At 46.5% G+C, this 137,394-nt stretch overlaps 2 protein-coding genes across 8 annotated transcripts; one reads left to right on the top strand and one right to left on the bottom strand.

Moving 5' to 3' along the window:
• The first annotated feature begins 21,077 nt into the window (after positions 1-21,077).
• LIN9 (lin-9 DREAM MuvB core complex component) lies at positions 21,078-72,285 on the top strand. Of its 7 annotated transcripts, XM_079763422.1 has the most exons (17): positions 21,078-21,207; positions 23,160-23,263; positions 29,594-29,626; positions 31,095-31,189; positions 32,134-32,184; positions 32,841-32,945; positions 41,851-41,984; positions 43,405-43,530; positions 45,482-45,639; positions 49,122-49,255; positions 52,005-52,124; positions 53,364-53,465; positions 57,642-57,722; positions 62,862-62,987; positions 69,544-69,723; positions 69,876-69,973; positions 70,901-72,284. In XM_079763422.1, exons 5-17 carry the CDS (start codon positions 32,179-32,181, stop codon positions 71,004-71,006), a joined length of 1,476 nt encoding a protein of 491 aa, XP_079619548.1. In that variant the 5' UTR covers positions 21,078-21,207; positions 23,160-23,263; positions 29,594-29,626; positions 31,095-31,189; positions 32,134-32,178; the 3' UTR covers positions 71,007-72,284. The 7 variants fall into 7 exon arrangements, with proteins under 7 accessions (XP_079619548.1, XP_079619544.1, XP_079619549.1 ...); XM_079763418.1 differs by lacking the exon at positions 32,134-32,184 and having other exon boundaries at positions 23,160-23,286; XM_079763423.1 differs by lacking the exon at positions 32,134-32,184 and having other exon boundaries at positions 21,084-21,207.
• A 6,852-nt stretch (positions 72,286-79,137) lies between these two features.
• MIXL1 (Mix paired-like homeobox) lies at positions 79,138-81,518 on the bottom strand (the record flags this gene model as incomplete). Its single annotated transcript, XM_079763755.1, has 2 exons — positions 81,101-81,518; positions 79,138-79,422 (listed from the first exon to the last, which is right to left on the bottom strand). The coding sequence occupies exons 1-2, from the start codon at positions 81,503-81,505 to the stop codon at positions 79,138-79,140; spliced, it is 690 nt and encodes a 229-aa protein (XP_079619881.1). The 5' UTR covers positions 81,506-81,518.
• Between the last annotated feature and the right edge of the window lie 55,876 nt (positions 81,519-137,394).

Here is a 137,394-nt window from a genome sequence, read left to right as displayed (position 1 = left end):
GGAATTTGGTGTGTGACTAAGTGTTTAATTTGAAAAATGCAAAATATTCCGTTCACACAGAAAAGTATGTGCGCCTGAGAGTGACTAATACTAGTGTAATCCTTGCGCCATTCATTTCAATGTTAGCAGAGTTTGTTTTTTGTCTCCTTTTCCCCTGATTGACACCCCCCCCCCGCCACCCCCACCCCCCAGTGAGCAGTTTTTATAGTTTTAAGTTAGTGAATGAGCACCATCTAGAAGCCTAACTGAAGGCCTCTGAAGCTTGGTGCTCTGGCTGTTGAGAAGTCAGAGCTGTCACTAATTACCAAATAATAATCTAATAATCAGAGCTGGCTACTAGTCATATTTTGACATGTTTCTTTCCAGTCTCGTTTTTATACAAAATGCTTAGGCTGTAACCTTACTGTATGCATAGTTTTGCAATTTACTTTTCTAGAAGGAGTTTTTAAACATCCACCACCTTCCATTCACCCTACAGGATACCGTGAGGTCTGTCCAGGTTCAGTCTTCTGAGCTTTCTTGTTGCTCACACTTTGGTTCTGAGGAGCTGCCCGTGCTGTGGGGACTCTGAAGTGTCAGCATTAATGCTCTTTGTTCTGCGATTCATGATGGCAGCGCGCGCCACCTGACTCACCTGTACACTCTTAGCTCCAAACAAGCAAATGACATCAGGGCAGCGCCGAGGAAATATCGGCTGAACAGATGAATGGATGGATGAGGACCTGGGTTAACAGGGATGTTGATTGCCTGAGGCTCACTAAGGAGACCATTTTAAGGTCAGCTAGCTTTGTTCAAAATTAGATATTCTTTCTCTCCCCTCCCCTCCCTCTCCCTGCCCCTCCCTCTCTCTCATTGTTAATGCACACGTGGCCAAACAGAATCCTATCTACATGATGACACTCATTTTTACATGACCTTGACTCTTCTCTCAAAAATGGCCTTTCTGGGTTCTCACCTACGAGCCTCTTTCCCTGGGCCTGGGTGCACTTCCCTCTGCACGGATGAGCTGAGTCCTCCTGTAAGACTCAGCTCCAGCATCGTCCCTGCCGGAGGGCCTCCTGACCCCGACGCAGCCTGCAGCCTGCCCTGCGCAGTGCGTCCTGGGCGCCTCCCATGCTGCCCGTTGGCTTGGGCCTCCCTCACTGCCTGGACCCGCTGGCTGCAGGGGCTTCGTCCTCCGTGCCTCGTACTTCGGAGACGCCCGTAAATTTCCGTGGATGAAAACGGAGGTGATTCTGGGCAGATCACTAACCTTCTGCGCCTCGGTCTCCTCCGCTGTGAAATGCTGGTGACAGCGAGGTGAGGAGGTGGGTGGAATGAACGTAGACTACCGAGTGGCTGGTGAAGCTGAGCGCCGAAGGGCTGCCTCCCGCCGCGGCATTTACTGAGGGCAGGTATGTCAGGAGGCTGCCCGACGGGGGAGACCACAGAGGAGTCTGGGGTGTTGAGGGCTATCACCAGCCGCCTAGTACACGGGTGCAGGCGGGCATGAGTGAGGTGCCTCACGCATCTGATTCTCCTGCTCTCGTTACATGCTGATAACGTGGGTTCAGTTATAATCACGCTTCCGCCTGAGGAATCAGGCACGTAGCGGTAAAGTCACCGTCGAGGTCACCGTGTGGTCCGTTGTGTCGATGCCCCGTGCGCCACGCCTCCCAGTGTGCCTGCTCCTTCATCTCGCATTAATGGCTGGGGCTCACTTTACCCAGAGGATGTGGCAGAGGGAGCGCTGGGCGTGCCCAGGCCTGAGCTCGAGGCCAGGGAGCTGCTGCCTCTTGCTCTGGGAAGCCCTGAGGCACCACATACGGGATCTGGCTGCTCCGAGGCGCGGCGGAGACCCCAGGCCTGCGTGGAGAGAGAAGGGGGCTCACGATTTGATCAGCAGATGCATTGCAATATAGTTGTGTTTCTTTCTAATAGAAACGTCCACTGAAGAGCCTTGTTCTGAACCACAAAGAAACACAGATGGAAGGCCGTTGTTTTACCGCGTCAACCAGCAGCCGAGCCTGCTCACTGGAAGCAGGAGTACCTGCTCACCTCGGCGACAGTGAACAACCCACATGGTCAGTTGCTGATTCCAGATGAATCTGATTGCCCCAAAGGGAAACAGATCGACACGTTCTGGAAGGCAATCTCCAAGGAAACAAGTAGTGTCTCTTTTGTTCTGTTCACTCACCGAGCATTAAAAAGAGCCGAAGGAAGGAGGCGGCACCAACGGGGCATGTTAGTGCATGAGATGTCCACGATCTTAATTACTGAGGGGACTTCTGTTTCCTGGCATGACAGGGACCATGCATGCTCTCCAGCTATAAGGCAACTGAGCAACACAGAAGAAACGAATGTTCTTCCTCGTCGTACAGTCGGCAACAAAAACCCGTATCCCTGAGAAGGAAAAGGAATGGAACGAGCCCCGGGCCCCCGAGGCTTTCTGCCTGGAGACCGCTCCCTGATGGCTGTGGTGCAGGGAGAGCGGAGCAGGCAGCTTCACCGCGTGGAAGGACGGAGACTGCGTCCAGGAGGCTGGAAGCGAATGTGCGAGGCAGAGCAGCGGAGAAGGGAGGGGGAGAAGGGCCCAGGAGTCTGCCCTGGGGACCTTTGAGTCTCGTGCTGTGTATCTAACATGAAACCCTGCAGAGCCAGGCAAAGCCATCGTGGGGAGATGTTGGACAGTTCCCAGAGCTCACACCGTCCTGAGAGAGACGTGAGTTCTATCTTACAATGTCCCTGCTGCTCTAACAAACACCACAGACCGGGGGCTCACAGACAATGGAGATTTCGTATTCACAGTCCTGGAAGCTGACAAGGCCAGTATCGAGGTGTCAAGATGTGGTGTCTGGCCAGGGCCTGTCTTCTCTGAGTTCACATGGCAGGAGGGGCAGAGGGGCGCTCCAGGGTTTCCTCTCTGGGGCACCAGTGCCGTTCACAGGATTCCACCGCCAAATGCCTTCCCATGGAGGACCCAGCGTCAACATTGGGATTGTGGCGAGTTACAACCATTTGGTCAATGGCAAGTTCCAACCAATCAGAGAAAAGGAAATAACAAAGAGGTATCCTACCTAATAATAGACAAATATGCAAATTGACCCACACCTTTGCTACGCCCAAGCCACGCCCACCAACCAATCAGGATGAGTATGCAAATTATCCCAACCAAGATGGTGGTTAATTTGCATATCAAGACAGCGTAGAAAGAAGCCAAGAGCTGCAGAAGGGAGCAAAGCTGCGGAGAAGCAAGCAAGCTGGGGGGGAGGAGAAGGGAGGAGCCCAGGCGGGGCCGGGGGAGAAGGAAGGAGAGCAGGCAGGGCGGGGTAGAGTGCAGCAGGAAACCCTATTGCAGGATTCTTCCTGCAATGGGAACACTAGTAGTTAATAAGTCAATAGAGAAGAAAAAATATGGAATCATAAAAAATAAAAGAAAGCAACAAAAACTAAAAAACAAAGAACAGATGAGACATGCAGAAAAACAATCAAATGGCAAACTAAAATTCAACCATATGATAATTACCCTATATAATAAAAGGCTAATATGCAAATTGTCCCCTTGGGAGTTCAGGAGACCAGGAGTTCGATCGCTTGCTATGACATGTGCTGACCACTGGGGGCAGTGCAGAACATGGCGGGCAACCAGTGGCGGCGATGGGGCACAGAGGGAGCAAGGGAAGGAGGAGGTAGGGAGGCCAGGGGGCGGGGAACCTGATCAGTCCTGATCGCTGGCCAGGCCTAGGGACCCTACCCGTGCATGAATTTCATGCTCCAGGCCTCTAGTGTTAAATATAAATGATCTAAACCTTTCAACTGAAGTCAGAGATTGTCAGGCTGATTAAAAGAGCAAGACCAGACGATGCACTAAGGAAGTGTGCTTTGAATACAGACACAGAGTTTCATCCATTTAAAAAGATAAACAGTAGTGTTGCTTCCCACAGTTTCAGTGACCAGTGGTCAACCCCAGTCTGAACATATTACATGGAAAATTCCAGAAATAATTCAAAAGTTTTACATTGCCCACTGTTTTGAGCAGCATGATGAATCTCCAGCCATCCAGCTCTGACTTGCCTAGGAGGCGAATCATCCCTTTGTCCAGCCTGCCCCGCCCAGTGGTCACGTAGCAGCCACCTCAGCTACCAGGTCAGCTGTGGAAGTGCACAGTGCTGGTTTCCAGTAACCGTATTTCACTCAGTAATGCCCTAAAGTGCAAGAGGAGTGATCTGGAAATTTGGAATGCCGAAGAGAAGTCATAAAATACGTTGAGTGGAAAAGTATGTAAGTGTAGGGAAAAATAAAGCATCGTATATGCAGGATTGGTACTCTCTGCACTTCCAGGCATCCACTGGGAGGTCTTGAAATATACCCCCTGCAGGTAAGGGGGGACTGCTGTACTATGCAGACACTCATCATGAGCAATCTAAGTTAATACCAGATAAGGTAAACCTAAGGAATACTACCAGAGATTTTTAAAAAATCATTTTTATAATGACAAAAGGGGCCATTCATCAAGAAGATAAGAGCCCTAAACATGTATTTTCTGATAACAGAAGTTCAAATTATAGGCAGCAAAAACTGGCAGAACCGAAAGGAGAAATAGACAAACTCACCATTACAGATGGATATTTCAACAATCACCTCTCAGTAATTGATAGAATAAGCAGAGAGAAAATCGATAGGCCAAGATTTGAACATGACCCATCAACTTGACCTAATTGATTGCAAAATACACATTTCAAGTGCAAAGGTAACATTCACCAAGATGGTCCATATCCTGGGCATAAAATAAGTCTCACATTTAAAAGGACAGAAACAGCCCTGGCCGGTTTGGCTCAGTAGATAGAGCGTTGGCCTGTGGACCAAAGGGTCCCGGGTTCAATTCCGGTCAAGGGCACGTACCTTGGTTGCAGGCTCCTCCCCCGCCCAGGTTCTGGTCAGGGCTCGTGCAGGAGGCAACCAATCGATGTGTTTCTCTCACATTGATGTTTCTCTCTGTCTTTCCCTCTCTCTTCCACTCTCTCTGAAAATCAATGGGAAAATATCCTCGGGTGAGGATTAAAAATAAATAAATAAATAAATAAATAAATAAATAAACAAACAAACAGACAGAAACAATATAGAGTATGTTCTTTGACCACAAAAGAATCTAGAAATATCACTACACATCTGTCAGAATGGCAAACAAACAACAAATGATAGTACTACATGCTGACAAAGATACAGAGCCACTGGAGCTCTCGGACATTGCGGACAGGAGCAGCAAATGGCACGCTCCCTTTGGAAAACTATTCGGTAGGTTCTGATAAAGTTAAACATACACCGACCATATGACCTAGACATCTCGCTCCTAGGCTTTTAACCAAGTGAAATGAAAACACATAATCACAAAAAGACTTGTACACACATGTTATTCCTGGCAGCGTTCTTCAGAATGCACCAACACTGACACAATCCACACGTGCACCTGCCGGCAAGAACCTAACCAGATTGTGGTATGTCCATGCAGGGGAACACTAGTCAGCAAGGAAAAGGGTTAAACTGGTACTGGTGACTAAGTGGGTAAATTTCAAAGATATATTGCTGAGCTAAAGCATCAAGATCCCCAAAGGGCCAAAACCGGTTTGGCTCAGTGGATAGAGCGGCGGCCTGCGGACTGGGGGGTCCCGGGTTCGATTCCGGTCAAGGGCATGTGCATTGGTTGCGGGCACATCCCCGGTGGGGGGTGTGCGGGAGGCAGCTGGTCGATGTTTCTCTCTCATCGATGTTTCTGGCTCTCTATCCCTCTCCCTTCCTCTCTGTAAAAAATCAATAAAATATATCAAAAAAAAAAAAAAAAAAGATCCCCAAAGGAAAGAAAGCAGATCAGTCCACCCGGCCTGGCTCAGTGGTTGAGTGTCGACCTATGAACCAGGAGGTCACAGTTCAATTCCTGGTTGGGGCACATGCCCAGGTTGTGGGCTGGATCCCCAGAGTGGGCGTGCAAAAGGCAGCTGATTGATGGTTCTCTCTCATCAGTGATGTTTCTATCTTGCTCCTTTCCTCTCTGAAGTCAATAAAAATATATATTTTTAAAAAAGAAAGCAGCTCAGTGGCTGTCCAGCACTGGGAGGGTTGGGATTGTTTGCAAAGGAGAATAAGGGAAACATTCTTGGTGATGGAAATGTATGTATGTACCTTATGGTGATGAATACATACTAGTAGGTGTCAAAATTCACCAAACTATACTTAAAAGGTGCACATTTTATAACTATAACTTTTACCTCAATAAAGTTGTTTTTGTTGTTTTTGTTTTTATTTCAGAGAGGAAATGAGAGGGAGAGAGAATTAGAAACATCAATGTTGAGAGAGAATCACTGACCAGCTGCCTCCTGCACGCCCCAATCAGGGACAGAGCCCGCAACTGAGCATGTGCCATGACTGGGATTTGAACCATGACCTCCTGGTTCATAGGTCGACGCTCAACCACTGAGCCACACCAGCTGGGCAAGTTGATTTTTTCAAAATTGCCAGGATTTTATATATTTAAGACTTGTGCATGTTACTAACTATATGTTATGCTTCAATTTAAACGTTCTTAAAATTGATTGTGGTACAAACTATTTGTAGAAATAAATAAGACCAACATTCACCCACAATCCCACCTCCAAAGTAATCTGAGCTGTTCTAACCTTCCTTCCTGGCCCCCCACCCTTTGCACCTGTGCAGGTTAGTTGAACCACAGCACAGAAATACAGGTTAGGGAGGCCTCGGGCTCCAAGTAGCCCGGGCAGCCAGGCCCCAGGAAGGCGGGGAGTGGAACCAGGCGGGAGCCCTGCGGGCGGGCGGTGCTCCTCCTCTCCCAGCGCCCCTCCCCTGCGAGGCCACCCCTTTCTTTTCCTTGTGGACTGGCTTCTTCCGCTTTTTCTAGCCCCAGAGCAGAAAACATGGGAAGAGGCAAGGACAATTTCTGCCTTATTTTGTAGCTGCCTGGAAAGTGACCCCATCCTACAGTCCCTACGGGAGAGGCGTGGTGGCATGGGCCCTCTCCTGTAGCCGAGTGTGAGGAAGGAAATGCGGGGCGGCCCCAGGAGAGGCTTTGTAAGCCCGCAGCATGGGCTGGGTGCTTGCTGTCTGACGGGCCGTGCGACCCTCCGCTGCAGCCAGATCGTGGGCCTTTAGGACACAACAGACTCGAGTAAACGTTTCTGAAATACCTGCTGACAAGTTTGATGTGCAACAGGTTTCTATCTCTCTCTCCCTCTCCCTTCCTCTCTGAAATCAATAAAAATATATTTTAATAAAAAGATACATCAGTGATGAGAGAGAATCATTGATCGGCTGCCTCCTGCACGCCCCCTACTGGGGATCGAGTTGCAACCCCAGGCTCGTGCCCTGACCAAATCTAACCGTGACCTCCTGGTTCATAGGTCGATGCTCAACCACTGAGCCATATCAGCCACACACGACATCCTTTAATGGTGGCACTAATCTTTACTATCCCCACTCCAGAATTTGACTTTGTTGTTTATTTAATACTAGAGGCCCGGTGCACGAAATTCATGCACGGGGGTGTGTGTCCCTCAGCCCAGCTTGCACCCTCTCCAATCTGAGATCCCTCTCACAATCCAGGACTGCTGGCTCCCAACTCCTTGCCTGCCTGCCTTCCTGATTGCCCCTAACTGCTTCTGCCTGCCAGCCTGATCACCCCCTAACCACTCCCCTGCCAGCCTGATTGATGCCTAACTGCTCCCCTGCCAGCCTGATTGCCCCTAACTGCTCTCCCCTGCAGGCCTGGGTCCCCCCAACTGCCCTTCCCTGCAGGCCCGGTCACCCTCAACTTCCCTCCTCTGCCAGCCTGGTCACCCCTAACTGCCCTCCCCTGCAGGCCTGGTCCCTCCCAACTGCCCTCCCCTGCTGGCCATCTTGTGGTGGCCATCTGTGTCCACATGGGGGTAGTCATCTTTGACCACATGGGGGCAGCCATCTTGTGTGTTGGAGTGATGGTCAATTTGCATATTACTCTTTTATTAGATAGGATAGAGGCCTGGTGCACAGGTGGGGGGCAGCTGGTTTGCCCTGAAGGGTGTCCTGGATCAGGGTGGGGGTTCCCTTGGGGCATGGGGCAGCCTGGGCGAGGGGCCTGTGGTGGTTTGCAGGCCAGCCATGCCCCCCGGTGACCCAAGCGGAGGCCCTGGTATCTGGGGTTTATTTATCTTCTATAATTGAAACTTTGTAGCCTTCAGCGGAGGCCTGGGCCTTCCAGGAACTTGGCTTCCTCCATCACCGGGGAAACTCCTGTTCCCTCCATGGCCGCAGCCATTTTTGTTGGGATTTATTTATCTTCTATAATTGAAACTTTGTAGCCTTGAGCAAAGGCCAGGGCAGGCTGAAAGCTTGGCTTCCTCCATTTCCAGGGAAACCCAAGCCTCCTGCTCGCTCTGTGGCTGCAGCCATTCTTGTTGGGATTTATTTATCTTCTATAATTGAAACTTTGTAGCTTTGAGTGGAGTCCAGGGCCCGCCAGAGTGTGTGGGGAAGCTTGGCTTCCTCCATTGCCGGAGAAACCCAAGCCTCCTGCTCGCTCTGTGGCCGCAGCCATCTTGGTTGGGTTAATTTGCATACTCGCTCTGATTGGCTGATGGGTGTGGCTTGTGGGTGTAGTGGATGTATGATCGATTTGCATATTACTCTTTTATTAGATAGGACTAGAGGGCCATTGCATAAAGATTCGTGCAATAGGCCTTCTTTCCCCTGGCTGCTGGCACCGGTTTTCCTCTAGCACCCAAGACCCAGTCCTTCACTTGAGCCGGAGTGGAAAAGCCAAGCCTCTTCAGTCTTCAGTCTTCGCTTGGGCCAGAGCCTTCAGTCTTTGCTGTGTGCCTGCATATGCAAATCAACCCTCCATCTTTGTTGGGTTAATTTGCATACTCACTCCTGATTGGCTGGTGGTCGTTGAGGAGGTACGATCAACTTGCATATTTCTCTTTTATTAGTGTAGACTAGTGGCCTGGTGCATGAAATTTGTGCACGTGAGGTCCCTCAGCCTGGCCTGTACCCTCTCCAATCTGGGATCCCTATCGCAATCCAGAACCACTGGCTTCTAAGTGCTCACCTGCCTGCTTGATGCCCCTAACTGCTCCCCTGCCAGCCTGATGGCCCTAACTGCTCTCCCCTCTTTGTCTGATCCCCCTAACTGCCTAACTGCTCTTCCCTCCTGGCCTAAACCCCTTAACTGCCTATGTGCTCTCCCTTCCTCTCCGCGTCTTCAGACCCTGGAGCAGGAGTGCTGAGAGCTCTCTGCCGAGGCCCCGCCCCCATCCTGACGCCCCTCCCTCCAGCCTCATGTCCAGGTGGCGCAAGTCCCTACCCCTGTCCTTGCCCACCAGCTCCTGTGTGTGTGCACCTTTGACCGGTTGTGACTAGGACACCGTTAGGACCAATTAGCATACTACCTCTTTATATATAAAGATTTTATGGGGAAGGCAGAATGGAGTTTCAGAGGTTCCACTTACCCTTTTACCTTTCCTCATTACAGTAGCTCTTACCCCACAGTCCAAGGACTCAGTGAGGGGGCTTACTCCAAATGCCAGGTTCTAGTCTCAGAGCCTGGAGAAATGACGACCAAGTGTGTCCCACAGACCCCTGGACCGCCCAAGCCAGACATCAATCAGGACTCCACTGGTTACCTCCTGTCTCCACCCCATCTTTAAAGGGGGGATTTGAGGATGAGGCGGGCGGCTATCAATGTCAACTCAGACTCTGTGTTCAGTCCTTCACATGTCTGGGCCTTACCTTCCCTGTCAGGCACCGAAGAAACAGGCCCCTGGAAGGATGCGGGATCATCGCAGTGCACTGGCCTGGGACCTGGGACCCACTGGCTCTTCATGCATGCCATGCCTGCCGGAGCGGCACACTTCCTACAATCAACGAACCTGCACTGACTCGTCATGATCACCCAAAGCCCAGAACTTACGTTAGGATCCACTCAGCACAGAACAGCTTTTCACAGGCCAAGGGTTCAGTACTCACAGCAGGAGAAGTGATGCAGCCGCAGGGCTGGGGTCTCGGGCGCAGGCTTCTGTGTCCTCCCACAGTGGGCCACGCAGGATGCTTTTGTCTCCAGCTCTCAAACCATCACTGGCACGTGTACAGGAAGTCCAGACGGACGTGGGGTGGGGCTCCCCTAGCGTGAGCCGATCATGCAGGCAGAGTCCAGCTCCATGGCCTGCCTCATTGTTGAAATCCCCAAGGCTCCACTGAAAGCAACAATCACTCAACAATGCTGACAAGCTGGTCGGTCCTGCTCTGCAGAGAATCACAGGTCAAGACGGTCACAGAACCTCCTCTCATGTTTCCTACAGCCTGGCCGAGGGTCGCCATCGCACTCCAGCACGCAGGACCCCAGCGCAGAGAGTGCCTGTTACAGGAGCCCCGCGCTGGGCGGGAGCGGCCTGGGAGAGGAGCTCTGCCACGCGCAGCCAGTGCCCAGGCGCAGCCCGGGAGAGTTGGCATTGGCACGAACCTGTGTCAGATCTTAGGGCGCAGCAGCTGGAGGCTGTCAGCCAACTACACTCCTCACAGCGGGAGGTCTGAGCCATACCTCCAGAGCTACCAGAACCCACTTCAGGAAAAGTTTTTAAAAGCTCCCCCAACTTGTGTGTGGCCCTGTTTATCTCTCTAGGCTTCCCTCTTGCCATATCTCAAACTCTGCAGCCGTCTCGAACTACTTAACGTTCATGGAATAAGAGTCATGTCCTTTCTCACCTTGGGCTTTTGCCCGTCACCCTCCGCCAATAATATTACTTTCTTCTCCCAGTTCCTTTTCCTAACTTCTCCTCAGTCTCAGGACTCAGTCAGAGACCATATGTCCCTGAGAAACCTTCTTGCTCCCTCCACTCACTCTGCTCCTACAGTACCCTGTCCTCAACCCTATGATAGCACTCCTCACACTAACTGTAATCCTATGTAATAAAAGGCTAATATGCAAATAGACTTAATGGCGGAATGACCGGTTGCTATGACGTACACTGACCACCAGGGGGAAGATGCTCAACGCAGGAGCTGCCCCCTGGTGGTCAGTGCACTCCCATAGGGGAAGCACCACTCAGCCAGAAGCTGGGCTCATGGCTGGTGAGCGCAGCAGCAGTGGCGGGAGCTCTCTGGCCTCCATGGCAGTGCTAAGGATGTCTGACTGCTGGTTTCGGACCTAAGCCGTCAGTTGGACATTCCCCAAGAGCTCCCGGACTGCAAGAGGGTGCAGGCTGGGCTGAGGGACCCACCCCCCTCCCCAGTGTACGAATTTCATGCACCAGGCCTCTAGTTACTTATAGAAGTTGTCTTCTATTAGATGATGAAATCACAATGTCGCATTGAATTTTACCTAGCCCCTGCCATAGACTAGGTAAATATTTGCTGACCAACTACTGGGTAATTCTACCCTATTAACCTTTTGCACTCGGATGTCGAGTGTGACTTGACACAGTTAGCATCGGTAGCAGCTCGTATGTCGAATTGTACTGAATGTATCAATAATTTGAAATATAAAAAAAATCCAAATAAGTAAGTTTGTATGAAAAGAAACTCCAGTTTTTTATTCTACTGCCGTGCTTTGTAAAATCTGGGGTATTTAAAAAATTAAATCCCGAGTAGAATAAAGGAATCGAGAAAAAAGCAAGCGAGGGCAAAGGGTTAAATTGCTTAGAATACTGGGGGTTAATAAGAGAAAGCAAAGTCAATTATTATCTGGCTGTTAATGTTTCCTTACATCCCATTGGTACATACATGTCCAGAAGGAACAATCTTTCTGTTCTCAAAGATTATTGGCATGTGTACCAAGAAGTCCAAAACGGACTTGGGTGGGGCTCTCTTAGCGTGAGCTGATCATGTAGGCATATTCCAGCTCTTTCTGGGTTAGAATCCACAGATCCACTGTGTTGAGCCATCTGATCTTTCTGGTTTGGGCAGCTCTGATGACAAGGCTCTTTGGGGAGCATGTTCGTATGTGCTCCCTAGTTGATGTTCCCCATTCATTTAGAAAATTCTGGACAGTGATTGAGTGTGTTCCTGTATGGGGAAATATGTCTCTCTACTTCCCTTCTGTGGGATAACCATAACTTTTTCATATTTTATTTTACTATTTAAAAAAATATATATATTATTGATTTTTTTACAGAGAGGAAGGGAGAGGGAGAGCTAGAAACATCGATGAGAGAGAAACATTGATCAGCTGCCTCCTGCACACTCCCCACTGGGGATGTGCCCGCAACCAAGGTACATGCCCTTGACCGGAACTGAACCTGGGACCCTTCAGTCCACAGGCCGATGCTCTACCCACTGAGCCAAACCAGCCAGGGCTACAGTTTCATATTTTATTACACAAGGTATCTGATGAAAGAGGTTGCTATTATTCCCTAACAGAGGTGGTGGTCTTCCTTAACGTTGACTCCATTTTGCAGATTGAAAAACAGAGACCTCCGCAAGTAACCTGAGATGCACCAGTAAGTTTTGCCAAGCATAGTATCTTTATTTTATTTTATTATCTATCTATCTATCTATCTATCTATCTATCTATCTATCTATCTATCTATCATCTATCTATCATCTATCTATCATCTATCTACCTGCCTATCTATCTATCTATCTATCTATCTATCTATCTATCTATCTATCATCTATCTATCATCTATCTATCATCTATCTACCTGCCTATCTATCATCTATCTATCTTTGAGAGAGGAAAGGAGGAGAGATAGAAACATCAATGATGAGAGAGAATCATCCATCAGCTGCCTCCTGCATGCTCCACACTGGGGATTGAGCCTGCAACCCTGGCATGTGCCCTGACCGTGACCTCCTGGTTCATAGGTCTACGCTCAACCACTGAGTCTCGCTGACTGGGCCTAAGCATAGTATCTTTAAAGGCTGTGTCTTAGAAATACAATTAACAACATTGAGTTAATGAGTACCATTTAGGGAAATGGAATATAGGAAAGAGTGGCAGGGAGCTGGTGTTTATGTGTATGTGTTTGTTTTTTTTAGGGGGGGAATCTGGGTCAAGTATTTTACATAAGTTATCTCATTTAATTCTCACTACCATCTTAGGAAATAGGTCTAAGGATCCCTCCTCTGTTTTTTTTCTTTAGATCAAATGATGCTTTTACCTGGGTTCGAGGAGAAACAGGTATTTGATGCCCCTCCTAGGGGTTGGGCTATTCTAAAGAAACAGGACCTCTTGGCCTGGCCTCTGTGGCGAGGTTGGTTGTGTGGCAGACAATCAATGTTTAGCTCCCACACTGATGTTTCTCTTTCTCTCTCTCCTCTCCCTTCCTCTCTCTCTAAAAATCAATTTTTAAAGAAGAAAGAAACAGGATCTCCCAAGAATGCAATTTGCATCTTGGGCCCACAGGAAGAGCAGCGGCTCTTTCTAGCATAGTTTGCAGAACAATAAGTAGAATGTTTAGCAGAAAAGACAGAATAGGAAGAAAAGCAGCTTGATATTGTTTGTGGCTATTGTTTAAAGTGGCCCAGCAAAGTGTCTCTGACTTTGCATCTTCATTACATGCCTTAGAAAAGTGCTTACCAAAAATTATAAAAACAAGTCTTATTTTCATAATTTATTGTAAGATTTTTCTTGTAACAGCTTTATTGATACTAGAGGCCCAATGCACAAAATTCATGCAAGAATAGGCCTTTCTTCCGGCACACAGACCGGGGCTTCCCTCACAGCCCTGGCTTCGTTCAGAAGGACGTCAATCTAATTAGCATATTACACTTTTATTATTATAGATAATTGACATACCACGCAATTCACCTATTTAAAATGTATAATTCAATGGTTTTTAGTATATGTAGAGTTGTGCAGCCACTAATCTACTTTCTATTTCTATGGATTTGCCTATTCTGGACATTTCATATCAATGAAATCAGACAATATGTGGTGTTTTGTGACTTCTTTCACTTATGTTGTACTATGTATTAGTACTTCATCTCTTTAAAAAAAATAAATCTTTATTGTTCAGATTATTTGTTGTTCCTCTTTTTCCCCCCCATAGCTCCCCTCCACCCAGTTCCCACCCCACCCCATGCCCTTACCGTGCCCCCCCACTGTCCTCATCCATAGGTGTATGATTTTTGTCCAGTCTCTTCCCGCACCCCCCACACCCCTTTCCCCCTGAGAATTGTCAGTCCATTCCCTTTCTATGCCCCTGATTCTATTACCATATTTTCCTGCGTATAAGACGACTTTTTAACCCAGGAAAATCTTCTCAAAAGTCGGGGGTCGTCTTATACGCGGGGTGTCATCTTATAGGGCGGGTATATCCCAAACTCTATATTTTAACTGGAAAAGTTGGGGGTCGTCTTATATGCCGGAAAATACGGTATATTCACCAGTTTGTTCTGTTCATCAGATTTTTTATTCACTTGAATTTTAGATTCACTTGTTGATAGATATGTATTTGTTGTTCATAATTTTTATCTTTACCTTTTTCTTCTTCCTCTAGTTAAAGAATGCCTTTCAGCATTTCAGATAATACTGGTTTAGTGGTGATGAACTCCTTTAGCTTTTTATTGTCTGTGAAGCTCTTTATCTGCCCTTCAATTCTGAATGATAGCTTTGCTGGGTAGAGTAATCTTGGTTGTAGGTTCTTGCTATTCATCACTTTGAATATTTCTTGCCACTCCCGTCTGCCCTGCATAGTTTCTGTTGAGAAATCAGCTGACAATCGTATGGGTGCTCCCTTGTAGGTAACTAACTGTTTTTCTCTTGCTGCTTTTAATATTCTCTCTTTGTCTTTTGCCCTTGGCATTTTAATTATGATGTGCTTGGTGTGGTCCTCTTTGGATTCCTTTTGTTTGGGGTTCTCTGTGCTTCCTGGACTCGTAAGTCTATTTCTTTCACTAGGTGGGGGAAGCTTTCTGTCATTATTTCTTCAAATAGGTTTTCAATATCTTGCTCTCTCTCTTTTTCTGGCACCCTCATAATTCGGATGTTGGTATGCTTGAAGTTGTCCCAGAGGCTCCTTACACTATCTTCAACTTTTTGGATTCTTTTTTCTTTTGCTTTTCCGGTTGGGTGTTTTTTGCTTCTTTGTATTTCAAATCTTTGAGTTGATTCTTGCAATCCTCTAGTCTGCTGTTGGATCTCTGTATATTATTCGTTATTTCAGTCAGTGTATGCTTAATTTCTAGTTGGTCCTTTTTCATATCCTCGAGGGTCTCACTAAATTTATCGGCGGTTTCTAGAAACTTCTTGAAAAACCTTATAACCGTGGTTTTGAACTCTATATACTCCATTTCTTTCATTTGTGACCTGTTTCTTTGTCTCTGCATTTTGGCTGCTTCCCTGTGTTGATAGAGTGGCTTTGTGTGCTAGGTGTCCTATAGGGCCCAGTGGCTCAGCCTCCCCAGTTACCTGAGGTGGACACTCTTGGTGCACCCCTTTGTGGGCTGTGTGCACAGTCTTGTTGTAGTTAAGCCTTGATTGTTGTTGGTATCACTGGGAGGAATTGACCTCCAGGCCAATTGGCTGTGAGGATCAGCTGTGTCTACGATGGGAGAACTTCTGTGCTGGAGACACCCTTATGAGACAAGACTTGCTTCAGTGGGGCTTTGGTGCTCACTGAGTCTGCCCCCTGAATGTGTCCCTTATAGATCTGAGGAGTTGTAATCTGGATGGTCCCACTTTGATCACTGGGTACACTGGCTCTTGGATCTCCAAGGAGGTGCTAATTTAGCCTCTTCCTGAGGCCACCCAGCAGGAGCTACGGAGAGATCTGCAGATTCCTCTTCTTTGTTTGGGTTTTGGAGTTGCCCAGATGAGGCCCAGCTGTGAAGCAATGCAAGCTGCTGTGGGGCATTGGGCCTTCTTTTGGATGTTCTGGATCTCTCTGACCCAGCTGCAGTTTGTTAGGTAAGTTTAGATTTCAAAGGACCAGGCCATTCATATGCAAAAGCCTCTGCGCACATTTGGGTGGGACGGGGTCTCAGGGCAGAGCAAACAGCAATGGCTTCCCGTCAGCCCTGCCCTAAGAGGCCCCCGGGTCTCAGTGTCCCTCGGTAATCGCTGCAGGCACCTCTGAGAGAAAGCCGCCCTCGAGTTCCACCCAATGCCAGACAGTCCAGTTTCTCCCCATATAAGTCTGGGTCCCCAGAGTCTCGCCCGGAACTGGAGTTCAGAGCAGCAGTCAGGAGCTTGTGTCTCCCTCCAGACTGAAAAATCCAGCCGAGTACTCAGTTGCCAGCCCTTTCCGCACGCGCACCTCTGTACCTCTGCACTTTATTTCCGCAGCTCCTCTGAGTCTCAGTGTGCTTTTCTCTTTCCTTCTAGTTGTAGAATTTCCACTCAGCCAGCCTTCCTGTGGTTCTGGATGATGTCTGTTTTGTCTTTTAGTTGTAGTTTTGAAGTGGTTGTGCGAGGCAGCAAATTCAGGTGTTTACCTATGCCGCCATCTTGGTTTCTCTCCTCATCTCTTCTTATGGCCCAATAATATTCCATTATATGAATATACATTTTTCAATAGGTGCTTTTATTATAAAAGTAGTAAGACGTTACTGTAGAAAAGCAATAAATACAGATATAAAGAAAATAAAACTACCCATAATCCTATCACCCAGGGCTAGCCACAACTGGCTATCTTTCCTTCTAGATTAAAAAAAATTTTTTTTAAATTTATTTTTTTATTATTATTGATTTTTTACAGAGAGGAAGGGAGAGGGATAGAGAGTTAGATACATCAATGAGAGAGAAACATCTATCAGCTGCCTCCTGCACACCCCCCACTGGGGATGTGCCCGCAACCAAGGTACATGCCCTTGACCGGAATCGAACCTGGGACCTTTCAGCCCGCAGGCTGAAGCTCTATCCACTGAGCAAAACCGGTTTCGGCTTTAAAATGTTTCTATTGATTTTATAGAGGAAGGGAGGAGAAACATCACTTGCTCAGCTGCCTCCTGGACGCCTCCTACTAGGGGATACAGCCTGCGAACCAAGCACTGCCCTGACCAGGAATGGAACTGGGACCTCTTGGTGCATGACAGGATGCTCAGCCAACTGAGCCACACTGGCCAGGGCTCATTCTGGACTTTAATCATGGGTGTATATTTGTAACTGGGATATTGTAAGTACTGCCCGTACAAAAGAGAATTTATTGTGAAAAAATGTACATAAAATTTTAAACATTTTTAAGTGTACAGTTCAGCTGCATTATGTATATTCACGTGGCTATGCAACCACAACCACCTCCCATCTCCAGAACTTTTCCATCTTCCTGAACTGAAACTCCATACCACTAAAGAGTAATTCCCGCCGAAACCGGTTTGGCTCAGTGGATGGAGCGTCGGACTGCGGACTGAAGGGTCCCAGGTTCGATTCCGGTCAAGGGCATGTACCTTGGTTGCGGGCACATCCCCAGTGGAGGGTGTGCAGGAGGCAGCTGATCGATGTTTCTCTCTCATCGATGTTTCTAACTCTTCATCTCTCTCCCTTCCTCTCTGTAAAAAATCAATAAAATACATTAAAAAAAAAAAAAGAGTAATTCCCCACTTCTCCCTCCCCTCCTCCCCCGTTACCTGAGGTGGACACTCTGGGTGCATCCCTTTGTGGGCTGTGTGCGGCCCCAGGTAACCACGTCTTCTTCCTGCCCCTGTGATGATGACCACTCTGTGTGCCTCGTGTGAGTGGAATCATAGAGTATTGGTCTTCTGATGGCTGCCTTATCTCACTTAGTATAATACCCTCAAGGTTCTTCCATGTTGTAGCATGTTCAGTTTCCTTCTTAAGGCTGAATAATATTCCATTGTATGTGTATCCGCATTTTGTTTATCCATTCATCCATTGAGGGACACTTGAATTACTTCCACCTCTTGACTGCTGTGAATAATGCTATGAACAAGGGTGTTCGAGTATCTCACGACCATGCTTTCAATTCTTTGGTATATACAGGCATCCCTCGTTTTATTGTGCTTCGAAGATGTGGCTTCTTCTTCTTTTTTTTGGTACAAATTGAAGACCAGCTCCTCCAAGCAGAAAGATGGCCTGGAACTGAACCCACAATATCGCCAACATATGTCCATATTCCGAAGTGAAATGACTAGATCATATGGTAATTCTATGTTTAATTTTTTGAGGAACTACTACAGTGGCTGCACCATTTTACATTCCTCCAAGCTGTGGACAAGTTTCAATTTCTCCACAACTTTGCCAATACTTGTTACTGTCTCCCTGATTATAGCCACCTCAGTGGTGTGAAGTGCTATCTCATTGTGGTTTAGATTTGTCCTTCCCTAATGACTAACGATGTTGAGCATCTTTTCATGTGCATATTGGTTTATTGTATCTTTTGAGCCTTTCCTCATTTTTGAATTGATTATTTTGGATATAATTCCCTTATATATTTTATGTATACTAGTAAGTCCCTTATGAGATATATGATTTGCAAGTATTTCCTCCCATTCTGAAAGTTGTCTCTTTGCATTCTTTTAAAAAAAATATATTTTATTGATTTTTTTTACAGAGAGGAAGGGAGAGGGATAGAGTTAGAACATCAATCAGCTGCCTCCTGCACACCCCCCACTGGAGATGTGCTAGAAACCAAGGTACATGCCCTTGACTGTAATCGAACCTGGGACCCTTCAGTCAGGCCACCGCTCTATCCACTGAGCCAAACCGATCAGGGCTCTCTTTGCATTCTTGATAGTGTCCTTTGGGGCACACAAGTTTACACAGAAATAACTCAATATTTGATAAATGGGCCACAGGACAGGAAATGATCAAACCTGCCTAAAATGTAGCTGCTTATTTTTTTATGGTGTATTTTTATCCAGATTTTTCATGGCTGTGTCCTCGTCCAGTTTTTTTTTTTTTTTTCTTAAGCAATGACACTTATGCAGACATGTCATTGGAAACGGGAATACAAAATTTAATCTTTAACAGCCCTGTGATGGATGTTATCCTAACATCACAGAGGGAGAAAATGAAGCGAGGAAAGTGGGCCAGATTCCTGATTCTATCACCTGGTGGATGTTGTCCTTGAACAAGTAACCAGGTTTTGGGGAGAATCAAGTAAGGCGATGATTTTAAAACCCCTCTCATAAATACCCAATAAAGAACCTCTTTGAGCTAAGGGCCTTGCTGCAGTCGCACAGGTAGTAAGTGGTAGGCCTGCTGTTGGGATAGAACTTCAGGCCCGAGGGTGAAAACCCATTTAGGAGGGTGTTTGTCTAAAATACAGATTACCGGGAGCGGCCTGAAAATACTGTAGACAGCCGACCTGCTATTGTGTGTGAAACCCGCCTTAGGATTTGCCTTGGGTTAATGATACCTCGCCCATGGGTTACATTCAAACTTCTACTTCCACTCCCCTGACTTTGCTTTTGTTTCTATTTTTTCATTTTCAGAGGGTTGACCTTTTCTTGTCTTCATCTCCAATTGATAGTATCCTACTTCCTTCCCACCTCACCCCCAACCCCCAACCCCCCACCCAGGGGCTGACAATAGGGGTCGATGGTTTTTTATATTCTTAGAAAGGAGATCAGAATGTGTTGGGTAACATTTAATTTTTAAACCTCTGCTCACATCCTGCCTCCCCGCCAGCAGCACCCAGTGACCCAAGGCACAAAGTTGGCATCACTAACACCACCACCCCCTATTCGGAAGCGGGTAGCAATAGCTAACATTTGAGCCAGAATGCCTGCTAGAAACTATTATATAAGGTTTTTTTCATCCATCAACTCCTTTAATCCTCAAGACAACCCTGTTATTGTCTGCATTTCACACACGAGAAACTGAGGAATTAAATTAAGAAACAAACCTGAGGCCCTAACCGGTGTGGCTCAGTGGATAGAGCATTGGCCTGCGGACTGAAGGGTCCCGGGTTCGATTCCGGTCAAGGGCATGTACCTTGGTTGTGGGCACATCCCCAGTAGGAGGTGTGCAGGAGGCAGCTGATCGATGTTTCTCTCTCATCGATGTTTCTAACTCTCTATCCCTCTCCCTTCCTCTCTGTAAAAAAATCAATGAAATATATTTAAAAAAAATTAAAAAAAAAAAGAAACAAACCTGAGGTTACACAACCAGCCGCCACAATCCCAGCCAGGCCTCGGACCCAGAGCCCGCCTGCCCCACACACCTCCTCCTGGAGGCCTCCGGGCTCTCCTCTCGTCTCACTCGGACCCATCGCCCACGGTTCCGTTCTACACGCGGGTGGGCACGGGCACCGCCTTCCTGAAAACCCGGCCCCTGGTCTCGGGCTCCCAGCAAGCGGCCCTCCCGGCTCCCGGGCCCCGCAGCCCCGCCTCAGGCCCCGACCCGGGACGCCAGCCCTCGGTACCCCCGGCGGCACCCCGTCCCCACCCGCAGACTCCCGGGGAGAAGGGGGCTCAGCAACCACGACGGCGGGAGTCGTGGGGAGGCGGCAGGGCCCGTTTCCCGACAGCGGGACCGAGGGTCCGGACGTCTCTCCGGCTTCTGCCGACCGGGCTGGGCCCCGCGCGGCGACCCACAGCCCGTGTCCTCCCCGCGGGCCCTCCGCGCCGGCCAGGCCCCGGCTCCGCACGCGCTTCCCGCGCCCCGGCGCCAGTGGACGGCAGGTGAGCGAGGCGGCCTCCCGGGCCTCCCTTCCAGGCGCGGGTCCGGGTCCCACCTGGGAAGGGGGTGTCCCGACCGGAACTCCGAGTCCCGACGGACCCGCGGCGGGCGGCGGCCTGCGCCCTCCCCCGGCTTTCCGGAGAAAGGGGGGCGGCGACGCCGGGGGAGCGTGGGTCCGAGCGGCTTCCCCTCGGGTGCCGCCCCGGCTCCAGGGGCTCCCCGCCGCCGGCCCGCAGGAGCCGCCCCGCCCCGCCCCGCGCCCCCTCCCACCGCGCGCCCTCCCCCTCGGAGCAAACAGCCCGCAGCTCCCGCAGCTGCAGCGCCCGCCGCGAACGGAGCGCCGGGAGCGAGCCCGGGGCGGGGGGAGGCGGGCGGCGCCCCCCGCGCTCCAGCTCCCGGCCTCTCGGCGCGGCCTCCCCTCCGGCCGGGCCGGGCGCAGGGGCGAGGCTGCCCCACCCGCGGCGCCCCCTCCGCAGCGGCGGGGCCCGGCCCTCGGCGCCCTCGGCCGGCGCGGCGGGAGCGGCGGGCGGCGCGGCGGCCGCGCTCGCATTCGAACCTCCCTCGCAGCAGCCTCCGCCCCACAATGCACCGCGGCGGGCAGCCTTTGAAAAAGCGGCGCGGCTCGTTCAAGATGGCGGAGCTCGACCAGTTGCCGGACGAGAGTGAGTAGCACCGCAGAGCACCCCCTCCTCCCGCCGGCCGCCTGCCCGCGGGCGGCCCCGGCCGCCACGGGCGCCCGTGCCCTCCGCCCGGCAGGTGGGCGGCCCCCAGCCCCGCCGCGGCCGCCCCGTCCTCCCCCCGGCGGCCGCCGCGCCGCCGCCTTTGTTATGGTGCCTGTGTGTGGGTTTCTGGGGTTGCGGGAGCGCCAGGGCCGGAAACCGAGAGCCCGGGGCCCAGCCCGTGCGGGGCGGAGGCGGGGGCTGCCCGGCCCGGGGGCGGGCGGAGGCGGGAGGGGGGCCCCTGGCCGGGGACTGCGCTCCCGCCGGCCCCTCGCCCGGCGCGGAGGGACGCGGCGGGTTATGTAACTCGCTGTCCCGGGCGGAGGGCTCGGCGGAGGGTCCCGGCCCCCGCGCCGCCGCCGCCGCCTGTCACCTCCCGCCCCCAGGCCCGCGGTGCCCGCCGCCGCGCCCGGTGTCCGCCGGGAAGTGTTTCCGTGTCAGAGGCTGCCGCCCGGGACCACAGGTGGCCGCCCTCCCCGGGGCCCTGGGCCCGGCGGCCCCTCCCCGCGGCCCGCCCCGCCGGCTGCTCCGGGCGGCGGCAGCTTCAGAGTCGCGGGGCCCTTTCCCCGCGGACGTGGCCCGCGCGCGGGGGCGCCCCCCGACCCCCCCCCCGCCGCGCGGCGCCCACCTGCCCGGACCTGCGCGCTCGCGCCGAGCAAGTAAACAAGGCGAAGCCCCGCGCGCGGGGGACTCGGGGGTGCGTGGACGGCGCGTGCTGTGTGCGGCGTGGGCAGGGCAGCCGCCTCGGGTCCGCACCGGGAGTCCTGCCCCGCACTGCCCGCTGTGGGCCGTGTCACCCCGAGAGGTGGCGGGAAGGGGCCAGGCATGCTCGGGCTTACCTGTGCCGGAGGCCGGTGACACCGCGGACCGGGGCCACGCTGCTCCCGGTGATGTGCGCCCACCTGCTCCCAGGTGACATACAGGTCGGGGCCCGGCGGGTGCTCGGACCCGGGCTGAGCCGCAGGACGGACCTGTTTCCCGTGGCCAGGGCGGCTGCGGAGCCCTTCAGACGTGGCTGGAGTGACAGGAGCTGACTTTGCCATTTTACATAATTTTCGTTCTGTTGGATTCCAGATAGTCACATGTGGCTACGGCCACTGGGCCGGGCAGGGCGAGCTGCGGGCACCCGGAGCTTTACGGTCCACGGTTGGTGGTGATGTAGGACGCTCCCCAAGGCGGAGGGGCTCACCATCGCCGTGGGCTGTCACCCAAAGTCCTCGCCATCTTGGCCATAGAGATCCTCTATCACCTCTTAGAAGTCCCGACCACGAGAGCCGTTATCTTGGTGACTGTAGTCATCGTGTTCCAAAGAGAGGTGTTTTAAGTGGCTTCCTTACAGCTGTCATTGGGATGTTGGCGCCTCTGCCGTGTTCACACTCCAGCCCCGCTGTCCAGCTGCGGAAGGAACATCGCTGTTGCTTTGTGACATCGGGGACCCCGGGGCGGGGCGGCATGGGGCAGCTTGTGGGAAGCAGGGAGGGCCTGACCTGGCTTGTCCCTCAGTGCCACACACCAGTCCACAGAAACACTTCATTCAAACGGAGTTGACGGTAGGGAAAGAGGCGTTACTAGTAAAACGGGAGCTGAAGCTCGAGAGGGGACACAGGGAATAGTGATAGGTCCCTTGGCCAGTTTTAGTCCAGGGGACGAGCGAACAAACTAGCCAGCAGCTGGTCTGGCGTCATCAGTGCTAAAGGCTACCATCTGTTGAGCCCTTAGGATAAACCAGCTGCTGGGTGACACGCATTTGCTCAGTTCACCCTCCTTTGATTTGCGGTAAGTACTCTTCCTGGTTTGATTTTATGTTTGAGGAAACTGAGGCTATCTTCAGCCCAGGTCTTCCCTCGGGAGCTCCTGTTCTTGATATCTTGTGCCTGTTTCACATCTCCTCTTAGATGCCTGAGGCCCCTCAAACTTCACGGGTTCGAGATCCACCTCATAATCCCATCCCAGGAGAGAGACCCTTCCAGTGGTTCCTGTCTTAATGAATGGCTTCACTGTGCGTTCAGCTGAAACCTAGAGGTTATATTTGGAACTTCCCCCTTTTTTACTTTCCCTATTTAAGCCTTTCTTTACTAAGTCTTGTAACTTTTGCCTTAAAAAAAAATTCTCCCTACTTCTCACCACACCCCAGTCCACGCTGTCAGCATCCATTCCTTGCACTAATGACTTCAGCCTCTCATAATCTTCAGACCCACCCCTGCCATCCCACCTCAACCTGCACACATGGGGGTGACGGAATAGGTATATGCCACCCCGCTGCCTAAAACACCTCCATGACCTGCCCCCCGGCCTTATTTGATAGCACTGTTCCTCTCGTTCTGATCTTTTTCCTTCCCTACACTCACCAGGCAGGACCTTTGCGCCTGCTCTTCCCTCCACGTGGAATGCTCTTCCTTCCCGTCACTTCCGGTTAACTGCTGCTTATCCTTTAGGTCCCTTTTTACGTGTCTTCAGACGCTTTTCCTCTCCTCCCTAAGATGACATCTTCTTATCAAATCTTTTCGTACCGCTGTGTCACTTCTGAGTGGGGCTGTCAAGTTGCAGCTTTACATGTGTCAATGTGGTGGTGAACTCTGGTTAGAAGTTGCACTAGAGAAGGTACCATTACTGTTTTTCTTCATTCCAGTCCCATGCACAGCACCTGCTGGCTTCTCAGACTTTTTTTCATACCATGCCCCTTGCTAGCTACTCCTCTAGCTTGGTGGCCTCCCTCCCTCCCTCCCTTGAATATGCTAAACTTTCTACCTCAGGTTTTTTTTTGTTTGTTTTTTACCTACTGTTCTACCAAACTCTGGTTTGACTTCCTGCTCTTGCATGATTGATCCCTTTCAGATCTTCCCTCCTCGGAGAACCTTCCCTGACTGCCCTGTGTAAAGTCACTCCCCACACTCAGCTCACCTCGTTGGTTTCCTTTTTAACAACTGCCCAAGTGTGATTGTCATTCTGTGTGCTGGTCTACTGTGTGTCTCCTCCCACTGTGTGCTTGCCTACTATGTGTGCACGCTCCTGAGAGCAGAGGCGTTGCTTATCTTTCCTTCCTGGAACCCAGCCCTTAGAATAGTGCTGTCACTCAGTGAGTATTTGTTGAATGAATGAATGAACATATCCAGTTAGAGCAGGATTCTAACTTAAATTCACATGCCTGTAAAATCTATGTTCTTAACCTAATAGTTGTGGGGTTTTTTTTTTATTGACAAAAGTCATACTAACAGCATGATATAAGAATTAGCCATGTACTATGTGCATTGTTCTCTAAGCACTTTTCCATGTATTAACTCATGTAATCCCCATTTTACAAATGATGAATCAGCTGCACAGAGAGGTTAAGTGACTTGCTTAAGGAAACATAGCAAGAATGTGCAAGAGCCAAGATTCAAATACAGCTAGTCTCAATCTGCTCTCAGCCACTCTGCAACGCTTTCTCTCAAAAAAGGTGAAAGGTGAAAGGAGATAGGTCAGAACCCCCAGATAGAGTTCCTGCCTTCATGGAGCTGGAATGGCTATCCTTGCTGCTCACACCTCTCCTTCAGATCTCTGCTCAAATATCACCTTTAGAGAGGCTAATCATGAGCATTTTATAGGAAAATAGTCTTCCCTCCCCGTCCACTCCACATTCCCTGTTCATGTCCTGCATTATTTTGTTCAGGTGGCGTGTGTTTGTCTCCCCTCACTAGAATGTAAATTCTATGAGAGCTGGGACTCCAGCTGCTTTGCATGCTTTACTGTCCCATGTTCCTGTAGCAGGGACGGATGCAGTTGGCAGTCTATACATACTCCCAAATGAGTGCAAGACCACTCCTTTTTCTCAAATAAACCGTATTTCTCATGGTAGCCACGCTGAGTGGGTGTGTCCTGCCCACCACCACTGTTTCTGTTGTGTTGTGCTGTTTGAGGTTTCTTAGCAAGACTTGACAGCATTTCTCCCCAACTTCTCCCCAGGCTTCACTGCCTTTGGTCGTTAACTTCAGTTTGCCACACAGAAGCTTTGAAGTTGTCCTGTTAACCATTCTCCACATCTGGGCAAGAGGGTAGAGTGAAAGCAACAGTGGCTTGGATGTTGATGGGTTGTCTGTTCTACTGCCCAGTGGAGGAAAAGTCAGTTGAGGTTTAAGGATCTGAGATGCATCAAAATGTTTCATAGCCAGAACGGCAATACTGTATCTGTTGCTTCTCAGTTAAGGTCTGTTTGTTTATATGAGTCGTAACTCACGGCTACTTTTGTTAAACACCGAGAATCTTTCTTCACTGATTTCTGTACTAAGTTCATGTTCTTTCTTTATCCCCTGAGATTATCTTTTATTTATCAGTGTTTATATGTGTAGTGGCTTCTTAAAGATGTTTACATGCATTTTGAACATGCCATTTAAAAAATTGTCTTTTCATGCAAATCACTGACCACATTTCAAATGACTTCACTCCTGTCTGACTTAGGTTGTAGTCTTACAAATATAAATGGATGTCACAGTAACTGAGATGAGAAAGTAGTTGGTTATGAAATAAAACAAAGTTGAAAACTAGGAATGATGAATAATTTGACTAGTGAAAGAAAATAATAGGTGTTCTAAACAGAAGAAGATTTGTTCATCTACACTAAGTGGCCAGATTATTATGATCTCTGAATGCATAATAATCTGGCCACTCAGTGTGTGTGTGTGTGTATTTTAGAGGCCCGGTGCATGAATTCATGCATGGGTGGGGTCCGGCCAGCCTGGCCAGGGGGAGGGGACATGGGTGGTTGGCCAGCCTGCCTGCTGGTCGAACTTCTGGTTGAGGGGACAATTTGCATATTAGCCTTTTATTATATAGGATATACACTGAGTGGCCAGATTATTATGTGTTCAGAGATCATAATAATCTGGCCACTCAGTGTATAATTCTATGAATAATTTCTGGTTTGGAGCATAGAAAGGGTGTTTTTCCCTCTGTTAATTTCTTTTTAAAATTGAGATATAATTGACATAACGTTGGTTTTAGGTGTATAACATAATGATTTGATACACACACACACACACACACACACCCTATCTAATGAAAGAGCAATATGCAAATTGACCATGCCTCGGCTGCACCCACAATCCACGCCCACCAGCCAATCAGGAGCGAATATGCAAATAAACCCAACCAAGATGGCTGTGGCCACAGAGAGCAGGAGGGAGGCTTGGGTTTCCCCGGCAACGGAGGAAGCCAAGCTTTCCGCCTACCCTTGCCGGCCCAGGCCTCCACTCAAGGCTATAAAGTTTCAATGATAGAAGATAAATAAATCCGAACAAAAATGACGGCAGCCACAGAGCTGGAGAGAGCAGGAGGCTTGAGTTGCCCCTGGAGATGGAAGAAGCCAAGCTTTCCTCCTGCCTTGGCCGGCCCAGGCCTCCACTCCAGGCTACAAAGTTTCAATGATAGAAGATAAATAAATCCCAACAAAAATGGCTGTGGCCACGGAGGGAGCAGGAGGCTTGGCTCCACTCAAGGCTACAAAGTTTCAATTGTAGAAGATAAATAAACCCCAGATACCAGGGCCTCTGCTTGGATCGCCGGGGGGCATGGCCAGCCTGCAAACCAACACAGGCTCCTCACCCAGGCCACCCCATGCCCCAAGGGAATCCCCACCCTGATCCAGGACACCCTTCAGGGCAAACCAGTTGGCCCCCACCCATGCACCAGGCCTCTATCCTATCTAATCCTATCTAATAAAAGAATAATATGCAAGTTGACGGTCACTCCAACACACAAGATGGCTGCCCCCATGTGGTCAAAGATGACTGCCCCCATGTGGACACAAGATGGCCACCACAAGATGGCCAACAGGAGGGCAGTTGGGAGGGACCAGGCCTGCAAGGGAGAGCAGTTGGGGGCGATCAAGCCTGCAGGGGAGGGCAGTTAGGGGTGACCAGGCTGGCAGAGGAGGGAAGTTGGGGGCGACCGGGCCTGCAAGGAAGGGCAGTTGGGGGGGACCCAGGCCTACAGGGGAGAGCAGTTGGGGGGACCAGGCCTGCAGGGGAGGGCAGTTAGGGGTGACCAGGTCTGCAGGGGAGGGCAGTTAGGGGCAAACAGGCTGGCAAGGGAGCAGTTAGGCATCAATCAGGCTGGCAGGGGAGTGGTTAGGGGGTGATCAGGCTGGCAGGCAGAAGCGATTAGGGGCAATCAGGAAGGCAGGCAGGCGAGCAATTGGGAGCCACAGTCCTGGATTGTGAGAGGGATGTCCGACTGCCCGTTTAGGCCCGATCCTACCAGGATTTGGCCTAAACTGGCAGTCAGCCATCCCTCGAGGGGTCCCAGATTAGAGAGGGTGCAGGCTAGGCTGAGGGACACCCCCTGCCCCCCCGTGCATGAATTTTGTGCACCGGGAATCGAATATATACATATATATATAATATATATATATACACACACACACACACACACACACACACACACACACACACACACATTAGAGGCCCGATGCACAAAATCTGTGCAAGGGGTTTGGCCCCACCGCTGCTGCGGTGGCTGCCTCTGCCTTGGCCCCCGTCTCGGCCTCGGCTCTGCCGCGGCAACTTCTTCCAGAAGGACTTCCATTCTAATTAGCATATTATGCTTTTATTATTATAGATATACTAGAGGCCTGGTGCACAAAATTTGTGCACGGGGCGTGGGGTGGGGTGGACGGGAGTCCCCTCAGCCCAGCCTGCACCCTCTCCAATCTGGGACCCTTTGGGGGATGTCCAACTGCCAGTTTAGGCTCGATCTCGGGGATCGGGCCTAAACTGGCTCTCACAATCCTGGACCGCTGGCTCCTAATTGCTCACCTGCCTGCCTGCCTGTTCACCCCTTACTGCCCCCCTTGCCGGCCTGGTTGCCCCCAACTGCCCCCCTCTGCCAGCCTAATTGCCTCCAACTGCCCTCCCCTCCCCGCCAGCCTGGTCGCTCCCAACTGCCCCAGCCCCCCGCCAGCCTGGTCACCCCCAACTGCCCCCCCCCCCCACACACTGGCCTGATTGCCCCTCACGGTCCCCCTGCCGGCCTGGTCGTCCCACGCAGCCTGCTGTTCAGTCATTTGGTCGTCCCTCACTAACCCCCCTGCCGGCCTGGTCACCCCATGCAGCCTGCTGTTCAGTTGTTTGGTCGTCCCTCACTAACCCTCCTGCCAGCCTGGTCGTCCCACGCAGCCTGCTTGTTCAGTCATTTGGTTGTCCCTCACTAACCCCCCTGCCGGCCTGGTCGTAGGCAGCCATCTTGTGAGGACGTGAGGGTCAATTTGCATATCACCTCTTTATTATATAGGAGGATATATAGAGCAAAAATTATTACCACAATAAGTCTTGCTAACACCCATTTCTACCCATTGTTACAAGTTTTTTCCTTGTGATGAGAACTTTTAAGATCTGTTCTAGCAACTTTCAGATATAGAACCTAGTATTGTTCACTAGAGTCACCGTGCTGTACATCACATCCCCAGGATGTATTTGTCTTATAACCTATTTCCCCCACCCTGGCAGCCATTAGTCTCTTCTCTGTACCTGTCTGAGTTTGTTGGTTTGTTTGCTGCCACATATAAGTGACAGAGATCACCCTTTATTATTTTTCAGATGACTTAGACTTCTTTGCAGGTCACATATTCAATTCAGAGATTTTCAATTTAGTGCTCTCCCTTTTTCATAAAAATCCTATCCTTGATTCACAGCAGTAGCTCAGCGTTTCTCAGTGGGCCTGTGGTTACCTGCAGCAGAATCCCCTAGCGACCTTTATTATCGCACAGATTCTTCGTGTTGGAGGAGCGTCCTGATTATTCTAATAGGCACTAAAGTTTGTGCTAGCCAGTGAACCCGCCAACTCGAAGCTGGTCCCCCTTGCCTTTCCTGAACCCCTTTTGCAGCCTGGATCTTGAAGTGTGGCACATCCCAGCCTCTGCACGTCCAAGGGGCTTGCTGCCTGCTGCGACGGTGCCGGGTCATTTCGGTTTTCCCCGCTGTATTGCCACTCTGATCTTTGCCTCAGTAAATGTCGCTTCCCTTCTCTGTTCCTTCTCCAACACCAGCACACTTCTAGATGAAGATGCAAAATTGTGTCTGTCCTTAAGTCGTCTTCGTTCCCTCTGTCTACGTTTTTCCCCTGGGAAAGGTCTCCACTGCTCACAACTTCAGTAAGACTCCCAGATGTCTCTCCAGTGCTTCCTCACCTTCTGAGTTCAGGTCGATAGCTTGAATTGTCCACTAGTTGTTTCTAATTGCACACCCACCATCACTTCCACTCAACATCGCTAAAACTAAATGGATTGCCTTTACCCCCAAATCAAGTTCTTTTTCTCTCACTTTGATTATGAAATAATAGTGATTTGTTTTAATTGCAGGCTCTTCAGCAAAAGCCCTTGTCAGTTTAAAAGGTAAGGGTCCCACCATGATTCTGTAGGTATGGCATAAGCTAGAGCTTTAATTCTTCTGAGTTATGATTCATTATAGCTTTTCAATACTGGTTTTCACTGGTGACAATTTTACATTCATATGCCGTTACAAATTGGTCCTTGGATGTTAGAAATTACTAAGAATTTTCCCCCTAGAATTATTGATTAAAGAATTTTATTATTAGATTTAAAACATTTATTTTTAAACATTCGTTAAACAATTATGCTAAGCTGTATTTTCGCATAATAGCTTATTTTTTAAGAATCTTGCCTTTAAGTAATAATGCAAATCTCTTAAAAATAAAAGAACAATAATAATTTCCTTTTCTGAGAAAAAAGATAATGTTCCTTGGTCTTGCTATTTCTTTCTGTAAGTAGTACATTAGACCAACCCTCTTAATATAGCTCATTTTGAAATTTTACCTTTTGAGCAAGATTCTACTAGGTAAGTACATTTGTAACTAAGCTAGATATTCTAAGGTTCACCAGTCCTTTTAATTTTTAAAACTACTGTGTTGTGCTTTGAATTGGTGATTTACCAAAGTAAATCTGGCTTGAGAACTTATCTTCCAGAGTTACCCTACCAAGATCAACCCCATCCTACCTTTTTTCTTTTGTACTTATTAAAAAAGTATTTCATTATTATGAAATATTTAGTACTTAATAAAAGTATTTCATATTCTTCCTCAATATTAACATCACTTTTCTTTTAAAAATACATATATTCATATATATATATATGTGTGTGTGTGTATATATACACACGCGATAAAGTTTCTTATAGAAAACAATTAGAAAACGCTGATGAGCAGCTGGGAGGAAATGAAGCTAACTGCATTGGTCTATCCTTCCCAGGGTTCGGTGTTTCTCTGTATAAAGATGTCCTTTTTACAAAAGTTAAACTCATCTTTCTTCTCACAGTATGTCTAATCAGCCACTGGATTGAATCTCTCTGGTTGCATACAACTCAAGACACTTCTTAGAATTAAGGAAAACAGAAACACCACACATTTCCTTTTTTGAATATCAAGGGTTCATATATTGAAGTAGAAAACATTTAGAAATATGCTCTAGATTCAAGGTTAGAAGAAGTTTTTTTCTTTGCCTGCTTTCGATTAGATTCCATTTATGAGATAGTTCTTGGAAAATTAGAATAGAGGAATTACTAAAAACCAAGAAGAAAGAAGCCACACATATTTTAATAAGAAAATTTAATATTTTCAAGATGCATTGCCTTGCCAAGTTACTTAGAGTTTGACAAAAACAACACAACAACAAAAACACAGACGAGACCTTTCATTTGTAATAAACTAAAGTTGTTAGGATCAGTGTATTTTTTTCATCTTGGTAAATATTTCAGTTATATTGCTATTATTAAAAAGGCAATGTTCATAGTATGAAATCCTTTGAACTAAACTTAAGTCTTATTAGTAATAATTATTTATTACAGAGGGAAGCTTATCTAACACATGGAATGAAAAGTTCAGTTCTTTACAAAAAACACCTGTTTGGAAAGGCAGGAATACAGGCTCTGCTGTGGAAATGGTAAGGAATTAGTTTTTAGAATATGATGGCTAAATTGTTTGTATTATTGTCATGTGCAAGTTCTTATAGCACAGTAAAAATTTTCCAAGGTTTTTCCCCACCTTTAAGCATTTGAGGTTTTCTTTTCTTCTTCTTTTTTAATTTACTGATTTGAGAGAGAGAGAGAAACATCAATCTGTTGTTCCACTAATTTATGCATTCATTAGTTGCTTCTTGTATGTTCCCTAACCCGGGGCGGGGGATCGAACCCACAATCTTAGCATATCAGGAAGGCGCTCTAACCAACTGAACTACCCCACCAGGGCAAGCATTTGAGTCTTTAAGTGCCATTGAGCAGTATATGATCATATATAAGTAAATAATCTGTAGTCTGTGATAATCTGGTCATTATTAAGCATTTGTTAAGTAATTGTAGTCTTTTTTAAATAGGCAAAACCAAAAAAACTCCCAACAACCCAAACTCGTGCTTTTATTAGATAGTAAAATTTGCATGGCTCTGGTCCCTACAAAAAGATATATAAATACGTGGTAAAATATTAACATCTTGTGTAGGTCAAGGGTAATTGCATTTAGGGGTGGCAATTAGAGGTGAGCATATAGTTGGCATGACTCATGATTTGGGGGACCTCTGCTCCTCCCCTGCCCAGGAGGCTTTTAGGGATCAGTCCTGAAACAAGCCCGGAGCTGGGATACACAGCAGTGGTCACACCACCTGGACAGTTGACCACAGTGGATGTGCAGGACTTCTACACTCCCGTCAGTTCTGTCACCATCATTCTCTTCCTCCTCTTGGGAGGAAGCAGGGGAGAAGGGCTTCCAGTCAGGGCTGTGGAGTGTTGAGACTCTCAGTGGATTTAATTTCAAGATCCTAACCTCTAACCTTGACCCGATTGGATGCTGCCCATATGTTGCTAGCTTTCTGTACCTCCCTCCCTTCTAAATAGGCGTGAAGCTCTGTCTTGAATAGTGGAAGAAGGATTTGAAAAAGGATGCAGGTACTATGGGATATTATTTCTGTTCTTTTAATGAGACCTCTGAACCTAGAATGGACTGTAAAAATTTTCATATTATACACCCTTAAGTATATGATGTACTTCGGGCACTTAAGTTTTTTTTTAGTTCTACAGGCATTTATCAGGTATCTGTTATAGGTATCTTATATTTTTAATCTATAAATGGAAATTCAGTTAACAATTTTTTTTCCAGTTAACAATTTTTGACCTCAGATCTAGTATATTATGTACATTTAGATTTACCCTCTAGAGTGGCCTAGTAATGCCCTAGCCCAGCCCTATGCAGCAGCCATATGTGATACACCTGGCTGGCGTTAACCCAGACACCAGCAGAATAAGAACTGGAATTTCCAGAATTTATCTTCTGGTCTTCACTCAGAGCTGCTAGTGTGCTAATGAGATTTGGTTCTAGTTTAATCATCAGCTAGGTGTTTTATTTGTAAACATTTTGCATAAATATGTATCTTACTGTTTTCTAAATCTGAGATCATTTGTACTTTGTATTACCTATACTTTATCCTTCTGTACTGCTTGCTGATAATCTAGAGTTAGCTGTACTTTCCAATATAGAAATATATTTTGGAACAAAAATGGGAATTGTTCAGTCTTTTCATGAAATAAAATAATTTATATCATAGCCTTTCAGAAATTCAAAACGAAGTCGATTCTTTTCTGATGAAGATGACAGACAAATAAATACAAGATCACCTAAAAGAAACCAGAGGGTTGCAATGGTTCCACAGGTATGTGTGTGCTAAAATTTTGTTTCATGTGATAGGAAGTGAGCAATTGCTCAGCGTAATAAGTTTATATTTATAGTGACATTTTGAGTAACAAGTTCTTTTCTTTAAATCAGTGCTCCAACTCAGCTATTGTAGTTACCTAGAAAATGCCATTATTTTGAAACCAGACTAGAAAGCCAGATTTGAAACTAGAGTAGAAAGCCAGTCCTCAGTCTTACAAATACACACTTTCTTATAAGAATGGAGATAGTGGCTCTAACCGGATTGGCTCAGTGAATAGAGCGTCGGCCTGCAGACTGGGGGGGCGGGGGGGGGGGCGGTCCCAGGTTCGATTCCGGTCAAGGGCATGTACCTTGGTTGCGGACACATCCCCAGTGGGGAGTGTGCAGGGGGCAGCTGATCGATGTTTCTAACACTCTATCCCTCTCTCTTCCTCTCTGTAAAAAATCAATAAAATATATTTTAAAAAAAAGAAGAAAAAAAAGAATGGAGATAGTGGACATTAAGCAAATGGGTTTGGCAATATGGAATCAGTTTGGAATTTGGCATGGAGATGAGAGAGAATTTTACTTTATCATGGAGGGAAGCATGTTGAAGACTTCCTTTATCCAAAAGAGGAACATATATACCATGAAATAATATCTTCTTTTCACTTTTGGCATTTTTTTATTTTTTAAATTATTATTTTTAAAATATTATTGATTTCAGAGAGGGAGAGAGAGATAGAAACATCAATGATGAGAGAAAATCATTGATCAGCTGCCTCCTACAGGCCCTCCCCTCCCCCCCCCCTCACTGGGGAGCGAGCCCACAACCCGGGCATGTGCCCTTGACCGGGATTGAACCTGGGACCTTTCAGTCCACAGGCCAATGCTTTATCCACTGAGCCAGACGGCTAGGGCTGGCATCTTTTAAAAAGTCATGGTGGACATGTAAGAATCAAAGCCATGAATGAAAATTGGGTAAGGAAATATTAACTTCCAGAATAATGTGGCCCAAGCCAGTTTGGCTCGGTGGATAGAGCGTCAGCCTACGGACTGAAGGATCCCAGGATCGATTCCATTCAAGAGCACGTGTCCAGTTGTGGGCTTGATCCCCAATACGGGGCATGCAGGAGGCAGCCAATCAATGATTCTCTCTCATCATAGATGTTTCTATCTCTCCCTCTCCCTTCCTCTCTGAAATCAATAAAAATATATTTAAAAAAGAGAATAATGTGATTTTCCTCCCTCTCAAATTTTTAATTTTTGAAAGTCATTCCCTACTTCCCTGTCATTTTTGTTTGTTTGTTTTGTTAATCCTCACCAAGGATAGTTTGCCATTGATTTTAGATACAGTGGAAGGGATGGAGGGAAGGAGAATGGGAGGAGGGAAGGGAGGGAGGGAGGGAGGGAGAGAGAGACAGAGAGAGAGACAGAGAGAGAGAGAGAGAGAGAGAGAGAGAGAGAGAGAGAGAGAGAGAGAGAGAGAAGAGAAGAAGAACATCAGTGTGAGAGAGACATAGCAATCGGTTGCCTCCTGCACGAGCCCCTACTGGGTGGGTATCAAACCTGCCACCCAGTTATGTGCCCGTGACTGCGAATCGAACCACTGAATGAACAACCCCGGCCAGGGCTCATTTTCCCCCCAAAAGTGTTAAAGACTTCAGTGTGGTGGGTCATAGTAGAGGTGATTTTTCTCAACCAGGGATTGGGCATCGAAGGAATTAAAGGAGTGAACAGCAATATGCCCTACCAAACACATAAAACGTCTTCCATGCCTTTATGATCATCTCAATAGTAAAAATGTTTATGTTCTGTAAAATGAACAAAAAGGTATTTTGAACAATGTTTAATGACAATAACAAATGTACATAAGCATTTAAAATTCAGTTTAAAAAACGAAAATAGCCGAAACCGGTTTGGCTCTGTGGATAGAGCATCGGTCTGCAGACTGAAAGGTCCCAGGTTCGATTCTGGTCAAGGGCATGTACATTGGTTGCGGGCACATCCCCGGTAGGGGGCGTGCAGGAGGCAGCTGGTCGATGTTTCCCTCTCATCGATGTTTCTAGCTTTCTATCCCTCTCCCTTCCTCTCTGTGAAAAATCAATAAAATATATTTTTAAAAAATAAATAAAAATAAAAAACGAAAATAATACAAAATGTGCATAGTTTGACTCAGTAGGTGTTGGATACAAGGTTGAGTGAATATAAGAAATAGTTAAATAACTTTTCCTTGTATTGACTTCAGGAGAGGTGTGTTATTAGGATAATTTGAATAACAATTCTCTAAATGTGGGTTGTTTTAAAACTTCTGTTTTTCCTGTAGCTATTTCTTAGGAAAATTTCCAAGCATTCAGAAAACTTGAGTCTTTGCGACTATAAAGCCATCCTGCTCAGCTCATCCACTGCCGTCCTCCGCAGACACGTCATTCTTTCTAGGACTATCTACAGGCCTTTGTGCCTCTGAGCATGAGACTTCTGAGTTTGTCGTTTCTTGCCTTAACATGCCTAGTTCTTTCAAGTTTTATTTACATGACATGACTTGTTCCCTTATCCTCCTCTAAATTCTTGTATTCTGTCTGTGTGTTGTTTTTTTTTTGTTGTTGTTGTTAATCCTCATTTGAGGATAGTTTTTCCATTGATTTTTGAGAGAGTGGAAGGGAGAAGGGAGGAGAAGAGAGAGAGAAGAAAACATTGATGTGAGAGAGCCACATCAAGTGGTTGCCTCCCCAACACACCCCAACCAGGGCGGGGAACAGGCAACCTAGGGACCTGCCCTTGACCAGAGAGCCCTCCACCCTTGGATTCTCTGGCTGACGCTCTAACCACTGAGCACACTGGCTGGGGCATATCCCTTTGTTTTTTATTTTTATTATTTATTTATTTACTTTTTAAAAATATATTTTGTTGATTTTTTACAGAGAGGAAGGGAGAGGGATAGAGAGTTAGAAACATCGATGAGAGAGAAACATCGATCAGCTGCCTCCTGCACACCTCCCGCTGGGGATGTGCCCGCAACCAAGGTACATGCCCTTGACCGGAACTGAACCTGGGACCCTTCAGTCCACAGGCCGACGCTCTATCCACTGAGCCACACCAGTTAGGGCCCTTTATTTGTTTTTTCAATTTACCTTTATTATTGAAAGTATTACAGATGCCCCCCCCCCGCCCCGCCCCATTGCCCTTCTCCTCCCACTCCTACCCCTCCCTCCCCAGCATGTGTGTTATGTTGATTGGATCTTTAGCAGTCCTGATGAGTAGGTTACTATTACATCATCTCCCATTTTTCAGATGAGAAAACGGACACAGAAGCATCTTGCTCAGGGCCACAAGCTAGGAAGTGAAGGCTGCTACTAAAGTGGCCGACATCCTGTCTCCACAGCCCTGCTGTTTTATGTTTCAGCAGTTTTATTGAGATATAATTCCCATATCATACCACTCACCTATTTAAAGTGACACGCAATGGTTTTAATATAAGCACAATTGAGCAAGTATTACGACCAGTTTTAGAATGTTTTCTCATCACCCCAAAGAAACCCTGTACCCTGCACAGTCACCTCGTTTTCCATGTGTTGAATAAAAGAGGTGTAATTGCTACAACAAGGGTATTAACATTTAAGCTTTAGAAGATAGTGCCAAAAAAGTCAATTCATAAAAGTTGGAATAATTTCTATTGCCACTAATAGTTTGAATATATTTCCCCATACTCAACAAGGGATCTTTAATATAGTTTTACTATATCCAATGAGCCATTTAAAAATCTGGGTCAGTAACTCAAAGGAAAGAAAAATAACACTTTTTCTGATAATAATTTATAGTAAATTGGTTATTATTTATGCTTAACAACTCCCAAATAGAGAGATAGAAACATCAGTGATGAGAGAGAATCATTGATTGGCTGCCTCCTGCACACGCCCTACTGGGGATTGAGCTTGCAACCTGGGCATGTGCCCTGACTGGGAATCGAACTGGTGACCTCTGGGTCGATACTCAACTGCTGAGCCACACCCAGCTGGGCGGTTATTTTCTTATTAGTTTGTAAGAATTTTGTATGTATTAAGAATATTAGCCTTTGGGCTGTTTATATTGGCTGTATTTTTCTTCAGAGTTTGTAGGATTATTTTTTTCTAGTTTTTTTCCCCCCACTTTGTTTCTGTATTTTTCACCATGCAGGAATGAATAAAAATTTTAAGAGTCAAATATAACTATCTTTCCTTCTTATGATTTACTGAGTTTATGCTCAGAAAGACCTCCCCTAGTCTAAAATTTATAGTTCTAGAATTCTCTCAAATTTCTGTTTTTAATCTTTATAGTTGAAAGTATTACATATGCCCCCCCTTATCCCCCCTTTGACGCCTTCTAGCCCACCCCACCTCTCATATTTCTTATATCATTTTATTTTTTAAATGTTTAAATATTCAGTTCATCTGGAATTTATTTTAGAGTAAGGAATGAGGTAAGACTGCACCTGATTTTTCTCCCCAGAGGACTACTTGTCCTGGTCATGGACTGAGTAACCCACCATTTATACATTGATTTAGGATGCTGCCTGCAACGCGAGGCAAATTCTGTATGTATTGGGGATTATTTCTAGGCTTTCTCTCTATGTCTCCTATCTCTGTGTGCCAGTATCAAATTGTTTTAATATTGCTTTATATTTTGGTTAAATGTCTATAAGGCATTATTACTTACTCTTTTTTTAGATTTTCCTAAATATTCTTGTACATTTTTTTCCCATGTAAACTTTAGATTCAACCTGACTAGCAAAAAAATCACGATGGAAGTTTTGTTGGTATTACACTAATATTATAAATTTATGGGGTTTGACATATGTTACATTGAGAATGCCTATCCACAAACTGGTTGCAGTTCCACCTATTTAAAAGCCTTAATGTCCCTAGTAGACTTCAAATTTTTTTTCCATGTCAATCTTGCACATTTCTTAAGTGTATTCCTAGGTATTTAATACTTTCGTTCTTGTCATTTTTGCTGTCATAAATAGGATATTTCTTCTGTTTTATTATCTAACCAGTTCTCATTTATATATTGAAAAGATAGTGACTTTTTAAAGATATTTTTATATCAACTTGTATTCACCCACATTATTAAATCATCTTATTTTTAACAGTTATAGTTGATTTTCTTGAGTTTTCTAGGTTAGTCATATTATCTACAAATAATGGTAGTTTTGTTTTCTCTTTACAATTTTCTTATCTAATTGGCTAATTCCATCAAAACAAAGTTAACATCTTTGACATATTTCTCATTTTAATGAGAATGCTTTTAATATTTAAACATTGAATACTGACCTTTGTATTGGAATGGAGAGAAATGTGTTGTATAGGTTAAGAAAGTATCTGTTTTTATTTTCTTGGTCAGTCTAGGTAAAGGTTTGTCAATTTTTTCTTTTTTTCTTTAATTCTCACCTGAGGATATGCTTTCATTGATTTCAAGAGAGAGTGGGAAAGAGGGAGGGAGAGAGACAGAGAGAGAAAGAGAGAAAGGGAAACATCGATGCATAGCAACCTGACCTGGGTATGTGCCCTGACTGGGAATGGAACCTGTGACCCTTGGTGCATGGGACAATGCTCCAACCAACCAAGCCACACTGGCCAGGGCTGTCAGTTCATTTTATGTTATTGATTTGAGAGAGGGAAACAGGGATTTGTTGTTCCACTTATTGATGCATTCATTGGTTGCTTCTTGTATGTGCCCTGACTGGGGATCAAACTCTCAACCTCAGTGTAGGAGAATGCTCTGATCAGCTGAGCTACCTAGCCAGGATAAGGTTTGTCAATTTTGTTGATCTTTTCAAAGAACTTTTGGTTTCATCAAAATTTTTTTCTATTGTTTTTCTGTTTTTTATTTCATTTATTTCAGTTCTAATCTTGATTATTTTTTTCTTCTGCTTGCTTTGGGTATTATTTGTTCTTTTCTAGTTTCTTAAAGTGGAAAGGTAGGTTGTATATTTGAGATCTTTCTTCCTTTCTAGTATAGGCATTTACCCTATAGATTTTCCTCCAAGCATTACTTTAGGTGTATCATTTAACTTTTAGCTTATTGTATTTTTTCAGTGGTTTCCTCTATTTCTGTTCTATTAAGAATTATTTTAATGGATATTGAATTTTGTCAATGTCTTTAACATCAGTGAAGGTGATCATAAGAGTTTTATTGTTTTGATTTATTAATAATGGCAAGTTATATTAACAGTTTTTTAATACTGGACTCTCCTTGCATTTTGTTTTGTGTGTTTATTTATAATCCTTGCATTTTTGACATAAATTTCAGTTGGTTGTGCTGTGTTCTTTTGATGTTCTGATGGTGTTTATCTGGTAACATTCTTTTTTTAAAGCTTTTTAAAAATTGAGATATAATGACATAAATATTATATTACTTTCAGGTGTACAATATAATGATTGATATTTGTATATATTGCAAAATCATCGCCATAATAAGTCTGGTTAACATTTGTCACCACAGTAACAAATATTTTTTCTTATTATGAGACCTTTTAAAATCTCTTAGCAACTTTTAAACATGCAATACTGTATTAACGATAGTCATCATACTTGTGTCCCGTCCCTGTGACTGACTAATTTTGTAACTGGAAGTTTCTACCTTTTGACCTATTTGGCCCATTTCCCACTTCCTACCTCTGGCAACCAATCTGTTCTCTGTATCTTTGAATTTGGACTTGTTTTTGTTTGGTTGGTTTAGATTATACATATAAGTGAGATCATATGGTATTTGTCTTTCTCTGTCTGATATATTTCACTTAACATAATGCTCTCAAAGTCCATCCATGCTGCCACAAATAGCAAGATTTCGTTCTTTTTTATAGCTGAATAATATTCCAGTGTGTGTGTGTGTGTGTGTGTGTGTGTGTGTGTGTGTGTGTGTATCTGTGTAGCATATTTTCTTTATTCTTTTATCCATTGATGGACACTTAGGTTGCTTCCTTGTCTTGGCTATTGTAAGTAATACTACAGTGAACATGGGAGTATATCTTTTCTTTTTATTATTAAATTTATTGGGGTGACATTGCTTAATAAAAAGGGGGTATATATCTTTTCAAGTAGTGTTTCATTTTCGTCTGATAAATGGCCAGCAATGGAATTGCTAGATCATACAGTAGTTCTGTTACTATTTGAGGAACCTCCATATTGTTTTCCATAGTGGCTGCACCAATTTACGTTCCCACCAATGGTGCACAATGGTTCCCTTTTCTCCATATCCTCACCAACACTTTCTATTTATTTAACAATAACCGTTCTAACAGGTGTAAGGTGAGATTTCATTGTGCTTTATTTTACATATATATTTTTATTGATTTCAGAGAGGAAGGGAGAGAGAGATAGAAACATCAATGATGAGAGAGAATCATCAATTGGCTGCCTCCTGCACACCCCCTACTGGGATAGAGCCCACAACCTGGGCATGTGCCCTTGACTGGAATTGAACCCAGGACCCTTCAGTCGAAGGCCGATGCTCTATCCACTGAGCCAAACCAGCTGGGCTCATTGTGCTTTTGGTTTGTATTTCCCTGATGGTTAGTGATGTGGAGCATCTTTTCGGGTACCTGTCAGCCATCCATATGTCTTTGGAAAAATGTCTATGTAGATCCTATGCTCATTTAAAATATATATATATATATATATATATATATATATATATATATATATATATATATATATTTTATTGATTTTTTCCAGAGAGAAAGGGAGAGGGCTAGAGAGTTAGAAACATCGATGAGAGAGAAACATTGATCAGCTGCCTCCTGCACACTCCCTACTGGGTATGTGCCCACAGCCAGGGTACATGCCTTTGCCTGGAATCGAATCTGAGACCCTTGAGTCCACAGACCGATGCTCTATCCACAGAGCCAAACCTGTTAGGGCCTGTGCCCATTTTTTAATTGATTGCTAGTTTTTTTGCTGTTGAGTTTTAGAAGTTCTTTTTTTTTTTTTTAATTTAAGTATGCTTTTATTGATTTCAGAGAATAAGGGAGAGGGAATGAGATAGAAACATCAATGATGAGAGAGAATCGTTGATCGGTGGCCTCCTGCACACATCCTACTGGGGATGGAGCCTGCAACCTGGGCATGTGCCCTGACTGGGAATTGAATGCTGACCTGATTCATGGGACTACGCTCAACCAACTGAGCCATACCGGCTGGGCTCAATGCCTTTGCTTTTGATGTCAAACCCAAAAAGTCATCACTTAGACCAGTGGTTCTCAACCTTTCTAACGCCGCAACCCTTTAATACAGTTCCTCATGTAGTGGTGACCCCCAACCATAAAATTATTTTCGTTGCTACTTCATAACTGTAATTTTGCTACTGTTATGAATCGTAATGTAAATATCTGTTTTCCGATGGTCTTAGGTGACCCTGCTAGCGGTTCTCAACCTCTGGGTCGCAACTGCTGCTGTAGAGCCCTGGTTTAATAAGAATTAAATAGATTTAATAAGAATTAAATCCAATTTAATAGCATTGGCGCCCTGGTTTAATAAGAATTCACTGGAAACCATCTGGGCCTCGTGCTTGCTTGTATGTTTTCTCTCTGACACTCAAGAGTGGCAGAGTTCTCTTACGGGGCTTTTCTGGCCCGAGAACTCTAGGAATATTGCTCACCAGCGTCTTTTTCCTGCTTGCCTTAATTGAAATTGTACTGCAGTGCAAACATATTGGGGACACATAGTTCACCTTCTTTGTCAGAATGTTATGAAACCAGTGGCTTTAATTAACTTTGTTAGAATTAATTAGAATGCTTATTAAATAATAACAAAAATTTCATGTTGGATATTGTTGAGTCTTTTTGAGTACTTAACTACAATCTACCTTTTTACAAATGTATTCAATGTTATAGATGCTCATTTTTACTTAATGGAAATGTAATTGATCTCTGTTTCTTGATTGTATAGAAATTTACAGCAACCATGTCAACACCAGATAAGAAAGCCTCACAAAAGATTGGTTTTCGATTACGTAACCTACTCAAGCTTCCCAAAGCACATAAATGGTGCATATACGAGTGGTTCTACTCGAACATAGATAAGTGAGTATCATGAACTAGATCCTGAGTATTACTGGGACCAAAAATTTAAGTGTTTCAAACGCTATAAGCTATGACCTTTTCTGTAGGTCCATTTTGATCCTATTTTGTCCTGAATTCCTTTTTCTATTCTTTATTCTGGTTTGATTCGTTTCCATTTCTCATAGTTTTCATCCCCTTTTTCTCTTTTGGGGAAGAAGTTATTATACATTTTAGTGTAAAATAAAATGAAAGTATAATTTTTATATTATAATTTATAAAGACTGACACAAAGAACTATTATTTGCAATGAATGGGACTTGTTTTATAAATCCTCAGATTTTAAGTGCTAGTATAATAGTAGAGAAATAGTTGATTCAATAAGATTTTTAGACATATAGTCTTTCTTACTTGGCAGTACTTATGCACTTTAGTTACACATAAATGTTTAAGTAAAACATTAAGAAATTTGGGTGAAATCTGTTCAATAACAGAATTTACTGATGATTTCTCATCCATCACATTCTGTTCCCTGCCAGTTACTGGTGGTGCTTTGCTGGCTACTTACCTTTACTTCTACTTTCCGAGCCAGTTGCCTACTCTGCATCCGGTGAATCTCATGAATGTTCATATTTAAGCCCAAGACCTTTTTAAAAAATATATTTTTTTATTGATTTTTAGAGAGAGAGGAAGGAAGAGGGTGAGAGAAGAAGAAACATTGATGTGAGGAGAACCATCAGTTAGCTGCCTCCTGCATGCCACCTACTGGGGATCAGGCCCGCAAACCCAGGCATGTGCCCAGACTGGGAATCGAACTAGCAACCTTTTGGTGCACAGTACAACACCCAACCAACTGAGCCACACCGGCCAAGGCCCAAGACCTTCGCGTACTATTGCTGGTTCTTGATTGCCCAAACCCATGAATAGAATTATTTTTGTCCACAGATTTTCCATAGGTATATAAGCAGGCTCTGAGGGTGTCGGAGTGTGATCTGAGTTCTTGAATTCCATTCTAACTTTCTGGAGTGCTCCAGTTTTCTAAAACTGATTTATTCTCAAAGTGGACTCCTTGATGATGGTGTTACTTTTGGGACAGACACTTTGTAGCTAACATTGCTTATCCTCGCCAGGTGCTATGCCAGAGCCAGGGTAGCCTCGAGGATATACTCCTGTCGGACATTTCACAACATCAGTGTCTCCTGGGCCTCTGAGCACAGGCAGTAGTTCCTGAGTAACTCTTACACATTATTTGTTCCACGAAAGTCAAGAATTTAATGTAGTTTTAGCCCTTTGAATGTGTATCTGATGTGTATATATTTTGTGTAAAAGTTTGCATTTTGTGATTAGTTTGATGTTGAAAATTGAAATGCATATTTAAATTTTTGTCTCTTAAGTGACACATTGTGTGTGTATTAACCATTAAAATACCATTTCTATTTTGTAGACCGCTCTTTGAAGGTGATAATGATTTCTGTGTATGTCTAAAGGAATCTTTTCCTAATTTGAAAACAAGAAAGTTAACAAGAGTGGAATGGGGAAAAATCAGACGGCTAATGGGAAAACCACGGAGGTAATAATGTTTTGTTTAAAGTAAAATCAATATGTTGGGAGTGTCATTACTGCATTGATTTAGGTTTACAACAAAATTGAGAGGAAGGTGTAGAGATTTCCCATATACCCCCTTGTCTCCGCACAGGCATAGCCTTCACAGTGATCAACAACCTCCAACACAGGGGTACATGTATGACAATTGGTGAACCTACATCAACACATCATAACCAAAGTCCATAGTTTACATTAGGGTTCATTCTTGGTGGTGTACATTCTATGGGTTTTGAGGAATATATAAGGACATACATCATTATCATCATACAGAGTAGAGTCACTGCCCTAAAAATCCTCTGCTGCACCTATCCGTCCCTCCCCTCCATCCAGCTCCTGGCGGCCACTGACCTTATCATCGCCCTAGTTTTGCATTTTCAGAATGTCTTGTATGGGGATTGTAGAGTATGTAGCCTTTTCAGACTGGCTTCTTTCACTTAGTAACTCATGGCTTGGTAGCACATTCTTTTTGGCCGTGAATAATATTTCGTTATCTAGATGTATACCATTCACTGCTGAAGGGCACCTCATTGCTCCAAGTTTTGATGATTAGGAAAAAAGCTGCTATAACCATCCATGTGCAGATTTTGGTGTGGACCTAAGTTTTCAGCTCATTTGTGTAAATACCAGGGACTGTGGTTGCTGGATCATATGGTCAGAGTATGTTTAGTTCTATAAGAAACAAATGAATTGTCTTCCAAAGTGGCTGCACCATTTTGCTTTCCCACCAGCAGTGAATGAGAGTCGTGCCGCTCCGTAGCCTGGCCAGCATTGGTGCCAGTGTGTGGACTTTGGCGTTCTAATAGGTGTGTAGTGGCATCTCGTCTCATTTGCATTTCCCTGATGACATATGATGTGGAACATCTTTTCATATGTTTATTTGCCATCCATATTTCTTCTTTGGTGATATTTGTTTTCTTAAAAGTTTAAACATACACTGGCCATGTAACCCAACCATTCACGTAAGAGAAATGAAAGTATATGTTTATATATAAAAACCTATACACAAATGTTTGTATCAACTTTGTTGTAATAGCCCCAAACTGGAAACAACCCAAACATGCACCAACAGGTGAATAGATAAATTGTGATGCATCCATAGAATACTGTTTTACAGTAAAAAGGAATGAACCACTCATGCATGACAACATGGATGAATCTTAGAATAACTATGCTGAGTGAAACAAGTCTGACAGAAGAGTACATACTAGATGATTCCATTTATGTAAAACTTTAGAAGATAGAAATGATAATGATGGAAAGCACTCAGTGATTGCTTGGGAAGTGGGGGTATGGAAGTAGGAGGAGTGCAAAATAAGGATAATGAAGTGGCACAAGGAAGCTTAATGGTAACCAGTGTCTTCATACTGTATTATCTTGACTGTGATGATGGTCTTATGGATGTATATTTTGTGGCATGAAATCTATGTTTAAATACCTTTAGTTCTTCATAGAATTTGAAAATATAAGTAAGACAGGCCCTAAAGATAAGAGTAAATTTAGTATTCATACTTCAAGGCAGGAAGAATGAGTAAACGTTTACACGGGCACGTCTAATTTTTAATTCCTGTATTAGTAGGCTCACTGGGTGACAGGGAAAATGTCATGCTCTTCTTAATAGAATATTAAAATTGAACTTTTTCCTTAAGAGAAGACCTGGGATCCAGCTACAGTTTTGTCAAAGTATGTGAACATATTCTTCTGCTTTGTAGGAAGGAATAATCTAGAGTTACTTATATATCTTTGAGTCTTGCAAGGCCCTGTTTTTAATAAGATGTTTGAAAAGAAATTATTCTATGAACCCATTTTAAATACAGTACTCAAGAATGAGGGTAAGGAAGAGAACAATGAGATGAATGGCCTGGTTTAAGCTTTTGTGTAGGGTAGTTGTTTTATATTATTTTTGTAATTTATTCTAGATGTTCTTCTGCATTTTTTGAGGAGGAAAGATCAGCATTAAAGCAGAAACGGCAGAAAATCCGGCTCTTGCAACAAAGGAAAGTTGCGGACCTTTCCCAGTTCAAAGATCTCCCAGATGAGATTCCTCTGCCCCTGGTTATTGGCACCAAAGTTACAGGTTAGTAAACACAAGCTTACTAATATTTTGACTTTTAATTTTTCTCCAAAATAAACTCCATTAGAGAAATGACTTTTAAATTTAGAAAGCTTAAACTATAGTTCTAAAGCAATATACTATAGAGATGACTGTTTCTTCATCTGTGAATTGTTTAAATTTCAAAATTAAAATTTTTTTTTTCCTTTTTTAAAGCAGTCTTTTCTGTGTAGTCTACAAACACCATTGTTCTTATGATCCTTGGGTCTAGATATAGTCCATTTCTAATCTATAATGAGAAAAGCGTAATATGCTAATTAGACTGGACAGCCGGATGTCCTTCTGGACGACCTTTTGGACCACCACGCTATGACACCCACTGGCGCCAGGCCAGCCAAGGCAGGTGCGATGCGATTGGTCGAGGGCCCGGCCATCGCCCCATGATCACCCTGCAGAGGGAGGCGCAGGTGGGCGGGGCCTCCCTTTGTGGGGTGCAGTTTGAATGCATGATCACCCTGCAGAGGGAGACCCAGGCCACCGGCCGGCGGGGCAATAGGTCAGTTGGGGGGCTCCACAATCACCCCAAAGAGGGAGACCCAGGCCACTGGCAGGCTGGGCAATCAGTCAATTGGGGGGCTCCACAATCACCCCAAAGAGGGAGGCCCAGGCCACTGACCGGCGGGCTGTGGCTGGTGGGCGGGGCCTCCCTCTGCGGGGGGGGGGGGGGGGGGGGGGGCGCGATCAATTGCCCAAGGAGGGAGGCCCAGGCTACCCCACGGCAGCACAACAGTGGGTGGGTGGGGCTTCCCTCTGCGGGGGTGACTCATCACGGAGCTCCGGCCAGGTGGGCAAGGGCCTACCTCTTTGGGGGCAATCCATCACAGAGCCCTGGCTGGGTGGGCAGGGCCTACCTTTTTGGGGTGATCAATTCGGGGGGGCTCCCGGACTGTGAGAAGGCACAGGCTGGGCTGAGGGCCCCCCCCACCCGCATGAATTTCATGCAACAGGCCTCTAGTGATTTAATTAAACTAAATTATTCACTATGTAGTTTGCTCAAAATTTTGTAAGGGTATAAATTTTGTCAATTTATAGATGTGATTCTGTATATTCTTCAGTTATAACAGGGAGGGAAAGTACTGCCAAAACCAAGTTTAGATTAATCTTCAAGAATTTGGTAAACTAAAATCACAACTTATGTAGTACAAGAAATAGCAAGGTGATAAGTGAGTGGGTGGGTTAGTAATTGAGAAATGTCTGGACTAATCAGGAGCTGTTTTCTGGGGGAAAGGAAGCCTAAGCTTTTACTTTTTGCCAGACTCTCTTAGGTATTCCCACCATCCACGTCGTTTTCCAGTTAGCCCAGGACTCACTGGAGCGCTTACTTCAGCCCTTTAGTGGCTCTCTCGTGTCCAGGATCTCTGTTAAATGTCTAGCTATCCTGCTGCTCATGTCAGCCAGGACTACCCCTGGGCTTACAGAAGCTGTGGGTTTTCTTATTCTTTCCTGATTTAATTCATCACTTTTCACTGGCAGAGTCACAGGTTTTTACCTATTGGTCCACATCGACTCGACTCCCTATGGCAGTGGTCGGCAAACTGCGGCGAGCCGCAGTTTGCCGACCACTGTCATATACTACCATTTACCTCTTTGCACACAATATGCCACAATTGCCTAATCCTCACAGCTTCCAACTACACGGTAACATTTAGTCACCAGTGGTCGGCAAACTCAGTAGTCAACAGAGCGGCAGTTTGCCGACCACTGCCCTATGGCAACAGCACTGCTGGTTTCCATGAGCAGCCATCGCATGAGGAAAGCCATTTTCACCACCCGTTGGTGGGGGGTGGGATGTGCATAGCCTCCTGCACAAAGGCCACTGACTGCCAGACATTACTGAAGCTGTTACCGTTTTCACACTGAACGTTTCCTCGTTGCTTTTGCATTTGACCCATTTCCACTTCACTGAAATGCTTGCGTGTACAGGTTTATGCTTGTTTTGTGGAGAAGAGTCATCAACCTCGTCATGCGTCATACTGGGAGTCCTTTTCTGTATTTATGCTTGCTTATTCAACTTTATTTATTACTCATATCTCCTATATACATGTGGCTTTTCCCTTCATTGATCTGTCGAAGACTGCGACTAGTTTAGGCTCCTGTAATTGTGTTTTTTTTTTAAAATCAATCGATTCTTTTAAACAGTCTTACATTGAATATGTTCTGTTAAAGTGATATTGTGTATTGTACTTTTTTGTCCATATGCAATATGTCACTTTGCCTAGTTTTTAAAAAAATATATTTTTATTGATTTTAGAGAGGAAGGGAGAGGGAGAGAGAGAGATAGAAACATCAATGATGAGAGAGAATCATTGATTGACTGCCTCCTGCACGTCCCCCACTGGGGATCGAGCCCACAACCTAGGCATATGCCCCGATCGGGAATCGAACTGTGACCTCCTGGTTCATAGGTCGACGATCAACTACTGAGCCACGCTGGCCGGGCTCACTTTGCCTTCCATGCCATTCTTCTATTTTTCACTCAAAAGAATATGAGTGAAAAATGGTTGTTTCCTTGGATTTTCCTGATGTCATTTCAGATTGGATTTAAATAATAGTGACACAAAAATGCATCTGTGTGAGGGGTCCCCGAGACTGCCCCCGAGCTGGTGATTCACTAGAAAGAGTCAGAGTGCTCAGCACGCAGGGTCTTGGCTTATCGCAGAGAAGGGTACAAAGCCAGGTTCCCGAAGGGGCAGGTGCATCGGGCAAGTCCAGAGGAAACGGGTGCCAGCTTCCAAGAGCCCCTTCCGTGGTGTCACCCAGGACCCGCCTAGTCCCTCCAACAACAGGTCGTAACGGCACGTGAGGCACTCGTTAGAGTCAGTGCCCAGGTTTGATGGGGGCTGGTCACGTGGGTGCTCTTGCATAGTACACACTGGAATTCCAGACTCCCAAAGGAAAGCGAGTGTTCAGCACAAACCACATCGTGTTTACAAACGTCCTAGGCACAGGAAACCACCTTTATTAGTACAGGAACACTCTTGAAATTCAAGTTGGTGGATGCCAATCTTGCAGTCAGGCCTTTCCAAGGATAGCAGTCTCAGGCCTAGAATATTCTTCACAGCATCCCTGTCTTTTTTTCTTTTTCTTTTTTTTAAAGTTGAACTCTACCTGTTGTTTCATTCATTAGTATAATAACCAAAGTTCTTTTGTTGACTTTTCTTTTTTCAATTCAGAGTTTAAAGCCGTGATTTTTAAAATCTTTTGTTTTTAGGTTGGTAGATATGTGATTTCATTCATATATCAAAATAGGGATCATCATTTATAGTTTGTTTCAAACATTTTTTGTTGTTTCTTTAAACTGAAAAAAAATGCGTAAATTTTTTTGAAACTATAACTGACAACAATACTGTTCTTTCTACGTTTCAAATTACATGCTTGGAGCAGTTTTAGATTTGACAGTTCTTTGTATCTTCCAAACATAATGCCTTTTTTGGTTCTTTTCTCAGCACGATTACGTGGTGTTCATGATGGTCTGTTCACTGGGCAGATAGATGCTGTGGATACTTGTAATGCTACTTACAGAGTAACTTTCGATAGGACAGGGCTGGGAACCCATACTATCCCTGACTATGAAGTTCTTGTGAGTATTTCATAATAGATTTGTATATTATGCATATTAAGTATGTTATGTAGAATTTTCTTAGAGATTGTGCTGTATGATATAACCAAGATTTCAGGTCACTGAGGAAAAGATCCTTAGGGTTCCAAGCCCAGCCTATGGGACCCCTGGGACAGAACTATACTTAAGCATTCCACATTATTGAGAATCTGCCATTTCTGTATCATACCTTAACCACATAGCACTTTAGTGTAACAGAACTCGTCACTTCTGACTAGAATAAGCTCTACAACACTTTTGTTTTCAGCTGTTTTGTTATAGTCCTCTTGCAAAATGATTTTTAAAGTCTGATGTAACAATTTTCACTTTAAAATTTGTTCTCCTGTTTATCCCCAGCATTATAGAGGGCAGGTGTTAGTTACTCCCACTTTGTGCATGATTACACTGAGACATTAGTAACTACAGATCACTGTAAGTAATTTAGTCAACGCTCTAGAGCTGGTTTCCTGATGGGCTGAGAGTAGAATTCAGATCTTTTGAGTTTCTGATACAGTCCACTAAACTACTGGGCCATTATTTCATGATCATACCTGGTTTAATCATGTCATGAAAATGATACACCTTTCTAATAAGTTAAAATAATTTTAACTAATAAATCTCTTCAATCTAACAAAGCTTTTAAAAATGAATAATGAACTTTAAAAAAATTTTATTGATTGATTTGAGAAAGAGAGAAACAATTTGTTGTTCCATTTATTTATGCATTCATTGGTGGTTTCTTATATGTGCCCTGACTAGAGATTGAACCTGCAACCTTGGTGTATCAGGACAACACTCTAATCAACTGAGCTCTACTTGGCCAGGGCTCAGTAATGAACTTTCTTTTTTTTAATCCTCACCCAAGGATGTGCTTTTATTGATTTTTAGAGAGGGGGCGGGCATCAGTTAGCTGCCTCCCCTATGCACCCCAACCAGGGATTGAACCTGCAACCTAGATATGTGCCCTGATCGGGAATCGAACCCATGCCCTTTTGGTATGTGGGACGATGCTCAACCAACTGAGCCACACCAGCCAGGGCAATAATGAACTTTTTATAACAAAACTGGTGCCCCAGTGCACAGATTTGTGCACATTGAAAGGAAATTAATTAGAAGGTGGCCGGCGGGGTGGGACTGGGCTAGTCAGGCTGGACTCGCCCTGAGCCAACCTCCCGAGGTCCCTCCCGGGCCGGCTGCACCTGGGGCAGCGCCGTGGCTCAAAGGGCGGCGCCTGCGGCAGGTGGGGTCCCTTGGCCTGGCCTGCGGGGATTGGGCTGAAACGGGCCCTCTGACATCCCCTGAGGGGTCCCGGTTTGCGACAGGGCATTTCTCAGGTAACGCACCCCAGAATTGGGCTCCCTCCTCACTGGTTCTGGGGTGCGTCACCTGAGAACTGCCGCTGCCAAGTCACCGCAGCTTGTCAGTTCCTGCATTGAGCATCTGCCCCCGGTGGTCAGTGCGCATCAGACCTACTTGGCCGGTCGGACGGTTGCTTAGCCTTTTATATATAGATTGTTTGCCTCTAAGCATCTTGGAAATTAAATTGTTAGCCTTTAGCCTCCCTTTTAAAAAATTTCTTTGTTTAATTTGACTTTTAAGGTTTATGAGCCTACAATTAAAAATCAAAATTTCTGCCCTAGCTGGTTTGGTTCTGTGGTTAGAGTATTGGCCTGTGGACTGAAGGGTTGCGGGTTCGATTTCAGTCAAGGGCATGTACCTTAGTTGCAGGCTCGATCCCTGGCCCTTAGGCATGTACAGGATGTAACCTACCGATGTCTCTCTCTCACATCAATGTTTTTCTCTCTCACTCTCCCCCCCTCCCTTACACTTCTTTAAGAATCAATGGATAAAATACTCTCAGGTGAGGATTAACAACAAAAACAAAATAAATAGCCCTAACCGGTTTGGCTAAGTGGATAGAACGCCGGCCTGCGGACTGAAAGGTCCCAGGTTCGATTCCGGTCAAGGGCATGTACCTTGGTTGCAGGCACATCCCCAGTAGGGGGTATGCAGAAGTCAGCTGATCGATGTTTCTTTCTCATCGATGTTTCTAACTCTCTATCCCTCTCCCTTCCTCTCTGTAAAAAATCAATAAAATATATTTAAAAAAACAAACAAAATAAATAAAAATTTCTTTATCTCCTTAGCGCAAAAATAGAAGAATCTTCCTTTTCTGATATGTACTTTTTAAAAAGTATGACTATTTATTGTGAGGGTTTCCTTATCCAACGTAATTTTTAGAGAGGACAAATAAGAGAGAATGAAAATTTGGACTAACTATAGAGGAAAGTATACCAACCATAAGTTTTCTCATTGAAGGATGAAATCTTTCAACCTTCCTTTCCAATAAAGGAAAATTGTTTCTGCTTCATTAATGTAATTTCCTTTATGACAACTATTTTTCTCTGGCCAGAGAGTTCACTTTAATTGCAGTAGGTAACATTTAGATGGTCTTTAACACACAGGCAGCATCTTTGATCCTCTGTTTTGGTCTTTTGGTCTTTTTATTTTCTTAATTCTTCTAGTTTTGTGGGTTCACTGTCTTGGTAGCCAAGTAGTATTTTCATACTCTGACTTAAGTTCTAGCCCTTTGATCTTTGTAGGATAATATATTCTCTGAAATACTTTTTTATTTCTGCATGAGTGTATATCATGCAGAAAGATAATGTGTATGAGACTAAAATGATTGGCAAACTTCTACAAGTCTACGGACTTTTCTCTTTTCCCATAGAGTAATGAGCCTCACGAGACAATGCCCATTGCTGCCTTTGGACAAAAACAGCGGCCTTCTCGGTTTTTTATGACTCCACCACGGTTGCATTATCCTCCTCTTCTCCCAGCGCCCACTACGGTAACGTTTTTAAAATGTCATCAGTAATTTAAATGATTATTATCAATGTTTATGAAATATACATCTATTACAGCAACCTCAGGAGAGGCCCACATTATTTTGAGTTGTCAGATTTTAAATAAAATAAGTAAACAGTTGCTTCAACTGGAAATATTTTTTTGGACTTTTTTTTTTTTTTAAGACTTTTTAATACAATATCAAATATATGAGAATTTACTCTTTATCTAAATACTAGTGGCCTGGTGCATAAATTCGTGCATATTGAAAGGAAATTAATTAGAAGAAATATTTTAATATCTCTATTCACCCTTTCTCTATAATAGAAGTGTCAACCAAATTCATGATTGACAATAACAGATCGAAACACACATGTGCGATTGGCATCAGCGAGAGCTTTATATGTATCATGCATACGCGAGTCAACTTAGCCTTTTATAGATAGAGAACAAACTTGCTTAATTAGACCTGCTTTCTGATTTAGCTAAACTTTTTCCAGCCCCGTGAAGCACCCCAACTTCTCTTTCAGGTAATTGTCAGCAACATAGCACTAAATATCAACATGAAGCAGATTTTTATTGTAGATCACACAGGGAGAACAAAGGGTAAAATATTTCACTGCAGCAGTGTTTGACTATATTCTGCGCAGTGAGAAAACCTGAAGTCATTTTCAAGGTCCACCATTTTTTCTTTTCAGTCGGGTCAAGTTTATAAGCTTTCAAATCTCCGTTTTCTGGCTAATGAAAAGAAAATAGGATTCCATCGAGTCTCCTATCTACCTACTCCAGGACTTCTGTCAGGATCAAATGAGATGAGGCATGGGAAAGCGCTTCACAGACATTTGGTTAAAGTGTAGTGTGTTCCTGGAACTCCAAGGAGGCTAGTCGCTAGGGAGAGGAAGCCGGGTGTTGCTACATGACGTCATTACCCGGCACCCACAGCGACCGTTCCTGGACTGGGCTGGGCTGTGGGCTGCATTTTGCGCCATGGGTTTCAGCAGCATCGGCTGTGATTTGGTGGGCTTTTGCTCCAGGGTGGTGGCGGGGCCAGTGTTCCACTTGGGGGAAACCGAGTCTGCGGTGCCGTTTCTCTGTGCGTGTCACAGCAGCTCCTGCATTGAGCATCTGCCCCCTGGTGGCCAGTGCACGTCATAGTGATTGGTCGGAAGGTGGGAAGGACACTTAGCATATTAGCCTTTTATATAGATAAAAGTGGTTAAATGATTCCTTTTTATTTCCGTAGGATAATGATCCTTTATTAGGACAGTCACCGTGGAGAAGTAAGATTTCAGGCTCTGATACTGAAACGTTGGGTGGTTTTCCAGTAGAATTCCTTATTCAAGTGGTAAGAATTTTCCTTAATATCTTGACTCTGTTAAAAAAACTCAGTGTCTTTTGTGTTATTGCAGTTGAAAGTTTTTCTAGGACCAAATATTTAAATTTTTTTATCATTGTATTGGTTTTAAGAACTTCATTATTTCCATCAAAGCTTAAAAATAAAAATTTATAACAGCCATAAAAGACTTAGAGGTCTTTTGGGGGGGGCTTTTATTGGGTTTGGTTCTTATCATTTTGTTACGTTAAGGACTCTCCCATTCTCGCCTCTCCTCTGTGAAACTTTGAGTGGTTAGCTGTTAATAACTTGGATAAGTATAAAGCTTTTATTTGGCTATCTCAATGCATCTTGCCAACTCAACAGTTATGATGTGTTGGCTAGCTTTTTGGTTAGGAAGAACTTTCTTTCTGAGACTAGAAATATTTATTCAAGTAAGATCTAAGCCTAAATTGAAATAAGTATAGAGTTATTATATAGAACAGTTTTCCCAAATAGCCTCTTAAGAATGTAATGAGACGTTTGTTTTGAAAATTAGGTTAAATACATTATTTCCTTTGAGTCATTGTTTAATAATATTTGATTTCTTTCTTTTTTGCCTTTTTTCAAAAGAAAAACTACTTTGGCTTAGGATAGTCTTTATAAATAAAAAAATTTGTATATACTGTATGTATATTATGTTATAAAACAGTGTTACCTTAAAATTCAGTGTTACCTTTTGCAATTCATTGTTACCCTTAAATTACTGATGTTATTTCAAGGAAAAGTCTTGTCATTTGTGTGCATGTGTTTAGCATTTTGTATTCCTCAATCATATGCTATTAAATTTCCTAACAATATAGAATCTTATTATGCCTTTGGCTTCAAAGGTGGAGAATATGTTTTTATATAAAAATTTTAAATTGTGAAAAGAACCAAAGCTTATGCTTTTCACAAATAGGATACTGTCCCCCCCCCCCCCCCCCCTTTTTTTTTTTAAGACATGCTTTCTTTAAATAGTGATAAAGCTAACATGTCATATTTAGGGAGAGAGAAATATCAACCAGCAGAGGGAGCCAGAAACAGCACTACTGCACTGCTTCTAAAGAATTGATACTTTCATTGATGCTTAGATGTTTGGTTTCAGTGCTTAATTTTTTTAACTTTAAAATCTATGTCTAAAACCTAGTTAAAACACTACTTTCATTAATATTTTAAGCTATCTGAGAGGTAAAAATAAGAGTCCTTTTATGTATTTGTCTTGTAATATGTAAGGTTTTATGAACTCAGGTTTACTCTTGTTAATATTAAATTTTGAAGTATATGAACATGTTTTTGTTCTTTTATTTCTAATATTTTTTCTTATGGCAAAATAAACAAGATTAAATTTTTTTACAAGTTTCATAATTCATAGTTTACAGTGAATGTTCTTTTTGAGGGAACTTTTTATTCCTGGGGTTTGGGATTTGGAGGAATCGAAAAAGACTGATCCACTTTTATTTATTTATTATTTAAGATTTTTGTTTTGTTTTGTTTTAGAGAGAAAGAAAGAGGGAGGGAGAGGGAGAGAGAAAGAAAACATCTATGTGAGAGCAGAACATCGATCAGTTGCCTTCCGTATTTGCCCTGAATGGGGGTCAAACCCACAGCTCAGGAATATGCCCTGACCGGGAATCGAACTGGCAACCTTTTGGTGCACTGGATAACAACCAACTGAGATGCTCAGCCAACTGAGCCACTCTGGCTGGGCCTGATCTGCTTTCTTGTAGAGTACTCAGTTTTGAAAAGCATTAAAAGGAAACAAAGTGATTTTCTATCAAGAACAAATAAGCAGTACAAAACTGAAACAAACTAGGGGAGAGAGACTGTGCCTTCATCCCATTTTTAATGCTTCTAACTCCCTAAAATCACACACATTTCCATAAAAACTCAGCAACTTAGAGGTGAAGGCAGACCAGTCCAGAGCTCTGGACCCACTGAGCAGTAAATAAAGGTCTGTATGAACACGTGTGTAACATACCTCATCAGTCCCTCTGCCAATGTTTAAGAATTTTTTATATCCATCTCTGTCCCATGTGTCTCGGTTGGTTGGAGCATTGTCCCGTGCACCAAGGGTCATAGGTTTGATTCCTGGTCAGGGCACATGCCCAGGTTGTGGGTTCGATCCCTGGTTGGGGCGTACATGGGAGGTATTCAATCTATGTTTCTCTCGCACTGATATTTCTCTATCCCTCTCCCTCTCTCTCTAAAATAATTTTTATATCAAAAATTTAAAGCACATAAAACAGACGGAATTGTTTAATGTACTTCTTTGTACCCATCATTGGCTGTAGCAGCTATCAACAACTCCTGGCTAATATCAATCAATACATTAAAAAACAAAAAAAACTCCTGACCCATACTGTTTCATCTTTACTCCCTTTTGTGTTATTTGGAAGCAAATACCAGATAGCATTTATCTGTCAATATTTCATTATGTGTCTCTAAAAGCTAAGGGCTCTTTTTATAAAAAGAAACACAACTATAATATTGTTACATCTAAAAAGTTAAAATATCTTACTAGTATCAGATATCCAGTCAGCATTTAAAATTTTCAGTTGTCCCTTAAATGTTAGATGCTCTGTTTCCCCATACAATTTATTTGTCCATAGAGTCTCCCAGAGTCTGTTTTTATTTATTTTTTATATCCGTCGAGGATATTTTTTTCATTCATTTTCCGAGAGTGGAAAGGAGGGGGAGAGAGAGAGAAACTTCAGTGTGAGAGGGACACATTGACTGGTTGCCTCCCCCATGCACCCCGCAAGGATGGAACACGCAACCCTTCCGTACACAGGCCAATGCTCTAACCACTGAGCAACGCCAGCACGGCTCCCACTGGATTTTGCTGGCTGAATCCTTGTGGTATCTTTCAACATGATCTGTCTTTTGCGTTTCCTGAAAATTGCTTATTGGATATAGAGTTTTGATTGGATTTGGGGTTTTTATTGGGTTGGTTTACTTGTTTTATGTGACTACTTCTGTAGGTAGTTACGTATTCTGATAGGAAACTCATACTATTTTATCTCTTTTTAAATATAATGTTAGCTGGTACTGTTTATCAATGCCCAGATCCACCATTCATTAGGATGGTAAAATGGTGCTATTCTCATTCCATTATTTCTTCTTCAGTTATTAGTTGAAAGAGTTCTATAAAGAAAAATTTCCCCTAATCTATTATTTGGTTACCTAATGGTATAGTTTATATAGGAAAGGCAGGATAGATGCTTGATTTTTCTTTTCCCCCATTTTATAAAATAATGTGTTTAGTCACTAGCATTCTTTAACAGTGGTTATTTTTTTAAAGTATTAATATGAACGCATGGATTTTAACACATTTGTGCTTTAATCCCTTGCAGTTATCATTCTTGGTGGTTCACCAATTGTCCCATTTTGGGTTAGTGAAAGCTTTTTCAGGTGGACTCTGTAGTCCTTTTGACGTGTCCTAGTTGCAGTGGATTTTAAATAATGTTTTCCTGTCAGCCATTCAGATTTATAAAATAAAACTAGAGGCCCAGTGCATGAAATTCGTGCATGGGAGGGGGGCCCTCAGCCCGGCCTGCGTCCTCTCCCAATCCGGGACCCCTCGGGTAGGGTCCCTAGGGGCCTGGCCGGCGATCAGGGCCTATCGGGGCTTTCCTTCCCCTGACTGCTGGCAGCTGGCCCCACTCCTGCCACTGCTACTGCTGGCCATCTGTGCAGCGCTGCCCCCCCGCCCCCCCCCACTTCCCTGCCACCGGTCGCCTCCCTCTGTGGGCGATAGGCGTAAGGTGTGATCACTTGGCTGGCCTGGCCTCCCTCTTTGGGGCGATCGCTAGCTGGCCCCGCACACCCGCCACAGTGTCACTGGCTGGTGGCCTGGGCCTCCCTTTGCAGGGTGATCGTGGGACAATGGCAGGGCCCCCTGACCAATTGCATCGCACCCTTCTTGGCTGGCCTGGCGCCAATACGTGTCATAGCGTGGTCGTCCAGAAGGTCATCCGGACGGTCGTTCTGCTGTTCAGTCGTTCGATCGATTTGCATATTACGCTTTTATTATTACAGACGCCTGTGCTATATTTATATTGAAGCACTGAAATCGCAAATATCTTAGTGAAAAATTGGAAATTTGATGTCTAACTGATACACTTCAATGCCTTTATTTGATCCAAAACATCTCTTATTTCTCTGTAGACCAAATTATCAAAAATTCTCATGATTAAAAAGGAACATATCAAGAAATTAAGGGAAATGAACACCGAGGCAGAAAAATTGGTAAGGATGTTTTTCATTTTTCTTTGCTTGTCTACTTTTAAAATGGTGAGGGCTTCTATATCTAAGGATTTTTAAGTATTTTATGGAAGAAAACTTTGAGATAAATGTTTATTTTATTTTTAAAAATACATTATTGGTTCCAGAGAGGAAGGGAAAGGGAGAGAGATAGAAACATCAATGATGAGAGAGAATCATTGATCAGCTGCCTCCTGCATGCGCCCCACTGGGGGTCGAGCCCACAACCCAGGCATGTGCCCTGACTTGGAATCCAATCTTGACTTCCTGGTTTATAGGTTGATGCTCAACCACTGAGCCACACTGGCTGGGCGAGATAAATGTTATTTTTAAATCTTCATTTGTTATCACTAAGAATTCCAAACTGGATAAAAAATAACTCTGTGATGTATAAAAGAGACACATTGAATATAAAAGGACTCTCAAAGGGTAAAAATGTAAATGTATGAAAAGATATACAATGCAAAGTTCTAAAATAACAACAGAAGATCTTATAGCTATACTAGAGGCCTGTTGCACGAAATTCGTGCACGTGGGTGTGTGTCCCTCAGCCCAGCCTTCACCCTCACCAATCTGGACTGCTGGCTCCCAACTGCTCGCCAGCCTGCCTTCCTGATTGCCCCTAACTGCTTCTGCCTGCTAGCCTGATCACTCCCTAACCACCCCCCTGCCAGCCTGATTGATGCCTAACTACTCTCCTGCCAGCCTGATTGCCCCTAACTGCCTTCCCCTGCAGGCCTTGTCACCCCTAACTGCCCTCCCCTGCAGGCCTGATTACCCCTAACTGCCCTCCCCTGCAGGCCTGGTCCCCCCCAACTGCTCTCCCCTGCAGGCCTGAGTACCCCCCAACCTCCCTTCCCTGCAGGCCCAGTCGCCCCCAACTTCCCTTCTCTGCCAGCCTGGTCACCCTTAACTGCCCTCCCCTGCAGGCTTGATTGCCCCCAACTACCCTCCCTTGCAAGCCTGGTCCCTCCCAACTGCCCTCCCCTGCAGGCCTGATCGTCCACAACTGCCCTCCCTTGCAGGCCTGGTCCCTCCCAACTGCCCTCCCCTGCTGGCCATCTTGTGGTGGCCATCTTGTGTCCACATGGGGGCGGCTATCTTGTGTGTTGGAGTGATGGTCAATCTGCATATTACTCTTTTATTAGATAAGAGAGGCCAGCTGGTTTGCCCTGAAGGGTGTCCTGGATCAGGGCAGGGGTTCCCTTGGGGCGTGGGGCGGCCTGGGCAAGGGGCCTGTGGTGGTTTGCAGGCCGGCCACGCCCCCCGGTGACCCAAGCGGAGGCCCTGGTATCTGGGATTTATTTATCTTCTATAATTGAAACTTTGTAGCCTTGAGTGGAGGGCAGGCCAGGGCGGGTGGGAAGCTTGGCTTCCTCTATCGCCGGGGGCAACCCAATCCTCCTGCTTGCTCTAGCTCCGTGGCTGCTGCCATCTTGGTTGGGTTAATTTGCATACTCGCTCTGATTGGCTGGTGGTGTAGCGGAGTGATGGTCAATTTGCATGTTTCTCATTTATTAGTATAGATTAATACCTGACTGTAAAATTCAGGGCAATAGATATTATAGGACATAAACAGGTATCTTCCTAATGATACAGGTATAATTCAAAATTAATAATTTATACGTACTTAATAATTTAGCCTCCAGATATATAAAGCAAAAATCACCAAAACTCAAAGGAAAAAGACAAAGCCACTATTGTAATGGGACAACTTCCATAGCCCTCTTAGTAACGAATAAAACAAGTAGTCAAAAAATCAATAAGGATATATAGATTTGAAAAGTACAGTGAACAAACTTGATTTTATTAACATATGTACAATATTATATCTACCAACTACAGGATACTATTCTTTGGAAACACACATAGAATATTTACAAAAATTATATGCTGGCCCTGAATCAGATTTCAACAAATTTCAGGAGGTTTAGAATTCTCCAGAATGTTCTCTGATCACAGTACAAATAAGCTTAGAAGTTAATAACAAAAAGATGGCAAGAAAAAATGCTTGAAAAAATTTAAATTCAGTGCTAAACTACTGATTATAATTAAGTTATGTTGGAGACTAAGAAAATGTTTTGACTTGAGATGACAAAGTCAAAATTTGGTTAATATGAAATTTACAAAGAAAATAAAATGTTGGTCTGGTAAAGTCTCCTTGAATTTTTGAAAGCTCAAATGTTTATCTCATATTTTACCCAGCAAAAGCAAAAGTTTAAACTTTCTACTTGTAAAGTGAAAGGGGGAGGAAATTACTTTATATTATATTAAAATAGGTTAGTCATTTTTATGGTACAAGGACAGATTTTTCAATCATATACCTGAGAAGTTTTCTTATCAGGTTCATTCATAGTTAAAGTTTGAGCTCCCATTTCTTGGTCAAATTACATAGTATATTAAAGTCAGTGAAAGTTTGTCTAAGATTTTTAATTTCATTATGCCTTTTCTATTTCAGATTATTTAAATATTTAAAAAATACTCCTAGATCATTCACATAGAAATTAATTGTGTGTGTGGAATTTATTAAAATAGATTTGAATTGCCTCAGCAGCATATAAAAATAGATACGGAGCTAATAGTCTCAGTCTCTAATAATTGCTTTTCCACTTTGAAAATTTGTCTTGTCACACATGGACATTAACAACTCAAGAGTAGGAAAGAGGGATGTATCGCTGAGTCCTGACTGCCCTTTTTAAAACGTGTCTCAGGGTTCTGGGAAAGTGCATACTGTGTGTTCTGGGCTCCTTCCCTTTCTCATAGTCACTGCTGCAAAAGCTGGTTTTCTTGCCCTGAATATGTTGTCACATTGTCCTTAGCATGTTTGTTAGGTGTCTTTTATTTTGAGGATCATGAATCTATGCAGAAATCTTCTTAACAGTTAACCAGTCTTCAAAATAAAATCCATGTTGTATGTCACACTCCACCTGATTGGTGTTTCTGGTTTCTTGGGATATATTCCTAGAAGTGGGATCACTGGGTCAAATGGGAGTTCCTTTTTTAACTTTCTGAGGAAACGCCATACTGTTCTCCACAGTGGCTGCAGCAGTCTGCATCCCCACTAGCAGTGCATGAGGGTTCCTTTTTCTGACAGGTGTGAGATGGTATCTCGTTGTTTTGATTTGCATCTCACGGATGATTAGTGACTTTGAGCAGGTTTTCATATGTCTCTCAGCCTTCTGTGTGTCCTCTTTCGAAAAGTGTCTATTTAGGTCCTTTGCCCATTTTTTGATTGGATTGTTTATCTTCCTTTTGTTAAGTTGTATGAGTTCCCTGTAAATGTTGGAGATTAAACCCTTATCGGTGATAACATTGGCAAATATGTTCTCCCATGCAGTGGGCTTTCTTGTTGTTTTGTTGATGGTTTCTTTTGCTGTGAAAAAGCTTTTTATTTTGATGTAGTCCCATTTGTTCATTTTAGCTTTAGTTTCCATTGCCCTAGGAGCAGTATCAGTGAAGAAGTTCTTTCGGCATATGTCTGAGATTTTGCTGCCTGTGGATTTCTCTAGTATTTTTATGGTTTCCGTCTTAATTTAAGTCCTTTAGCCATTTTGAGTTTGTTTTTGTGTATGGTGTAAGTTGGTGATCTAGTTTCATTTTTTTGCAAGTATCTGTCCAATTTTCCAACACCATTTATTGAAGAGACTGTCTTGACTCCATTGTATGTTCATGCCTCCTTTGTCAAATATTAATTGAGCATAATGGCTTGGGTCGATTTCTGGGTTCTCTGTTCTGTTCCCTTGGTCTATATGTCTGTTCTTATGCCAGTACCAGTGCCTGGCACTTTAGTCAGCTCTAATTAATAATGTTAGCCATCTTTGTCACTATTAAGTCATTAGAATATTTTAATGTTGTGTGCTTATTAAGTAAGACATTTAACTTGGCCTCAGTTTTCTCATCTGTAAAATGACAGGCTGCATTAGATGATCTCTAAGGTTTCTGTTAGCTCAAATAATTGTAATGTTGTGATGGTGTTCGTGTAAATAGTTTATCCCTGTTCAGTCTAGGTATACTGTACTTGCCTTCCTTAGCCATACTTCCTAGATGGTGCAGTTGATCTGGTTTCTTGGAAATCTTCTGAAAAAATAAATGGGGTTAAATTTGGCTCCACTGGAGGCATTTCATTGCAGCATTTGTGGCTGGAATGGAATGGAGACTGTAATTTGTTGGAGGTTCTGTAAAGAGAGGAAACGAAATGAAATCAAAGTCCACTTATACTTAATAATGGGAAGCAAATATGGAAGGATGGCAATGATGGTAACTGTTCATATTTATTGACCATTTTCTTTTTCCGCTCTTAAATATATATTTATTAATTTCAAAGAGGGAGAGGGAGAGAGACCTAGAAACATCAGTGATGAGAGAGAATCATTGATCGGCTGCTTCCTGCACACCCCACACTGGGGATTGAGCCTGCAACCTGGGCATGTGCTCTGACTGGTTATCGAACGGTGATCTCCTGGTTCAACCACTGAGCTACGCCAGCCGGGCTTTATTGAGCTTTTTTATGTGGGGGGCATGTGTTACTTCATTTTATCTTTGCCGTAATCCCATCTAGCATGTGTTCTTATTATCCCCATTTTGCAGATGAGGAGACGGAGCACAGAAAGATTAAGGAACTTGCTTAAGGTCACACAGCTAGTAGGTGACTGACTTGGGATTTGAACACATATACTCCAACTAGCATCCATGCTTAATCATTATGCTATATTGAATTGATTCCTGATGGAGAATCAATTAAGTTTAAATAACTAAAACCCTTTCAATGAGTACATACAATTTTTTTTACCAACTTTTTATATTGAAAAATCACAAACTTAGAAAAAAGTTGAAAGACTAATATAAGGAACGTTATATAGAATCAGCAGTTTTGCTTCATTTCGTTTATCTGTATAAGATTTCCTTTTTAAAAAAGTAAATAGCAAACATGATGTTCTTAAGAGTAAAGACAGTCTTCTAAGTAACAGTTCATAGTGTTGTTACAACACACAAGAAGTATGGCTTTGAGTATTGACAATTCTAATAACCTTTAGTTTGTATTGGATAAGTCAGGTCTCTTATTAGATCATTGAAATTGCACTGCTCCAAAAAATCCTTATCAAAACCTGATTTTCTCCTTCTCAGAAATCATATTCCATGCCCATTGGCATTGACTTTCAGCGGAGATATGCCACAATCGTTCTAGAGCTTGAACAGCTGAACAAGGACCTAAACAAAGTTTTGCATAAAGTTCAGCAGTACTGCTATGAGGTAGGTAATTTACATGAATTTCCCTTGCGGATCTGTGCCCTCTATACTTTTCTTTGAAGCTTAATACTGTTACACATTTTAGAAAATCCAGAGTAAGCTATCTTCATAAAACCCTTTAACAGAACCATATTTCGTATGTATTTTTATTCCTTACAGTATCAGTGCCAAACAGTGCTTTGTATCTTGTTTGGATTACAACTGATATAGGCCTCAAAATTTTTTAGAAAAATAATTACTCTTTTAAAAAAATTTTATTGATTGCTTTTAGAGAGAAAGAGGAAGGGGTGTGGGGAAGAGAGAGATTTGTTGTCCCACCTATTCAATGCATTCATTGGTTGATTCCTGTATGTGCCCCGACCGGGGATTGAACCCACAACCTTGTCAAATCAGGAGGATGCTCCAGCCAACTGAATTACCTGGTCAGGGCAAAAAATAATAACTTAATTCTACTATTCCAAAGACTATATTTTGGTTTATTTCCCCTTAGTTTTTAAATATATATACTAGAGGCCCAGTGCATGAAAATTCATGCACTGGAGGGGTGTCCCTCAGCCCGGCCTGCCCCCTCTCACAGTCCGGGAACCCTCAGGGGTGGGGGCAACCTGGCGATCAGAGGAAGGTGACGCCCCCATCACACCTCTGCTGTTGCCACTGCCGGCAGCGCAAGCCTCGGCTGGTCCTGGTTACCTGAGCCTTGAGCGGCCCTGGGCAGCTGGGCAGCCACCATCCGAGGCTTGCCTCCGTCTCAGGCCGGCCCTGGGGGCTGAGGGCAGGTTTGGCTGCACAGCGCACCTGCCACCCCCTTGGCGGGGCTGAAAGGACTGGGCGACTCCAGCAGGGCTGAGGGGACTGGGCGCCACCACTTTTGTGATGGTGTGACAGTCAATTTGCATATTCCCTCTTTATTAGATAGAATGCTTGTTATCACTAAGTTATGATCATGCTGTGTATACAGTTTTGTTTCTTCCTCCTTTAAACTTTACATTAGAACTGTGGATTGTTGAACTTCAAACACATAAGTCATAGGGTTATTTGCGAATTACCATTATCATGCACATAAAATTATATATATGGTCCTAGCTGGTTTTGTTCAGTGGGTAGAGTGTCGGCCTGCGGACTGAAAGGTCCCAGGTTTGATTCCGGTTAAGGCTGCATGCCCTATTGCGGGCTTGATACCCAGTTCAGGAAGCAGCCAATCAATGATTCTGTCTCATCATTGATGTTTCTGTCTCTCTCTCCTCTCCCTTCCTCTCTGAAATCAATAAATATATTTTTAAAAAATTATATATATGAATGTGGTTCAACACTTCACTGAAAGTGTAAATTAAATGATTGATATGCATTTAGCATGCTCTTGCATTTGCATTGTTAGAGGTTTTATGTTTCCAGTAAGCCACCTTTATTTGTGATACAAGATTCTTTTTATATATTTTTATTGATTTCAGAGAGGAAGGAAGAGGGAGAGAGAGATAGAAACATCAATGATGAAAATTATTGATTGGCTGCCTCCTGCAGGCCCCCACTGGGGATCGAGCCCACATCCTGGGTATGTGCCCTTGACCGGAATTGAACCTGGGACCCTTCAGTCCTCAGGCTGACGCTCTATCCACTGAGCCAAGCCAGCTAGGGCTGTGATACAAGATTCTTAAACCATTAGCTTTTTGGGATGCCAGCCTCATAGATAAGTCCCAAAGGTCTGCCATAGGTGGTACTGTCAATCCATTATACTTGAACTTAGGGGAGTGAACTGTGGTTACCAACTACTAAACTGTGAGTATATTTTACTCATTCCTCTGGCCGTTAATTGCCATTTACTTTTATTTCCCTGGTAGTTATCACTTACTTGCAGAGCAAAATGTGTTGTCCTAGCAAATAGATTCTCTCTGGACTAGCAGCTGTCCACGAGAGGTGCCAACCAAGCAAATAACGATGGTACAAGCAGCCCGGCTGGTGTGCTCAGTGGTCAGAGCATCAGCGCATGCACTGAAGGGTCTCAGGTTTGATTCATGGTCAAAGGCATGTTCCTGGGTTGCAGTCGATCCCAGGCCCTTGTCGGGGTGTTTACAGGAAGCAACCAATCGATGTGTCTCTCTGACATCAATGTTTCTTTCTCTCCCCCCCTCCTTCCCTTCCTTCCACTCTCTCTAAAAATTAATGGAAATAAATATTCTTAGGTGAGGATTAACAACAACAACCAAAAGATGACCCATAGCAAAGCTGATGACACATGCAGCAGTGGGCTGCCCATCAGTCTTTTTGTATAATTTCGTTATGTACACAGGCCATTTGTGATAGGCTCATTTTCTAATGAGGTAAAATTACTTAATTTTCAGAAAACTTTTGTGGAAGTATAATTTGACTTTAATATAAGAACATATCAGAGGGAACACTTACGACTAAGAAGTTGTGCTCCTAAGTACATACTTAATATATATGTGAACAGATATTTACCAAAAGATATACACTAGAATGTTCATAGCATCACTGTTCATTTTAGCCAAAAACTAGCAATCACCCAAATACCCATTAATATTAGAATAAATCAATAAACTGTCATAAAATTATACAATGGAATATTCTCAGCAATGAGAATGAATGAACTCAACTACATGCAACACATGGATGAACTCACAAATATAATATTGAACAGGTAAAATCAGACACAAAAGAATATATATAATGCATGATTCCATTTACCAGTATGTAAAGCTCAAAAGCTCGTCTGTGATGCTAGAAGTCAGGATGGTGGTTACCCTCAGAGCATTACACTGGAAGTTGGTGTTAGGAGGGCCTCTGAAGTAATGGTCTATTTTTTAATCTAGATGCTGATTTCTCAGGCGTTTGATTTGTGAAAATTCATTAGTCCATACACTTTATGATTTGTGAACTTTTATGTAGTGATGTATATTCTTCAATTAAAACTTTTTTTTTAAGAAAGTGTTAGAGGACTAGGCTACTCACTGCAGCATTATTGGTAATTGCAAAATATTAGATAAAACTTAAATGCCACCCACAGGGGATTGGCTACGTAACATATGGTGTAACCACACAGTGGAGTGCTCTGCTGCTGTGAGGACGAACCCAGAAGCTCTCTGTTTGCTGATATGGAGTGTTCCAGGATATAGTAAGTAAACAAAGTAAGGTACATAAAAGTACATCAATAGGTTACCTTTGGGGTAAGCAGAAATACACAGAAATAAAATAGATATGCCTCTGCTTAGTTTTCAAAACACACAGGAAGGATAAACCAGAAAGTCATTTGGGAATGGAGTAGGGATAGAGGAGTGAGGAGGAGTGACATTTCTTTCTGTGTTTGTTTCCTCAACAAATACAGGTAAACTCTAAAATGGAATGCAAACAAATGAGCCTAACTGTATTTCAAAGGAGTAGCGTGAACACACTGAAGGGCACAAAGATGAATCCAAATGACTTTAACATAGTATTTTGACTATATAGCCTTAGTCTAAAGGTAAACCAAACGTTAAACAAATACTGAACCCTAGTTAATAGATTTCTCTCATAGTAGTAAAGGATTAGCAATTCTGAAACACTATCCTAGGATTAAGCAAATCCTAATATATAAAAACCCAGGGTCCGTAACATCCAAAACGACCGAAGGCTCGACCAACCAGAAGTCAGTGCTGGGTTGCCGTGGCGACTCAAGCACTGACTGCCTGCTGCTGCGGGCACCACAACTCAGCACTGATTGCTGAGGGGGCTGCGGACCAGGCCCGAAGAGAGACCTGGAGAGAGAAGCAGGGTCTGATCTGTAGCCTCTGTGGCAGCTGTGGATCAGCCTCTGCCTCTCTCTTTCTCTCGGGGCCTGGCCAGCAGCCATGCCTCTCTTTCTCTTGGGTCTCCACTGGGGCTGCTTATCAGCCCTGCCTCTCTGATCAGGCCCATTGATAGGCCCGGAGATGCTGACTGGCATACAAACCGACCATTCAGAACCAAATCTGGGTGAAGTGTGAGGAGCCAATGGCTGCCTAGGAGGCAGAGCTTTTGACGCTGACTGGCATAGAAACGGACCAATCAGAACCAAATCTGGGTGAACTGTGAAGGCAGAACCTAAGGTGGGGGCTGAGGAGGGGTTTTAAGGGCAACAGCTGTTTGGTGTAAGGTGTAAGAAAGCGGTTCAATTTTTTAATGACCCGTTTGGCAGTATAGTGCCTATGGCTGGCTATCAGTCCAGATATAGGGATTATGTATTTTTGTTTGCCAACAGCATCTCCTCCTGATGAAAAAGGCTCGCCCCCCCCCCCCCAATTTAAGCAATCTTATCCTTTATAATCTATCTATACTACTAAAAGGGTAATATGCTAATTAAACCAGGTCGACCAGCCAGCTTCCTGATGTCCGACTTCCTCCCAGACAAAGCCATGGTGGTGAGGGCCAAGGCAGAGTCTGTAAGGGGCAATCAGGCCAGCAGGGGAGGGCAGTTGGGGGCGAGATCAGGCTGGCAGGGGAGGGCAGTTGGGGGTGATCAGGCAGGCAGGCAGAGGTTAGGGGTGATCAGGCAGGCAGGCAGAGGTTAGGGGTGAGTTAGGGGTGATCAGGCAGGCAGGCAGAGGTTAGGGGCAATCAGGCAGGCAGGCTGAGGGGTTAGGGGCAATCAGGCAGGCAGGCATAGGCAGTTAGGGGTGATCAGACAGGCAGGCAGGTGAGCGGTTAGGAGTCAGTGGTCCCAGATTGCGAGAGGGATGTCCAACTGCCGATTTAGGCCTGATCCTACAGGGCCTGGGCCTAAACTGGCGGTTGGACATCCCCCAAGGGGTCCCCAATTGGAGAGGGTGCAGGCTGGGCTGAGGGAATCCCCCTCCCCGTGCACAAATTTCATGCACCAGGCCACTAGTGATTAAATAAGTATATGAGGATAGTGGGAGCCAAGTCTCTCCCTATTGGAGAAAGGACTTATCAAGAAGGGGTAGACTAGAACAAACCCGTTGGTATGCAACTAGAATAGGAAGAATCGTATGAATTCCTGGTTCATTTTATTTTTATAATATGGGTATAAGTAAGTGTGGATGTGTGTTGAGCGAACCTACAGCTATGACACCCTGATAGCACTGAGCATACCCAGCATCCAAATCTCAGTGTCTGTACACAGCTCTTTAATAAAAGGAAGCAGCACTCCGTGGAAAGGAGACTGGTCCCAGAGCTGGGGCGGAGAATGGGAGAGATGAGCCCGGACCATCTTATTGTGCCAGGGAAGTAAAACGTGCCCCCAGATTATGGGGACATAGCAAAAGGGACCAGCTCAACAGGATCCCTGCTGGTCAAATCTGGGACAATTTGAGCTTCAGCATAAGTAACTATAGTAAGAAATTATAACCCATTGAATAAAGTAAGATCCATGAGTCCACTAATATTATTTCTTAAGGAAAAATTCTCAATAGTCAAATATCAATAAATGTAGAAGGAATGATAAGAATGAGAAAGACACCATTTGTCAACTATCATAGTAATATTTGGGAAAGATGAGAATCATCAATAGATGCTAAAACTAGTGGGTAAAAGTTTGATGAGGAACATAATCTTTAAAAAGCCTCACAATATCTCTTCACAAATATTAATTACTAAGGGGCAAATCCTTTACTTTGGGGAAATCTGCAGGCACTTAACTACCTTAGCCAAGTGGTCAGATAACATCACAGTAATGGGACAGGCCACCTTCCGGTGCCTCCCAGTCACGATTCTCAGAGAAGTCAGCATCACGTTGTGGTATTCCTGCCCAAACTGCGTAACCTCAGTGTGGTCATGAGGAAACAGACAAACCACATTGAGAGATGTTATACAAAGTAATTGGCTGGTACTCTTCGGAAATATCAAGGTCATGAAATAAAGGAATCTAAAGGGAAGTGATAACCAAATTAATTCAGGGGGAAAACAGCTATGTGTAAGACATCATTGAGTCAATTAAGAAATTTGAATATGGACTATTAGAAAATGGAATTATATCAATGTTAAATTTCCTGGACTATTCTTTTTTAAAAAAATATTTTTTATTGATTTCAGAGAGAAAGGGTGAGGAGGAGAGAGAGAGAAACATCAATGATGAGAGGGAATCATTGATTGGTTGCCTTCTGCATGGCCCTCACTGGGGATTGAGCCTGCAACCTGGGCATGTGCCCTTGACCGGAATCGAACCTAGGACCCTTCAGTCCACAGGCAGATGCTCTATCCACTGAACCAAACTGGCTAGGGCAACTGCACTATTCTTATGTAAGAGAATATCCTTGTACTAAGGAAATAATGAGTATTTAGGGATAAAAAGTATAAGGGAAAATAATTATATATACACAAACAGAGAGATCAAATGTTAAGTCAAATGCAATAAGCCATAACCAATTAGTGAATCTGGGTAAAAGGTTATCTAGAGTTTTTGTTTTATTTTCTTTAGAGAACTGTTATAGGAGAAAAAGACTTCTAAGGTAAGAGTGCACATGATTTTTGTCATAAATGCTAGTTTTGTAAAAATCCAAATCTGAAAACAGCACAAGCACACAAATGACATAGCTTTATGAACATGCATCTTACGTGTCATCCTCGTGTCCAGCTTGCTCCGGATCAGGGGCTGCAGCCTGCAGACCAGCCCACAGACATGAGACGGCGGTGTGAGGAGGAGGCGCAGGAAATCGTTCGACATGCGAATTCCTCTGCAGGGCAGCCCTGTGTTGAAAATAAAAACCTGACCGACCTCATCTCCAGGCTTACAGCTATTTTATTACAAATTAAGGTAAATTTCGGAGAAAATGTTTCCTTAATATCGACACCTAAATGGACTATGCTAATTTGTTGCTAAAAAATTATAATACATAGATTAGATCGGGTATTTTTTTGTCTGTAGTTGAACTATAAATTAAACTTTGAAATATTTTTTCCTTTTAGTGTCTAGCAGAAGGAGGAGACCTGAATTCCTTTGAATTCAAATCACTTACAGATTCATTGAATGATATCAAGAGTACAATAGATGTTTCTAATATCAGGTAATTCATTAGATGTACCCTAATCATTTTTATATTAAATTCAGTGATTCCCAGTACTAGTTTGAAGAATTATGCGTATTTGTGAAGTACTTACATAATTTGTATTCCTTAAATAAATGGTAAAGGAGCTTTTCAGTTATATCCAGTCTATTGATAGAATAGAAACTTCATGTGGAATTTTTATATAAAGGAATTAGAAAACATATAATTTTTAGTTTTTAAAAAATATAGATTTTTATTGATTTATGAGGGGAAGGGAGAGGGGGAATTGGACCGTTGACCACCTGGATCATGGGTCCATGCTCAACCACTGAGCCACGCCAGCCAGGCTCGGTTTGGTTTAGCGTGGAGGCTCGGTTTGGTTTAGCGTGGAGGCTCGGGTTGGTTTAGCGTGGAGGCTCGGGTTTGGTTTAGCGTGGAGGCTCGGTTTGGTTTAGCGTGGAGGCTCGGGTTTGGTTTAGCGTGGAGGCTCGGGTTGGTTTAGCGTGGAGGCTCGGGTTTGGTTTAGCGTGGAGGCTCGGTTTGGTTTAGCGTGGAGGCTCGGTTTGGTTTAGCGTGGAGGCTCGGTTTGGTTTAGCGTGGAGGCTCGGGTTGGTTTAGCGTGGAGGCTCGGGTTTGGTTTAGCGTGGAGGCTCGGTTTGGTTTAGCGTGGAGGCTCGGGTTTGGTTTAGCGTGGAGGCTCGGGTTTGGTTTAGCGTGGAGGCTCGGCAGAGAGGCAGGGAGTGCCTGGCCCACGGGGCTCGTCCTCTCCATCACTCCTGGGCTCCTGGCTGCTTTCGAGTATAGTTTTTCATTTAGTGCTGACGTAGAATTAGGACTAATAATCCTTATCTTAGCTATTTCCTAATTTTCTTAGCAATTTTCCTTTAAAAAAATTGTTTTTAATATTGTGAAATAAAGCATTAACCATGTTTCTTCTTTCTTTAGTTGCTTTCAGAATAATGTAGAAATCCACGTTGCACATATTCAGAGCGGCCTGAGCCAGATGGGAAACTTACATGCCTTTGCAGAAAATAACACCAACAGAGACTGAGCAGATTTAATTATGCCAACTGCATAGGACATTGTTTTCGAGAAGTTCTTTTCCTTCATATAGGCTTCCAACACCAAATCACCTAGCTGCCGGGAAACAAGGGAAACTTATATCTCCAAATAAGGCATTTTAATATACTGTACTGCTTCTTAAACCAGCATTGCTGACCATCAGTATATTTATTTTTCTTTTATTATTCAGCTGCAGGAGCATTGCTTGTATCACATATGTTTATTAGCAAGTAGTTTTTAAACTGGAAATGTCTGAACACACTTCCATGGAGGAATGCATTGGCCATTTTTTAATGTGCATGAATTCACAGTAACGTACACGTGCAGACAGCCGTAGTGGAGAACGTGGAGAAGCGGTCTTGTGCACACATGTGGCCATGTGGGAACTGCCTCTGGAAAACGGCAACTCCAGTTCATTAGTCGGTCGCCACCGCAGTCTTCAGAGAACAGCGCGAGCTATGGGAAGCCTCGAGGGAAGGAAGGCACTGGAAGATAGATGGAAACAGACTGTGCTGGTATATCTAGTATATACCTGCAATGTGACATGGTTCTGTAGATCATTTTATAATAATAAATATTTTAATTTATCATAATTTATAAAAGAAACCTTTGTTGTTTGTCTGTTGAAAGAAAATGAAGGAGCAGGAAAAAAGCATTACTTGCAAAATGCTGAATCTCAGCAAGTGGATTTGGCATGTCTTTCCCCGTCAATTCAGGGCAAAAAGTGCTATTGTTATGAGATTTATTAAAAAAGAAAAGACTGATAACACACTATTTTCATATTTTTTTGTTTATTTGCACAACTTTTAGACCAAATTACTGGTTAAAATCCACAATATACCATTTATAAAGTAAAAAGATTTTATAAGGAAAACAACACCCGCGCTGTGAAATACAGAGAAAAGGTTTGTATTTGGTTGTGGTTTTGTTTTTTTTGTTTTGTTTTTTTAAAGAAAATCCTAAAATATTAATCTTGTAAAAAGTGTATTTGGAATTCTCTGTTTTAATATAGAATATTATAAAGTCAAAATATAATAAATTGTTTTCAGATTTGGAATTTAAGATATAGCTGTAGAAGTGGCTTTAATTCTTTTAGATGTCTCATAAAATGAGGCTTTTATATATTAATGTATAAAAAAATGAGATTATTTTCCATTTTAAATTTTTGTATAGTTTAAAAATGCTTCCATATTCTGTGCCACTGCAGAACTTTAGTGCAGAGTTTATATTTAGCTCAACTGTTATGTTAATTAAGAAAAGCATAAATCTTTTATTCTTAATATTTGTAATTCTAAATAAATTGATCTATGAAAATTAATATGTCTACATTTTCATCCTATCTATCTAATAAAAGGGTAATATGCAAATTGACTGTCACTCCAACACACAAGATGGCCACCCCCATGTGGACACAAGATGGCCGCCACAAGATGGCTGGCAGGGGAGGGCAGTTAGGGGTGACCGGGCTGGCAGAGGAGGGCAGTTGGGGGGAACCAGGCCTGCAAGGGAGGGCAGTTGGGGGCAATCAGGCCTACAGGGGAGGGCAGTTAGGGGTGACCAGGCCTACAGGGGAGGACAGTTGGGGGGACACAGGCCTGTAGGGGAGGGCAGTTGGGGGGGACCAGGCCTGCAGGGGAGGGCAGTTGGGGGCGACCATGCCTGTAGGGGAGGGCAGTTGGGGGGGGACCAGGCCAGCAGGGGAGAGCAATTGGGGGAAACCAGGCCTGCAGGGGAGGGCAGTTAGGGGTGACCGGGCCAGCAGGGGAGGACAGTTGGGAGTGACCAGACCTGCAAGGGAGGGCAGTTGGGGGCAACCAGGCCTGCAGGGGAGGGGAGTTAGGGGCGACCAGACTGGCAAGGGAGGGCAGTTAGGGGTGACCTGGTCGGCAGGGGAGGGCAGTTAGGAGCAATCGGGCTGGCAGGGGAGCAGTTAGGCGTTGATCAGGCTGGCAGGGGAGTGGTTAGGGGGTGATCAAGCTGGCAGGCAGAAGCAGTTAGGGGCAATCAGGCAGGCAGGCGAGTGGTTGGGAGCCAGCAGTCCTGGATTGTGAGAGGGCAGTCAGTCATCCCTGGAAGGGTCCTAGATTCTAGACGGTGCAGGCTGGCTGAGGGACACCCCCCCACACACACATACCCCGTGCACGAATTTTATGCACCGGGCCTCTAGTTTAATATAAGTTGATAAGTATTCCTTCTTTTTAAGAAGTTTTAAGGAATTATAATACCAAATTTTATTTTTAGGGGAAACAGTACAGATTAATTACTAACGTGTTCTGAATAATAAAACCATCCAATCTTATTTTAAGGAGGAGTTTTTCCCATTCCTGAGGAAATCACTGAGGAAAACCCTAAGCAAGTAAGTTACTTGGCTTATATAGTCCGAGTGAAATGTCACTTTAATGTATTCTGCCTAGCATGAGGTAAGGATTTTCTACATTAAAAATACTTTTATTGATTTTAGAGAGGAAGGGAGAGGGGGAGAGAGAGAAAAACCAATGATAAGAGAGAGTCATTGATTGGCTGCCTCCTGCACGTCCCACACTGGAGATGGAGCCCACAACCTGACCAGGAATCAAACCGGCGACCTCTTGGTTCTAGGGTCGACGGTCAAACAATGAGCCACAACAGGCAGGCGTACATTTTACACCTGACATTTCTGAAGGCTCACTGGTCACACTTCAAGTATACCTCATTCTGCACATAGTGAAGAGCTGTTGTCTTTCAGTGCCATCATGTGGACGGCAGGAACGGTGCTAAGAATGTATTTGAATTTTATTTCTGTTTAGGGAAGAGGAAATCCATGTAATCCAAAGCGGTCATTTTGGGTCGCTGAGCATCACTTTGAATGATGCTGCCCCTGCCTAGCGCCTCTCTGGAGCTCTAAAGAAAGCCGTCACAGCCAGGGTGAGGGAAGAAGCAAGCACACCATGTGTTAGATTTGGTTCTTAATTACTTGGTTAGTTTAAAAACCAGAGTCACTTGCTACCATTCAGAATCTACCAAAAGATTTGCCTATTACATATTGTCCCTCGAGTTCATGCACCGTTCTCCATCTTCATTATCATTCCAACTCCCAGCCCCGCTGTCATCCCACGGCACGCAGGTCAGTGTTCGCTCAGCCCTCCTCGAACGCAGCCATCGTTAAGTGATATTTGTAAAATGCGGAATTGGTCACGTCCCCATCTAAAGCCCTAGGGCTCTCAGGACAAATGCTGAATTCTTACAAGACCTACAAAGCCGTGCGTGACCTGGCCTGCCCTCCCCACTTGCCGGTCCTACACCTGACTCCCTAGGGCAGAGCGCATGCGGTGCCGGCTTCGATACTCTCTTCGTCACCTCGGTCACCTGTCACCCTACAGGTCTTACCTTCAGCATCACGTTCTCAGAAGCTTCCCTCGACTGCAACACATCCTCAGCCTTCAACTTCAAGCACCTTTCCTCCAGCACGTTGGCCATTTTACATTGCTTTTATTTTTATTTTTTAATTAATTTCTTTATTGATTAAGGTATCACATATGCTTTTTTTTTAAATTGATTTTTTTACAGAGAGGAAGGGAGAGTGGGAGAGAGCCAGAAACATCGATGAGAGAGAAACATCGATCAGCTGCCTCCTGCACTCCCCCCACTGGGGATGTGCCCGCAGCCAAGGTACATGCCCTTGACCGGAATCGAACCTGGGACCCTTCACTCTGCAGGCCGATGCTCCATCCACTGAGCCAAACCGGTCAGGGCCATTTCACATTGCTTTTGAGTCCATACTGCCTTTGCTCAGTGAGGGGAAGGACTCTGCTTTTCTCCTCATTTATTTCCAGGCCCTGGTAGAGCATCTGTTCGTAGGCACCACATATTTGTGGAATGAATGAACAAATAAGAGCTTCAAAAGAGCTCTGAGCAACGGGAGTGCCACCGGAATAAAAGTATGGTCTTTCATGATGATTACGTTGAAAGATGAGACAGTAATCAGATATAGAGATTCTGATGAGGGGTTCCCTTGAAACCTATGATGTTATCACTAGTCTGGATTAAAAAGGCCAGGCCAGCAGGAGGCATTGTATGAGAGTGGATTAATGTGGACTGAGTCAGTTTTAGGTTCGAGTCCCGGCTGTCCTTTATTAGCTGTGTGGTTGTGAACTGCTACTTGAATTAAGTTTTTGATCTTGAAAATAATAGTCCCGACCTTATTTGGCAATTGTGAGGACTAAACATATAATGCCTGTGACACATTTAACAGATAGGATCTCTTACGAGTTTCAAAGAGGTGCAGACTAGAAGATCCCACAATTTTTAAAAATTAAAAATGTAACAAAATTCTTTAAATTGTTTCCTAGAGAAAACAACATAACAACATAAATGCAATAATAATACAGTTAATAAGCTAATTACAATGTGTGTTTTTTTTGTTTTATTTTTATTTTTCACGCTGAAAGTGCTAGGATATATGTAAGGAAGTGGTTTAAACATTTAGAATTCTCATTTAAAGAGCTCAGAAGCCGAAACTGGTTTGGCTCAGTGGATAGAGCGTCGGCCTTCGGACTGAAAGGTCCCAGGTTTGATTCCGGTCAAGGGCATGTACCTTGGTTGCAGGCACATCCCCAGTGGGGAGTTGTGCAGGAGGCGGCTGATCGATGTTTCTAATTCTCTATCCCTCTCTCTTCCTCTCTGTAAAAAATCAATAAAATATATATTTTTTAAAAAAGCTTAGAAAACTATGAAAATCTATAAAACACTTGGAATTCATATTGACAGAGCTGGGAAATGTTTAGGAATGTGTTTGAAACACTTGGAATACATGTTTGTTTTTTCTTTATTGATTAAGGTATTACATATGTGTCCTTATTGCCCAATTGTCCCCTCACCCCCCCACTCATGCTCTCACCCCCTGGTGTCTGTGTCCATTGGTTAGGCTTATATGCATGCATACAAGTCCTTTGGTTGATCTCTCCCTCTTACCCCCACCCTCCCCTACCTTCTCTCTGAGGTTTGACAGTCTGATCGATGCTTCTCTGTCTCTGGATCTGTTTTTGTTCATCAGTTTATGTTGTTCATTATAATCCACAAATGAGTGAGATCATGTGATATTTATCTTTCTCTGTCTGGCTTATTTCACTTAGCATAATGCTCTTCAGTTCCATCCATGCTGTTGCAAATGGTAAGAATTCCTTCCTTTTTACACAGCGTAGTACAACAGTTTTTTAATCCACTCACCTGCTGATGGGCACTTAGGCTGTTTCCAAATCTTAGCTATGGTGAATTGTGCTGCTATGAATATAGGGGTGCATATGTCCTTTCTGATTGGTGTTTCTAGCTTCTTGGGGTATATTCCTAGAAGTGGGATCACTGGGTCAAATGGAAGTTCCATTTTTAGTTTTTTGAGGAAACTCCATGCTGTTCTCCACAGTGGCTGCCCCAGTCTGCAGCAAGGTTTACTTTCAGATGTGAGCCTTGGTGGACTGTAAGTCCAAAGTGCTATGTCTTTCAGTGAATGTGTCTCATTTGGCCATGTCACCATCTCCCAGTCACTGTGAAGGAAGCTCTCAGCTCTGGCTACCCCGCCAGGGCCCTGAGCACACGGCCTGGCACAGAGCCAGCGCTTAACATGATCATCGCCATGTGATCAGCTCATTGTGGCTTCAGATAGTTTCTCGGTTCGGAAGTCACGTTTCTACGAAAGCCTGCACTATCTCCTTGTTGCTCTTGGCAGTGGATTTGGAACTCTGGGAAGTGCAAGCCACTTGAATAATACCTCTGTGAATATTAGGGCAGCGGCGTGCAAATCTCTAGGACATGGCACCTAGCTCAGACTCTTCCAGTAGCCGCAATCACGAGTCCTGGCCTGGCCTCGGGGCCCTGGCCCTGACTTCTCTCTAGCTTTCTCCAAAGCGCAGTCTACAGGGAAACCTCATCTCTGGTTCCCTCATACAGTTTCCTTTGGCCCTCAGGAATTTGAAAACCCTCAAAATATTAAAACAATAATTTATCTCAGGCTAACTTAGAAACAGTCATTTACACACATTCTTAATATATAAATTGGGAAAGAGAAATCTCCTGAAGCGAAAAACTCATGTGATTAAACTTTGAACAAGCCAAAGATATGTTTTTTAAAAATATATATATTTTATTGATTTTTTTATAGAGAGGAAGGGAGAGGGATAGAAAGCTGGAAACATTCATCAGCTGCCTCCTGCATACCCCCCACTGGGGATGTGCCCACAACCAATGTACGTGCCCTTGACGGAATCGAACCTGGGACCTTTCATTCCGCAGGCTGACGCTCTATCCACTGAGCCAAACCAGTTTCGGCCAAAGATATGTTTTTAACCAACTTAAACTTATCAGCGCAACGGCCTGCGGACAGGAGATTCCTGGCTGAAACCGCATTTGCAGAGACTTTTCTCTTTTCGAAATGCTTTTCCTGGTCACGTGATGTATACTGATCACCTGGGCAGCAAAACGCTGTCTAAAGGCCAGCATGCATTTCCGTAGAACCACAGTGAAACGTTGTGGGGGACATTCGCTAACCCAGGAAGGTGGCACAGCCGCAGTAACACTGCTGAGGGTGATTGCTGTTGGAGCAATGGAAGGGACAGGATGAGATCGGATTACAGAAAGCAGAAAGTCGCAGGCTTCAGACAGAAGAGGTCTCCAGGGTTGGAAAGAGGTATTTGTTTGGTTCCAAAAACCGAAGGGAGTGTCTGAGACGGCAGCATAACTGTGGATGGGTGACCCTGAGATCTGCGCGACTGCGCGGTGGGTTATGGGGGGCAGTCGTCTGGGAGGGTAACGGGAGGTTTTTATAATTTGGTAGCAATTTCTAGAGCGAGTACTTTTTTTTTTTTTACTTTTACACATGTCGTTTTATTATCTTTTGGGTATGTGAGTTTACTCAATTAACTTTTTTTATAGTTATTTTAATTTGATTCTGAGAATGTTTAAATCTTACTCATTTTGCAGTAATTTGCTTTTTCTAAACAACTTTTAGCTTTACTTAAAAAAAACACTATACATTGAGTTTTTACAATCAGATCTGTTTGTTAAATTGTGAAGGAGTTGACACTCGTCTTAACAATTTTAAAAACCACGCACAAAACTCTGTGTTTGATTCAGCAGTCCACGAGTGTACTCCCACTTTGCAGTTTACCCATCGCATCTGAAGAGGGTGGTTTTAGAAGCTGAGAACCTAGACACCGGGGCTCGGAAACAGCCTGGACAGAGTCCTGGGAGCTACCACTGCGAGCGGAGAGGCGGCCGGACAGGAAGCAGCGCGCCTGGGTGACAGGGGGAGGCTGAGCCTGGGTGACAGGTGAGGCTGAGCCCGGGTGACAGGTGAGGCTGAGCCTGGTGACAGGGGGAGGCTGAGCCTGGGTGACAGGTGAGGCTGAGCCTGGGCGACAGGGGGAGGCTGAGCCTGGGTGACAGGTGAGGCTGAGCCTGGGCGACAGGGGAGGCTGAGCCTGGGTGACAGGGGAGGCTGGGTGACAGGTGAGGCTGAGCCTGGGTGACGGGGGAGGCTGAGCCTGGGTGACAGGGGGAGGCTGAGCCTGGGTGACAGGGGAGGCTGGGTGACAGGGGGAGGCTGAGCCTGGGTGACAGGTGAGCCTGGGTGACAGGGGAGGCTGAGCCTGGGTGACAGGTGAGCCTGGGTGACAGGTGAGGCTGAGCCTGGTGACAGGTGAGCCTGGTGACAGGTGAGGCTGAGCCCTGGTGACAGGTGAGGCTGGAGGAGGTGGAGTTTAAGGCATAAACCCTGGAGGGAGCAGGAGAGGAGGCGGTTGTCAGGCAGAAAGGGACCGGAATCCGGCCGAGGCATCTGCGAAGAAGAGACTGCGTTCTGAAGACCGATCTAAAGAAGAGCAGGCCGGGCGAGGAGTGAGCAGGGACGGAGACCGAAGTGGACGTGCCGACTGGAGATAGATGTCCAGGTGGAGATGGAGCCAGAACTCAGGGGGGGGGGGGGGGGGGGGGAGGGGCCCAGAGAAAACCTGGACCTGGGCGGAGCTTCGAGGCAAAGGGAGGAGTTTGTCTGTTGGGGTGACTGTCACCGAGATGAACGTGGGTGTCCTCAACATGAGGCCAGAGAGGACAGGCCCGGTGTCTCTGCTGTGTCCTGGGTTCCAGGCCCCTCACGAGCTGCCGAAGGCGGAGAGCAGGTGCCCCTCCCAGGAGCCCAGCTCGGAGGCCATGTCCTCGGGGAGCGCGCAGTTCGGGCCTCGGGAGCCGGGGTCGGAGGGCAGGCAGTTCACAGCGACCTGGAGAGGCGGCTGCGGCTTCAAGCACGGCGCTCCGGTGCCGGTGCCGGTGCCGGTTCCGGGGGCCGCGGGGTGGGCGAGGAGCGCGGGCCGGGCTGCGGGCGGCAGGGACTTCCCGCTCTGGCGCCGCGACTTGGCGCGTCGGTTCTGGAACCACACCTGCGGGGCGAGGCGGTGGGTGAGCCCGGGGGCCGGGGCGGGGAGCCGGGGGCCAGGCGGTGAGCGCGGGGCCGGGGCGGGGAGCCCGGGGCCGGGGCGGGGAGCCCGGGGCCGGGACGGTGAGCCCGGGGCCGGGACGGTGAGCGCGGGGCCGGGGCGGTGGGTGAGCCCGGGGGCCGGGGCGGTGAGCCGGGGGCCAGGCGGTGAGCGCGGGGCCGGGGCGGTGAGCCCGGGGCCGGGACGGTGAGCCCGGGGCCGGGGCGGGGAGCGCGGGGCCGGGGCGGGGAGCGCGGGGCCGGGGCGGTGGGTGAGCCCGGGGGCCGGGGCGGTGAGCCGGGGGCCAGGCGGTGAGCGCGGGGCCGGGGCGGTGAGCCCGGGGCCGGGACGGTGAGCCCGGGGCCGGGGCGGGGAGCGCGGGGCCGGGGCGGGGAGCGCGGGGCCGGGGCGGTGAGCGCGGGGCCGGGGCGGTGGGTGAGCCCGGGGGCCGGGGCGGTGAGCCGGGGGCCAGGCGGTGAGCGCGGGGCCGGGGCGGTGAGCCCGGGGCCGGGACGGTGAGCCCGGGGCCGGGGCGGGGAGCGCGGGGCCGGGGCGGGGAGCCCGGGGCCGGGGCGGTGGGTGAGCGCGGGGCCGGGGCGGTGGGTGAGCGCGGGGCCGGGGCGGTGAGCGCGGGGCCGGGGCGGTGAGCCCGGGGGCCGGGGCGGTGAGCGCGGGGCCGGGGCGGTGGGTGAGCCCGGGGCCGGGGCGGTGGGTGAGCCCGGGGCCGGGGCGGTAAGCGCGGGGCCGGGGCGGTGAGCCGGGGGCCGGGGCGGTGAGTCCGGGCCCGGCTGCCCCAGGGCTGGTCCCGCGTCCCGGGAGCGGCCGGCTCCGCCCCGCGGGGACCAACCAGAAGCCGCACCGGAGTCTGGGAGGGAGACCTACTGTGCGCAAAGGCGGCAGATGCTCAACTAACGCCGAACACCGGCTTTTAAGGTGCGTGTGCTCCTTGTCCGTGAGCCAGGGACGGGGTGCCCGGTGCGCGCCCCCCTGCTCTCCCGGCAGGTCCTGCGGGTGCGCCGCTTGGGGAGCTGGGGCGCCCGACCCAGCCCCCCCCATCCCTCCCCGCGGGGAGCGCTCCTGCCGGGGCCGGCGCCCAGGGGAGGCCGCAGGGCACGGGCCCCGGGACCCTCAGTGAAGCACCGAGTGCGCCTGGACCAGAACTCTCAGCCTGTGACCAGCTCGGTGGCTCCCAGCGTTACCCCCAAAACGCTCCGTCCTCTGGCCCCGGGTTCCAGACGAGGCCCCGCGGGGCAGTGGCCAGGCCCGCGGTGACCGGTGGCTCAGCCCGCCCTCTGGCCGCTCCCCCAGAGGGAGCCCCGCCTGCGCATCGCCCTCTGTCCCGGGAAAGTGCGGGGACGCCCCGCCGCCCGCGCCCAGGACGGCCCTTGTGTCTCCGGGGCGGCCGCCTCCTGGGGCCTCGCTGTCACATCCACACCCAGTCCCTCCATTCCGCCCCAAGGCCGCCGCGGGGGCGCTGACAGCTCCCCGGTGACCCCGGGGCGCGGGGGCCCAGGGGAGTCACTGCCAACAGCCCGGTAAGGGGGGGGGGGGGCGCGGTGCTGCCCTGGGAACCCCGCCGCCCGCCCTCCGCCCCGCGCCCCCCACCTCCCGCCCCGCGGCCCCGCGGCCGCCGCCCGCTCACCTGGACCCTGGCCTCGGGCAGCAGGGTGAGCGCGGCCAGGCGCTCGCGCAGGCGGATGTCGGGGTACGCGGTCCGGCGGAAGACCAGCTCCAGCAGCCGCAGCTGCTCCGCGCTGAACGCCGTGCGCTTGCGGCGCTGGGACGCCGACGGGGCGGCCGCGCCTCCGGGGGGCGCCGGCGGGCCCAGACCGTCGGGGGCCGGCGCGGAGGGCCCGGGGCCCCGCCCCAGGAAGCCGGGGAAGGGGGCCGGGGCGCCGCGATCCGGGCCGGGCCCCGAGGGGCGCGCGGGGAGCCGGGCGGCGGCGGCGCCCGGAGGCGGCGAGAGGGTCCCGCCGTGCGCGGGCCGGTACGCGGGGAACGCGGCGCCGGGCCCGAACCGGAGCTGGCGGGACCCCGCCGTGGCCATCGCTGCCGACCCCGTGTGCCCCGCGAGGGCCAGGGCGGCAGTTATACGGCCCGGGGCCGGGGCGGGGCGGGCGCCGGCGATCAAAGCGGGACGGAGGGAGGCCCGTGGCCCCCGGGTGTGAGCCCGCCCTCGGCCCCGCCAGACACCGGGGGAGGAGCCACTTCCGCCGACCGTGGGGTGCGGGGGAGGCGTGAACTTGGGCCCGGAGCCCCCTCCGGCCGCTCCGTCCCGGCCCCGCAATCAACATCCCGGGAGGTTTGCTCCGGGAGGGGCGGCGGGGCCGGAGCGGGCGGAGCGCCCCCCGGGGCCGGGCCCCGCTCCCCGGGCCAGGCCGCCTCTGTATCCCCCCTCCCGGTGGCGAGCTGCCCGCCGCCCGCGGGCCATCAAAGGCGCGTGTACCCCCCGCCACGTGCCAGACCCGGACGGGCTGGTCAAACAGCGGCCGCCGCCGCCTCCCGCACATGCTGATCAGAGGAGGGTGCCGCTGGGGCGCGAGGGGCAGCGACACCGGGGGCGGGGGCGACCCTGCTGCCTGGGGCCCAGGGTCCCGGAGGCGCAGGCGGAGAACGGGGTCGGATTCACAGACGCAGGACGGGCCGTTCCGGGGGCGCCCGGCGATGCTCCGGACGGTCCCGGGGGGGGGGGGGGCGGACGATGCGGGCTCCGGGGATGCCCGCCCCCGCCTCCGCCCCGGGCCTCCCGGGAGGGTCCCTTCGGGTCCTGAGGTGCAGGATGGGACGGTGTGTGCCTGCGGCCCCTCCCGGATTGCCAGGGTTAGAGGGCAGGGCCCCCTCTCCCGGGAGCCTGCGGAGCGTCTGCCCGGCGCCCCCGCCCCCGCGCCGCCGGCCCCCTGTCCGCTCGGTCCGCCGTCGCTGAACCCACTGCGGGAGGAGAGGGTCGCACACCACGCTCCCTGCTCCCGGAACCTGAGCCCATCTCCCCGCACCATCACTGCCCGTGACCCTCAGGCCTCTGTGGGGAGGGCCGTTCAGAGTCCCCGGCCTGCCGCCGTCGGTTCTAGAATGCTCCGAGGCAACCTCAGGAGGAGCTCGGATGCCCCCCCCCCCCCCGGGGACATTCTTGGGGCTGCGGGAGGAGAGGAGCTCCGCGCTGGACTCTCTCCCCCGGTGTGGTGTCCGGGACTGCGACCCAGAGCCCTGCGCAGCCCCCGGGCTCGAGGCTCGGAGAGGAAGCCCGACATTCAGACTGTTGCTCCCCCCCTCCACACCTCCCCCCCGCCCCCCTTCTTCCTTATGCCCACGCCTGGCCATGGGGACATTCTGGCAGAAGGTGGATGGGATGGGAGGCAGTCATTCATTCTTTCATCAACTCACAGCTGTTTCCGAAGTGCCCCTGTGCTAGGCTGTGCTTATGGGCGTTTCTATGAGTTAGGTATTTGTGCCCCATTTTTTTTTTTACAGTGAATTTATTTATTTATTTGTCAGTCCTCACTTGAGGATATTTCCCATTGATTTAAAAAAAACCATATATTTCTTTATTTCAGAGAGAGATAGAAACATCAATGATGAGAGAGAATCCTTGATCGGCTGCCTCCTGCATGCCCCCCACTGGGGAATGAGCCCCCAACGCAGGCATGTGCCCTTGGCTGGAATTGAACCGGGGACCCTTCAGTCTGCAGGCCGACGCTCTGTCCACTAAGCCAAACCGGTTAGGGGTCCCATTGGTTTTTTAGAGAGAGTGGGAGTGTCTCAATGTTATAGACCAGGAAATAATCGAGCATCTAGACAGGCCCAATGACCCCATAGCCCCTGCTGAGTTCCCTGTCACGTCAGGTAGAAGGTGAAGGCCTGTCCCTCTCCAGTGTGTGTGTGTGTGTGTGTGTGTGTGTGTGTGTGTGTCAGGCTCATTAGGTTCCCAGTCACCTGCGGTGGTGACGGAGCCAGATCTAGGCAGACCTGAGTTCTGTTGCTATAGTGATGGGGACCAGGAAGCCAAGCCCCGCAGGAAGCCAGAGGTCTTGGCTGCTGGCTGCCCGCTGAGGTTTAACTACCAGGGATGGTCCAGCAACCCAGAAGCTCTGCAGCCCGTGTGGGAATCCCCCAGGCCCCCGGCCAAGTCTCACCCCTCCGCTGTGCTCACTGGGGCGCCCCGAAACACGGACCTGCCGAGATGGTGAAGGCCTGGCCACACATGGGAACTGGAGACGTTTGGCAAAAAACATCTAACCAAGTTTGAACGACAGTGTTTCTCTGTCTTTTAAACTGGTGATAAGAAATCCCAGCATTTCCTTTGTGGCATAAGCATGTTTTTATGGCTTTCCCTGGGAGTTTGTGTGGCATTATAATCTTCTACATTGAAATAGACCCTTACTCCTCCCTCCTCCTTTTGCTGAAAATGAAGTTTTAATCGTGTGTCCGTCCCTGACAAATACGCTTGGTGAGGAAAGAGTGGAAGCCCAGGGCTGGAATTCGAGTGAAGGGTTGAGAGAGACGCTTTCTTTTATTCCCTTTGGTGCTCCTTTATTATTATTCTTAATCATATGTACGTATTAGTGTTATCAGTACATTTTTAAAACCTAGTTTTTTGATGACTAAATGCAATGTGGGATTCAGAGTCAGATCTTTAAAAAACAAAAACGGATATTAGTGCCCGGCCGGCGTGGCTCAGGGGTTGAGCGTTGACCTATGAACCAGGAGGTCACGGTTTGATTCCTGGTCAGGGCACATGCCTGGGTTTCGGGCTCAGTTCCCAGTGGGGTGTGCGGGAGGCAGCCGATCAATGATTCTCTCTCATCATTGATGTTTCTATCTCTCTCTCCCTCTCTCTTCCTCTCTGAAATCAATAAAAATACATTTCTTTTTAAAAAAGGACATTAGAGAGAAAACTGATGAAATCTGGATTAAAAAGAAACAATTTTTATTTTTATTTATTTATTTTTAAAATATATTTTATTGATTTTTTACAGAGAGGAAGGGAGAGGGACAGAGAGATAGAAACATCAATGAGAGAGAAACATCGATCAGCTGCCTCCTGCACACCTCCCACTGGGGATGTGCCCGCAACCAAGGTACATGCCCTTGACCGGAATCGAACCTGGGACCCTTCAGGCCGCAGGCCGATGCTCTATCCACTGAGCCAAACCGGTTAGGGAAGAAACAATTAATTTTTAAAAACAAGATCAGAGGAGGCAGCGTAATGAACCTGAGAAAAATGGATTTGCTTTGCCTTGGGCATGGCCTACCCAAAACGGATATTAGTGCCCAGCCGGCGTGGCTCAGGGGTTGGGCGTCAACATATGAACCAGGAGTCACGGTTTGAGTCCCGGTCAGGACACATGCTCGGGGGTCTGGCTCCATCCCCATGTGGGGCGTGCAGGAGGCAGCCCATCAGTGACTCTCCCTCATCATTGATGCTTCTACCTCTCTCTCCCTCTTCCTTCCTCTCTGAAATCAATAAAAATATATGTATTTTAAAAAAGGACACTAGAGAGAAAACTGATGAAATCTGGATTAAAAAGAAACAATTAATTTTTAACAACAGGAGCAGAGGAGGCAACGTAAGGAACCCGAGACAAAGAGGTTTGCTTCGCGTTGGGCATGGCTTTCCCAAAGCTCGTGGGACTTGCGCTCTGAGCAGTAGCTCGCCAGATGTGAGCCCCGGCAGGTCCTCCACGGCTCTGATGCGTCCCCCCAAAACTCAGGTTAGTTCCACTCCTCGTGGGCGTGACAGGTGCCTGTGAAGTCGGGCGCTTTTCACTGAACGCCACGTCTAGGTTCCTTACTCAGTTTCCCTGCCGCACGCGTACAGCGAACAGCTTGTTGCTTCCTCTCCGCCTGTATCCCACATCGGACAACGGAAAGAGCCCGCCCTCGGCAATATCTTAACAAACAACGATCGCACGTTATTTTCCCCAAAGAGCGGCGCTGTGGGATTGAAGCGCATTTCCCAGAGGCTCGTGAGTGCTTTCTCCCACCGCAGTGAGCCAACTTCGGAAGAGCCCAGTGAGCTTCCCGCGGCCCTCGCCCACCCCGGGCTCACCGGCCCCCCAGGGGATTTGCTTTTGGCCAGAATTTATACTTGGCCTGTGGGTCACGCCTGTTGAAATAGACGCGGTGGGAGGGCGTGGTGAGATAGAAGGCAACCCTCAGAGCTGCTGTCTGTGAGGAGTCAATGTAAGTCAAGATGTAAGTCAATGTAAGTCAAGATGCACCGGGAAAGCAGCAGCTGGAAACAAAAACGGTGTTGTCTGGAGCAGGCTGCGGAGGACGGAGCCCTGCGGGCCGCTGGCCGCTTCTGCTCCTCATTCCCCACCTGGGTCCTGCCTCCCCGAGTCTCTGAGGCCCGCCTTTCCTCTCTAAGTGCTAAGTGCCCTCTTCCCCAGGCCTCTTTGTTGTTCGGGGAGCCCCTGGGCGCGCCCCACAGCCTGGGCTGTGAGCCGGGTTGTTTATTGGAGAGAAAACCGGGAAAGGCAGCCCGGGGAGCCGAGGAGACCCGCAGCTGCTCGCCCTTTGATCCCGGCCTCGCTTTGATTTCATCGCTCCTGCCTGGGCCGCCCCCGTCCCCACAGTTTATTTCAGATCCAGTTTATTTCAATCCAGGGATTGAGGGACAGCACCCCGAAGGCACTGATGTGCCAGGAAAGGGAAAAGAAGCTCTCTTTGTTCAGTGAACCCCTATACCTTCGCGTAACAAACTCAGAGTAGCTGAAACCGGTTTGGCGCAGTGGATGGAGCATCGGCCTGCGGACTCAAGAGTCGCAGGTTCGATTCCGGTCAAGGGCATGTGCCTTGGTTGCGGGCACATCCCTGGTAGGGGGTGTGCAAGAGGCAGCTGATCGATGTTTCTAACTCTCTATCACTCTCTCTTCCTCTCTGTAAAAACTCAATAAAATATATTAAAAAACAAACAAACAAACAAAAAAACAAAAAACAAACTCAGAGTAGATTCTGAACCCCACAGGCTGAGTTTCTTAAAATGATGCCTTCACTTTGTTCAGTTTTTGTTTTTTGTTTTTTTTCTACCCAAAGCCTCTGTGTGAGCCTTTCGCGACCCCAGTTCACACAGCAGGCCAATCCAGTTAAAGGAACCTTTCAGTTTTAGAGAAAGGAAGACATGGATTCTCCACGTTTGTGTCTCCACACGCGATAAAGAACGGAGACAGCCGGCAGCGTGTCTGGTCATCACACCCGACACTGTGGCCGCTTTCTGGAACGTGCCCGCCGAGCACAGATATGTTAAAACGTCACCCTGGACACGAGCATGGAAAACAAAGATTGGTCTCCCCCGCCCGGAGGGTTCTACAGAAGAAACCCTTGATTCCGGTCCCACGGAGAAGGAAGCGAGTGTTTGTGCTGCCGTTCCTGATGACTGTAACTCAGGAAGCGCTCCCTGCAGAAGCGTCATGATGAACGAAGAAGGAACGCAGGCGCTGGACTGGCCCCACTCCGACCCGCCAGTGCAGCCAGGAGCCCAGGCGCGGACCCCTGCTGCCTTGTAGACACACACAGCACCTCCGAGCCCTTCTTGCCAAATGCAGAGCCAGAGTCGAGTCCAGCAAAGGATCCTTCACCCTGGAGGGCCTGTCTTCTCCCCACGGTCCCGTGCACGTTGCTGGGGGGCTCTGGGGTGAGTTCTGGGGTACCTCCGAGAACCACCTTCTCTGTTGTCAAGCCCCCCATGACATGAAGGTGCTAGAAGTCATGTCAGCCCCGGTGGCAAAGAGCCCTCCGTCCAGGGGCCTTTGGAACGATTTCTTTGGAAGTTTGGGACAAGAGACTCCAAGCTGCAGCTCCGGGGCACACCCCCTGGGGCAGCCTCTCTGGGGCGGGGTGTGCTTTGGGGTGCAGGTGGCTGTGGGAGCCCACCCCTGGCCCTGTGCTTGGTCCTGGGCCCTGGGCAGGGGTGGGTGGGGGCGGCAGGGGTCCTCTCCCAGGGTGCAGAGCTGAGGCGCCCACCCAGGAGCCCCCTAGAGTAGAGAAGGCCGCCTCTGGGTCACAGCAGCCTGCGGACGATGCCAGGTCTCCTGCTGCCTCCTGTCGGCCTGAGGGAGGACTCCCCGGCGGCTCAGCCCTCGGAGGCACTGAGGCGGCGGGCCTGGGCCTTCGCCGTGTGGCTTCACGGAGCCTTCCTTCCCGTGGCTCCGCGGGTGAGGGGTGGCTGGAGGAGGACATGAGCCCGGGAGGCCTGAGGTCATTGAAATCAGAGCCCTTTGACCAAATCCGGGGTTGGTGCTCCCCCTTCAGGCCATCCATCCCTCCTCACCTCCCAAATCCCACCAGCCCACCACTGGGCCTGCTCAAGGGTAACGTGGTCCTCGTCCTGATTCGGGGTCCAAACCCCACCCACCTTGCAAGACCCAGTTTAAGTCCTCCTCCCCCTGCAAACAGATTTCTCTCCAGGCCTGCCCTCAGCTGCCCTCACAGTTCCAGGGGTCCCAGGCATTTCATATGAGTCCTATTTCTGCAGAAATCAGACATAAACCACAGACAAAAAGAAAAGGACTATCCTATATAATAAAAGCCTAATATGCCAACTGTTCGACAGGGAGTTCGACCGCTCGCTATGACCTGCGCTGGCCACCAGGGGGCGGCGTGGAACATGTGGGCGTCGGTGATGTGGCGCTGGCAGTGGGTGGCAGCGGAGGTGCTGCTGGCCCTGATGGGCCCCAATGAGGGCAGGACCACGGCAGAATAGTGGAGCCGGTGAGCAGGCGACGCCAGGCCAAGGAGGGTGTGAGTGGGGCCCAATTGCCCCGCTGATCACCCTGAGGGAGCAAGCGGCCCCCCTCCTGCCCCAACCGATTGCCCCGCAGACGGGCCACCCACGGCCGGGAGGCCCTGATCACCCAACTGGGCCAGTCCCTGGGCTGGGATGGGGAACTGGGGGTGGGTGGCGGCGACCAACCTCTCACCGGCTACCTGGGGGCCAGGGTGACAGGGACAGAGGTGCGGTGAGAATGTGGGGTGTCTGCCGAGCTCGCTCTCACTCCCCCTGCTACCCTCCCCTGGGACGCCAGCCAGGGCTCGCACGCTGGGGAAGCCCCCTGTGCTCAGGTGCCAGGTGCCCGTGAGGAGCCCGCCCCGAACCCGTGGCAGCCTCTTCCGCTGGGACCACACGGGCCAGTCGGGCTCCCCGTGGGCTCACGCAGGAGCCGGTCTGCAGGGCTGGCCAGGAGAGAGAGCACGCTGCCCCTCCAGAGGCCCATGCCGCGCCCCAGCCCACCGTGCCCGGCTGCACTCATCGCATCTCCGCGTGGGGACTTGGGCATGCTGACTCAGGTGGAGGGGGGCCCTTGGGGGCCTGAGGGCCAAGGTGTTGCCCAGGGCCCAGAGGTCAGCTGGGACCTGCCCTTCTATGCCAGACGCTCATGCTTCGATCGCCAGCCAGGCCTGGGACCACACCCGTGCATGGATTTTGTGCACCGGGCCTCTAGTAAGTAAATATGAGGGCAGCTGCTATCATCCCTTTCATGTAACCTTTTCTCTGTGTGTACATGTAGGTAGGTATGTGTGGGTCCACACACATGTACACGTGTGAGTGGTATGTAGACATTTCATGTCTATGAAACTAACCTTGTCTCCCTAACCTGGACGTACTCTCCTTGTGGGCATGACTGTGGCGTATGGCTCCTTCCCCCCCGGAGCCCAGCACACGATACAAGGCCCTGGGCGCTCAGTGTGTGAGGACTGACTCATTGGAAGCGACCTCAGCTGACAACCCAAGGCCAGTGCGAGGCCATCTTCGGGGAAGAGGGGGCGGCGAATGTGGAGGGGCGGCCACACGCGTCCTCTCACGCTTTGACAGCCTCTGTTTATGTGCAGCCATCACTCAACTCCTGACATCTGCCCGGCTCTCGGTTTGGAAGGCCAGGATATGCTCAGGAAGCCCCAGGTCTGGGAAGGGGCTGTTTGGGGAGCATCTCTCTCAGACCCTAAAAGGCCTCTCCCAGTTTCAGCCCCACAGCCTTTCCGACAATCGGCGTCCATCAGGGATAATGCGGAGCTGGGCCCGAGCTCAGTCCCCAGCCGGCCCAGCCCAGTGGCTCTCCCTTCCTCCCAGTAGTCGCCAGGGCTTCTGACCGGAGCTAGATGGCTTGGGGTTCTGCCCCACGGAGCAGTGTGGGTGTGAACACCCCAAAGGAGCCCTGACCCCAAGGCCAGGTCAGGGTCTCCTGCGGGTGCTCCCAGCCCCCACCTGTGCGCCATCGCCCCTGATGGCCCCTGCGTCGCTGTCCCCTTCCCTGGGGGCCTGTCTGGAGCTGCAGCTGACTGGCTGTGCACTCCCCGCACCAGCCCGGCATCTGGTCATGACACGCTGCTCAGGGGACACGCCACGTGAAGGAACCGCAGGGCCTGGGTGCCCCTGTCGCTGCTCAGAGCCCAGGCAGGCCGCCCCTCGTCCCCCTCCCCACTCCCTCCCCGCTCAGGCAGGTCATGTTAGTCCTTCTCACTCGAGCGCCCTCACGGGGGCCTCCCTGAACTTGGGTTCCCTCAGCGACAGCCGGGCCTCAGGGGAGCTCCCTGGCCAGAGGGCTCATGGTGATGGACACGCCACAGGCACCCCCCGCGTCTCCTGCGTCCCGTGAGGTGGCCGGACCTTGGTGGTAGGATGCTGAGACACAAGAGAGCTGTGTGGTTCTGCAGCACTTTCTAGAAGATGCTCACGCTGTGAGCCCTGCAGGCTCCTGTCAGTGGGTTTGTCTCAAGAGGAACTGGAGGGCTCCGCTGGGCACCTGACCGCGCCCGGGAGCCTCAGTGTTGCCAGCGGTAAGATGGGGAGAGTGGGACCTGCCTCCACCTTCCTCCTGGGGTCTTTGATCGCTGGAACTTTCCACTTTAAAAGGCTCCGATGAAAGGCGCTGAAGAGATGAAAGGGCCTTGGTTTCTCACGTTTTTGCAGCCTCGGCTGGCGAGGTGGCTGGAGGAAGTAGTCAGCTGGCAGGTACTTGCGAAGCCAAGGTGCCGGCTGGGGAATTAGCATGCCAATGAGCCACACCTAGGAGGCCAGGCCTTTTCAGGGAGAGAAATCTGGCCTTTCCCCGAGGGGGGACTTGGGGTAACGGAGCTGAGGAACTGGGCCCGAGGGATGGAGGCCAGAGAGGCAAACCTCGTGCCAGGCCCCCTGCTTCTCTGGCCCCAGAGGAGGAAGCTGCGTACAGGAGGGTCCCCAGACTTGGCTGCGTATCATCATGGCCCAGGGAGATTCTTCAATTCCTGACTCCCAGCTGCCCTCAGATGACAGGAATCTGAGCCTCTGGGGTGGGACCCTGGCATCAGACTAGTTAAAACTCCCCCATGATCCCAGTGTCAGCCATGAGAACTGGAAGAGAGGAGTCTAGAATTCTGTGAAATAGAGGATTTCTAGAATTCTGTGGAAGAGAGGACTTCTAGAATTCTGTGAAATAGAGGATTTCTAGAATTCTGTGGAAGAGAGGATTTCTAGAATTCTGTGAAATAGAGGATTTCTAGAATTCTGTGCAAGAGAGGATTGCTAGACTTCTGTGGAAGAGAGGATTTCTAGAATTCTGTGAAATAGAGGATTTCTAGAATTCTGTGGAAGAGAGGATTTCTAGACTTCTGTGGAAGAGAGGATTTCTAGAATTCTGTGGAAGAGAGGACTTCTAGAATTCTGTGGAATGGGGGATTTCTAGAATTCTGTGGAAGAGAGGACTTCTAGAATTCTGTGGAAGAGAGGATTTCTAGAATTCTGTGGAAGAGAGGACTTCTAGAATTCTGTGGAATGGGGGATTTCTAGAATTCTGTGGAAGAGAGGACTTCTAGAATTCTGTGGAAGAGAGGATTTCTAGAATTCTGTGGAAGAGAGGACTTCTAGAATTCTGTGGAAGAGAGGACTTCTAGAATTCTGTGGAAGAGAGGACTTCTAGAATTCTGTGGAAGAGAGGATTTCTAGAATTCTGTGGAAGAGAGGACTTCTAGAATTCTGTGGAAGAGAGGACTTCTAGAATTCTGTGCAAGAGAGGACTTCCAGAATTCTGTGGAAGAGAGGATTTCTAGAATTCTGTGAAAGAGAGGATTTCTAGAATTCTGAGGAATAGAGGATTTCTAGAATTCTGTGGAATGGGGGATTTCTAGAATTCTGAGGAACAGAGGATTTCTAGAATTCTGTGGAATGGGGGATTTCTAGAATTCTGTGGAAGAGAGGATTTCTAGACTTCTGTGGAAGAGAGGATTTCTAGAATTCTGTGGAAGAGAGGACTTCTAGAATTCTGTGGAATGGGGGATTTCTAGAATTCTGTGGAAGAGAGGACTTCTAGAATTCTGTGGAAGAGAGGATTTCTAGAATTCTGTGGAAGAGAGGACTTCTAGAATTCTGTGGAATGGGGGATTTCTAGAATTCTGTGGAAGAGAGGACTTCTAGAATTCTGTGGAAGAGAGGATTTCTAGAATTCTGTGGAAGAGAGGACTTCTAGAATTCTGTGGAAGAGAGGACTTCTAGAATTCTGTGCAAGAGAGGACTTCTAGAATTCTGTGGAAGAGAGGATTTCTAGAATTCTGTGGAAGAGAGGACTTCTAGAATTCTGTGGAAGAGAGGACTTCTAGAATTCTGTGCAAGAGAGGACTTCCAGAATTCTGTGGAAGAGAGGATTTCTAGAATTCTGTGAAAGAGAGGATTTCTAGAATTCTGAGGAATAGAGGATTTCTAGAATTCTGTGGAATGGGGGATTTCTAGAATTCTGAGGAACAGAGGATTTCTAGAATTCTGTGGAATGGGGGATTTCTAGAATTCTGAGGAAGAGAGGTTTTCTAGAATTTTGTGGAAGAGAGGACTTCTAGAATTCTGTGGATTAGGGGATTTCTAGAATTCTGTGGAAGTGAGAGTTTCTAGAATTCTGTGGAAGTGAGGATTTCTAGAATTCTGTGGAAGAGAGGATTTCTAGAATTCTGTGGAAGAGAGGACTTCTAGAATTCTGTGGAAGAGGGGATTTCTAGAATTCTGTGAAACAGGATTTCTAGAATTCTGTGGAAGTGAGGATTTCTAGAATTCCGAGGAAGAGAGGATTTCTAGAATTCTGTGGAACAGAGGATTTCTAGAATTCTGTGGAATGGATTTCTAGAATTCTGTGGAAGAGAAGATTTCTAGAATTCTGTGGAAGAGAGGACTTCTAGAATTCTGTGGAACAAAGGATTTCCAGAATTCTGTGGGATGGGGGATTTTTAGAATTCTGTGGAAGAGAGGATTTCTAGATTTCTAGAATTCCGTGGAAGTGAGGATTTTTAGAATTCTGTGGAAGAGAGGTTTTCTAGAATTCTGTTGAAGAGAGGACTTCTAGAATAAGGTGACCAGATTTTAACATTGGTAAAGCAGGACACCATTGACCAGGTGTGTGTGTGGGGGGTTCTTTTTTTTAATTAAATATATTTTATTGATTTTTTACAGAGAGGAAGAGAGAGGGATAGAGAATTAGAAACATCGATGAGAGAGAAACATCGATCAGCTGCCTCTTGCACACCCCCTATTGGGGATGTGCCCACAACCAAGGTACATGTCCTTGACCGGAATCGAACCTGGGACCCTTGAGTCCGCAGGCTGACGCTCTATCCACTGAGCCAAACTGCTTTCAGCCCGGGGTGGGGGTGGGGTTCTTGATTAAAAATTTGGTCTTTATTGTAATCGCTTTTGGTTTTTTTTTTTTTTTAATTTCTTTATTGATTAAGGTGTCACATATTTGTCCTCATCCCCCCATTCCCATCCCACACCCCTCCCCTTGGATGCCCCAACCCTCTGTTGAACTTAAGCATTGGTTAGGCTCATATGCATGCACACAAGACCTTTGGTTGATCTCTCCCCCCTCCCCCCACCCTCCCCTATCCTCCCTCTGAGGCCCGATAGTCCGATCGATGCCTCCTTGTTTCTGGTTCTGTTCTTGTTCATCAGTCTATGTTGTTCATCATTTCCCCGAGATGAGCGAAATCATGTGTCACTAGAGATATACTTATAAGAGTTGAATGTGCGATGAGCAATAATAGTTATGCTGACAGGCAAATGAATCAGTCTGTAGTGAGTTTCTTTCTGGACCAACAGTTCTTTTGAGACCCAATATCAATGTCCACCAGTTCCCTATGAGTACATGTCGGCACTGACCCCTCAGCTCTGGATGGTGGACAAATGGTGGTAATGCAGGTCCGACTCCCTCTGGTTTGGTCTCGGCCGGACCCAGGGGCACTGATTCACCCGGATCCAGGGGCCCACGGCCTCACCCGGACCCGGGGCCAGGCTCACCCGGATCCAGGGGCCCACGGCCTCACCCGGACCCGGGGCCAGGCTCACCCGGATCCAGGGGCCCACGGCCCCATCCGGACCCGGGGCCAGGCCCACCCGGATCCAGGGGCCCGCGGCCCCCCCCGGACCCGGGGCCAGGCCCACCCGGATCCAGGGGCCCGCGGCCCCCCCCGGACCCGGGGCCAGGCCCACCCGGATCCAGGGGCCCGCTTTTGGTTTTTTTAATAAAAGGAAATTCACTTCTTAGATCATCGTTGAATTTGCATCCTCTTACTCATTATGTTAAAAGTCTAAAAAAAATAATTTAAAATTATATTATAAATTATTATATACATATTGCTTAAAAACACAGTAAGTAGGTACATAATTACATGAACATATTTTATTGTTAGTTTATAAATTAAATTAATTTGATTGTTATAAAGTAACTATATTTTAAAAATTATTTTAATCCTATATTTCTTTCTAAATAATAACAATACTAACTTGTATTATTTTTCCTCTGAATTTGCTGTAACGTAAGTCGTAAGTGTCACTTTCAAGGCGGGCGCTAGACTTTTTGCCGCCACTATAAAATATAAATAATACGAGTACTGTCTGCTAAATTCAAGAAAATTTATGTATTTATGAAATAAATAAATAAATTACTACCTAAATTATCTGAACAGCTGATTTGTAATGACATCACTTGTTTAACTAGCTTACTAGCACGCAGTACGATGTGTATCGTCTGAGAGACAGTTACAAAATGTTTTCGGCGTTGCCAATCCCCAAAAATGCCATTGTTCATTAAGTCCAAACAATGGTGGTCGAATTCCAACAACTGATCAACAATGCGAACTTTGATAAGCAGTTCTCGATAATCAGTTCTCAACAATTATTTGTTATTATTAAAGTTTAACATTATAAAATTAACAAAAATAATATAAAACTCATATCCTGGCTAAATAGCCACATGGCCGCCGAAAACCGTATATTCCCTTCCCGTTCTCCCGCCGTTCCCTAGCTTGTCGTGCATTCTTTCCAAAAATCGGAACTTTTTTAAAACGCCGCGGGACGCGGGACAAATTGTTAAAAATCGGGACTGTCCCGCCAAAAGCGGGACGTCTGGTCACCTTATTCTAGAATTCTGTGGAACAGAGGATTTCTAGAATTCTGTGGAATGGGGGATTTCTAGAATTCTGTGGAAGAGGATTTTTAGAATTCTGTGGAAGTGAGGATTTCTAGAATTCTGTGGAAGAGAGGATTTTTAGAATTCTGTGGAAGAGAGGATTTCTAGAATTCTGTGGAAGTGAGGATTTCTAGAATTCTGTGGAATAGAGGATTTCTAGAATTCTGTGGAATGGGGGATTTCTAGAATTCTGTGGAATAGGGGATTTCTAGAATTCTGTGGAAGAGAGAATTTCTAGAATTCTGTGGGAGGACTTCTAGAATTCTGTGGAAGAGAGGACTTCTAGAATTCTGTGGAAGAGAGGATTTCTAGAATTCTGTGGAAGTGAGGATTTCTAGAATTCTGTGGAAGAGAGGACTTCTAGGATTCTGTGGGAGGACTTCTAGAATTCTGTGGAAGAGGCTTCTAGAATTCTGTGGAAGAGAGGATTTCTAGAATTCTGTGACTCATTTGCTAATCAGAACTCACTTTCCCACCTCGTGAGGAGTTTCTGGGGGATGAGCCAGGGAATTTGGAAACTTAACCTGCACAGCCGAGTCCTGGGGAGCAGCTCTGTGTGTGGAACTGTCATTAATATTGAGGGGTCCCGCCCTAGCCGGTGTGGCTCGCTGTATAGAGTGTCGCCCACAGACTGAAGGGCCCCGGTTCAATTGGGCCAAGGACACGTACCTCTGTTGCAGGCTCGATCCGGCTCTGGTCGGGCACATGTGTCTCTCTCACATCCATGTTTCTGTCTCTCTCTCCACCTCCCTTCCACTCTCTCTAAAAATCAATGGAAAAACATCCTCGGGTGAATATATATATCCCCAAAAATGTGTACACATACTTTGAATAATTATAAAGACAGTGTTTATTGAAATACATTTCATTTTAAAATTGAGCTATCAGCTGTTAAGTGTGTATACACTTTTGGGGGACACGCTGTATTTTCAACCCTGCTCAATTGTACACTAGAAGGCAGAGTATGGCAGAAGTGAAATCCATGTAACATCTTTCCAGTACTACCCTAGCCGGTGTGGCTCAGTGGATAGAGCGTCGGCCTGCAGACCAAAGGGTCCTGGGTTCGATTGTGGTCAAGGGAGATACCTTGGTTGCAGGCTCCTCCCTGGCCCAGGTTCTGGTTGGGGCTCGTGCAGGAGGCAAGCAATCGATGTGTTTCTCTCACATCGATGTTCCTCTCTGTCTTTCCCTCTCTCTTCCCCTCTCTCTAAAAATCAATGGAAAGGTATCCTCGGGTGAGGATTAACAACAACCAAACAATAAAATAAAATAAATTTAAAAAATCTTTCCAATACTCTTTTCAGTCTGGTTTTAGTCTCTTCTTTGACAAATTCCTTTTTAAAAAACACAGTTGCCAGTAGATAATCCCAGAGGCGAATTGGAGTTTTTGGTGTCTTTATTTCTATGACCCTCCTCGTGGAAACTGGCGAACAGCTGAGAGAGGAGGGGAGGGAGGAGGCACAAAGTCTCAGTCATCAGAGTTGAGAGAGGGTTCAGCCTCGGTCTGGTCTCTCCCCTTCTCTGCCTGAGACTCCAGTCCACGCTCGTCCCGGAATCCTCACCGAGTTCCTGCCCGGCCCGGGGTGCACCGCTCTGAAAACCCCACACCCTCAATAACCCAGGTTCCTCGTCCTCAAACTCCCCCGCAATGATGTCTGAGCACTGTGGCCTGTCTTCAGCAAGAATCCCCCCTTATCCTGATGTGATCTTAGTGATGTTATTAATTACTTTTTTTTTTTTAGGTTTTAATACTAATTACCTCTTGATACTTTTCCATCCACTGTCCACCACCCTGCTCCTTGGCTAGGAAGTCTCACTGCTCATGATGTACTTGGAGTTGAGGATGGAGACCAATCTCTCTCCCACCCCCGCAGAATTCGGTGGTAATGGTCCCTAACTCTAACAAGGCTGTCCTGAATAAACCCTGCCATCTTTTTTTTTTTTAAATAGGTTTTTATTGGTGTCAAAGAGAGGAAGGGAGAGGGAGAGAGAGAGACAGAAATATCAATGAGAGAGAATCACTGATCAGCTGCCTCTTGCACGCCCCCGACTGGGGGTCAAGCCCACAATCTGGGCATGTGCACTAGCTGGGACTTGAACTGTGACTTCCTGGTTCATGGGTTGACACTCAACCACTGAGCCACACTGGCTGGGTTCTTCCACAGGGGTGGGGTCTTGGTCTAACCCTTAGCTGCTCTTTTTTTTTTTTTTTTTTTTAACCCTGCCATAGTTAACAAGTGTCATGGATAGCTGTTTCTTTAACACAGAGGCCACTTCAGAGAGGCGAGGACCTCAGGGTGACCCCTTCCCCCGCGCTGTGCAGCGGCCTCTGGCCCGGAGCGGCACCAGGACATCTGCCCAGACAGCGAAGGGGATGGAGGAAGATCGGGTGCGGTGCAGGGACCGAGGCGACGGGCAGAGGCGACCCCACGCCAGCGAGTGTTTCACGTGCACCAGGGTCTTCGGCACCCGCCCTTCATACTTGCCCCCTCGCTGATCCCCCCACAGCCGAGGCTCCGTACCAGGCCGAGGTGCCTGGCTGTCTGTGACGTCACAGGACGAGGCTGGCGGACAGAGGTGCCCTCGACGGCCCGGCTGCAGCTTCACGCCCCCCTCTGCTGGGAGCTCACCATGGTCCCATCTGACTTCCAATGAAAACCCTTAGGATGCAAGACACTGGGCTTTTCTTACTGACCCTCTCCGTGGACGTGACCGAGAGTGACCTTCGTGTATCCCATGTCGCAAACCTTCTCAGGAGGCTTGCTGAGAGGGAAGGGGGCTCGGTACAATGCAGTCCACCCCTCTCCAGCCAGGGAAGGAGGAGGAAGGCGCGTCTGTGCTGGGCCAGACACTCCTCGGTGCTCTGCATGTATCACCTCGACGAATTCCCCATTAACCTGCTCTCCATGTGCCTCTCGTCCACGGGACGGCTGGGGAAACTGAGGCGTGGAGCGTGCAGATGACCAGCCCAGGATTCTGCATGCAGCTGGAGTGTGGTGGGGATGCGTGTGCCCACACCTGCAGACCCCCCACGCCCCTCCATCGCCCTGCAGGAGGGCTGTCACCCCAGGAGGGTGTGGGTCAGCTGGGCTAAGGGGCTCAGGCCAAGCGTGGGCTCTTCCCCAGGGGCCGGGTCTCGCGCTAACCCTCAGCCGCTCAGGTTTCTCATCATGAGGAGTGGGCACTGGGCAGCCATCTCAATGTGATGACTCAGGCCTGGCGGCCTCGGGAGGGGAGGGCATTACCCAGCACGTGGCCCCTTCTGGCCGTGGCCCTCTGCCCTTCCTGGGGGGGAGGGCGTGAGAGGCCCCTGCCCGATGAGCTCATCACATCGGGGTTGTGTGCCTCCACCCCAGGCTCCGGAGGGCGTACTCCCTGATGAAAGAAACTGGGGTACATGGGTTCGAAGGAAACCCATGTACCCCCACCAAAAAGAACTTGTGGCTCAACATGTACTATTGTGGGAAGAGGTCCCCCATGAAATGGTGAAATGAAAACAGCAAATTGCCAAGCAATATATATGCAAGCACATTTGCATGTTTTCTAAAGGCTCTACACTGAAGATGCATGTGTGTGTTTGCATGTGCATAGGAAAGGCAGGAAACTCTTAGCGTGGGAGGTGGGACTGGGGCGTGTAAGTGTGGGGGAGGGGGGCTCTCCTTCTCACCTCATCCCTGCAATGCTGCCTGAATATTTCTTTTTGCCGCAAATATGTGTTATTTTGCGATCCACTGAAAGTAAATATATTAGAAAGCAGTTGATAAAGAATAACGAATATGTCTTTATTAAGGGTTAATATTAATTATTCTCGATGAAATACATCCTGTATTGAAATGTATTAACTATAACTGCTGTTATTAGTAAGGATTAATCAATAAAATCCATAAGAGGCCCTGGCCGGGCGGCTCAGTTGGTTAGAGCATCGTCCTGATACACCCAGGTTGTGGGTTCGATTCCTGGTCAGGGCACTTACATCAACCAATGAATGCATAAATAAGTGGAAAAATCCATGTTTCTCTCTCTCTCTCTCTCTCTCTCCCAAATCAATAAATAAGAAAATTAATAAAAATGAAATAAAATAAACTTTGTAAGAAATAAAAATAATCAGAAGAAAATATTGCCTGGCCCCACTGCCTGGGTTGTGACTGCGGCCTGGTCTCCGGGCGCTCGCCCGGGCCACACGCTGACACAGGAGCAGCTATAGCTGCGCTGCCCGGGCAGCTTAGAAACTGTTGGGTTAAAAACGTGAAATAGATCTGACCGGGCACACTCCGGGCTTAGCTTCAGGTCCTGTATGAGGAGGGCTTTATCTGATTAGCACCTTTCCACCTGTCTCAGCCAGAATCCTGCCGTCTGACACCTGGAAGCCAACACCTGGTCCCTGCCCGGCCGCACCCCTCACTTTCCTGGGTGTCGGGACCCCCGCTGCGTGGAGATATGCGGTGTGACTGCCCACGAGGCCAGGCCGCACAAGGCTGCCTGACCTGGTGTCCTTATGGGGCCGTGTCTCCCCTCGAGGCATTTCTGCTTTTCTCAGCCTTGGAGACAAGAGCATGGTGACCCCTGGGTGGGTCCAGGGCCTCAGGACGTCCTCCACCCCTGGCCAGGTCACCCATCCTCCCAGCCCTGTGGAATGGTCAGGGAGACAGAAGGCAGGCGTAACGACCTGTTCCCACAGACCCCAGCGTCCCAGGCTCAGAAACCATCTCGTCAGCACAACCCCAGGCGCTGCCTGCATCTGTGGCCGACGATTCCGAATGCCCCCGCGTGTGAATGCAGCATCCGACGGCGGCATCCTCGCCCTGGAAGTTACGCTCACACCCCACAGCTGTGCCCTGCGTCTCTCCTTCTATGACATGTGAGATATTTAAAAACGCTTGGGCAGACCTGCTGCTATCTGTGGGTATCCTTCAGGCAATAGAAGGGCTACAACACAGGGCTCACCTTAGGAAGAGGCTTTGGATCTGAGATGCACGCGCCTGGCCCTCCAGGGAGGTCCTCCTGACAGGGACCCCCCCGTCTGTTTGCACACCCCGTAGTCCCTGCACCTGGGACACATAGTAGGTGCTCAGCAAACACTGCCGAGTGAATAACGTAGCTCCGAAAACCACCGGAGAAAGTCAGCACCGGCCCCTCGCTCTGTCCGGTGCAGATAGCACGTGACAGAGCACGGATAAGTGCATGTGTGGACACAGCGGAGGTCCCAGGCCACATTCACAGTGACCTTGTTGCTTTAGAGACCGTGGAGGGTTTGAGGCCTGAGTTCTATTGGCGCAGAGCATTTAATGTAGGGAGTGTTCTCTGCAGGGAAATAAAGATCAGAAAGGAATGCTTACAACCTCGCCACCAATCTCATCCACTGAATAAATACTTATTTAGTACCTACTGTGTGCCACATACCAGGACGGCAGCAGTCACAGTAGCTACAGGCTTTGGAAAAAAGATTGGCTTTGGAAAAAAGATTGCTTAGATACAAGAATAGTAGATTATTTTTACTATGAGAATAGATTTATGTATTTTTTGTTTTTTATTGATTTTTGAGAGAGAGAAGAAGGGAGAGGAATAGAGAGGCAGAAACACTGATGAGAGAGAAACATCGATCGACTGCCCCCCACAGGCCCCTACTGGGGGTCGAGCCTGCATCCCGGGCATGTGCCATGACTGGGATCAAACCAGCCGCCTCTGGGTTCCTGGGTAGATGCTCAGCCACCGAGCCACACTGGCCGGCTCCTCAGTGGCATTTGAGAAATAACGCCCGTATACGATCAGAAAATTCAAAACAACACAGAAAGGCAGAAAGTGCAGGGTAAAGCCTCCCTCATTTATCTCATGGATATTAATTTCTCTCGATACTCTTATTTTAACCCAAAAGATCCGTAGTATACGCATAGCTCTGCACCTTGCCTTTGTATCATAGTCACATATCTTTCTTTTTTTTTTGCCAAATTTTTAAAAATATATTTTATTGATTTTTTACAGAGAAGAAGGAAGAGGGATAGAGAGCCAGAAACATCGATCAGCTGCCTCTTGCACACCCCCTACCGGGGATGTGGCCGCAACCAAGGTACATGCCCTTGACCGGAATCGAACCTGGGACCTTTTAGTCCGATGCTCTATCCATAGAGCCAAACCGGTTTCGGCACATATCTTTTTAATTTACAGATTGATTTGAGAGAGATTTGTCGTTCCACTTATGCATTCAGTGGTTGCCTCTGGGATGTGCCCGGACCGGAAATTGAACCTCCTGGTTTACAGGTCGAAGCTCAGCTCCTTCACCATACCAGCCGGGCAGAATGGAGTGTTTTTGAGATCTCCCCGTGTTGGGATCTTCACTAACAGCTCCTAGGACCCCACCACATGGACGCACCATTATGTATGCTGCCTGTCTGTCACTGCTGGGCCCTTTGGCTGCCACTACTGTTCTTCCTGTTCTAAGTCCTGCTGGAATAAACATTCCTGTGTCTGCAGCTTGGGACCCTTTTGAGGGACTCTGTGCAGCCCTCAACAAGAGACTATTCAAATCTCACTCCTGCCTGGTCAGCCCAGGCCAAGCCAGGGGCCTGGGGAGGTGACTTCCCTCTCCCAGAGCAGATCTGCTGGGCGGGGGGCGGCGGGGGGGGGGGGGGGGCGGGGTTGAGGGAGGGAGGCGCCACCAGGAGCCGCTGCTGAGACCTCAGGGGGGCCTTGCTCACGGCGGCTCTGGGTGGTAGAGTTCGGCGTGATTATGTTTTCTTCATGTTATTCATGTTGACAGAATTTTCTACAACAAACATGTATTTTTACAGTTTTTTTTTAAAAAGCAACCTAGACGTTATTCTCTTGCCTTTTTTTTAAACCCTCACCCAGGGATATTTTTCCATTGATTTTTAGGGAGAGTGGGAGAGAGAGGGAAAGACAGAGAGAAACATTGATGTGAGAGAAACCCTTCGTTTGGTTGCCTCCTGCATGAGCCTCAACCAGGGCCCGGGCTGGGGAGGAGCCTGCAACCCAGGTCCGTGCCCTTGACCGGAATCGAACCCGGGACTCTTCGATCTACAGGCCGACGCTCTAGCCACTGAGCCAACAGGCCAGGGCTAGGCTTCATCTTAAATAGCTTATGGTGCGTCCTGGAGGGAGGGGGTCAAGCCCTCCCTTCGCACAGGGGTCTGGAGTGGCTGTGACCCACGGCGCCCGAGGTGGCTGGGCTCTGTCACGTGCTTGAGGTCTGGGGACAGGCCTCTCCCACCCCCTGGCTGATTCAGGACCTGAGGCTCCTATAAAAATCGTGACAATAAAACCGCTGGCATTTATGGAAAAATTTATTTTCATTTCATAAGGAAAGGCATCTCTTTATGTTATTTAAAGGGGAGAGGAGGGCCTAGCCGGTCTGGCTCAGTGGATAGAGCGTTGGCCTGTGGACTGAAGGGTCCTGGGTTCGATTTCGGTCAAGGGCACATGCCCGGGTTGCGGGCTCGATCTCCCCCAGTAGGGGGCGTGCAGGAGGCAGCCGATCAGTGGTTCTCTCTCATCATCGATGTTTCTATCTCTCTATCTCTATCCCTTCCTCTCTGAAATCAATAAAATATATTAAAAATAAATTTAAAAAAAAAAGGGGGAGAGGAGGACTTTGTCCCACTAGAGTGTGCACAGTTGGGGGCGGGACCGGCTGCATGCACACTCCCACCGGAGGACAGGGCCACACCGGAGGACAGGGCCACGCCGGGTCGAAGGGCAGTGCGTGCTGCCGCGCTGGCTGCGGGGTGCCTCTGGGGGTCCTGGCCGGCTGGAGCCGTCCCCCTGGAATTTTCTTTTCAATGACAAGATCGTTTTCAAGGCAGAATTGTTGGTCAGAATGCAGTGCAAGCAGCACTAGCACGTATTTACTCACTCGTCTGTACATGACCTCACCCATCGATCAGCTCCTGCCTTTGTGTCGCATTGCTGCTGACACCCGTCATCCACCGTCACCCGCCCCCACGCGTGTTCACGGTTCAGGACTGGTGCGTGGCGAGTAGCTCAGCCACGCGTCACAGAAGCCACACGTCCCGCTGCGCTGACCCGCTTCCCAGCTCCGGGGGAGGAGTAGATGCTAGCTTATACACGGAGGGGCTCTGAGACTGACACAGCGCCCGTTTGCCTCGGGCCGGATAGATGGCTCTGCCTCTCAGCACAGAGAACAGCACCGGGCACGCGGAGCCCAGAGCAGCTCAGACAAAGGCAGAAATCACACCTGCTGGCCGCTGACCGAGCCACGGACAGCTGAGATTCTGTCGAAACAGATGTGCAGTGAGGCTTGCTGTCTCAGACAGGCCAGGAAAGGAAACCCCAAACGTGTGTTTTTTTTTAAATTACTTTATTGATTAAGGTATCACATATTTGTCATCAACCCCCCCCCCCCCCCCGAAGGCGTGTTTTGTCCACGGGTCTCCTCAGCTGTGACCTCCTCCCGTGGCTGTGAGATCTGCACGCTCTTCCAGTGACTCCGCAAACACGGACCGGCGCGTCCCGTGTGCCAGGGCTGGGCAGGTGCGGGCCCTGAGCCGGAGGAGCTCCTGCCTCCAGGGCGGCGGGGAGAGGTGAGCAGAGCCGTCAGCCACCCTGAGGACCTCTGCCCGGCTCAGCCTCCCTCTGCCCGGCTCAGCCTCCCTCTGCCCGGCTCAGCCTCCCTCTGCCCGGCTCAGCCTCCCTCTGCCCGGCTCAGCCTCCCTCTCCCTGCCCACGCAGCGGCACTTCTTGTGCTTGGTGCTTCTTTACGTTAATTAAGGCTCAAAACACCCTCCTCCAGAATCTTCCCACCTGCACCCAATGCCGGGACCCCTTCCATCACCGTCAGCTCTAGGCCCCTATTTGCAGGTGCCAATATCCTGGGGAGTCCTCCCTTTTCTGGGGCAACTCCAGGCGCCCAGGCACTGAGTGCGGAAATGGAGGAGCCACAGCAGGCCCTCCGGGAAGCTGCTCAGGCTTGCTGGCCACCAGGAGCGCCAGCACATGGGCAGGTTCGGGAAGTCGTGTGTGAGTGAGTGTGCGTGTGTGAGTGTGTGTGTGTGAGTGTGTGAGTGTGTGTGTGTGAGTGTGGATGTGAGTGTGTGCGTGTGTGAGTCTGTGTGTGTGTGAGTGCGTGAGTGTGTGAATGTGTGTGTGAGAGTGTGTGTGCGTGTGCGTGTGTGAGTGTGTGTGTGAGTGTGTGCGCATGTGTTTGAGTGTGTATGTGTGTGAGTGTGTGTGTGAGAGTGTGCGCATGTGTGTGTGCATGTGTGAGTGCGTGTATGAGTATGTGCACGTGTGTTCATGTGTGTTCATGTGCGCGCGTGTGTGGATGTGAGTGTGTTTGAGTGTGTGTGTGTGAGCGTGTGTGCGCGTGTGTGTGTATGATGGTGTGTGTGCATGCGTGTGTGTGAGTGTGTGTATGTGTGTGCGCGTGTGTTTGTGAGTACGTGTGAGTGCGTGTGTGCGTATGTGCATATGAGTGTGTGTGTATGTGTGTGATTGTGTTTGTATGTGTGTGTATGAGTGTCTATGAGAGTGTGTGTGCGCGTGTGTGTATGACAGTGTGTATGAGTGCGTGTGTGTGTATGAGTGTGTGAGTGTATGTGTGTGCATGTGCGTTTGTGTGTGAGTGTGTGTGTATGAGTGTGAGTGTGTGTGCGTGTGTGTATGAGTGTGTGTGTATGTGTGAGTGTGTGTGTGTGTGAGTGTGTGTGTGTGAGCGTGAGGAAGGAAGCCAGGCCGGCTCCGCGGCCCAGCCCCAGTGAGTGACAGACCTCCAGAAGCTGATCTCAGCCTGCAGTTCTGTGCTCTTCCAGGAGCAGCCCTCTCGCCTGGCTGGCGCTCAGTGGTTAGAGCCTTGGCCACAGACCCAACCAGGGGCACTCCCTTGGTTGCAGGTTCAATGTGGACTGGAGGCAAACAGTCAATGTGTGTTTCTCACATTGATCTCTCTCTCTCTCTCTCTCTCTCTCTCTCTCTCTCTCTCTCTCTCTTTCTCCTCCTTCCTTCCTTCCACTCTCTCTCTAAAGGTCAATAGAAAAAATATCCCCGGGAGAGGATTAAAAAAAAATTAAAGAGCAGCCTCAAGTACACCCAAGCGCGGGCGGGCACGGGCAGGATTTGTGGGGCCTGCAGCTTATTCAGTTCTGGGGGCGAAGTGCAGTTATTTAAGAAAAACAATAGAAAATTATGTCCAACACGGAATGTTTATTTAGAATAACAGGTAAAGCCACAATGAATCACAAATCTATACTAATAAAAGGCCTGTGACCATGACGCCATAATGTGGAACGACCAAACAACCAGTCACCAGGAGGTCCATAGACCAGAACACCGCGGTCTCAGCAGGGATATGCACCCTGATCAGGGGTGTGGCTGGTCTGCAAACTGCTGGTGCCCCAAGCCCAGGCCAGCCTGGCCCCCCAGCAGAATCGGCCCTTGGGCAATAGGCCATTGGTCAGCTTGTGTTAAATAAGATGACTAGCATGACAGCATTCAAAAGACAGTAGTAATAACAACTACTATTACTGTTGGACTGACATGTCTCTCTATTTCTCTTTCTACATTTTTTGGGCTGCATACTCCTTGGTCTCCATGTAATACCAATTTCATAATTTGTTTTCTACGGAGAGAATGGGAAGCTAATCCAGGCTTTCCTCTAGTGTGGTTAATTGAATTTTGGTCTTAATAACCATCATTTAGGAAAGTTCCATCGTCCGCAGTGTCTTCCCAGGGGCAGACCTGCCCAGATCTCCAGCCTCAGTCCCGGCTCCGGGGCCCGGGGCGGAGTCCCCCTCCCTCACGCCCCACCAGGCGGTGGCTCAGAGCCTGGGGTGGGGGAAGTGGGCGGTCCCTGGAGCACCTGGTGGAGCGGGAGCCCACGGGCCAGCGCTACCGCCTCCCGCCAGCTGGTGGCGACAGAGGCCCTGAAGCTGAAGCTCTGTCTCGGCTTTTCCTTTTCCTTTTTCTTCTTTTCTTTCCGAGCTTCTGTTGAACAGGCCCTTTCCCAAACCTTTCACCTCTTCTTACTGTAAGTGGAGGATAATAATAATCCAGTATTATTATTATTTTCAGTATTAACAGTAATTATTCGTTTGTTATTACGTGAATATTAGCATTTGTAAGACATGGAAGAATGTACCCCACATTGCCAATGTTGGGGAAATCTCAGCAATGGGATTTGGAAGACTATTTTATTTCTAAAAATAATAAATTGAATTTTATTAAAATCAAAATGTTTTTGTCTTCAAAAAGACACTATGAATCCGGCTGGCGTGGCTCAGTGGTTGAGTGTTGACCTATGAACCAGGAGGTCACCGTTCAATTCCCGGTCAGGACACATGCCCAGGTTGTGGGCTCGATCCCCAGTAGGGGGTGTGCAGGAGGCAGCCAAAAAATAATTTTCTCTCATAATTGATGTTTCTATCTCTCTCTCCCTCTTCCTTCCTTCCTTTCTGAAATTAATCAAATAAATTTTTTGTTATTCCTCACCCGAGGATATTTTTCCATTGAATTTTTCGGGAGCGTGGAAGAGAGAGGGAAAGACAGAGAGAAACATCGATGTGAGAGAAACACATCGATTGGTTGCCTCCTGCATGAGCCCCGACCAGGGGAGGAGCCTGCAACCAAGGTTGACCAGCCCTTGACCAGAACTGAACCCGGGACCTTTTGGTCCGCAGGTTGACCCTATAGCCACTGAGCCAATATATATATATATATTTCAGTTTCCCTATGAGCATTGTTTTTACTGTTTAAAGTATTACACATGTCTCCTTTTCCCCCCATTAACCCCTCAATAAAAATATGTTTTAAAGACACTAAAAAAAGACACTATGAGTCTTTTTTTAAAAACATATATATTTTACTGATTTTTTACAGAGCGGAAGGGAGAGGCATAGAGAATTAGAAACATCGATTAGTTGTCTCCTGCACACTCCCTACTGGGCATGTGCCTGCAACCAAGGTACATGCCCTTGACTGGAATCGAACCTGGGACCTTTCAGTCCGCAGGCCGACGCTCTATCCACTGAGCCAAACCAGTCAGGGCGAGTCTTCTGTTTTTTTAAATACACCTTTCTATGTCTTTGATTTCTTTTATTAGACTAGTTTTTGCTTGTGAATCTGAAAAAAAAAAAATACACATAACTCTCACAGTGGCCCTTACGAGTGTTTTGGATGTAGAGGCCAGAAAGGAATGGTAATAGCAGCTATACAAGTCCTGTCTTCCTTTTCCGTGTGTTTTTATTGATTTTAGAGACAGAGGGAAGGGGAGGGGGAGAGAGAGGGAGAGAAAATCCCCAATCGGCTGCCTTCCGCACACCCCCTGCTGGGGACCCAGCACGAAGCCTGGGCGCGGCCCTGACCAGGCCTCGGACCAGTGACCTCTGGGCATGGGATGGCGCCCAGCCGACAGCGCCACACCAGCCAGGCCGGTTCCCAGCTCATCGTTCCGATATTTCACAGTTTCTGACGCACGTTCCCAGCTGTAAGTTCCTTCAGGCCGCTCAGCATCTGTGACGGGGCCCGGGCAGAAGCAATGTCTGCTTCCTGCAGCTACAGAGACAGAGGGCCAGACCGGCCTCAGTCCAGGAGCTAACGGTGACAGACCCAGCCCTTCCCTGAGCTGCTCGGGCTGCTCCCCGCCTCCGCTGCTCATCTCTTTAGGGTGCTCCTCTTCCGGTCTTCTCCCTGCACCGCGTCCCCCCCCCCCCCCCCCCCCCTCAGGATCTCAGGGTCCTTACGGGGCTGACAGCAGCTCCCTCCCGCTGTTGCAGAAGACCAAGAAGACCAAGGACGCTTCTGAGGAAGTAGGAGGGACACTGTTTACTAAGCCAGCGGACTCAGGGAACAGCCTTCCAAATCTGAGTGAAGGAACACGCATGGGGCTTTCCTTTATATCTCCCTCCCTGAGCTCTTTGTCCCACAAGCATGGGTCATGCTTCCGGTCCTTTTCTCGGGCCTTGCAAGAAGGCCCCCAGGTGTTGGGGGTCTCCAGGCCATATCTGGTGGTCTGGCCTGGTGTCAGAGTTAGGAGCCCTCCCTCTGGGCAGTGCACTGTCCACAGTGCAATGGCCTCTGTAACCGGTTCTGCAGACCAGTGTCTGGGAAGGAGGCAGTGACTTAATCATAGGTCATCAGGAATGTACACCGAGCTTACTGGCCTGGGTTCACATCTCTAGCCCCAAATATCAGGGCTACATTGGAATTAGCCCTTTTTGCCTCCTCCCCGCCAGCCTCCCCCCCACACCCTCCCGCCACTGCTGCCGAGTTATTCGGGATCCTCCCTGCACACCTTCACGACCCCCCCTGCCCTCCGCCCCTCGGGGCGTCTGGGACCAGCCTCTGGGCCCTGCACCCCGGCCCGGCCTGCACCTCCCGCGGCCCCTCCCATAACAGAACCTGCTTTGGTCCAGGTTAACCGAACCTGCCAGGCTCAGCCCTCAGGGCAGCAGCCAATGGCATCCCTTCTGCCTGGAATGGTGACACCGAGTTCAAGGTGAAGATGCACAGTGACCAATCAGAACCGTCTCCTCTCTGAAGCCACGCCCACACCCCGGCAGCACGCCGACCTCTCTTCTCATCAGAGAACGGGAAGCATCTGTGCCCACCGCCAGGCAGTGCCTGTGTGGACAGAGTCTGTGTGACGGGCCCCAGCCCAGCCCCAGGCCCAGGACAGAGCGGGGACAGTGCGGGCTGGGCCCGCTGCACCCGGACAGCGCGTCCTTCCTCAGGAGGCCGCTGCGCAGCTCAGCTCACGGAGCCTAACGCAACCCCGCCCAGTGTCATCAACTTCTTAATTTTTAAAGGAAAGTTAGACATCTGGATGGTTTTATACTAAAATTCCAGCTTTTAAAATGTTTGCAACCGACTCAGGCTTAAAGCACTGAAAGGCCAGCATTTTTATTTTTATTTTTTTGCCATTTGCATGTATTTATTTAAGTAAGAGATCGGAAAATACATTTTGATAATACACATAAGAAAAACACACATTTACATGAATAAAAGATAAAGTGACCGAAGGTGAGCCCTGGCCAGCTGGGTAGCTCCGTTTGTTAGAGCATCGTCCAGATACTCCGAGGTTGTGAGTTCAATCCCCGGACAGGGCACATACATGTACAAGAATCAACCAATGAATACATAAATAAGTGGAATAACATACGGATGTTTCTCTCTCTCAAATCAATCAATAAAAAAATTTTAAAATGACAGATGGTGACAGAATTTAGTGTTTATAAATGAGATAATCAATAATGTTAATAATTCAGAGAAGAAATTAAAAGTGTACTTAAAAGTTTGAGACCACGCTTTACAATATTTTATAACAAAAAATAAAATATTAAGCTTTTAAAGAAATACATTACTTAATAGTTTTTCAAATGATTTCAAGACACTCTCTTATATGGACATGAAAAGTAAAACAGTCAGAAACTTTGGTCAACAAGTATTAGTCCACAGAAGCTTGTGAAGTTTACTTTTTTATTCTTATTGATTTCAGAGAGGAAGGGAGAGAGAGAGATAGAAACATCAATGATGAGAGAGAATCATTGATCAGCTGCCTCCTGCACATCCCACACTGGAGACCAAGCCCACAACCCAGGCATGTGCCCTTACCGGGAATCGAACCATGACCTCCTGGTTCATAGGTCGATACTCAACCATTGAGCCATGCCAGCTGGGCAAAAGTTTACTTTTTTTATATAAAAATTCTTCAATTTACACTTGTTCTTGTTATAGGAACAGAAAGAAACTAGCATGCCAAATATATTTGAGGAGTCTGTAAATTACATAGCAAAAACAATTACTTTAAAAAGCCTATGAAAATGTGCACCACGCAACATCTATAGTAACCGAGCAAATGTAAACCATATGATTATTAACTCTTCTAGAAAACACACCATTTAAAAAAACATATATTTTATTGATTTTTTACAGAGAGGAAGGGAGAGGGATAGAGAGTCAGAAACATCGAACATCGATCAGCTGCCTCCTGCACACCTCCCACTGGGGCTGTGCCCGCAACCAAGGTACATGCCCTTGACCGGAATCGAACCTGGGACCTTTCAGTCCGCAGGCCGACGCTCTATCCACTGAGCCAAACCGGCCAGGGCGAAAACACACCATTTAAACCTAGGGGCCAACTCTTGTAAGCCACGTAAAGGACAGGACTGTGCAGGCTATCCTGTGAGCCTCCAGTGTGAACTCTCTGCTGCTTTTAAAAAAAAAATGTTCTTAGAGAGAGGAAAGAAGAGAAAGAGGGAGGGAGGGAAGGAGAGGGAGGGAGGGGAAGAGGGAGGGGGAGGGAGACAACAATGTGAGAGAGAAACTTCAATCAAGTGAGCCCCACTGGGGATCAGCCTGGCCACCTTGTGGTGTGTGCCATAGTGAGCCACCCGGCCAGGGCTCTGCTACACCTTAACGGACATTGAGCACAGAGTAGCCAGCGCTTATTAAAGCTCACCGTGTGCCAGGCAGGTCATTTTCTCGGTGCTTTTCAGGCATCCACACAACCAGTCTTCGCAACAGCCAAGGAATGGCACCATTCTATCCCCGTCTTACAAGGAAGGAAGCCCAAGTCCAGTAACCGCTCGAGGCCAATGAGCGGGTCACGCATTCCGGGACTGGTCGCCCCACCCTCACAGAGGGCTTCTCACACGGTCTCATTCCTTCTTTTCAGATCAGGCAGCCTCCCACCTGGATTTCTGCAGTGTCTGGTACACAAGGCGCTCCTTAAATGTACGCGGAGCTGAACTGCCATTGGATGGGGAAGGTGTAGTTATACCATCACTGATTCATCAGTAAAACATGCGGAGTGTCTCGGTGCTTCCCGTCCCGTGTCAGGGACTGTGGGAGGCCAGGGACATGGCCTTTATCCTCCAGGTACATGCACTGAAGGAGAAAAAATAATGACCACTCCTGAATGGCATTGCATGACTAGGAAAGGCAAACTCGCCCAGCTGGGGTGGCTCATGGTTGAGTGTCAACCTTTGAACCAGAGGGTCATGGTTTGATTACGGCAGGGCACATGTCCGGCGGGAGGAAGCTAATCAATGATGCTCTCTCATCATTGATGTTTCTATCTCTCCCTTCCTGTTTCTGAAATCAATAAAAACATTATTATTTTTTTAAAAGACTACCTGCACCTTGGCAGGGTAGCTCCGTTGGTTAGAGCATGGTCCGCGTAAGCAAGGTTGTGGGTTCAATCCCCAGTCAGGGCATATATAAGACTCAACCAAGGATTGCATAAATAAGCAGAACAAATCCATGTTTCTCTCTCTCTCCCTTCCTCTCTTTCTAAATCCAATCAATAAAAAGACTAATTGCAAAAATTTTCAAGTACTGATTATTAATTCGCCAGATAAAGCAGGAAACACGTAATCAACCCCCATCGCTGTCTGGTGATCTAACATTTCACAGAACAGATGAAAATGTGTGGAGAGAACAAAGGGAAAGGTTGATTTTAGGGAAGAAACTTCAGAAAGTATTTCAGAAATGGTAATAGTTCTTTTTAAAATTTTTTTGTCTTTATTGATTAAGGTATTACATATGTGTCCTTATCCTCCCATTGCCCCCCAACCCCCCGCTCATGCCCTCACCCCCCAGGTGTCTGTGTCCACTGGTCAGGCTTATATGCATGCATACAAGTCCTTTGGTTGACCTCTCCCCCTTTCCCCCACCCTCCCCTACCTTCCCTCTCAGGTTTTATGGCCTGATCGATGTTTCTCTGTCTCTGGATCTGTTTTTGTTCATCCGTTTATGTTGTTCATTATAATCCACAAATGAGTGAGTTCATGTGATATTTATCTTTCTCTGATAGGCTTATTTCACTTAGCATAATGCTCTCCAGTTTCATCCATGCTGTTGCAAATGGTAAGAATTCCTTTTTTTTTACTGCAGTGTAGTATTCCATTGTGTAGATGTACCACAATTTTAAAAAATCTTTATTGTTCAGATTATTACAGATGTTCCTCTTCCCCCCCCCCCCCATAGCTCCCCTCCACCCGGTTCCCACCCCACCCCAGGCCCTCGCCCCCCCCCCCCCGCACTGTCCTCGTCCATAGGTGTAAGATCTTTGTCCAATCTCTTCCCGCACCCCCACACCCGCTTCCCCCCGAGAATTGTCAGTCTGCTCCCTTTCCATGCTCCTGATTCTATTACATTCACCAGTTTATTCTGTCCATCACATTTTCCCCTAGTGGTTTCTGACAATGTGCTACAGCATGCGCACAGCTCTTTAGCAGGGATTTCCCCGCATTGTACCACCTCGCCACACTCTTTCCTCACCTTGAGAGATGATTGCCTCTTATTTTCCAAGTGTTTTGTAAACTTTGCTGCTGCTTTTCAGTGAATTCCTAGTGGTTTCTGACACTGTGCTGCAGTGTGCTCACGGCTCCTTAGCAATGGTTTCCACGCATTGTCAAACACCTTTCTACACTCTCTCCTCCCATTGAGAAGTGATTTCCAGTTGTTTACTCTTCTGTACAGTACACTGCTGCTTTCCAGTGAATTTCTTGTGGTTTCTGACACTGTGCTTACTGCTCTTTAGCAGGGGTTTTCCCGCATTGTCAAAAAAATTTTACCCTTTTCCCTCACATTTAGAAGTGACTTCCACTATTTTGATACAATGCAGGGAAATCCCTGCTGAAGAGCAGTGAGCACGCTAGAGCACAGTGTAAGAAGCCACTAGTTACTCGCTGAAAAGTAGCATAAAGTATACGAAACAGAAAACAAGTGGAAATCATTTCTACAGGCGAGGCATGGATGTAGAAAGTTGATTGACAATGCCGGGAAATCCCTGCTGAGGAGCAGGAAGCACGCTAGAGCACAGAGTAAGAAACCACTAGGAATTCATGGAGAAGCAGCCGTAAAGTGTACAAAATAGTTAGAAAACGAGTGGAAATCACTTCTAAACGTGAGGAGAGATTATAGAAAGGAGTTTGTACAATGCGGGGAAATCCCTGCTAAAGAGCAGTGAGCAGTGAGCACACTATAGCACAGGGTCACAAACCACAGGAATTCGCTGAAAACCAGCTGTAAAGTGTACGAAATAGTTAGGAAGGAAGCGGAAATCACTTCTAAAAGTGAGGAAAGAATGTACAATTTGTTGGACAATGCAGGAAAATCAGTGCTAAGGAGCAGTAGGCACACTATAGCACAGTGTTAGAAACCACTACGAATTTACCGAAAAGCAGCAGTAAAATGTACAAAATAGCAAACAGTAGAGTGTATGGAATAGTAAGAAAACCAGTGGAAGTCACTTATAAACGTGAGGAAAGATTGTAGAAAGGAGTTTGTACAATGCGGGGAAATCCCTGCTAAAGAGCAGTGAGCACTCTACAGCACAGGGTCCAAAACCACAAGGAATTAGCTGAAAAGCAGCAGTAAAGTTTACAAAAGGGTTAGAAAACATGGTAATCACCTCTCAACACGAGGAAAGACTGTAGAACGGTGTTTGTATAAAGCGGGCAAATCCATGCTAAAGAGCAGTAAGCACAGTATAGCACAGTTTTAGAAACCACTAGGAATGCACTGAAAAGCAGCAGTAAACTGTAACAAATAGTTAGAAAACAGGTGGGAGTCACTTCTCAACCTGAGGATGGAGTGTACAATTTGTTTGACAATACGGGACATCAGTGCTAAAGAGCAGGAAATCACCTCTCAACATAAGGAAAGACTGTAGGAAGGTGTTTGTATAAAGCGGGGAAATCCCTGCTAAAGAGCAGTAAGCACAGTATAGCACACTACTATAGAAACCACTGTCAATTCACTGAAAAGAAGCAGTAAGCTGTACACAATAGTCAACAAGTGGAAATCACTTCTAAACATGAGGAAAGAGTGTAGAAGGGTGTTTGAGAGAACTTGGGAACCACTGCTCAAGAGCAGTACACTGTAGAAAAGTGTTGGATACCACTTAGAATTCATTTCTATACTGCTGGAACCTGTACAAATGTGCTTGAAAACACTTGGAAATCACTGATAAACACCAGTAAAGAGGGCACTACTTCACTTGGGAGGCACTGCTAAAGAGCAGAACACTGTAGAACACTGTTTGAAACCACTTGGAATTCACGTCTAAAAGATACCTACTGGTGTAAAAGTGTTTGAAAACCCTGATCAATATCCAGAAATGGTGTAAAACAGCGTTTGACAAACCTCAGGAATCATGGCTAAAGAGCAGTACACTGTCGGACAGTGTTTGAAACCACTTGGAATTTACTTCTATATACCTGGAAACTATATAAATGTTCTTGAAAACACTTGGAAGTCACTGATCGACTTGAGGAAACTGTAGAACAGAGTTTGACAAAGCTTGGAAATCACTCATAAGAACAGTCCACTATAGAACAATGCTTGAAACCCCTTAGAATTCACTTGCAAATGGCTGTAAACTGTGTAAAAGTGTTTGAAAGTACTTTGAAATTGCTGATCAACCTCAGAAAACAGTGGAGAACAGCATTTGAAAAAACTTGGAAGTCACCGTTCTAGAGCAATACACTGTAGAACAGTGTTTGAAACAATTGCTATTCAATTCTAAATGGTTAATCACTGTCTAAAAGTGTTTGAAAACATTTGGAGATCACTGTTCAACACAAGGAAACAGTGCAGAACAATGTTTGGCAAAACATGGAAATCTCTACTGAAGAGCAGAACACTGTAAAACACTGTTTGAAACCACTTGGAATTCACGTCTAAAAGACACCTACTGGTGTAAAAGTGTTTGAAAACACTGGTCAATATCAAGAAACAGTGTAAAACTGCGTTTGACAAATCTTGGGAATCACAGCTAATGAACAGCACACTGTGGAACAGTGACTGAAACCACTTGGAATTCACTTCTATATACCTGGAAACTGTATAAAGGTGCTTGAAAACACTTGGAACTCACTGATCAACATCAGGAAACAGTGTACCATAGTGTTTGGTAAGACTTGGGAATCACTGCTAAAGAGCAGTACATTGTACAACAATATTAGACACCACTTGGAAATCAATTATAAATTTCAGGAAATTGTGCAAAATTGTTTGGAAACACTTGGAAATCACTGATCAACTTGAGGAAACAGTGTAGAACAGCGTTTGACAAAAGGTAGAAATCACTGCGAAAATCAGTGTTTGAAACCACTTGGAATTCACTTCTAAGGGGCTGAAAACAGTGTAAATATGTTTGAAAACATGTGCCACTTTTTCTATCAGTTTCTCTGAAGAAGAAGAAGAGAGATGTAGGGAAGTCGCTGAAGAAGGATGCAGTGTTGAGGGAGGGGATGTCAAGGTGGAGGAGGGCATAGGATGCAGATTGGGGGAGGCTAACAGACAGGGAGGAGGCAGTTCGCAGAGCAAGTCTCCAAGGTGGGGGAAGGATGGGGAAGTCCAGGGCAGAGATGGAAGGATTCCCCATTCCTTTGGACAGGGAGGATTGCAGAATGGCTCCTCTGGAAATCATTGATCAACATCAGGAAACAGTGTTTGGCAAAACATGGAAATCATTGCTAAAGAGTGTTTGAAACAACTAGGAATTCACTTCAAAATGGCAGGAAATGCTTTAAAAGTGCTTGAAACCACTTAGAATTCACTTCCAAAAGACAGGAAATGGTATAAACGTGGTTGAAAACACTTGGAAAACACTGATCAATATCAGGAAACAGTGTGCAACAGCCTATGACAAAAGCAGGAAATCACTGCTAAAGAGCACTTGGAATTCAACTCTAAATGGCTAAAAAGTATAAAACAGTGTTTGAAAACCCTTAGAAATAACTGATCAACACGAGGAAATAGTGTAGAACAGCATTTGGCAAAAACTTGGAAGTCAATGGTAAAAAGCAGTACATTATAGAACAGTGTTTGAAACCATTGAATTCATTTCTATATGACGGGAAACTGTACAAAAGTATTTGAAATGACTTGGAAATCACTGATCAACATCAGGAAAGAGTGGAGAACAACATTTGACACAACTTGGAAATCACTGTTCTACAGCAATACACTGTGGAGCAGTATTTGACACCACTTGGAATTCACTTCTAAATGGATGGGAACTGTAAAAAAGTGTTTGAAAACACTTGGAAATCACTGATCAACTTGAGGAAACAGTGTAGGACAGCGTTTGACAAAAGGTGGAAATCACTGCGAAAATCAGTGTTTGAAACCACTTGGAATTAATTTCTAAGGGGCTGAAAACAGGGTATATGTGTTTGAAAACACTTAGAAATCACTGATCAGCATCAGGAAACAGTGCAGAACAGTGTTTGAGGAAACGTAGAAATCAGTGTTCTAGACCAACCCACTGTAGAACAGTGTTTGACACCACTTGGAATTAACTTCTAAATGGCTGACAACTGTATAAAAGTGTTTGAAACGCTTGGAAATCACTTTTCAACACGAGGAAACAGTGTAGAACAGGGTTTGAGAGAACTTGGGAATCGCTGCTAAGGAGCAGTACACTGTGCAAAAGTGTTTGATACAATTTAGAACTCACTTCTATATTGCTGGAACCTCTTTAAATGTGCTTGAAAACACTTGGAAATCACTGTTCAACATCAGGAAAGAGTGTACTACTTCGTTTGACAAAACTTGGGAGTTACTGCTAAAGAGCAGTGGCTCAGTGTTTGAAACCACTTGGAATTCACTTCTAAATGGCTGGAAACTTTGTAAAAGTGTTTGAAAACATTTGTAAATCACTGATCACCATGAGATAACAGTGTAGAACAGCTTTTATCAAAGCTTGGAAATCAATGCTAAAGAGCAGTACACTGTGGAACAGTGTTTGACACCACTTGGAATTCACTTCTAAATGGGCAGAATCTGTATATAAATGTTTGAAAAATACCTAGAAATCACTGATCAACATCAGGAAACAGTGTAGAACAGCGTTTGACAGAACTTGGGAATCACAGCTAAAGATCAGTACACTGTAGAACAGTGTTTGAAACCACTTGGAATTCACTTCTAAAAGACAGGAAATGGTGTAAAAGTGTTTGAAAACACTTGGTAAGCACTGACAAATATCAAGAAATAGCATAGAACAGTGTTTGACAAAACTTGGAAATCCTAGAGCAGTACACTGTGTTTGGCATAATTTGGAATTCACTTCTAAATGGCTGGTACTGTATAAAAGTGTTTGAAAACACTTGGAAATCACTGATCAGCATCAGGAAACTGTAGAACAGCTTGTACCAAAACATGGAAGTCACTGGTAAATAGCAGTACACTGTAGAACAGTGTTTGAAACCATTGGGATTCACTTCTATATGACTGGAAACTGTTTTTTCCAAGTATTCATGGTTTCACAGCTTAACATGTAAGTCGTTTATCTATGTTGAGCTTATTCTTATACTAGAAGCCCGGTGCACGAAATTCGTGCACGGTGGGGGGTTGTCCCTCAGCCCAGCCTGTACCCTCTCCAATCTGGGAATCCCGGAGGGATGTCCAACTGCCCATTTAGGCCTGATCCCACCAGGATCGGGCCTAAACGGGCAGTCGGACATCCCTCTCACAATCCAGGACTGCTGGCTCCCAACTGCTTGCCTGCCTGCCTTCCTGATTGACCCTAACCGCTTTTGCCTGCCAGCCTGATCATCCCCTAACCACTCCGCTGCCAGCCTGGTTGATGCTTAACTGCTCCCCTGCCAGCCTGTTTGCCCCCAACTTCCCTCCTCTGCCAGCCTGGTCACCCCTAACTGCCCTCTCCTGCAGGGTTGATCACCTCCAACTGCCCTCCCTTGCAAGCCTGGTCCCTCTCAACTGCCCTCCCTTGCAGGCCTGGTCCCTCACAACTGCCCTCCCTTGCAGGCCGGGTGCCTCCCAACTGCCCTCTCCTGCTGGCCATCTTGTGGTGGCCATCTTGTGTCCACATGGGGACAGGATCTTTGACCACATGGGGGCAGCTATATTGTGTGTTGCAGTGATGATCAATCTGTATATTACTCTTTTATTAGATAGGATAGAGGCCTGGTACACGGGTGGGGGCCAGCTGGTTTGCCCTGAAGGGTGTCACAGATAAGGGTGGGGGTTCCCTTGGGGTGTGGGGCGGCCTGAGCGAGGGGCCTGTGGTGGTTTGCAGGCCAGCCACGCCCCCTGGCAACCCAAGGGGAGGCCCTGGTATCTGGAATTTATTTTCCTTCTACAATTGAAACTTTGTAGCCTGGGGCAGCAGCCATTTCTGGGGCGGCAGCCATTTCTGTGGCAGTTAATTCACCTTCTACAATTGAAACTTTGTAGCCTTAAGCAGGTGAGCCTGGCCAGGGTGTGCGGAAAGCTTTGCTTCCCCTGTTGCCGCCGGCAACCCTGGCCTGCTCTCTCAAGCTCCATTCTGCCGCCATTTGTTTGAATTTGTTTACCTTCTATAATTGAAACTTTGTAGCTTGAGTGGAGGCTTAGGCCTGCAACGGCTATGGAAAGCTTGGCTTCCTCTGTTACCTGGGAAACCTTGCTCTCTGTTTCTGTAGCCATCTTGGATTGGGGTTAATTTGCATACTCGCCCTGATTGGCTGGTGGGCGTGGCTTGGCTGGTGGGCATGGCTTATGTAGCAGAGTGATAGTTAATTTGCATATTACCATTTTATTAGAGAGGCCCGATGCACGAAATTCGTGTACGGGAAGGCAGGGGAGGGGGGTGTCCTTGCATCTTCTCTAATCTGGGACCCCTCGAGGGATGTCCAACTGCCCGTTTACGCCCAATCCCACTGGGTGGGAAATCCCTCTCACAATCCAGGACTGCTGGCTCCCAACTGCTCGCCTGCCTGTCTTCCTGATTGCCCCTAACCGCTTCTGCCTGCCAGCCTGATCACCCCCTAACCACTCCCCTGCCAGCCTGATTGATGCCTAACTGCTCCCCTGCCAGCCTGTTTGCCCCTAACTGCCCTCTACTGCAGGCCTGGTCACCCCTAACTGCCCTCCCCTGCAGGCCTGGTCCCGCCCAACTGCTCTCCCCTGCAGGCCTGGGTCCCTCTCAACTGCCCTCCCCTGCGGCTTGATTGCCCCCAACTTCCCTCCTCTGCCATCCTGGTCACCCCTAACTGCCCTCCCCTGCGGCTTGATTGCCCCCAACTGCCCTCCCTTGCAGGCCTGGTCCCTCCCAACTACCCTCCCCTCTGGCCATCTTGTGGTGGCCATCTTGTGTCCACATGGGGGCAGGATCTTTGAACACATGGGGGCAGCCATCTTGTGTGTTGGAGTGATGGTCAATCTGCATATTACTCTTTTATTAGATAGGATAGAGGCCTGGTGCAGGAGTGGGGGCCAGCTGGTTTGCCCTGAAGGGTGTCCCAGATCAGGGTGTGGGTTCCCTTGGTGCGTGGGGCAGCCTGGGCGAGGGGCCTGTGGTGGTTTATAGGCCAGCCACACACCCCCACCCCCTGGCGACCCAGGCGGAGGCCCTGGTATCTGGGGTTTATTTATCTTCTACAAATGAAACTTTGTAGCCTGGAGTGGAGCCAAGCCTCCTGCTTGCCCTGTGGCGGCAGCCATTTCTGTTGGAATTTATTTATCTTCTATAATTGAAACTTTGTAGCCTTAAGTGGAGGCCTGAGCTGGCCAGGGTATGTGGAAAGCTTGGCTTCCTCCATTGCCGGGGCAACCCTAGCCTCCTGCTCTTTCCAGCTCCGTGGCTGTCACCATTTCTGTTTGGATTTATGTATCTTCTGTCATTGAAACTTTGTAGCCTTGAGTGGAGGCCTGGGCCGGCAAGGGCAGGAGGAAAGCTTGACTTCCGCCATTGCCAAGGAAACCCAAGCCTCCCGCCTGCTCTCTGTGGCCGCAGCTATCTTGGTTTGGTTTATTTGCATATTTGCTCCTGATTGGCTGGTGGGTGTGGCTGGTGGGTGTAGTGGAGTGATGGTTAATTTGCATATTACTCTTTTATTAGATAGGACTAGAGGCCCACTGCACGAAATTTGTGCACAGGGTGGGGGGTTGTGTATTTCAGCCCAGCCTCTACCCTCTCCAATCTGGGATCCCTCTCAAAATCCAGGACTGCTTGCTCCCAATTGCTCACCTGCCTTGCAGGCCTGGTCGCTCCCAATTGCCCTCCCCTGCAGGCCTGGTTCCCCCCAGCTGTCCTCCCCTGCAGGCCTGGTTGCCCCAACTGCCCTCCCCTGCTGGCCCGGTCACCCTTAACTGCCCTCCCTTGCCAGCCTGGTTGCCCCTAACTGCCCTCCCCTGCTGGCCTGGTCGCCCCCAACTGCCCTCCTTTGCCAGCCTGGTCACCCCTAACTGCCCTCCCCTGCAGGCCTGGGTCCCCCCCAACTGCCCTCCCCTGCAAGCATGGTTCCCCCCACTGCCCTCCCCTGCAGGCCTTGTCACCCCCAACTGCCCTCCCTTGCAGGCCTGGGTCCCCCCCCAACTTCCCTTCCCTGCAGGCCTGATCACCCCCAACTGCCCTCCATTTCAGGCCTGGTCCCTCCCAACTATCCTCCCCTGCTGGCCCGATTGCCCACAACTGCCCTCCCCTGCCAGCCATCTTGTGGTGGCCATCTTTGACCACATGGGAGTGGCCATCTTGTGTGTTGGAGTGACAGTCAATTTTCATATTACCTCTTTATTATATAGGATAAGTTAAATTTGTGGCTTTCTTTTTTTCTTCCCTCCCTCTCTCTCTCTCTGTCTCTCTCTCTCTCTCCTTCTTTCCTTCCTTCCTTCCTTCCTTCCTTCCTTCCTTCCTTCCTTCCTTCCTTCCTTCCTTCTTTCCTTCCTTCCTTCCTTCCTTCTTTCTTTCTTTCTTTCTTTCTTTCTTTCTTTCTTTCTTTCTTTCTTTCTTTCTTTCTTTCTTTCTTTCTTTTTTTTCTTTCTTTCCTTTGCGCATAACTGTCTTATTTTCTCAACACCATTTATTGAAGAGGCTGTCTTTACTCCATTGTATGCTCTTGTCAAATATTAATTGAGTATAATGGCTTCATTTGATTTCTGGTTTCTCTGTTCTCTTCCATTGATCTACTAGTATATGAGTGTTCTTATGCTAGTACCAGGATGTTTTGAGTACAGTGGCTCTGTAGTATAACTTGATACATGGCATTTTGATCCCTCCAAATTTGTTCTTCTTTCTGAAGATTATTGTAGCTATTTGGGGTCTTTTCTGGTTTCATTTAATTTTTTGGACTGTTTGTTCTACATGTTTGAAATATGGCATTGGTATTTTAATAGGGATTGTTTTGAATCTATAGGTTCCTTTGATAGTATGGACATTTTAATGATGTTGATTCTACCAATCCATGAACACTATATTCTTCCAGTTGTTCATATCTTCTTCTATCACTTTTTTCAATGCCCTGTAGTTTTCTGAGTATAGGTCTTTTACCTCCTCAGTTAAGGTTTTTCCTATGTATCTTAACTTTTCTGTTTCAATGATAAATGGGATTTTTGTGTGTGTGTTTTCATTTTTCTTTCTGAGAATTCGTTATTGATGTACGAAAATGTCACTGATTTCTGGGTGTTAATTTTGTATCTTGCTACATTACCAAATTCATGTGTTAAGTCTAGAAGATTATTAGGGGAGTCTTCAGTGTTTCCTATGTACAAATTCATGACATCTGTGAATAATGACATTTTTACTTTCTCTTTTCCAATTTTGATGCCTTTTTTTTTTTCTTATCTGATCGCTGTGCCTAGGACTTCCAGTACTGTGTTGAATAAGAGTGGTGAAACCAGACATCTCTGTTTTGTTCCTGTTCTTAGGGGAAATGGTTTTAGTTTGTGCCCATTGAGGATGATGTTGGCTGTAGGTTTTACATATATGACCTTTATTATGTTGAAGTATGATCACTCTATTCTCACTTTGCTGAGAGTTTTTTTTTTTTTCCAACAAAGGGTGTTGGATTTTGTTGAGTGCTTTTTCTGCATCAATTGATATGATCATGAAATTTTTGTCTTCCAATTTGTTTATGTGATGTATCACATTTATTGATTTGCAAATATTGTACCAGTGTTGCACCCTGGGATAAATCCAACTTGGTCATGATGTATGATTTTTTTTTTAATGCATTGCTAGATCAAATTTTCTAACATTTTATTTAGAATTTTAGCATCTATGTACATCACATGTATTGGCCTCTATTTCTCTTTCTTTTTAGTGTTTTTATCTGGTTTTGGAATTAGTCTAATATTAGCTCATAAAAATATCTTGGAAATGTTGCTTCATCTTGGAATTTTTTGGAACAGTTTGAGGATAGGTGTTAGTTCTTCTTTGAATGTTTGGGAAAATTCCCCTGTGAACCAGTCTGGACCAGGACTTTTGTTTGCTGGGACTTAAAAAAAATTATTACATCCTCAATTTCATCAGTAGTTATGGGCATATTAGATATTCTGATGCTTCCTGACTGAGTTTTGGAAGATTGTGTTTTTCTAGAAATATCGACATTTCTTCCAGCTTGTCCAGCTTGTTAGGATGTTGTTCATAGTGGGCTCTTTTAAATGATCATTGTATTTCTGTGGTGTCAGTTGTTACTTTACCTTTTCATTTCTGATTTTGTTTATTTGGGTCATCCGCCTTTCCTTTTGATGAGTCAGGCTAAAGGTTCATCAATCTTGTTTATCTTTTCAAAGAACCAGTTCTTGGTTTCATTGATCTTTTGTAGGGTTCTTTGGAACGGAAGCCTCCTGGCTTACATATTGTCTATGACTACTGACAAAGCATGAGAAGAAGCTTGGAGTTCCAATGGAGACAATAAGCCATTCCCTCTCCGGCTGTTAAAGTAAAAGCTTGCTGACCTACCTAAGATCTTGAATTCCTTTAATAAACTTTGCATGGCTGTTTAAGTGCTTTGGAAAGATCTGTTTCATTGAAGATAATCTTTTCCATGCCAATTATCAATTCTTTTACCATTTCTGAATATAGGAACACCATGGAACATCTGCAAATATGTTTCCATAGCTCTGTGTAATGTGGTGTACACTCAAATAAAACCAGCCTGTGGCAGTTGCTGATCTCTGCACAGGCTCATGGTAGAACTCAGAAGCAATGTCTTGGAATGAGGGTCTGTTCCCTGCCAGAGAGTCTTGTGCTCAGACCCTTTAGACTCACATCAAGTTGCCACTGCCAGCACAGGAACCTAAAGATCAGGAGGCTTAGCAGACCAACTGTCCAGCTGTGGATGTAGTGCGAGACCAGTGGGCCCCAGCTAAGGCTGTTGCCAGGCTTGTCTTACCTCGCAGGGAGATCTCTGCTCCCTGGGGCTGAGACACATAGGCGTCCCCAAGCTGAAGGTGCAGGGTATTGCGGTACCAGCTAGATCTCTACTCAGAAAGAACCAGAACGGCATAGTGCAACCAGGCTCTTGCCAGTAACTGGAAAACTGATAGGGTCAAGCGGGCTGAACTGGGACACCTGCTCGAAGAGAACAGCACATGGGGAATTGCTGACCCAGCCAATGCTGAAGAAGAGCAAGTATGAGCAGTGCCCCAGGGAAAGGAGGAGCAGGTCCTGTTCTTTCTGCTGCAAGCACACCATGCCATGGAGGAGATGGAGGAGTTTGTGTCTGAGGTCTGGAGGTTCGCACTGTAGCATGTGCTCCCTGCCTGGCTAAAGGACAGCGCTTACCTGCTGCAGGATCACAGACCAACATGCCATCCTTTCAGGCTTGCTTAGGAAGCAGCTATATCTGGACCAATCTGTAGGGGGCTTTGCTGTTTCTCTTTCTGTGAATCTTGACCATGTTCATACCAAACATACTTCATGGGCCCCTGCATAAGGTGGTGGTGTTTGGGATGTTCTTCATGGTACAGTGCCCTACCTCAGCTTCTCCTGGCTTTCACACCATCTACTGTCTTTAAGAGAAAGTCTCTCAGACATTTTCCAAATTGGATTATTCAGGGTTTGCTCTAGTGATTATGGAGAGCTTTGTCCCCAGGCTCTATTACTCCTACTGCTTCCAACATCCACAGCTCATCTACCTCTTCATCATGTGTCCTGGGCATGAGCACCTTCATTGTGGCACAGTGGGACTGTTTGCTCGTCCCAAACACCAGCAGACAAGAGCAAAGGTGTTCCTGGGCATTGGCTTGAGGGGCCTTGTGCCTAACATGCACTTTACTCTTGCTAAGGGCTTTGTCAAGGTTCCTGGAAAGTCTGACATATGGTTTCAATCGCATCATATTTTTCATGTCATGGTGGTGGAAAGGTTTCCTGGCAAAGAGAGTTTCTGTTTCAACCTTAGGAAGGTGAATCACAGTGCAGATGCTCAAGATTTTCCACCAAGGACTTGACATCATCCACAAATAACTAGGAGATAGAAGAGGGCTAGGTAGTTAGGGATGGGACCGTGGGAGGGAAGGAAAATAAAGAAGTCCAAGAATATCAGGATATAGCTTGCTGACTAGTTGCTAAGGCAACCCAGCTGGGTGAAAACCCAGCTAGATGAGAGTTGCTGGAGCATCCCATTTGAACAGGGAAGAACCAACACTCCCAGAGAGCTTCCTCTACCGCTATATTCAGAGAGCTTAATCAGAAGAACCAATCATAAGCCATATGGCATATACCTACCCCTAGAGAGAGAGAGCTTTCAGGGCATATGACTACCCCTAGACCGAGAGTTTCAGCAACAACCAACGTGGGTCCCCTCCCTGCTAGAGGGAGTCTGTCTATCTCTCAACAAACTTCGCTTTCGCTTTTGCTTACCTCTTTGTCCGTGAACTCATTCTTCGATTTCGTGAGAAAACAAACTCAGACCCGAACACAGCACTTTGGTTTTATCCTTTTTGAGAAACAACTCTTGGCATTCTTTTAAGTCAAACTTGTGAAAGAACGTTCTTTCATAAAATTGAAGCCGTGTGCTTGGACCACCACTCAACATGCAAAATCATCTCCACCCAGAAAACAAACATTTAAACACCCCCCTCTTCTGTCACATTAGTGTCCTTACTGAGAAAGAAATGGTCTGCCTTGTTGCAGCTGTCCACTTTCTGGTTGGTCATCAGATCAAGAAAAATCATTTTTAACCCAGATGTTCTCTCATCCTCATGGAGACCAGAACACAGGGCAGCAAGGCCCTCCACAATGTTCCTTCCTCCTGTGTCACTGAGAAATAGTAGCAACTGGACCCAGAAGTGGGCCAAACGATCATCATGGTTCACTGCCTTGTAGATCTCAGTCCATTTTGAGGGGTAATGACAGTCCCCTGTCCTGTATGTTAGTTCTTGGAAGAACTAACCCTAGAGGCCAAACTCCACAGGGATCCTGTCAGGTCCAGCCTGACGGGTTGAACCGGGCTGAGGTAGGGAGGTGGGATTTGAGAAAAGAAAGAATAAGAGAAACAACAGTAAGAGAAACAACAGCGGGATCAGGAGGTCCACGAGCCCTCGAGAGGCTGTGGTGTGTTTATTAACTCTGTAATGCCTTTTATACACAAAACACTGAATAGGAGGTCTGTGAAGAGGAATGTACTCTTTGTTCCTCTTAATCTCTAAGGGACAGATAGAGTAGAAGGACAAATTCTTGGTACAGTAAATCAGGCAGATTCTCAGTAAATAGTTACAGACTTCTTGGCAAGCCATGAAAGGGTTGCTCTCATTCTACTGATAGCAGTCATATAAGCAAACCTGGGAAAGCTTTGTAGGTAGGGGCTGCTCTCATTATACTGATTAATTGCCATCCAAACAGGCCTGGGAAAACTGTGTGGGTAGGGGGCCAGCTTTGCTAGCCCCTTCAGGTGCAAGGACTGTGTCACCTTACACCTGGTCTCCAACAGATCCCCCTTTTTTGTTTTTTAGGTTACTAATAATAAAAGTAAAATTTAAATATTAATGATAAAGCTCTAATATTAAAACAATGCCAATGCAAAATTAAATTACATACATGTTATCATTTTCAAAACTTGAATGTTAAGAGCAAAACTATGGCTATTAAATAATAATAAAACAATAAGAGAGAAATCAAACTATGGACATATTAACATTTTTAGCTACTAAATGAAAGAAAGTCTCTTTTGCTGCTGGTGTATGTTTACTTAGAGTCCTTGGACTTGGCTGCGCAAGACTTTGCAGAAGACTGGCAGCTAACAGATGCTAGCATGAGCAGGAACATGGTTGAAGAAGTAGCTTCAACTTCTTGCTTTTCTACAATCTGCTGCACTTCAGTCATTAACTTCTTCAGATGATTCTATGTTGGCACCTCAGTCCCTTGCGTAGCTTTTAGTTTTCTTCTTCCTCCGCTTTGCTGTATTTAGGGCAGTCCTTAGTCCTTTTGAGTGAAGGGACACAGGAGCTTGTCTGAGTCCATTGTGGTGACACACGTAATGCTCCGGCACCTGAATTGGCTGCATTGCTCCTTCTGGAAAGATATAAAACACAACCTCTTCCCCACATTATTACTGAATCTAATAAAACTCTTTTCTGGTTTATGCTTCCTTCCACCTAGCTGACTCTGTGGAGGCTATTGTATAGGAGGCCTGATGCCTTTCACCTGCTGTACGATCCTCTGTATCATAGTTCAAAAAATTTTTAAAGTTTAAAAAGCATGACTGAGCTTCTCTTGAGGTGACTCATAACATCTGTCTCCCCCTTTTTTTGTTTTTTAGTAAATGATTTTAAGAGTATGATTGGTTCTTTCTACAATTGAGTGACATTCTTCTGCTAGATTCGATTAGGTTTAAGTCCTTGGGGATTTACCCCGAAAGTTGGTACAGGAAGGTGGATAATATACTGAGAACATTGCTTCTAATAAAATATGGAAATTGCCATTCTTAAATAATATTTTAAAGGCTGAAAATTAAATGAAAAATTCTTCTGAATTAGTATGCCTTATAGTAGCTGTTTTAATAATTTTTGCTATGCTTACTATATAAGTACTATTATTATAGGTTGATGGGCTTCGTAGTAAAATCTGTTAAGGCATAAATAAGAGCTTGTATTTCTACTGAAATATAAGGGGTTTAAAGGACCTTTGCTTCCCTGCTGTAGTAGATCTAGCCTTTCTAGAACTGCATCTATCTGTAAAAATGGTTAATGCCTGAGGTATGGTATTTCTTTTAATGTGGTAGTTAATACTATTTCCTGTGTTAGAAATAAAGTAAGCCCGTAAGCCAGGGTTCCTGGTAGAATACAAAATATTAAATATTTTGACTTTTATGTAGAAGGGTGTGTATATAAGATCTGGAAGTACGTATACCGACCTTCCTTGTCCTTGGTCCTGGGTAACTTGTAGTAATGTACAGCTGCTGACTGCTATTATGGCAAGGTGTCTTCACTATATTTATTTCTGGGCTATTTTACCTTTGTTCTTGTGGGCCACTGCCCACTCTATGGCTGGAACAGTTCTATTAGGTCCTCTTTGGGATCCGTTGTTGTAGGAATCTAGATGGGCTTTTCTGGAAATATATAAACATATTCTCGACCAAAGGTTAATAAAGAAATCTTTTCTGTAAATTAGACTTGGGATCCTTTTGATTTTTGTCTAAATGATTTTCCTTTGGCTTATTTTCCTTTGGGTTATTTTAAGATTTTATGGGTGTCTTGATATTAGTATTATAAATGAAAATTAATATTTGAGTAAAAATTTTATAGCAATTAAGGCTTGATATAATTTACTTACAAGATATTTCTTTTAAGATATTATTCTATTAATCTCTTCTTTTGTATTATTATGAGGTTTTTGTAAAAATTTTTAATGTAGTCTTGATAATCTTTTATTTTTAATTTTTGTGTAGAAATATGATTGCTTTGGATTCATTGTATGTTAAGTAATTTTACTATGAGATGAACTATTAATAAAGTTTTGTTAATACTTTAGGAACAGTTTTTTTGTCTAGTACAATTAAGTTTTTATGAATACTTACTTATTTTAATTAGCTAATTTAAAATAAAGCTTAATTTATTTATTAACTTTATTTGTCCTAGATTATGGACAATAAATGATATTAAATTTCTGCTATTAATCTTTAATTTTATATACTTATTAGAGAGGAAAAATATAAATTATTTACCTTAGTTTAAAGGGCTAAATATATAGGCTTTTAATTATAATTCTTATAATATTTGAAGGAAACCTCTTTATTTTTATTTAAGAATCTCTGTCTTTCTTTTTACAATAGGTAACCTGTAGGGCTGTAGTTTGAAGGTTGAGCCTATAGGCAACTAGCTAACTATATTTTAAGTACTTTTACAGTAAGGCTGACTACTAATTTATTTTTAAATTTAACATTTTAATAACAATCTTAGTTTACCCTGTAAATATTAATGGAAAGGATTATTTGTATCCTTGAGAAAGCCCTGAGCATTCCTGGTGCTAGGCTGGATTTAGATATAGGGCAGCTGCTGTTAGCCACGCCTCTGTTATCTGGGTGCCGATCTGAGCTGGGCCAAGTCTCTATCTGTTTGTTACCTGGGTCCCGATCTGAGCTGGGCGTGGGAAGTGCGAAGCAGCCATGGGGCAGGAGACCTCCCTCAGAAGAGGCTAGAGTCCAGGCCCCTGAAATGTTGGGGGGGTGAGTTTCTGTGCCCCACCTCTGTTGACCCCCAAGTTCTCTCCTGATGGCCCCTCTGCGACTGTGCCTGTCTTAGGTTGTTCCTCCCTTGAGGAATCTTACCCGTCTTTGACTAACCAGCCATCCTCCGGGGCCAAGCAGGGTGATGTGAGGTTCAGTTCTGTCTCCTTGGTAGCCTATGGCCCTGTGGCCTCCATGTCCAGTACCTGCCTTGGGATCCCCTCGCCTGCTGGCGGGGCCCCGGCATTGATCACATACCTTGGGGAACCCAGGTTTCTTCTCTAGAGAGGGCCCAACTCACGCCATTGGGACAGATCTATGGTACCAGCTACCATGAGGCTTCAACCTCAGTATGAATAGGAAGCTTAGGCAACAGCTGTGGGAGAGCCCCTCTTGGTAAAAAGGGCAAGAGGGGCCAATATAGAATGCTCAGGTGCCTTCCCAGGGGGCCCTCCACACAGTGGAAGGGATTAAATCCTTTTATGTCCTTTTAAATTGCTGCTAAATATTCAAGGAATTAGCTTGTAAGTTTGTTTGGGATAAATGTAAAATATGCTGTTGTAAAATATTAAAAATTACAATGACATTGTAGAATTATATTACGTAAGGATATTTTTTGCTCTAGGTATGGCAATTTAATTTTAAACTGTCTGTTAATTTCTTTTTGTATAGACAAGGTCTTAGTAACTTTCTTAGAATACTTAATTAAATTGCTTACAAAGACATTGGCTTTTCTTTAAGCTGAAAACCTCGATTATAATTTAATAAGCTAATATATTTAAGTAATTAAAGTAGGTATCTTTATTTAAAATAAAGAAACTTATTTAGTAAAACATAGGTTTGATACTTTATTGGTCTCATCAAAAAGTATGGCTATATTTAAGAAATACATTGTTTTTGCCCTTCTTACAGGCGAAAACCTTTATAACATTTAATATATATGTATAAGTAAAATATATTAATTTTTATTTGATAAAGCTTTCCATGTGATTTCAAGTATTAATCGGTTTAATTTAAAAAAATTTCTTTTAAGAGAGAACAGACTTTTGAACATTTCAGGGCCCAATGAAATGTTTAAAAGTCACTCTCAGTCTTGAAATAACCTGGAAAGATTAAATATTATATATATATATATATATATATATATATATATATATATATATATGCATATATTTATATATATGCTTTAAAAATTATATACCTAAATTATCTTAAAGAATATCAATTATATTTAAACTGGATTATAGAATTAATTTTTTTTTTAAAATCAGACCAATAACTAATATATTTTAAATTCCTAATTATTAGAGAAAACATACATTTTATTTTCTCAAAAACATATTTTTATATTTTAGGTATTTAATGACTATATTTATATAATTTTTCTTAATTTAATATGTACTTTAAACTCTTAGAGCTTGTAAGTCAAATATATATAGTAGTTTTTAGATTAATAACACTTTATATTTCTAAGAAAAATATAAGACATATCAATTAATAGCTTTAATTCTGTCTTCTAGATTTTTCTCTTGAGGTAAATTTAAACTTTACTTTTTATTTGCCAGTAACTCTGCTGGGGGAAGGGCATCTACCTCTTCCTCTATTAACAAAGGGCGTAGCCAGTTACTTGGGCTACTTAGATCTTTATAATTAATATATTATTTATCTATATTGTAACAATTTCTTTGAGATTCTAGAGTTAATTATAATTATTTTAAAGTATTTACTTTGGATAAATTCTATAACAGAGACAAATTTACTTATAGGCTTTAAAAGTTAACTGAAGGCTTTAAAAGTTAACTTTTTAACACCCTTTATTTAGTATTTTAAAAACAAGTCTTTATTATGGAAATGCAAATCTTGTTGTTGGAACCAGCTTGAATTTCCTTCCTTTAGATTAAATTTGCCATTCCCCCCCGCCCCCCCTTAGGAAAAAAACTAGTCTTGGGTTTTTTATTTCTGTAGCCCTTGTAAAGAGTTAAGTCTAGTTTAAGACCTATCTAATATCCAAAATCGGACCGTGTGCGCATTTTGCCTTATACCAGCTTTCTCTTTACATGTGTACAGATATCCCAGACGTATTTATAAATTTTTAAAACTTTTTCATGGCGAGAAAGGAAACTTTAAATTAGCATACTGGGAGAGTGGGCTTCTATATTGGATTGCCACGTGTCTCTTCCTTCCCCCACATCCTGCTTACTTCAGGGGAAGTTTCAGTAACAGATCTGGCCGAATTTCTTTTCATGCTTAAAAGATAGATAGATCTCAAATTTTTTCTTTCTTTTTCGCTTTCTGAAGTAATAACTCACACCCAATTTGGCCAAGATTAGCATTTCCCTTCGAGTTCTCTTATAATTTTTAAATAAGGCATTAAGTAATCTTATTGTAAGAAATCTTATTGCGGGAGAGCCCTGCCCTCTTCTGCCACTCCTGAATCTCTCCGAACCAGAGGCGGCTTCAGCAGTGGAGTTTCACTTATTACAGATTTTAAATTCCATACACACACTAAGATTCTAATTTGAACAAGTAACAACATTATTTTGTGATCACATAGACTTCAACATTTGCCTCTAAAGGGCATTTTCTCTAAACTCTACTTGTCCCATGTTTTACTCCCGACTATCAAAAAGTTGCTCCTCCCTTACCTTATCGAGTGCACTCTTTATCCGGAGGAGATCCTCACCTTCTGCTTCCCAAGTCCTCAGTTACCTGTTCGGGCGCCAATTTGTCAGGTCTAGCCTGACGGGTTGAACCGGGCTGAGGTAGGGAGGTGGGATTTCAGAAAAGAAAGAATAAGAGAAACAACAGTAAGAGAAACAACAGCGGGATCAGGAGGTCCACGAGCCCTCGAGAGGCTGTGGCATGTTTATTAACTCTGTAATGCCTTTTATACACAAAACACTGAATAGGAGGTCTGTGAAGAGGAATGTACTCTTTGTTCCTCTTCATCTCTAAGGAGAGATAGAGTAGAAGGACAAATTCTCGGTACAGTAAATCAGGCAGATTCTCAGTAAATAGTTACAGACTTCTTGGCAAGCCATGAAAGGGTTGCTCTCATTCTACTGATAGCAGTCATATAAACAAACCTGGGAAAGCTCTGTAGGCAGGGGCTGCTCTCATTATACTGATTAATTGCCATCCAAACAGGCCTGGGAAAACTGTGTGGGTAGGGGGCCAGCTTTGCTAGCCCTTTCAGGTGCAAGGACCGTGTCTCCAACAGGATCCTGATTACCCAGAGACCTGTAGGGAGGGGAGATGGATCTGAGATCCATCTGAGCATCACAAGCGGTTTCCATCCCCTCTAAATCTCCAGGCAGTTCTTCCTAGGTGGGGCAAACATTCAGGAGAGGGGGCTGTCCTCACCCCTCAAAATGGACCGAGATTTGTCCAAAGGGTTTCCCTGATTTCAAAGAAGTAATTCTTAACCATGGGCCACCAAGTTACCATGCAATCTGAGCTGTCCATTATGACCCGGGTGTGATGTCACCTGCAGAGTCATAAAGAAGCCATGCATAGGAGGACAACAACATCAATTTAAAGTGGTATGTATGTGACCAAACCTTGGAGAACCCTGAAGGATAAAGCAGATATAAAAGTAGTGGCCAAATTGCCCTCAGTCCCTACTGCTATCCACTGGATCACCCTTTCAGCCTAGACCTGTAGACTCCTGGGGTGCTCCCTAGGACCAGTTGACAGAGGAAGGGAAGATGTGGCCTGGGTTAAAAATGATTTTTCTTGATCTGATGACCAACCAGGAAGTGGGCAGCTGCAACAAGGCAGACCATTTCTGGACGTTTGTGTGGGACAATGGGTAGGGGAAGCCATCAAAATGGGCTGAGCATGGTGCAGTTCACCTCCTCGTTTACTTTGCTTGGATGAAAGAAACATGATTGGAAACTCCTTCACACTGAAACTTTGGCAGAGGTGAGTGGACTGATTTTACTCAATGGGCAAAATATACAGAGATATTTGTGTATCTTATGAAGCTTTTCACAGTGTAGACTCAAAGTGGAGGATTTCATTAATCTAGAGGATATGTTGGCACATTCTGTATATTCTCTCACAGGTAGAATGCAAAAGCCACCAAGATTCAAACAAAATCCCCTACATACACACAAAAGCATGATGGTTAGCACAGGGGAACAAGCATGAGGTTAAGGAGGACAGGGGGTAAAGTACAAGAAGACTCGATTTGGATGATGAGCATATATTGGAGTATGCTATGGTACGTTATCAAGTTGTTCTATTAAAATTTATATAATGTTATTAACTATGTGATTCCCCAATATTTATTAATGAGATAATTTTTAAAAGAATCTTTGTCAGTTACATCCTGTTTTATATGAGACATTTTTATGTTTTTGAGTAATATTGACTTGTTTTAGTTTACATACCTTCTGTTCACTTATGATCTGATGACGGTTAATGAGAAATAGTGTCGAAGGAAAGAAAATCAATCATTAAGAGTGAGAAACACTGGTGCAATCCAATGCACTTGCTTCATTGGTGCAATCCAATTTCTAGCTTCCATGTCTATTATGATGACTTAGATGTTCTGAAAAATTCCTGAGTGCTCCACATCAGCAGACACGCATGCTTTCTTTGATTTATATCAAAGACACAGATTCAGCTCTAAGAGATTCAGGACATGGGTAGATTTATTCTCTCAATGGTCCCAAGCCACAACTGAGAAAGATTGGAAAGGTTCACGATAAAATTGTGGAGGAAACTAGAATAATTCAGGACTTTTCACGGACTAGAAATATATATAAGAGGAAACACACAAGGATAATAACTGCAGTGGCTTGAGACAGTTGCCATCTTGAGTGGAGGCAAATTCCAGGAGGACACTGAAGGAAAAGGAGAAATGTGAACCTTGAGGAAGTGTGCTACCCTCTAGAAGAACTACAGGAGTACTGTACTTTAAAAAGGCAGAAAAATATGACATATGTATGGAAATAATTAATGGTTGGGGACAATATTCAATGAATCATAAATTTGGCTGAAAGAGAACATATTACTTTTGGCCCACCAGACAGAGATTCTGCATATATATCTGCAGTGTGGGTCATTACCAAAGCTCTAAAAGTTTATTGGGATGGTTGGCTGACAAATGCATCCAATGATGGCCCAATAAATGTGACATGGAAATAACCCTTGTCTCTTGTTTTATTTTTTTAAAATTTTTTATTAATTTCAGAGAGGAAAGGAGAGGGAGAGAGAGATGGAAACATCAATGGTGTGAGAGAATCATTGATTGGCTACCTCCTGCACGCCCCCTACTGGGGATCGAGCCCGAAACCCAGGCATGTGCTCTTGCCCGGAATCGAACTCGGGACCTTTCAGTCCTCAGGCCAATGATGCTCTATCCACTGAGCCAGACCAGCTAGGGCCTGTCTCTTGTTTTAAATAAAGAAGAAGCAGTTCAAAAGTTTAGGGAGGTTTGAATGTTGGAGTGAATTGCCCATCCTGGGAGTATCCACACAACACACCTTTCATGAATTGAGAATTATACTGATGATGAGAAACAGCATATTTTAAGAGCTGTGGGATGACTCTTCTATGAAAAGCAGATCTTGGGAAGACTCCCAATAGCAAAAATCTAAATGTGATGGCACAGGCCAATTGGGTGTTGGCCAGTCACAAAACTCACAGTAGATCTGATCAGCCTAAAAAACAGCAAATCCAAGCAGAAATTAGTGAGTCTGTAGGCAAACTGACATGCAGTGTTGGCTAATCAATCATGGTGTTCCTAGAAGTGGAGAGAGAAAGGCCACTACATTAATCCTCACCCTCTTGTCACAGAAATGTCGCACTGTGTCCTAGGGGCACAGCAGCCTGGGATGTGTGACCATTCTTTAGACAGTGCCAGAGATGCCTTATCGCCTAATAAAGGTCAATGACATGAAATGCACACTGCATTGTACACACCAGAGCTCAGAATGTTCACACTCCACTGTTACAATAATGGCCCATCTCAGCCCAACTTCCAACGTGACACCCACGGTGTTTCGTTATCCCCACTCCCACTGTTACGAGTGCACATCAGCATTTCCACCGTCCCCAATCCTCTTGGCCTCTTTCCCTGGATGGCTCCCACTGAACATTCTCCAACGGGACAACCCAAGCCCCGGACATGTGCACACGATTGCCGGAAACCGAACATGGAGATGTTGGAAGTTAAATGTGAAAAGGGAACCCGGGAAGGCTGGTCAACCTTGAAGCTAAAGGTCAGAGCCAACCACGCCCTACCTAATTGAGACAATGGTAACTGAGGCAACTTCCCCACCAAATAATCATGTAAATTCTTATTGAGAAGATAATCTGCCTGTTACTGGAATTACCTGCCTAAAGGACATGGGTGTATCTCAGAACCCCAATAAAAGGGATGGCAAAGGCCAGACAGAGCAGGGAGCAGTCCTCCCACTAGAGGTAGACTCCCGCCTGGCCCCCCATCTACCCAAATTAACTCTTTTCCAGTCTCTTCATTTTGATTGCGGCCTTCTCCAGAAACCGGACCCGAACGGGAACCCTGAAACATGCGGGATGTGAAAGGGGCTCCCACCCACAATGGTTACAACCCAGGTCTTTCGCTGTCCTCACTCCATTGTGAGAAGTTCAGGGTTCACATGAAGGACAACTGTTTGTGAACACCTTCTTTCCCACTGCCCTCATCTTACTATGATTCCTGTAGCCTCCCACCACCAACAACACACCTGAAAACCCCGGATTCTCCCTTTTCATACTCCACAGTGACAGCACAGAGCACTCACAGGCCATATTCCCATGTTAAGTTCCAGCTCTCTCACCTACCCCACACCACAGTGACAGCTTCACAACTTCCACTGACAACACTAATGTGACACTACATGGCTCCCCCTCCCACACTCCAATCTGCTCCAGAGTAACACCAATAAAACAATCCCAAGGGACACATGACGCATACTGTAGGCCACAGTATACAGTGACACCTTCAGACCCTACAATGGCCTCACTCTACGGCGAAACCTGAAGTTTCTCCCTGTCCAGAAATTGCATTGACACCCCACGGTTCCCACTGCCGCAATCCACAATGACACTTTCAGGACGCTCACTGGTTACCCTCTGTTGTTACACACAAAGGTTCCCACTGTGCAGAATCCTTTCTTTATTGTAAATCCTCACCTCAGGATATTATTTTATTGCTTTTCCGAGAAAGAGAAAAGAAGGGGGAAGGAAGGAGGAGGGATATGGAGACATATAAATAACAGTGTTAAAGAGACATATAGACAGGTCGCCCAATGGGCACAGCACGGCAGGGGGCGGGATGCAAACTCATAACCCAGGTATATGTCTTTGACCTGGAATGGACCTAGGGACACTTTGGAGCTTGTCTGACACACTAACCATGGAGCCACACAACCCATGGCCAGAATCCATCTTTGAACCCCAGGATGTTAACTTCTAATGTTTACTGTGAAACTCCCACTGTACTTGCAACTCACTCTACCTTTTACCTGAGAGCTGTCACTGCCCATTCGCCCATGGGACACATTAGCTCCCCCATGGCACACATTCCACTGTGAGTCTGCTGGGCTCCTAATACACACTTTACACCGGGATACCCCAGAAGTCACACTGCGCAAACACACCTGGGACACGTTCAGGACTTACACAGCACACATTCCACTGTGACGTGGTAGGAATGCCACTGCCTATACTCCTATGTGATATGAAAGTTAGCACATGCCCCAATCATGTTGACACTGCAATGATCCCCACTCTTTACACTCCCATGTGACATGCAAGGACTCCCGCTACCCACATTGCCCTGGGACACCCCGCTCCGCCCAGTGCACATACTCCACTCTCTACAGCGACAACAAACTCTTTCCAGGGGCAAAACTCCATGGTGACACTCCAGAGATCATATTTCCAACACCCCACAGTTCCACCATTGGGCCCTCTCTGTCCACATTCCCTTCTGACACCCGAGATATTTCACTGCCAACACATCACAGTGTTACAAAGGGATGAAATGCCCACCTTCCATGCTGACATCACCGCACGCCCCCTGCAGACATAACACTTTGACACGCAACTGAGCACACTGCTCTGTCACAACTTCAGATCTCCCACAGGCTACATTCTTCAATGACACGCTGGAGACCCCAATTCCCATAATCACGAATGACATTCTTGGGCTCTAACTTTCCACACACCGCTGTAAAGCACTATCTCTTCCAGAGCTTATAGGCCACTGTTAATCTGCTAGGATTTCTTTTTTCTTTTTTTAAAATAGATTTTATTTATTTTTTATAGAGAGGAAGGGAGAGGGATAGAGAGTTAGAAATATCGATGAGAGAGAAACATCGATCAGCTGCCTCCTGCACACCCCCTACTGGGGATGTGACCACAACCAAGGTACATGCCCTTGACTGGAATCGAACCTGGGACCTTTCAGTCCATAGGCCGACACTCTATCCACTGAGCCAAACCAGTTTTGGCAATCTGCTAGGATTTCAATACCTACTTTCCACTGTCACACCACAGGGCTCCTACTACACAGACACATCCTTGACCCATTCTGAGCTCACATTACCAACACTCTACAGTGACACTAAAGAAACCTCACTGGTATATCCACTTGGACACCTTAGGGGACATACTGCCCCAACTCCAGTTAACTCTCAATGGCTCTTCAGACTCCATTTGAACATGACACCCCATGGCTGTCCATGTACCACTCTTCTCTGAGACCTTCAACTCTCCCACTGCCCACATTCTATTGTGAATCTCTTGGTGATCACAACCCACATTCCATTGTGATTTGCGAGGATCTCAAATTTTTTTATTATTATTTTTTAACCATGACATGCGATGCTATGAAATATCCACACGCCACAGTAACATCTAATAGGACCAGCTGGGGGAGGATAAATAGCCACCGCCGGAGCAGCTGAATCTCTGGGCCCGTCAGTCCCCGTCCGAGCTGGCCTCCTTGTTTAACACGATCGTGGCTGCTCTTTGTCCTTTGCTTTTCTCTCCCCATAGGCTTCCCTCTGTGAGCACTCGCCCTTCCCGTGGCCCTGCCTTAGCAGTGTGCACATTGACCAGGGAACAGGGGGGCCCTTTTTACTTGCCTTTCCTTTTGGCCTGCTCTGCCTTTG

This window comes from Cnephaeus nilssonii (assembly GCF_951640355.1).
Source record: "Cnephaeus nilssonii genome assembly, chromosome: 23".
NCBI classification, from domain to species: domain Eukaryota; kingdom Metazoa; phylum Chordata; class Mammalia; order Chiroptera; family Vespertilionidae; genus Cnephaeus; species Cnephaeus nilssonii.
Note: the sequence above shows the minus strand (reverse complement) of the source record. Positions and strands in the feature narration are given on the sequence as shown.

Bases quoted from the DNA above. Each gene is read 5' to 3' on its own strand.
- LIN9 (XM_079763417.1), top strand. From the start codon at position 21,129: ATGCACCGCGGCGGGCAGCCTTTGAAAAAGCGGCGCGGCTCGTTCAAG. The intron at 21,208-29,593 runs GTGAGTAGCACC...TTTTAATTGCAG, and splicing joins CGACCAGTTGCCGGACGAGA to GCTCTTCAGCAAAAGCCCTT. The intron at 32,946-41,850 runs GTATGTGTGTGC...TTGATTGTATAG, and splicing joins GGGTTGCAATGGTTCCACAG to AAATTTACAGCAACCATGTC.